At 46.8% G+C, this 144,179-nt stretch overlaps 1 protein-coding gene across 2 annotated transcripts; it reads left to right on the forward strand.

The window, feature by feature from the left end:
• Positions 1-45,158: 45,158 nt before the first annotated feature.
• FRG1 (FSHD region gene 1) lies at positions 45,159-112,863 on the forward strand. Of its 2 annotated transcripts, XM_063920812.1 has the most exons (10): positions 45,159-45,328; positions 46,673-46,741; positions 50,870-50,937; positions 52,322-52,444; positions 59,916-59,973; positions 60,632-60,746; positions 75,159-75,263; positions 98,084-98,175; positions 99,125-99,235; positions 112,707-112,863. In XM_063920812.1, exons 2-10 carry the CDS (start codon positions 46,680-46,682, stop codon positions 112,741-112,743), a joined length of 771 nt encoding a protein of 256 aa, XP_063776882.1. In that variant the 5' UTR covers positions 45,159-45,328; positions 46,673-46,679; the 3' UTR covers positions 112,744-112,863. The 2 variants fall into 2 exon arrangements, with proteins under 2 accessions (XP_063776882.1, XP_063776883.1); XM_063920813.1 differs by lacking the exon at positions 45,159-45,328 and having other exon boundaries at positions 45,358-46,741.
• Positions 112,864-144,179: the final 31,316 nt, after the last annotated feature.

The raw sequence follows: 144,179 nt of genomic DNA on the forward strand, positions 1-144,179 counted from the left end.
GCTGGGGAGAGCTGGAGCTGCAGCAGTGAATGTCACAAGACATTTACCACCGCTGCTGCCTTTGAAGTCTTCATTTTTTACCTCATAAAAAGATTTTCTTAGGGCTGCTTGGAGCAGCCCTGCTGTTCAGTGCTTGCTGTCACAACTGAGGGCCTAAGCTGACGGGAGGCAGCCTCAGTTGTAGGGGCTGAGATGTAGTGAAACCTGGGAGGTTGTATCAGACCCCTGGACATGTAAGTTACACGTAGGAAGATTGCCCGAAGGCGTGACCACGACAACCAAAGTAAAAGTCAATGATGTTTATTAAACAATCTCCATGTGACACAGCAGTGATAAAAGAAAATACGTAATAATCAACAGTCATTATATCACAGTTCCTGGGTACTACAGGATGGCAATGGCCACAGGGCTCTGGTGGAATGGGCACAGTTTTTATTGTCCTCTAGATGGAAAGTCCTTACCAGGCCCGACTGTAGTAGTGGAAATAGCCCAGGATCACACCAGCTGATGTTCCTCAGAAAGCTGGACCGCTGTAGATGAAGTGGCTGCTGTGGGTACTGGTTGGAACCAGTCAGATGTAACATGGAGTGGATGCTGGATGGAACCAGCCAAATGATAATATGAAGCTTGGGAGCGATTAAATAATAATACCGGTGGTTAATGGAAATCTGCAGAAAAGGTACCGGCACTTTAAGAGAAGCTGATCTCTGCTGGAAGCTGAGTGCTGGAAGCAGGTGACTCTGTAGCTGGAAATGGAGTTGTCACGGAGGACTGCAGAGTCAGGCTGCACCGCAGGTGGTAGGCTGGTGCGGGTCTCTTAGTGGAAGCTTGGAGACAGGAGCTGGAAACCTGGAAAACAACCACAGGAGAGAGAGACTGGAAACAAGGTTTGACAACCAAAGCACTGACGCCTTCCTTGCTCAGGCACAGAATACTTATACCTGCAGCAAGGAAGGGATTGGCTAGGCAATTATGCTGATTTCAGTGGAGCAGCGGATTGATGGAAATTGAACAGGTGACAGAATCCAACATGGCTGTGCCCATGTAGGTACTTGGAGGGAAAGTTGGTTTGGTAATCCATGTGGAAACTTAGCAGCAATGGCGGCGCCGGCCGCAGACGACAGGAGACGCCAGACTGATGACTGCACACTAGAACCACGCGGACGACAGCGGAGGCCGCGGCTGGCATGAGGCGCCACTCTGATATCCTGTATACTGGAACACAGGAACGGCGGCGGAGGCCGCGGAGGACGGGAGATGCCATTCAGGAAGTAAACATGGCGCCGCTGTGACAGCGTCTCAGGGTGACAGGAGAGGGATGCGGAATGTGGACATCAGTATTACAGATGAAATCCGGCCCTGGAACGCTGAGCCAGCCTCAGGAGACATCTAAAAGGCAAGTAATGGCGTCCAGATACCCGGATCGTTACACTTGCTTACTGCAGCACCAATTTACAAAACTGAGCTCCTGTGCTGGGAGGCGGGGTGATATAGGAGGCGGCGCTGTGCATTCTGGGAACAGTCAAAGCTTTGAGCCTGTTGGTGCCTCGGATCAAGATCCTATTCTACACCCCATTGTCCAATCCTTGTGGAGCCCAGTGCACCCCGCAGCAGAAATAAATATATATATATATATATATATATCACACATTTATATATACATACACAAACTCACACATGTAAACACACATACATACATACTGTACATACACAAGCACACACACAAACCCACCCACATACATACATACATACATTCATAGATATATAATACACACACACACACACACAGGGCCCTCAACACCTGACTATGCTGTATATTTAACATCAAAAATCATTTTAGTACAGATGGACCCATATTTTGCCTTTCGCCTCTTTGGGGATTTAATCTGACTCTAAACTCAAGATCGGCTCAATAGTAAAATACTTTTTTCCCAATTAGGTGGAGAAAAAAACATCAACAAAAGAATGGAGTTCATCTTTACTAACGTTGTCACTATGAGAAAATAAATTACTAATCCATGTGAAGAAATCAATTCCTAGATGAGTAAATTTTGCTTTAAGCAAATTAGATCGAAAAACTGAACAGATGTTAAGATAGTTAATATATTTATTTTAATGCTATTTTCGCAGAGATTAAAACCATGAAGACAAGTATCATCAATTAGATATTTGTCATTGTACAACGGCTATGTAGAAAAATTATTAACAGTGACTCAATATTATATGAATCAGCTTTGACTGTATTTGTCCTGATTAATAGGTCATGCTAGGTGCACTGTGTATTTGTATGTAAATGTACTACATTCACATTGTATAAAATATAAAGAAAAGAATCTAAAATATAAAGAAGGAATCATATTAAATAACAACATAGGAACTAGGGAGGCCAATCCCGGGCCATTTTTTCAATCCCAGGTATCGGGATTGAAAAATGGTCAATCCCGGGATTCCCAGGATACCCGGGATTGTCTTTTCCCTATGTGGCCAGTCCCCTCACATAATTCACCATACATCGAGGGCGGGCGGGTACGAAACATTCTCTTCTCCCTCTCGGCGGCTCCCGGTGGCGGGTGATCATGACCTGTGACTGCATGTCACGCTGCGCGGGGTAGCCAAGAGGAGGGAGCCGGGAAGCGCTTGAGCATCCTGAGGACACTCAACGCTGATCCCTCAATCCCCGGGATTGGAGCTTCCAATCCCGGGATTGAATCCCAGCCGTTTTTGGGCCTAAATTCCAGGATCCCAATCCCAGGATTGTCCTCCCTAATAGGAACGGGTGTCTCATCATGTCGCCACTGATGAAATCTTGAGAATGTTGATAAAACGTTCCTGGTGTGTGTATGACTTGTCCTGCGGCTCCATGGAGTGTATTCAATACCTGCCGGAAACTGCTGTCTTGTCAGAAAGACAGCAGTTTCCGGCAGATTTAGGTCGGAAGGGGCTCCGACCTATTCAATACGGCCCCATTTTTTCAGAGAAGTCGGAAAATCCGACTTGTCAGAAAGCTGACGGAAAGCCTGACGGAAAGCACGTGGATCGGCGGAATAGCCCCCGATCCGCGTGCTTTTGTTGGAAAGGAGACCAGATCCGACAGGTTTTAGCCCCGTTTCCGACAATGTCAATCTGACTATTTAAAAAAGTCGGATTGACACTGTCAGGCCCAGGCCAAACGGGTCGGATTTGGCCTGGCATCCGTCCAGCTGCGGTGTGTCAGGGCTGTTATTGATTTTAGAAAAATACATTTTCTTAAATAAGCCCTAACATATACCTCACGCCAACCGGCTTCCTTCACCCCTGTCGCCCTGTGTGATGCATCCTGTGCAGCAGCAGCCACCTCGCTGAGAGCCGCCCGGCGCCGCTGACACTGACAGTGGGGATTTCCCGTCCACTCACCACAGTGTCAGCGGCGCCAGGTGGCTCTCAGCAAGGTGGCTGCTGCTGTACAGGCTGTATCACACAGGGTGGCAGGGGCGAAGGAAGCCAGTTAGGGCTTATTTAAGAAAACAGTATTTTGATACCTACCAGTAAATCCTTTTCTCCTAGTCCGTAGAGGATGGTCGGGTCCACTTCATGACCATGGGGTATAGAGGGTTCCGCAGGTGACATGGGCACTCTAAAGACTTTTCAATGGGTATGAACTGGCTCCTCCCTCTATGCCCCTCCTCCAGACCTCAGTTATAGGAACTGTGCCAAGGGAGACGGACATTTCGAGGAAAGGATTTACTTTAATACTAGTGGTGAGATTCATACCAGCTCACACCTCAACCATGCCGCACAACATGGCATTCAACATAACACACGCCAACAGGCATGAACCAATTGCAGCAACATGCTGAACTAAGATAACACAACATGTGTAACTAACAACTAAACTGCAGGTAAAGTATGCACTGGGACAGGCGCCCAGCATCCTCTATGGACTAGGAGAAAAGGATTTACCCGTAGGTATCAAAATCCTGTTTTCTCATAAGTCCTAGAGGATGCTGGAGTCCACTTCATGACCATGGGGTTTATACCAAAGCTCCAGTACGGGCGGGAGAGTGCGGATGACCCTGCAGCACCGATTGACCGAACTTGAGGTCTTCATCAGTCAAGGTGTCAAACTTGTAGAATTTTGAAAATGTGTTTGACACCGACCAAGTAGCTGCTCGGCAAAGCTGCAATGCCGAGACCCCCGGGCAGCCGCCCAGGATGAGCCCACCTTCCTAGTGTAATGGGCCTTCACCGACGTCGGTAACGGCAATCCAGCCGTAGTTTGAGCGTGCTGAATCGTACTTCTGATCCAACGCGCAATAGTCTGCTTGGAAGCAGGACACCCAATTTTATTGGGAGCATACAGGACAAACAACGGCTCTGTTTTCCGTATACGAGCTGTTCTAGCGACATAAATTTTCAAAGCCCTAACCACGTCTAGAGACTTTGACTCAGTGAATGTGTCAATAACTACTGGCACCACAATAGGCTGGTTTATGTGTAAAGAAGAAACCACCCTTGGAAGAATATGTTGACGAGTTTACAACTCTGCCCTATTTTCATGGAAGATTAGGTAAGGGCTCTTGTGAGACAAGGCACCCAACTCAGACACCCGCCGTGCGGATGCCTCAGCCAAAAGTATCACCACTTTCCAAGTGAGAAACTTCAACTCTATCTCTTGTAGAGGCTCAAACCAGTCCGATTGGAGGAACTGCAACACCACATTAAGGTCCCATGGTGCCACCGGAGGCACAAATGGAGGCTGGATGTGCAGAACCCTTTTCACGAAGGTATGAACCTCTGGAAGAGAGGCCAATTGTTTCTGGAAGAACACTGACAAGGCCGAAATCTGGACCTTGATTGATCCCAATCGGAGGCCCGCCTCCACACCAGCCTGTAGAAAATGGAGAAAACGTCCCAAGTGAAACTCTTCCGTAGGAGCCTTCTTGGATTCACACCAAGATACATATTTTCTACAAATACGGTGGTAATGTTTCAACGTTACTCCCTTCCTGGCCTGAATAAGAGTGGGGATGACTTCCTTGGGAATACCCTTTTGGGCTAGGATCTGGCGCTCAACAGCCATGCCGTCAAACTTAGCCGCGGTAAGTCTTGATACACGCACGGCCCCTGCTGTAGCAGGTCCTCATGAAGAGGAAGAGGATGAGGATTTTCTAGGAGCAACTCCTGAAGATCTGGGTACCAAGCCCTCCTTGGCCAGTCTGGGGCAATGAAGATTGCTCGAACTCTTGTTCTTCTTATGATCCTGAGCACTTTTGGGATCAGCGGAAGTGGAGGGAAGACATACACTGACGGGAAAACCCACTGAGCCACTAGCGCATCCACCGCTATCGCTTGAGGGTCTCTCGACCTGGAACAGTATCTCTGAAGCTTCTTGTTGAGACAAGATGCCATCATGTCTATTTGAGGAACTCCCCAAAAACTTGTGTCAAAGTCGAAAAATATCCTGATTCACAATGCCTTGTACTAACCCCAATGCACATGCCCGCTGTTCGTGCACCCACTTCCCCATGCATACGCATCCCCTCAGGTTGCGTAAGGGACGCTCCGACGTCTCCTGCGCATGGAGATGAGTATTTACGGCGGAGTTCGTGAGCATGTAGCGGGCGACTCGATCGTAACATATTTAACCTATATAGTGTGTTTTGTAGATAATATTCCCCTTAACAATGTCAGCAAGTATGTTTAGTGTAAATGGTTCGTGGACATGGGGATCCCTCTTTGCATGATATGAAGGGTCAGGCAAACGTTGGAAGGTGGTGTTTAGTATCCAGCTGTAGAGTATTTTAATAGTAACATTTCAGTGTTGGTTAGGAAGAGATTGTTCGCTGCTGCGTATAGTTATGCACAAAAGTATGTTTGGAACATTAAATGTATTTGCAGTTTATTACACATGCGGGGGGAATCCAGAGGATACCTCCCACCTGGGCAGTTGGAGAAGGACACAGCCCACCTGTTTAAACCCACCTATGACCTTTACTATAATGTGGAGACACATTCCTGTGTCCAATGAACAATGAGATTGTAGGGACCATTGTATTGTGAATGTATGCTGTAAATATAAGGACCACCATTGCTGGGGCAGTCACTCACTCTCTCTACAAGGTTTTCACAGTGAAGGCTGAGGCCTGGTCCAGGACGCGCTTGCGAATCATTCCCATGTGTGTAAGTTCACTGTAGCCATTTTTTCCCTTTGTGTATGCCATTCATTCTCTCTCTGTGTGCTTGTATTTGCGATCGCATTGCTAATGTTTATATCTTATTTCTTGTTATTCTGTTTAGATATTGATGTTAGGTTTGTAGTGTATAAGCTGTAATTGTTTTTCCCTTTTATATATATATACTAAAGAATCTTCTAAGAAGGTGTTGGAACCTTACCAAGTTTTGTGTATTTCACCATTTATTACTAAGGGTTTCTGAGCATCTCAATCGCTCAAACAGCTTGCTTAATAACAAGGTTAACCAGTGTTACATCATTGCAGTATCTCAGTACTAAGGTTTACAGTATAAGCATATTCTGTGTTTAAGGTTTAAAAGGTTATTGACTGTGTGTGCGCTCGCTGTGTGTATTCCGTACATCCAGCGCAGCGTGTGTACGTTACTTGCGTACCACGTGCGAAGTCTTTATATGCAAATAGCGTACAAAGTGTGTAGCACGTGCATGGGGTTTAGCGGCCATAACGGCTTCACGGTATTAGTACATAGCTTATGTTCAAAGGTAAATATTTGTTTGCAAGTCTCCAAGGCTGGGGAGCTGTCACTCATGGAGAAAGCTTCCAAGGAAGATGGTCAAGTCAGGAAGCCTGCCTTCACAAAAACGTGCTGGAACTGAGAGCCATTTACAACGGCCTTCAACAAGCGGTACATCTTCAAGATCATCCCGTGCAGATCCAGTCAGACAATGTAACAGCAGACGCGTACATAAACAGGCATCGCGATCTCCATCCAGGAGAGTGGGGCCTCCACCAAGAAGTCTTCACAGAGGTGACAAGTGATAAAGTCAAATATTTACCTTTGAACATAAGCTATGTACTAATACCGTGAAGCCGTTATGGCCGCTAAACCACGTGCACGTGCTACGCACTTTGTACGCTATTTGCGTATAAAGACTTCGCACGTGGTACGCAAGTAATGTACACACGCTGTCCTGGGTGTACGGAATACACACAGCGAGCGCATACACAGTCAATAACCTTTTAAACCTTAAACACAGAATATGCTTATACTGTAAACCTTAGTACTGAGATACTGCAATGATGTAACACTGGTTAACCTTGTTATTAAGCAAGCTGTTTGAGCGATTGAGATGCTCAGAAACCCTTAGTAATAAATGGTCTAATACACAAAACTTGGTAAGGTTCCAACACCTTCTTAGAAGATTCTTTAGTATATATATATATAAAAGGGAAAATCAATTACAGCTTATACATTACAAACCTAACATCAATATCTAAACAGAATAACAAGAAATAAGATATAAACATTAGCAATGCGATCGCAAATACAAGCACACAGAGAGAGAATGAATGGCATACACAAAGGGAAAAAATGGCTACAGTGAACTTACACACATGGGAATGATTCGCAAGCGCGTCCTGGACCAGGCCTCAGCCTTCACTGTGAAAACCTTGTAGAGAGAGTGAGTGACTGCCCCAGCAATGGTGGTCCTTATATTTACAGCATACATTCACAATACAATGGTCCCTACAATCTCATTGTTCATTGGACACAGGAATGTGTCTCCACATTATAGTAAAGGTCATAGGTGGGTTTAAACAGGTGGGCTGTGTCCTTCTCCAACTGCCCAGGTGGGAGGTATCCTCTGGATTCCCCCCGCATGTGTAATAAACTGCAAATACATTTAATGTTCCAAACATACTTTTGTGCATAACTATACGCAGCAGCGAACAATCTCTTCCTAACCAACACTGAAATGTTACTATTAAAATACTCTACAGCTGGATACTAAACACCACCTTCCAACCTTTGCCTGACCCTTTATATCATGCAAAGAGGGATCCCCATGTCCACGAACCATTTACACTAAACATACTTGCTGACATTGTTAAGGGGAATATTATCTACAAAACACACTATATAGGTTAAATATGTTACGATCGAGTCGCCCGCTACATGCTCACAAACTCCGCCGTAAATACTCATCTCCATGCGCAGGAGACGTCGGAGCGTCCCTTACGCAACCTGAGGGGATGCGTACGCACGGGGAAGTGGGTGCACGAGCAGTGGGCATGTGCATTGGGGTTAGTACAAGGCATTGTGAATCAGGATATTTTTCGACTTTGACAGTCCACCCTTTGGCAGTCAACAATAACTGCCACTATCTAAATAATCCAAACAGAAAAATATATATGTTATCATGAAATACCTCATTATGATTGGGTGTAGGGAGGAGAGGAGGAGGTGGGAAATGTATGACCTAATGAGATAGTAATAGCATGTGTGTATGAAATCCATGTCTGTGGGGTCATGTATCATTGTGCCGTACGTGTTCTAAATCAAGCTTCGAGGTATTGCGAAGTATACATTGAATCCTTCTTATCCCGTATTAAGGGTCTGTGGATGGGCTGTCAAACTCTACCGAGCTCTTTTCGGCTTTTAGTTCCAACAAATGGGGTGCACATTAGTTGATGATACATGAAGGGGGAAAATATGTGAATGCTAATATGTGAAAGTCACCTGTCGACTATGTGTGGTACTACCTGGAGGTTGTAGAGATGAAGATAAGCAACATGTATTATAAATGCAGTTCTGTGATTATGTATGTGATCGTCGATTGGTGTCTTGTTGATGTCTTATCCGGATTGTTGTATCTTTGCTGTAAATGGCAAGCAAAGCTCTTCAAGTGTCCATAAAAAAATTACAGTCTCTAAGGGTCCATCAATTGTCAGTGGAACAGTTCATCAATGGTCTGTATAATGGGTCATCAGAGGTTTGTAGAGATGTGCGTCAAAATCTTCTTCCAGGTGGGTGTCTTTTTACCTTAGAGAAAAACAAAGGAGAAACGGGTGAAAGAAACGGTCCTTGGAATCACATCTTATCACAACATTGTCTCAATCGTTGGGTCATAAATCACTTCAGGCAACACTTTTCCAATGTAACACAATCCCTCTGAGTTTGGGGCAAGGAACCTATACGCCTTCCTCCCACATATGAAATATGCGTCATCGGGGAGAACATATGGGACAGAATATGACATAACCATATTACAAACCTTCCATGTAAAAAAAGTCCTATCCCTAACTCTCTCATTTGTCTAGTACACGTATCAGGCTGTATGATATGTGCACAGTATCCTGGTGATACTTCTCCAACTCGCATGGTCCTACTTCCTAGAGTGTACCTATAACGGAAATATTTTCCACTGTTGGCTATTTGGTGTATAAGCTCTGAATCTGTGGGCATTCTATCGGCTCTGTGTGAGAATGTCATGGTTTGGTTGTTCCATGTCACCTCCCAATTTCCCGGCTTTCGGGAATTGGAAATGTTAAAACATATTAGGGACCTATCCACATGATATTGGTGGAGCTTCAAACTAGGAGGCCTAGAAATATTAAATTTCTTGTCCACCGGTCTCCCACCCCTTAACTCAAGTACTTCATCTATCGTTAAAGAGTATGGCACTAGTCCTGACTTTCTATGACCTTGAGGTACTTGTGAGCACACCCAGCAGTCTGTCTGATTTAACACTTTACCCACTAATGAGTGATAGTCACTCAATGGATGCCGGTCCATGTTAATATTAAAACTGGACTGACATTTCTTGATGCAACCGTCCTCAACTATATTTTCACAATTCCTACAGATACAGTTCTCTTCAGCTAACAATCCTTCACAATGTCTCTTAGTGTCATGGCTACCAGATCGTTTTCTGATACTCGCCTTTACTCAGTGATTGTGTTGCTCTTGGAATTCTACGAATCCATCCTGGTCATCAGAACCCATTCCAGATCCTTTCTCGACCTCACTGGTACTCTCACCGAAACAGACTGCTCTGGTCAACAACAGGGTCAACAGGAAAACACGGACTGCAGTCTCTTGGGGCGAGTCCATCTTACAGGAGGTGAAAGAAAGATTTGTAATTGGGGTACAGAAAATAAAGGGGAAAAAACGTGTTACGATAATTTGTCCTCTAGTCTTGTTGTTCTTCTTGCTCAGTTGTCATCTCAAAGGTGCTGTCTCTCAGTCTTCCCACAACGAACACTCCGGTGATACAATATTCTTTCAGAATCAGCGATCTTTCTGTAAGGAGCATAAATCTTGCATTACCATTTGTCTAACTGATGTGTGACATACCATCCGTAAAACATGAAAGAACAAAAAGAGAGAGAGAACAATAGAAAAAAAACGTTGTCAGATTTCCGTTCACCATCAGGCTTTTTTTTACACCAACATGTCCATCGGTATCTCTGCACAGTCTCCCCCACCAGTATTTCCACTCTCCACCCTTTGCGCCTGGCCAAACACAACGATGCTGGTAAGACATACTGGGGTTGGGTAGACCTCTGAAAAGACCAAGTGGTCATGTAACGTTGGAGTTCTGCTGGTGAACGTCAGAGATGAGAAGAAAACATTTAAAGATAAATTACAAAGCTTACCCGGCCGTCCCTGTGTCTACAAGGAAATGACCTCCCAATTACATTGACTGTAACCTCAGGCTTACTATCAAGGCTAATGATCAACTTTACTGGCTGCAAATTACAGGTGCGGCCCAAACTTCTTCATATATGATCCCTGATTACAATTACATGTGTCATAACTTTGCTCGTGTTCTTGTCTAGGGGTCTGACTTTATGTGTGCTGTTACAGTTGCTGGAATAATGCCCTTCCCTTTTACAAAGATAACAAACCCTTGGCTTCCTCCATGTGCCATTGGCCTGGGGTTTCGGTCAATTTGATGCCTTTTCTAGTGCTTGGATGTTCATCACCATCAACCGCTCTCCCTGTGCTTCCCTGGTTCTTTGGATATTATGGTCATGTCGTTGTTTAGGGGGTTTATATACCTTGTGTGTGTCTTTAAATATACAATTTCGTGCAAAATGACCTTCCCTCTGGCAACTATAACATCTTATCACATTCGATTTACCCAAAGGGGTCTGGGGTTTTGACTGAGGTAGCTTCCTTATGGTCATCTGCTTACCGCCCTGTGACTCCCTGTGTTTGCTGATGTTCCGCTCGTGCCCAACAGCGGACTTTCTTAATGCAGCCACCGAGATACTTCTCCAGTTAGGTTGAGTGGTCTGTACCCTTGTTCTCAACACTTTTGTTAAACCTTCCATTAATACATAAACTGCTACTTCTCTACGATGTACATTTTCCTCAATGTCCGCGATACCAGTGTATCTAGCCATTACTTGCAGTGCTCTATTGAAATAATTAGAAGCAGTTTCACCTTCTTTTTGTCTTATGGAGAAGATTTTGTTCCACTTGACAACAGTTGGGAAGTATACTCCTAATTGCATGTTGATCTGCTTAACATTTTCCTGATTGTATGCATCAGTGAGAGGTCTCTCTCCGTGTAACTTACAATCAGAAATGAATTTCAAAGGGTCAATAGTGGAGGGCAAACATGCCCGCAGTACGGTCTGCCAATCCTTGTTAGTGGGTTCAGTAGCGTTACCTAGTTCTCTAATGAACCTTTGGCATGCGGCTAGATCTTTCCTGGGATCGGGAAATACAGACATAATTGTCCTCAATTCTGTCCGGGACCAGGGGCAGTGCATTGCAATGTCCCTGGCTGGTGATTCCCAGAGCGTCAGTCTGTCCATTTGGGACTGCAATCACCCTGACAGGATTAAGTTCAGCTACATCATCTTGTGTTGACTCTACAATATGAGGTGCATTTGTCTGTGTATAATATACAATACCGTACTTACCTGTGGACACGACCTCACCTGACCCTCCGTAAGGGGGCTTGACTACTGCCTTTACCGATTGGGCCGTGCCCACCTGGGTGTCTCGTATGATGGCTGCTGGAAAAGGTGCCGACATCGTGCTGGGCTCACTTTCTTGCTTGTAATCCTGAGGGAAGTTTAACATGGGGTACAACTTGCACGGGTTAGAATTTGTACATTTATCAGTTTTCCTTCTATCATTATTACATTTATTACATTTACTCTTATCATCGTTAATACAGTTACTAAGTGCATTATTATCATCATATCCCAGTATGCCATTCTCTGTAGCCATTGTTTCTCCAGTTGCCATGTGTTTCCTGCTAAGGTGAGAACCAGCTGTGTAAGCTAATTCCCTTTGTATCTCACTCTCCTGTTGCCATAAATGTAAACAATTATAATGCCTAATCCTCTGTTTTGCAGATTTTATTAGACATATCCTTTTTCTTAGATTTTGCAATACCTCAGGATTCAAACTGCCCACCCTGGGGAACTGTTCACCATCATCCTCAGTCATTCGTTCCCATTCTTTGCATAATACCTGTGTGTGTGATCCATATTTCTCACACATTATATACCGTGCTGACCCTTTGGGCCAACAAATAGCAATGTGAACCCTTGTTGATCGTCCCTTACTTGAGCAACTGGCCCCCATTATTTGCAGATATTGCTGTCTCAGCGAATTCTTACAAATAAACCAAGTTCCCAGAGGTAAGGCGACGGCGAAAGTTCAACGAGTGCCTTCACCCACTCTCGCCCACGTTGACCAATACACCCAGCACTGTCCGCAGCGCTGTCGTACTCAATTCAGGGCCCCTATGTAACCGCTATTTACTGGGGCGTGTGGGAGTATGCTACCATCCCCAGTAAGTATTGGCTGTTGAAGAATTCCTGAGTGAACAGCGAACCTCCCTTAAAATAAAAAAAACCTACACAAATCACGTTAGAATGTACAAATAGCGTTTATGATCCCACAACGTAATGGGTATCAAGGTAACCAACTAATGCACACAATTACGTGCGGTACAGTCGCACTTTGTATAAGTAACTATTATTTATCCGCCGTGCGACCAGCGGAATCGGTTGTTTAGGCTGCGAAACCTTCAGCCGGAGCGTTATATTTTAACGGGCCTATATGGGTACTACGCCAACCCCCGGGGCTGCGCTTTCTAACCTTCGCAGTCCTCTTGTCTGCTGATACTAATTGCTCCTTTACCTTATACAATGTTAACGTGAGCAAGCCAATCCCACGCCACCAAGTGTCCACTCACCTGGTGTGGTCTCCGACGGGATCCCGATTTCTGGGTTCACAAAAAGAATACCTTTATTTGCACACTCACTCCTGTTCACTCATATGCACTCTGATATTTTTTTTTCTGTACAGAAATTACTTTCATTCAGGCAAACAGTTCAATCCCCGAGTTTTGCAATAGAAAAAGGTTCTTTTTAAACGAAACTTTTTGGAAACTGAACAAACTTGTGCTATTATCACGTGGCTACTATACCGCCCACACTAAAACAATGCTATCATGTGATTTGAATTTAGTGGGCGTACCCGTACGCACGCTGCGTAATATACGCCTCGTGTGTAGGCCTTTGCGTTTGCGTACGTAATCTCGCACGTTGCCCGAGACCCGTATACAAAAGTCCAGATACGCTCACAGTAACACAAATAACACGCTTCTATAAATGGAAACGATGTTCAACTATAATCGCTTACCGAACACCACACAGTATCTTCTATGCTGCGTGCGTGTTTTTACAATTACTCCCTTAAGTATTACTCCTTACTTTTTAAAATAGCAGCAAATTTTCTCAGCACGTTATCAATGCAAATGGCAAACAGGAAGGTAGATATGTGAAAATACACAAATGAAAATTCTAAATTAATCTAATAATTAATGCTTCCAATAGTATGATTCATATTGGATAGCCATCTTGCAGAACATACATTGATGTAAACACACACATAATTATAATATTATATCTATGTACCATCCACTGGTTTCCTGAGACTCATTTACTTATTCAGTGCTTGTAATTTGCATATGAATATGCTTTTGACTGTCTGTGAAGGTGATTTTTTTCACTGCTAGGAAAAAAACAACCAGTTACACAGGTTAATTTGCATTTCAATGGACCATCTCACAACACGCAGAGTTCAACAGAATCTTAGCGGTAAAGAAGAGAGAAAAAGAAAAAAAACAACAACTTTGTTTTATCTCTGTGTGTCGTTCTTACATCAAATATTCATTTTACTATTAACTTTCATTAAGCCCCATCTGAACTATTTATAATTGATTATGACATGGGTTAAATAAATGCATTGGAAACTCATAAATGGTGATTTCTTTTTGACAAAGGACGGCTGATTTTTCCTGAGTAGACTAAAAAATCAGCTATTTTGAAAAAAAAAAAGACTTTACCCAAAATGGCCACTGCTCCTCCCCCTTTCACATCCATGAGGGTTACACAAAATGGAGTACAGACCATGCGGCTTCCTTTGTCACAAAAAAAAATCACCATGCAGGCCCCTGAAGTTATTTTAGGCCTGGGTTAAAAATAAAACTATCAAGCTATGCAAACTTTTAAAAATACTTTTAAACCTACTTAAACAGATAAGCAATCCAATCTGAATCAAACACAATATGACTCATTTGAACCTTGTTTTGCAACAATATGATCAGATATGCAGAGTACAGGTGTGTGCGTGTGTTACGTGTCTTGCGTGCGCAGTTGGCACCAAACAGAAATTAAACAGATTTAAAAAAAACCCAAAGCTTTACGTTCTTACCTTCTGGAACCGGATTCCACCAGCATCCCTACAAACCAAGCGAAGCAGACGCAGACGCTTATCTGATCAGCACTACCGTATCCCAACCACAAACACGGATACAGGGGATACTACCTTTCCGCCCTTTGCTGACGGATAAAGTCTGCCTGGTTTCGCTTGACTGCGGATATGAGGTGGACTGGACGAGCCGCCAATTGATCCGTGGTTACCAGGAGCCAGTCCTGGATCCCGAAACTGCGTCCCTCTAGCAGGTGAGAGTTGTGTAGCCACCACAGGAGTGAAATCCTGTTTTTTGTCGACAGGATTATCTTCGGTGCATGTGTAGGTGGGAACCCGACCACTTGTCCAACAGGTCCCACTGGAATACTCTGGCATGGAACCTGCCAAACTGTATGGCCTTGTAGGCCGCCACCATCTTCCCCAACAACCGAATGCACTGATGGATTGACACCTTGGATGGTTTCAATATCTGTTTAACCAGTTTCTGGATTTCCAGAGCCTTTTCCACAGGAAGAAATACTCTCTGAACTTCTGTGTCCAGGATCATCCCGAGAAAAGACAACCTTGTTGTCGGTTCCAACTGTGACTTTGGATAATTTATGATCCAACGTGTTGTTGGAGTATCGACAAGGAGAGTGTGTTGTTTTGTAACAACTGCTCCCTGGATCTGACCTTTATCAGGAGGTCATCCAGATAAGGAATTATATTGACTCCTTTTTGATGCAGGAGAACCATCATCTCCGCCATCACCTTGGTGAATACCCTCGGCACCGTGGAGAGACCGAAAGGTAACATCTGGAATTGGTAGTGGCAATCCAGAACCGTGAATCTCAGATAGGCCTGGTGAGGAGGGTAAATGGGAACATGCAGGTAAGCATCCTTTATGTCTACAGACACCATGTAGTCCCCCTCCTCCAGACTGGAAATCACTGCTCTCAGTGATTCCATTTTGAACTTGAAACGTTTCAAGAAGAAATTCAGATTTTTCAGGTTTAGGATCGGTCTGACCGAGCCGTCCAGCTTCGGAACTACAAAGAGGCTTGAATAAAACCCCTCCCCTTGTTGTGACACAGGTACCAGGGCTATGACCTGATCCTGACATAATTTTTGGATTGCCGCTGTTACTGCTTCTCTGTCTAGAGGAGAAGCTGGCAAGGTCGAATTTAAAAATTGGCATGGGGGAACGTCTTGAAACTCCAGCTTGTATCCCTGGGATACGATTTGCAACACCCAGGGATCCAGGCCAGACAGAATCCAACCTTGGCTGAACAGCTTGAGACGTGCCCCCACCCGAGCGGCCTCCCGCAAGGGAGCCCCAGCGTCATGCTGAAGATTTGACAGAAGTAGGGGTAGACTTCTGCTCCTGGGAACTTGAAGCCGCTGTGGACTTCTTTCCCTTTCCCCTTCCCCTACCAGCAAATAAGGGGGAACCTTTCGCTTTTTTGTGTTTATTGGACTGAAAGGACTGCATGTGCGGGTGATAGGCGAGAGGGCCAAAATGTCGACTTACCTGCGGTAGCTGCTCAGACTAATGCATCCAGTCCATCGCCAAACAAGGCCTCACCTTTATATGGGAGAGTCTCCATGTTTCTTTTGGAATCCGCGTCCGTGTTCCATTGGCAAATCCACAACGCCCGCCGAGCCGATACTGCCATGGTAGCGGCTCGTGAACTCAAGAGTCCAATATCTTTCATTGCTTCTAGCATGTATGCGGCAGCGTCTTTGATATTCCCTAACTTAAGGAGTATCTCATCTTTATCAATCATGTCAATTTCTGATGACACACTTTCCGACCATTTTTCAATAGCGCGACTGACCCACGCGCAGGCAATAGTGGGCCTGAGAAGCGTACCATTGGCAACATACAGTAAATGGATTTTAATGTAGTCTCCATTTTGCGGTTTGCTGGCTCCTTTAGCGAAGCCGTGCCAGGTGCAGGGAGAATTACCTTCTTTGTCAACCTGGATAGTGCACTGTCTAACACAGGGGGTGACACCCATTTTTTTCTGTCCTCTGCTGGGAAAGGATAAGCTACTGTATTTGAATCCTCTTGGGAGTACGAAATTTCTTTTCAGGATTCACCCACATCCCTTCAAAGAGAGTATTTAGCTCGTGGGAAGGAGGGAAAGTAACTTTTGGATTTCTTTTCTTTATAGAAATGCACCTTCTCCTGAGGTACAGGAGTGGCCTCTGTGACTTCCAAAACTTCCCTTATAGCTATAATCATATATTGTATATTTTTTGCCAATTAATGATCTATTTCTCTGGAGTCACAATCGTCGACACAAGAATCAGTGTCCGTGTCGGTATCAGTATCCACAATATTCGCAAATGGTCTCTTATGTGACCCAGAGGGGTCGCCTGCAGATGGAAGAACAGAGCCCTGAAAAATCACATCTTCCACAGATTTTCTCCAGCACTCAGCATGAGATTGAGATTTATCTAATCTCCTATTGATATGATGCTGTCAAAGTCAGAAAAATATCATGCTACACGTTGCCACATATTCACCCCATGCGCTTGCCCGCTGCACATGCACTTTCTCTGGCGTGCGTGCACATATTCGCAGTTGCGTGACGGCGCCCCTACGGGCGTGCGCTTGAACGCATGGTATGTGCATTTACGGTAGAGTTTGTGTGCGTCTAGCGAGCGACTCAATCGCTAGATAATAAATCCATATAGCAGGTTTAATAGGTAATGTTCCCCTTAGTGATAACTGTAAGTTTGTTTAATGTGACTTGTTCACGGACTTGGGAATCCCTCTTTACGTGGTACAAAGGGTCTGATTAAGGTAGAACAGTTGTGTCTGGTACCTAACCGAAGAGTATTTCAATAGCAACAATCCGGTGTTGGTTAGGTAAAGATGAATCGCTCCTGCATATAGTTATGGCCATTAGTAGTTTCTGGACATTTCTTATATTTGCAGTTCATTATCCATGCGGCGGGAATCCGGAGATTCCCTCCCACTTGAGCAGTTTGATATAGTCACAGCCCACCTGTTCAAACTAACCTATGACCTTTTGTTATGATGCGAGGAGTCATTCCTGTGTCCAATGAACAATGAGATTATAGGTCCCTTTGTAGTATACTGTATGCAGTGTATATAAGATCAGCCAGCCTGGACAGCTCACTCTCTCACTCCACAAACGGTTTTCATATTGACTAACTTGGAGCTGGTACCAGGAATAGCGCAGCGATCATTCCCAGTGTGCGTAAGTAATTCTCTGTAAACATCTCGTTCTCTGTTTGTATTGGCCATATTCTCTCTCTCTGTTATAGTATAAGATTGTAACGTTATTGTATATTTTTGTCTAGATATTCTGTTAGAATTATATGTTAGTTTGTAGTGTATGACTTGTGAACTGTTTTACCTTTTTCGATATAACTTAAAAGCTTGTTAGTAAAGGTGTTGGAACCTTAGCACGGTATCGTGTGTTCATTACATTACAGTGGGTAATAGGAGCGTCTCGATCGCTCAAACAGCTTTAGTATTAACAAGGTTAAGCAGCGTTATATCGCTATAGTGTTTTAGTACAAGGTTTACAGCATAAGAGTATCCTTTCTGTGTGTTACATTCAAGGTTTACTGATTGTCATCTTGTGAGCATCTGCGCCGCTCGTGATCTCCTCGTGGTCTTGAGCGTCCGCTACGCTGGTAGCGTAGCATTACGGTAGTCGCCCGCCTATAGCATGCTCGACACCACGCATTAAGCTGTGAGCGAGCGTGCCGCATGTGCGTCTCGATCACGGCCGAGCGTATGCTACGCTAAGTGCGTACCCTTACGGTACCCCATACGCCAATTGCGTACTGAGTCTCTTACCCATATATAGTGAATTGTCAGATTGTGTTTTGGCTGTGTCCCCGGAGGGGGCGCTAGTGGGTCAGTGGAGGTAGCTGGGAGAAAACGAGGAGGCTGGATAACGTTCCTGCGCATGAGCGCAATGATATTTATTAGCAGATGATATAAACAGAATGGCAGCAGAAATAATAATAACAAATGGAAATGTCAATCACACAGCGTAATAGCTGAAAGTCTATGGCAACAGGATGACAGATGACTGGAGAAATAATAACCGGTAATATGTTAAACAGAAGAACAGGTGCTTGCAGAGATGATTCTGGTTTGGAAACCAGTGCAGGTTTTAAACATGAAACTTGGCAGTGAGATGTTGAATGGCAAACCTGGTAGCAGAGGCAGGAGTCTGACTATCCACAGTGCAGGTGGTGAAGCACTGACAGCAGCAAGCTGTATCACAGGTGGAGGAATGGAACACACCTGGAGTCAGTCTCAACTGCAAGGCTGAAGCACACAAGGTGGTGATGAGTGTGAAGCCTGTTTGAAGATTGCAGGTATTGCTGGGCCTTGAAGTTCCACGGAGCTGTGCAGAGTAACCAGGAGTACAAGTCTTTAAGCAGAGAGCCAGGAACACGGAAGGAACAGGAACAGATCCTTTCACATGGGTCGCAGGAGTGACACAAAGTCCAGGATGCCTGCAGACTGATCCTGCAGTCTCTTATGTACCCCTTGGTGCACAGGCATTGGATGAGTGAGGGAAAGTGGGTGCGGCCAAGCACCGGATTGGCCGCTGTATGCTGGTTGTTGTGAACTGTCATGGCGGCGCCCATGCCGCGGCCTAGCGGGAACGCGGCGTGCTACACGCCTGCTGTCTCAGGAGCGCTCCCAGGCCCGTGATGGCGTCCAGAGGCAGGGACACGGACGACAGGTGACCGCAGGGAGCCAGGTCGGAGTCCGCAACGGCGGACAGATGTCAGCTTGGTGAGTCGATTCCTGACAGTACCCCCCCCTTTAAGGGTGGACACCGAACACCCACGTGGCTTGGATGGATGAGTGCTGTGGAAGACACGGACCAACCTTGGAGCATGGACATCCGATGAATTTACCCAACTTCTTTCCTCTGGGCCATAACCGGACCAATCGACCAGGTACTGGAGACGTCCATACCGGCAACGAGAGTCCAGAATTTTGCCAATCTCGAATTCCACGCCCCGCTGAGTTCGAATTTTGGGGCCAACTGGAAGAGCACTCTGAAAACGGTTCAGGACTAGAGGTCTGAGGAGAGAAACATGAAAAGCGTTAGGTATTCGAAGAGAAGGTGGTAACTTCAGTTTATAGGCCACAGGGTTGATGACTCTTTCGACAGGGAAAGGACCAATGAAACGGGGTGCAAACTTCATGGACGGAACCCTAAGACGGAGGTTACGGGTTGACAGCCAAACCTTGTCCCCAGGTTTCAGGTTAGGAACCGCACGTCTCTTGCGGTCGGCAAAGTACTTGTACCGGCTGGAGGCCTTTTTGAGAGACACGTGAATCTTTCTCCAAATTAATGAGAACTGAGTCAGAGCAGTAGTGGCAGCAGGAACATCCATATGAGGGAGTTCTTGGAAGTCTGGAACACGGGGATGTTGCCCATATACTGCGAAGAATGGTGTTGTTTCAGTAGCAGTATGATAGCGGAAGTTGTGGGCAAACTCGGCCCATGGAAGCAGATCGAACCAGTCATCCTGGGAAGATGAAACATACAATCTTAAAAACGTCTCAAGTTCTTGATTAACCCTCTCTGTCTGCCCATTCGTCTGAGGATGGTACGATGACGAAAACTTCAGCTTGACTTGCATGGCAGAACAGAGGGCCCTCCAAAACCTCGCTACAAACTGTACCCCCCGGTCGGATATTATTTCCGAGGGTAGACCATGTAAGCGGAAAATCTCCCGTAGGAAGATTTGGGCAAGTTTCGGGGCAGAAGGGAGACCCTGGAGAGGAACAAAATGAGCCATCTTGGTGAATCTGTCCACTACCACCCAGATGGTATTGTATCCTTGAGAAGGAGGAAGGTCGGTGATAAAATCCATGGACAGGTGTGACCAGGGACGACTAGGAACAGACAATGGTTGTAACTGACCTGCTGGAGACTGACGAGGAGTCTTATGCTGCACACACTTAGGACAGGATGCCACGAAATCCTTGATGTCAGCCTTCATCTTAGGCCACCAGTACGTCTCGGAGAGAAACTTGAAGGTCTTCAGGACACCAGGATGACCGGTGAACTTGGATTGATGAGCCCAAGATAGCAACTTGGGACGGAGTTCTGGGGAAACAAAAGTCTTACCAGGAGGAGGAGCTGGGGAGACTTGAGATGCAGCGAACACCACTGGACTCAGGATGGAATGAGGCACTGAGTCAGGCATTTCCTCTTCGGATTCCATAGATCGGGATAAAGCGTCAGCTTTAACATTCTGCGAACCTGGGCGGAAATGAAGCTTAAAATTAAAACGTGAGAAAAACATAGCCCACCTGGACTGGCGAGGATTAAGGCACTGAGCTGCCTTTAAGTATAGCAGGTTTTTATGATCCGTGTAGATGTTGAACGGATGTTTGGCCCCTTCTAGGAGGTATCTCCATTCCTCGAGAGCCAGCTTGATCGCCAGTAGTTCTTGGTCTCCAACGGAGTAGTTAGCTTCTGCAGGAAGGAATTTGCGAGAATAAAATCCACAAGGGTGGACTTTCCCATCGGTTCCCTTCTGGGAGAGAACAGCTCCAACCCCAACTGTAGAGGCGTCCACCTCCAACTCGAACGGTCTGTTTACATCTGGCTGAGACAGAACTGGGGCAGACATAAAGGCCAGTTTGATCTTCTGGAAGGCTGCTAAGGCTTCTTCTGTCCAGTTGGAATGGTTTGCCCCTTTCCGAGTCAGGTTGGTAATAGGAGCGATGAGAGTGGAGAATCCCCGAATAAATTTCCTATAGTAGTTGGCAAAACCCAGGAACCGCTGGATAGACTTGAGAGAATTTGGAATGGACCAATTGGCAATAGCTTCCAATTTTGTCGGGTCCATCTGAAGATCCGATCCGGAAATTATATAACCCAGGAAGGGTATAGAGGGAACTTCAAAGGTGCATTTAGAAAGTTTACCGTAGAGCCGGTTCTCACGAAGACGTCGGAGGACTTCACGGACTTGTAGACGATGAGATGGAAGGTCTTGGGAGAAGATGAGGATATCATCCAAGTAAGCAACGAGGTACTTATACAGGACATCACGAAAGATTTCGTTCACAAAGTGTTGGAACACTGCTGGAGCATTACTCAACCCAAATGGCATTACCAGGTATTCGTAATGGCCATCTCGAGTGTTAAAAGCTGTCTTCCACTCGTCACCACTCCGGATTCTGATGAGATTGTAGGCACCGCGGAGATCTAACTTGGTGAAGATGCGGGCTCCTTTAACTCTGTCAAATAATTCGGTAATGAGTGGTAATGGATAACTATTTTTAATGGTAATGTCATTGAGACCCCGGTAGTCAATGCATGGACGCAGTCCTCCATCCTTCTTTTTAACAAAGAAGAAACCTGCACCAGCGGGTGATGATGAAGGGCGGATGAATCCCTTTTGTAGATTCTCCCTGATATATTCACTCATCGCCTCGGTTTCAGGAACAGACAACGGGTAGGTGCGCCCCCTAGGTGGCTTCTTGCCAGGAAGGAGATCGATGGGACAATCCCATTCCCTATGGGGCGGTAGGACATCAGCGGCCTTCTCACTGAAGACATCTGAGAAATCTTGATAAACTGTTGGGAGACTTGACTGTGTCTTAACTTCGGTAGACTTTATGGGACACACTTGGGCTAAACAGGACTGATGGCAATGTGAACCCCATGAGGTAAGCTGCAACATTGACCAGTCAAACTGTGGATTATGTAGCTGGAGCCAGGGCATGCCCAAGACGATCTCCTGGGTGGCTTGAGGGATGACTAAGAACTTAATCAGTTCAGAGTGTAGGAACCCAACTCCCAGAACCACTGGGGCAGTTTGATGAGAAATATTCCCCTTGGAGATTCGACTACCATCCACAGCGGTAATATAAACTGGACAGGAAAGTTCACATATAGGTAAGCAAAATTTATTTACCGCAGCTTGGGTGATGAAGTTACCTGCAGCTCCACAGTCCACTAATGCTGATGCGGACTGGAGCCCAACTGAAGTCTCTAACGTCACAGGAAGGATAAGGTCTTGATTAGAAGGAGCTTGACTAAAAGATCCCAACTTGACTCCTCCTTTACAAGTCAGGATCTGGCGTTTCCCGAACGCACTGTGCAGGAGTTAATCTGATGGCCCGCAGCCGCACAGTACAGACAGAGTCTCTCACGCATTCTTCTTGCCCGTTCTTCAGGAGTTAGGCGGGACCTATTTACCTGCATAGGCTCGTCAGAAGAAGGAGACTGGAACTGTACTGAAGGTATCATCCTTGATCTGCGTGGCTCACTCCGAGCGCGTTCATTATTGCGTTCGCGGATGCGAGAGTCCAATTTAATGCACAAGGAAATCAATTCAGACAATTGTACAGGAAGGTCGCGGGTCGCCAGTTCATCTTTGATCCGGTCAGAAAGTCCATGCCAGAAAGCTGCTACCAGGGCCTGATTATTCCACTGAATCTCTGCGGCCAACGTCTGGAACTGAATGACATATTGTCCCATGCTACGGGTACCTTGACGAAGTTGAATCAGGTCAGCGGAAGCTGATGTTGCACGACCCGGCTCGTCAAAGATCCGTCTGAAGGTTGACACGAAGTCTGTGTAGTTGTTAATCAGAGGGTCAGCACGTTCCCACAGAGGAGACACCCAGCTCAGAGCAGATCCAGAAAGTAAGGAGATGATGTAGGCAACCTTGGATCTTGGCGTGGGGAAATTATGTGGCAACAACTCAAACTGGATTTCACATTGGTTGAGAAACCCGCGACATAACTTTGGACTGCCATCATACTTGCTTGGCACGGGCAGGTGCAGACGTGACACTGGAGCTGATGCAGCCGGCATAGAGGAACTCACAGCACTGGCAGGTGCTGGAGTAACAGGAACAGTAGGAGTGAGTACACTAGGCAGGGATTGCTGTAGTGTATCTATCCGGGAGGACATCCCTTGCAGGAATTGAAACATCTGCTGCTGCGCAGCCTCTTGACCATCCAGACGGGAGACCAGATTTTGCAAGGCCTCTGACCCCACACTCCGTCCTCCATCCGAGTCCATCGATCCTGGACTTACTGTCAGATTGTGTTTTGGCTGTGTCCCCGGAGGGGGCGCTAGTGGGTCAGTGGAGGTAGCTGGGAGAAAACGAGGAGGCTGGATAACGTTCCTGCGCATGAGCGCAATGATATTTATTAGCAGATGATATAAACAGAATGGCAGCAGAAATAATAATAACAAATGGAAATGTCAATCACACAGCGTAATAGCTGAAAGTCTATGGCAACAGGATGACAGATGACTGGAGAAATAATAACCGGTAATATGTTAAACAGAAGAACAGGTGCTTGCAGAGATGATTCTGGTTTGGAAACCAGTGCAGGTTTTAAACATGAAACTTGGCAGTGAGATGTTGAATGGCAAACCTGGTAGCAGAGGCAGGAGTCTGACTATCCACAGTGCAGGTGGTGAAGCACTGACAGCAGCAAGCTGTATCACAGGTGGAGGAATGGAACACACCTGGAGTCAGTCTCAACTGCAAGGCTGAAGCACACAAGGTGGTGATGAGTGTGAAGCCTGTTTGAAGATTGCAGGTATTGCTGGGCCTTGAAGTTCCACGGAGCTGTGCAGAGTAACCAGGAGTACAAGTCTTTAAGCAGAGAGCCAGGAACACGGAAGGAACAGGAACAGATCCTTTCACATGGGTCGCAGGAGTGACACAAAGTCCAGGATGCCTGCAGACTGATCCTGCAGTCTCTTATGTACCCCTTGGTGCACAGGCATTGGATGAGTGAGGGAAAGTGGGTGCGGCCAAGCACCGGATTGGCCGCTGTATGCTGGTTGTTGTGAACTGTCATGGCGGCGCCCATGCCGCGGCCTAGCGGGAACGCGGCGTGCTACACGCCTGCTGTCTCAGGAGCGCTCCCAGGCCCGTGATGGCGTCCAGAGGCAGGGACACGGACGACAGGTGACCGCAGGGAGCCAGGTCGGAGTCCGCAACGGCGGACAGATGTCAGCTTGGTGAGTCGATTCCTGACATGAATGTTATAAGATAAATATTTAGCTTTATCAATTGGCGGCTCGTCCGTCCTCCACATATCCACACTGATGAAAGCAGACGTGATCTGCCAGCAAGGGCGGAAAGGCAGTAGTGCTGGCTAGATAAGCGTCTGTTTCGCTACGTTGTAGGAGTGCTGGTGGAATCCGGAACCGGAGGTAAGAACAATACGCTATTGTCTTTTAAAACTGTTTATTTCTGTTGCGTACGCACACACGCACGCACACACACACCTGTATTTCTTTTCATTTGTGTATTTTCACATATCACTTTCCTGTTTGCCATTTCACAATTGATAACGTGCTGAGAAAGATGTGTTGCTATTGGTAGTTAAAAGTAATATTAATACGTTAAGGTGTAATTTGTAAAACACGCGCACGGCTTGCCTAAGATACAAGGAAGTTCGGTGTGGTGTTCGGTAGATGATTACAGTTAAAGATTATCTACATTGATATAAACGTGTTAATTGTGTTTCTGTGGATATACCTGGCTTGCGTACACGTGTCTCTAACAAAGGGTGAGACTAGCGTACGCGACGCAAGGGCCGACGCACGGAGCGTATATTACGCAACGGAGCAACGGGTACGCCCACATAATACAAGTAACACGATAGTATTGTTTTAGTTAGGCGATAAGGAAGCAACGCGATAATAGCGCAAATCGATCTCAGTGTCCAAAATTTTAAGCTAATAGATCCTTCTCTAGTTGCAACTCCTCGGGATTAGCCTGCGATACTGAATGAAAGGGATTTCTGCGCAGAAACGAAAGTGAAGTGTACATGAGGTGAAAGTGTGTATACATATATATAAGTTTCTAATTTTTGGGGTTGAACCACAGGAAATCATCGAGTTCTCGTGAGGAACATACGTGTAAGTGACTGCACGGTGGCTTGGGAGGCATCCCTTGTTAAACATTAAAAAAAGAGCATTAGAATATAGCAGACCAGGAGGTCTACTGTAGCACAGACCAGGAGGTCCAGACAGACCAGGAGGTCCAGGTACAGCAGACTAAGAAGTCCGCTATAGATAAAGAGTAAAAGAGCACAACACCGAAAAGGGTTGGTGAAGTACCCATATAGGCCATTAAGCTCAGGCTGAAGGAATTCGCAGCCACAATTTTCGATTCCACTGGTCGCTCCGCATATAAGATTAGTTGCTTATGTGCTGACCGATTGTACCGCACGTAATTGTGTGCATTAGTTAGTAACTTGACCCAGTACCATTTGCGTACGCTAGAGGGGTCATAAACGCTATTTGTACATTCTAGCGTGATTTGTGTAATTTTTTTTTATTTTAAGGGAGGTTCGCTGGTCACTTGGGAACTATCCAACAACCAATAGTTACTGGAAAGGGTTAAGTGCTCTTCGGATCACACCCACATGTTCCAGTAAATAGAGGTTCAGGTCGCAGGGGCCCTAGGTCGAGTACGCCAGCGCTAAGGCAGTGTGTGGGCATATTGGTCGACGTGGGCGAGTGAGTGGAGTACTCGGTAAACTTCCGCCGCCGGCCTACCCCGGACATCTTGGTTTTTGTAAGGGTTCGCTGAAGACCCTGATTTGAAGGTCAGAGGTAGTGAAAGCAACACCTGCAAAGATGGGGGCCAGTTGTTCAGGTAGGGGGCGATCAACCTCGGTTCGGGTTGACTTAGTAAACCGACCAATCGGGTCGGCAAGGTATGTAATGTGTGATAAATACGGTTCACACACAGAAGTTTTGTGCGATGAATGGGAAAGAATGACTGTGCACGATGGGGAAAAGTTCCCACGGGTAGGCAGTTTTAGTCCCGAGGTGTTACAAAATCTAAGGAGAAGGATATGTCTCATTAAATCTGCAAAGAGACGGATCAAACATTATGACTATTTACAGTTATGGCAACAGGAGGGTGAAATACAGAGAGGATTGGCTCAGGCGGCTGGATCTAACCCTATCAGGAAACTGATAGCTACCGCACCACCGCCACCATACATAACAGGAGGGAGAGTGGTTACAGAGAATGACACACTGGTGTATGATAAACAGGCACTTAGTAACTGTATAAATGTTAAGAATAATGTGACTAAGATTATAGATGCAAATACTAATCCGTGCAAGCTGTACCCTGTTTTAAACTTTCCCCAGGAGTGTGATCAAGAGGACGAGTCAACAACAATATCGGCACTCTCTCTAGCAGCCACCATAGCAGAAACAACAGTGGGCACGGCCCAGCCAGTAAGAGCAGTATCAAAGGCCCCTAGTGGAGGGACAGGTGAGGTCATATCAACTGGTAAGTACGGCACCATACACTATGCTGAAACCATTTCACCACATGTTGTAGAATCTACCCAGAATGATGTTATTGAACTTAATCCCGTTAGGGTAATTGCAGTGCCAAATGGGAAAACTGACACTTCAGGAGTCACTCCTGTCAGACATATCGCCATGCACTGCCCCTTTTCCTGAATGGAATTAAGATCAATGGTGTCTGAATTCCCTGATCCTAGGAAAGATCTAGTTGCAAGCCAGAAATACATTAGAGAGCTAGGAAATACTGTGGAGCCCAATAACAAAGACTGGCAGATATTGCTGAGGGCATGTTTACCCTCCAATGTCGACTCAGCAAGGTTTTTAGCTGACTGTAAATTAGACGAAGACGTACCCCTTACGGATGTGTACAACCAAGATAATGTAAAGAGAATAAATGTACAGTTAAAAGAGTATTTTCCAGCTGTTGTCAAATGGAACAAAATTTTCTCCATCAAACAGAAAGAGGGAGAAACAGCTGCTGATTATTTTCATCGGGCACTACAGGAAATGGCTAAGTATACAGGCATAGAAGACATTAAGACAAATGTAAATCATAGAGAAGTAGCAGTATCTGTGTTAATGGATGGTTTAAAAGAAGTATTGAGGACAAGGGTACAGACCACCCAACCATGTTGGCGAGGTCTGTCGGTGGCTACTTTGAGAGAGGCTGCTATTGATCATGATCGGAATATCACCAGACACAGGGAGTCACAAAGTGATAAGTTAATGGCCGTAAGTATACAGGCCCTGCCACCAGGCAACCTCTGTATAAATATCCGACCCCTGTGGGTACAAAGACATCCGCTTGGAAGAAGAATTTGACAACCTTTTACACAGACCAATGATGGACAATGCCATAGACCCCCAATATCCCTAGTGACTTTAACTTTTACGATAGCCCAATACTTCAAAGATTGTAAGTCTATGGACATTGAGAAAGCTTTTTGCTCAAGCAATTATAGCAAAAGCATCGGGAGACTACAGTCAACATGTACATCGAGACAAGACACAAGACAAGACCTCAATCGGCAAATGTATATTAAACTCACATAGTTTATGACTGCATTTACCATAATTGCTTCTTATCTTCATTTCTACAACCTTCAGGTAATGACACACATAGTCGATAGGGAATATAGGCACAGATATCAGCATTCACATATCCCCCCATTCATGTATCATCAACTAAAATGTGCTCCCCCATTTTGTTGCAACCAAAAGCCGAAAAGAGCTCGGTAAAGTTTGACAGCCCATCCACAGACCCGTAAGGCGGGATAAGAAGGAATTCAAATGTATACTTCGCAATACCTCGAAGCTTGATTTAAAACACGTACGGCACGATGATACATGACCCCTCAAACATGGACTCATACACACATGCTTCTACTATCTCACTAGGTCATACCTTTTTCCCACCTTCTTCTCTTCTCCCTTACCCAATCATAGAAATGTATTACACATGACATATATTTTTCTCTTTTTGAACTGTTTTAGGAAGTGGCAGTTATTGATGACTGCCAAAGGGTGGACTGTCAAAGTCAGAAAAATATCATGCTACACGTTGCCACATATTCACCCCATGCGCTTGCCCACTGCACATGCACTTTCTCTGGCGTGCGTGCACATATTCGCAGTTGCGTGACGGCGCCCCTACGGGCGTGCGCTTGAACGCATGGTATGTGCATTTACGGTAGAGTTTGTGTGCGTCTAGCGAGCGACTTAATCGCTAGATAATAAATCCATATAGCAGGTTTATTAGGTAATGTTCCCCTTAGTGATAACTGTAAGTTTGTTTAATGTGACTTGTTCACGGACTTGGGAATCCCTCTTTACGTGGTACAAAGGGTCTGATTAAGGTAGAACAGTTGTGTCTGGTACCTAACCGAAGAGTATTTTAATAGCAACAATCCAGTGTTGGTTAGGTAAAGATTAATCGCTCCTGCATATAGTTATGGCCATTAGTAGTTTCTGGACATTTCTTATATTTGCAGTTCATTATCCATGTGGCGGGAATCCGGAGATTCCCTCCCACTTGAGCAGTTTGATATAGTCACAGCCCACCTGTTCAAACTAACCTATGACCTTTTGTTATGATGCGAGGAGACATTCCTGTGTCCAATGAACAATGAGATTATAGGTCCCTTTGTAGTATACTGTATGCAGTGTATATAAGATCAGCCAGCCTGGACAGCTCACTCTCTCACTCCACAAACGGTTTTCATATTGACTAACTTGGAGCTGGTACCAGGAATAGCGCAGCGATCATTCCCAGTGTGCGTAAGTAATTCTCTGTAAACATCTCGTTCTCTGTTTGTATTGGCCATATTCTCTCTCTCTGTTATAGTATAAGATTGTAACGTTATTGTATATTTTTGTCTAGATATTCTGTTAGAATTATATGTTAGTTTGTAGTGTATGACTTGTGAACTGTTTTACCTTTTTCGATATAACTTAAAAGCTTGTTAGTAAAGGTGTTGGAACCTTAGCACAGTATCGTGTGTTCATTACATTACAGTGGGTAATAGGAGCGTCTCGATCGCTCAAACAGCTTTAGTATTAACAAGGTTAAGCAGCGTTATATCGCTACAGTGTTTTAGTACAAGGTTTACAGCATAAGAGTATCCTTTCTGTGTGTTACATTCAAGGTTTACTGATTGTCATCTTGTGAGCGTCTGCGCCGCTCGTGATCTCCTCGTGGTCTCGAGCGTCCGCTACGCTGGTAGCGTAGCATTACGGTAGTCGCCCGCCTATAGCGTGCTCGACACCACGCATTAAGCTGTGAGCGAGCGTGCCACATGTGCGTCTCGATCACGGCCGAGCGTATGCTACGCTAAGTGCGTACCCTTACGGTACCCCATACGCCAATTGCGTACTGAGTCTCTTACCCATATATAGTGAATGTTATAAGATAAATATTTAGCTTTATCAATGCATACTATCACGTATTTCTTTCACCCATGCAGGCTCTTGGTGTGTCGGCAGCGCCACCACATTACCACTCTGTGTCTCTAAAATGGCTTCCTCCGGGGAGGAACTCCCTGCCTCAGGCATGTCACACACGTGTACAACACCCACACAGACACACTGGGACTTATAGGGGACAGACCCACAGTAAAATCTGTCAGAGGGACACAGTTTAGGAGCAGCCAGTTCACAACCCCAGCGCCAGTATCTTATGCCTGTGAACACAGAATGCCCACAGACAAGCAGCGCTTTTTACACAGCAATTCACACTTGTAATGCACCAAAAACGCTTGTGTCCCCCCTTATTTTCACCCAGATACTTGTAGTCAGAAGTGGAGGAAAGGACCAGCGTTGTCTCTGCAGCCTGAGGAGAGAGAGAAAATGGCACTGAGCAGTGTGCTGGCTGCCTGAGGAAGAAGCTCCGCCCCCGCAATGGTGCGTTTTTCACTCAGTACTCTTTTATAATATTTATACTGGCGGGGGTAGGGCTTTGCCAGAGGCATCTTATGCCCCCTTATTGCCAGTTTATAGGTATTTTTGCTGCCCAGGGCGCCCCCCCACGCTCTGCACCCTGCAGTGCCTGTGTGTGGGGGCAGCAATGGCGCGTTGCGCTCGCGCCAGCCTCGCTGTACCTCACCTGTCACTTTTCTTGATAGAAGATCTGTCTTCTACTCACCTGTCTTCTGACTTCTGGTTCTGCGAGGGGGGTGACGGCGTGCTGTGGTAATGAGCATCTAGACACGGCTAGCGTTCAGTACCCTTCAGGAGTTAATGGTATCCTGTCAGCCAGAAGCAGAGCCATGAAACTCTTCAGGAAGTTGGTTCCTACTTCTGCCCCCTCAGTCCCACAAAGCAGGGAGTCTGTTGCCAGCAGTTCTCCCTGAAATAAAAAAAAACTAACATAAGTCTTTTCAGAGAAACTCAGTAGAGCTCCTCAGAGTGCATCCAGTCTGCCTGGGCACATTTCTAAAACTGAGGTCTGGAGGAGGGGCATAGAGGGAGGAGCCAGTTCACACCCATTGAAAAGTCTTAAGAGTGCCCGTGGCTCCTGCGGAACCTCTATACCCCATGGTCATGAAGTGGACCCCAGCATCCTCTAGGACATATGAGAAAATGTATTTTTCTAAAATCAGTAACAGCCCTGACACACAGCAGCTGCAGGGACGCCGGGCCAAATCCGACAGTCGAATTAGGCCACTCTTTGAATAGGGGTTTTAGGATCCATTCCGACAAATGCATGTCGGAATGGATCCGACTCTTGTTGAATACACCCCATGTCTTCCAGGTCCGATGGTCAGCTGATATTTGGTCTGACGGTCCATCGGCTTCCAATGGTATCGCTAACCCTAACCCTCCCACTAGTGCTGAACCCTAATCTCCCCTATTGTAGCCTAACCATAACCCTCCCTCCAGGGCCTAACTCTAACCCTCTCATGGAGGTCCGAACAGAAGTTCTGCGTTTTACATGTCGACATTTCACATATTGACATTGTGAACATGTCGACCTTCTGCATATGCCGACACATTCATTGTCAACATTTTAACAGCATAAATGTCATTACTGTCTACATTGTGATGTTAACATTATGAATGTTGACATCGTACAATTCATGTATCCAACCATTATTTCTGCATTTTACTTCTGAACTTTTCTTCAGTGGACAAAGCAGTTTGGCCAGTCATGGAGTGACAATGATAGTGTCAAGGTTTTGGGGTTCTGATCCGAGACAGGACCCTTAGATTGGACTGACGAGATATTTTTTATCTTTTCCGGTCATTCTCGTGTTAGGCAGTGGCGTGCGGTGAGGTCAGTGGCTGGTGAGGCACTACCATAATGTCCGCCTAATCCTGGCGATGACCCCTACCGCTGCCGAGCCAATGCCCGCTACTGCCTCTGAGCCGCTGCCCACTGCCACCGCCAATGGCTTACAAACTCGGCCACCATCAACTGACCCAGCCCTCCACCACTAATTTGCATCTCAGTCCGATGCCGCCAATGCCCGCTGCCTGCCTGCTCATCATAAAAAAATAACAATTAGTGTTTGGGACTGGGAAGGGAGTGGGAGGAGGACATGAATGCAATTTTGTTGTCCAGGGCTTCCAGTAACTTGATGTAAAAAAAAAAATGCGTGAGGTCCCCCCTCCTAAGTATAACCAGCCTCTGGCTCTTTGAGCCAGTCCAGGTTGTTTAAATACTGGGGAAAAAATTGGACAGGGGTTCCCCGTATTTAGACAACCAGCACCTTAGTCCGGTTCCAAAAATATGGGGGACAAAAGATGTAGGGGTCCCCTGTATTTTTAAAACCAGCACCGGGCTCCACTAGCCAGGGACATAATGCCAAAGCCGGGGGACACATTTATGTAGGTCCCTGCGGCCGTGGCATTACCCCCCCAACTAGTCACTCCTAGCCGGGGTTCCCTGGAGGTGTGGGGTCCCCACCCTCCAGACACCCAAGGGCCAGGGGTGAAGCCCGAGGCTGTCCCCAGCACCCCTGGGCGGTGGGTGCCGGGATGATAGCCATGTGTGTAAAAAAAAGAATATTGTTTTTTGTTGTGGAACTACAAGGTCCAGCAAGCCTCCCCCGCTTGCTGGTACTTGGAGAACCTCAAGTACCAGCATGCGGGGAAATAATGGGTCAGCTGGTACCTGTAGTTCTACAACAAGAAAAATACCCAAATAAAAACACAACACATACACCGTAAAAGTAAACTTTTATTATAACACACGTACACACTCACACATACTTACCTAAATCCCACGCCGGTCACGTCCACTTGTCCAGTAGAATCCAATAGGGGGACCTGTAAAAATGAGAGAGATTACTTACCTACATCCCATGCCGGTCACGTCCACTTGTCCAGTAGAATCCAATACCTGGAAAATAAGTAAGTTACACATAAATGCTTCAATCCACAGGAGGGGGGGAAAGGGGAGGGGGAGAGAAGGGGAGAGAGAGAGAGAGAAAGAGGGAGAGAGAGAGGGAGGGAGGGAGGGAGAGAGGGAGAGAGAGAGAGAGAGAGAGAGTGAGAGGGAGAGCGAGAGGGGGGAGGGAGGGAGGGAGGGAGGGAGGGAGGGAGAGAGAGAGAGAGAGAGAGAGAGAGAGACCGACCAACAACAAAAAAACCTGCCTGCTGTTGTGTGCGGACGGAGCAGCCGGAGAGAGCCGCACAGAGGACAAGTGGCTGTCAGCGGGAGGGGAGGACGGAGCCGCCGGACACTGGCAGGTGTCAGCCGCGCACAGGAGAGACGTCTGGTGCCTGTGTGCGGGAGGAGGGGACGGAGCTGCCGGAGAAGGACTGGGAGAGCCGCACAGCCACAGAGGACAAGTGGCAGTCAGCGAGAGGGGAGGACGGAGCCGCCGGACTCTGGCAGGTGTCAGCCGCCCACAGGAGAGACGTCTGGTGCTTGTGTGCGGGAGGAGGGGACGGAGCCGGCGGAGCATGACAGGGGAGAGCAGCAGTCACTGCAGACCCACCGCTGCTCCCGTCCCAACTTCTGCCTCCCGCCACGTCTTGGTGATTGGACAGCGGATCCAGTGCTGGATCCGCGGTCCAATCACAGCTGCCTCGCTGACATGGGGGTGGTGTCCCTGTCAGCGAGGCACCTTTTTCAGTGCCGCTTTGCCACTGTTTTTCAATGGGCTTTTACAGCCCAGTGCTAGGCTCCGCCCCCCGCTCTCTCCCCGTTCCTATTCTGTATGGGAGGCACTGCTAACAGTGCCTCCCAAAGTAATTTCACACAAAAAAAAAATATGGCATTACATAAGGAAGATACTTATGACATAGAATGTGTCATAAGTATCTTCTATGTATTCTTTTACTAATTAATCACAGGGGAGGCACTGCCTCCCCTGACTGCACGTCCCTGGTGTTAGGCTACCTCTGCCACTTCCCAAACCTGTTAGCCTGGTGGACTAATAAGATTCAGAGGAGGAGGAGGAGGAGGCGACAACCAAAGGGCATGGAACCACTCATCACCACCCCACCAACCCAGCAGCAGCCATCATCCAAGTCTGGCGGAAGATGGCAATTCACAACACAGTTTCTCCGAGCAGCAAATGGCCTTCATGCAACAACAAACCAGAGAAACTAATAAAATCCGACTGACTAAAATCTAAATAAGACATCCAGTGTAGCTCAGGGGACCTGCAGCCAGATTACCAGTGAGTTTGGCAAAAGAATGTTCCAGCTGACACAGGCCATCCGGGAGCAAACCCAGGTATTCCTGAGCCTTCACAAAGATCTGTTGGCCCACAGGGCAGTCAGGGAAGAGGCATCATCAACAGGCCAAACCACCCCATAGACTGCCTCATCGGTTTATGCCCAAAGGCACCCTTTTGTTTTTCCTTTATTTTTTTAAATAAATAGTTAAAATTTGTGTCTGTATTTGTTGTCAGTATTTTGACCATCGGGATTTTGATTGTAGGTAAATCATACCAATCCCGTAGCTACAGTATATGGGAGCCACATAGAAAAAAAGGCATAAATGAGGAATGTGATGAATCCTGCAGCAGGGCGACACCACAGCATGTGCGATCTATGCACACAAATGACTTGTCTTAAAAACACAGCACTTTTGGATACATACAAAAATATATTCATTTAGAAGATTGTTTATTTTCATTAAACACTTACACCCTAAAATAACAAAATATACATAAATAAGTAGTGAAGTGAAAGCAATAGTATTTGACAATTTCATAACATCCATACCCTCCAACATTTTACACATGAAAACCGGTACAAATTAGGAAAGGGGGCGTGGTCATGGGTAAAAGGCCTTTCCTATACTTTCATTGTTCATTTGGAGAGTAAAATATCGGTACAAAGCCCTTTTTGGCAGGTACAGACCACAAAAAAAGGTACAGTTGGAGGGTATGTAACATCCCCATTCAGCTGCGAATTGGTACGCCAGTATGCCGGGACGGTTTGCCGTTGGGCTAAGGTTGACCTCCGTTATCTCTGTGGCGGCTATGCTCTCCCTTCCCCACCTCCCCACAAAGCGAGGCCGATTCATCTATGTACTGCCGCCACTGCGGCTGGGCTCGCTGGAGCCGCGGCTATGAGAAGTTGCTGGATACCGCCCACTATGCAAATATCCCAGTCGCAGCCAGTGCATTGAGAGGCCAGGCATCACACATATCCAGGCCGGTGGCCTCTCACTTCGCTGGCTGCGGCTGAGATATTTGCATGGTGGGTGGCATCCAGCAACTTCTCATAGCCGCGGCTCCAGTGACTATCTCTGCTCCTGCTGCGGAAATGATGGCCGAGGACCTTACAAACTGCTGCTGACCTGCTGCTGACCTCAGCTCACCCACGGGACACCAGAGCAAGGAAGCAGGATTTTGGTAAGCGGGAGGGGTGCTGGCCAGCATTGCTGGTGGGAGGCAGCCCCTCTATTACTACCCTAACTCTCTCCAACCCCACACTCACACTGACACACAGTCCCCTATACACACACTGACACACACACACACTGACACCCAGCCCCCTGCAGCCAGCCTCTCACTAACATCTCACACACTGCCCCCTGTACCCAGCACCACACACACTGCCCCCTGTACCCAGCACCACGCACACTGCCCCCTGTACCCAGCACCACGCACACTGCCCCCTGTACCCAGCACCACGCACACTGCCCCCTGTACCCAGTGCCAGATTAAGGTCCACATGGGCCTGGAGCTGAAATTTATGAAGGGCCTATTGTGTGCCTCGGTAGGAGGCGTGACAAGCGCTGCAGTGGGGGTGGTCTAAATAGGGAGTGTAGTCTGTACCATGGGTGTGGCTACAGTGGCGGAACTAGCGAGCGGTGGGCCCATGTGCGACAAAATGCTTGGGGCCCCCCATCCAAGACCACCCCTCACCCCTGGAGAGGATCTAGTGAGGGGGACCTGCTAAGGGCCAGGGAAATGGAAACCTGGCAACAGTGCCGTAATTAGTAATTTTAGTGCTGTGTGCAAGAAACGGCATCGGAGCCCCACCCCTCTATGTAAAACAGGGGCAGTGCGCGGAGTAGGCGCGCGCAAAAAATAGGGGCGTGGCCTCGTGGGGAAGGGGTGTGGTCACAAAATAATACCAATTCATATAATGGTGCACAGTAGTCTCCATTATTCAAATTACGCCGCACGGTAACACCACTACACCAGGTAGAGCCCCTTTTACACCTTACGGCGGACAGATTCCCCTTTTTACACATTACGGCAGACAGCGTCCCCTTTTTACACATTACGGCAGACAGCGTCCCCCTTTTACACATTACAGCAGACAGCGTCCCCTTTTTACACATTACGGCAGACAGCGTCCCCTTTTTACACATTACGGCAGACAGCGTCCCCATTTTACACATTACAGCAGACAGCGTCCCCTTTTTACAGATTACGGCAGACAGCGTCCTCATTTTACACATTACGGCAGGCAAGTGTCCCCATTTTACACATTACAGCAGGCAATTGTCCCCATTTTACACATTACAGCAGGCAAGTGTCCCCATTTTACACATTACGGCAGGCAAGAGTCCCCATTTTACACATTACGGCAGGCAAGTGTCCCCATTTTACACATTACGGAAGACAGCGTCCCCATTTTACACATTACAGCAGGCAAGTGTCCCCATTTTACACATTACGGCAGGCAGGTGTCCCCATTTTACACATTACGGCAGGCAGGTGTCCCCATTTTACACATTACGGCAGGCAAGAGTCCCCATTTTACACATTACGGCAGGCAGGTGTCCCTATTTTACACATTACAGCTGGCAGGTGTCCCCATTTTACACATTACGGCAGGTAGGTGTCCCCATTTTACACATTACGGCAGGCAAGAGTCCCCATTTTACACATTACGGCAGGCAGGTGTCCCCATTTTACACATTACAGCAGGCAGGTGTCCCCATTTTACACATTACGGCAGGCAGGTGTCCCCTTTTTACACATTACGGCTGGCAGAGTCCCCTTCAACAAAGAGAGAGAGAAAAAAAAAAACCTATACTCTTCGTTTGTCCCGCACCGGCCCGCCTCTCCAGTCTCCAATCTCCCATCGTGTCCCGGCTCCCCCTCCTCCCCGTCATCAGTACTGCGCTCGGGGGCGGGGTTTCGTGCAATGACACTTTTGCGTCGTGATGTTATGACGCAAACACATTATTGCACGAAACCCTGCCCCCTAAGCGGAATAGTAATGACGGGGAGGAGGGGGAGCCAAAAAGAGCGTCTTCGAGCCGCGGTGGGCGCCCTGTGCAAACGCACGCCTCGCCCTCCGCAATAAACGGTTTTGTGGATACCCATTGCTGACAGATACCAGTTAATAACACAGACACCCCTTACTGACCTAGCTTACACTTACTGACACACACACGATTTATTAGCACATACATGCTAACTGACAGATACCCATTCCTGACACACACACACACACACACACTTACTGACACAGGCACCACTAACTTTCAGAAACCAATTACTGACTCACAAATACTGTACATACAACACATATAAACTAATAAACTTACTGAAAGAGGCACCTCCGGTCTCACCCTTTGGCAACCAGGAATGTAGAATGTAGCACTCTTCACTCTCCATGCAGCCAAGAATAGCTGCTGCGAGTCCCACGGCTACATTGTGCGGCCATTCTGGTTGCCCATGCTGAGCTTGAGTCACAGCAAGAAAGGGAAGGAGCTGAGAGAGTGACTTCTCCTCCTCCCCCTCCGGCCGGCCCATCCTCATCACTTAGCAGCACTGTCTGCGGGGAGGAGCTCTAAGTAGATGGGAGAGCTGCTCCTCCCCCCTCCCTTGCGTCACTCAGCACAGCAGCACAACTAATAGGCTGGGGGCGGAGGCGCTCAGGAGGAGAGACGCGATCGGCTCCTCCTCCCGCTCTGGCCTGGAGGCTTCGTATTCAATGAGTGAGTGACTGGTTCCCTGTAGGCAGTGGTGGTGGAAGCGCGGCGGGTGCAGCGCTGGCGACGGCATACAATGATTCAGTGTGACTCATTGTAATGCCGGCAGCTATGAGTCCCTTCACTGTGGTTGTGGGCCTATTTTCAATGGGGGGCCTGGAGCTGCAGCTCCATCCGCCCCATTGTTAATCCGGCCCTACCTGTACCCAGCACCTCACACACTGCCCCCTGTACCCAGCACCACACACACTGCCCCCTGTAAGCAGCACCACACACACTGCCCCCTGTACCCAGCACCGCACACACTGCCCCCTGTACCCAGCACCTCACACACTTCCCCCTGTACCCAGCACCACACACACTTCACCCTGTACCCAGCACCTCACACACTGCCCCCTGTACCCAGCACCACACACACTTCCCCCTGTACCCAGCACCTCACACACTGCCCGCTGTACCCAACACCACACACACTGCCCCCTGTACCCAGCACCTCACACACTGTTCCCTGTACCCAGCACCACACATACTGCTCCCTGTACCCAGCACCTCACACACTGCCCCCTGTACCCAACACCAAACACACTGCCCCCTGTACCCAACACCACACACACTGCCCCCTGTACCCAGCACCTCACACACTCACTGCCCCCTGTACCCAGCACCACACATACTGCCCCCTGTACCCAGCACCTCACACACTGCCCCCTGCACCACACACACTGCCCCCTGTACCCAGCACCACACACACTGCCCCCTGTAAGCAGCACCACACACACTGCCCCCTGTACCCAGCACCGCACACACTGCCCCCTGTACCCAGCACCTCACACACTTCCCCCTGTACCCAGCACCACACACACTTCACCCTGTACCCAGCACCTCACACACTGCCCCCTGTACCCAGCACCACACACACTTCCCCCTGTACCCAGCACCTCACACACTGCCCGCTGTACCCAACACCACACACACTGCCCCCTGTACCCAGCACCTCACACACTGTTCCCTGTACCCAGCACCACACATACTGCTCCCTGTACCCAGCACCTCACACACTGCCCCCTGTACCCAACACCAAACACACTGCCCCCTGTACCCAACACCACACACACTGCCCCCTGTACCCAGCACCTCACACACTCACTGCCCCCTGTACCCAGCACCACACATACTGCCCCCTGTACCCAGCACCTCACACACTGCCCCCTGCACCACACACACTGCCCCCTGTACCCACCACCTCAGATACTGCCCCCTGTACCCATCACCTCACACACTGCCCCCTGCACCCAGCACCACACACACTGACACACTGCCCCCTGTACCCAGCACCTCACACACAGCCCCCTGTACCCAACAACACACACATTGACACACACACAGCCCCCTGTACACCCAGCACCACACACACAGTACCCTGTACACCTAGCACCACAATCCCTGACACACTGCCCCCTGCACCCAGCCCCAAACTAGCACCTCACACACTGACACAGATCCCTGTACCCAGCACCTCACACACTGACAACCCCCACCCTTGTACACAGCCCCACACACACTGACACACAGCTCCCTGTAGCCAGCATTTCACACACTGACACACAGCCCACTGTACATAGCACCTCACACACTGACACACAGCCCCCTGTACACACAGCACAACACCACTATTGCTGTTGGGCGTTCCTAGGCGGTTAAAGACGCCTAGGTTGTCTAATCAGACGCAGTAACATGGTGCTATAGGAGTGACACGGTCGTGTTGCCAATAGTGGTTACGTATAGAGACACTGAATTGCTCATGTTAGAGGCCATACTCAGATGGATGATCTGCACCTAACAAGGACTGGTGAAAGTGTCAGTGGTGTGACCGATGGTGGCGTCTAATGACGCACAAAGCATGATTGCAGTGAGATGACAGTGGTCGTCTCAGTCCTTTCCATTCATATGCACGGATGTACACTAGGAGCTGCATTAGCAGAAAGTAGCAGACAATTTCTGTAAAAGACCCAAGAAAGGCTGCAACTGCATCCAACAGAATAAGGCCCTATGAAAGCCTTTTTCAACTGGTGTGCCGCAACCAGTTGCTAGGTGTGCCGCCGCCTGCCAGAGGTGCCCTGCCGCACAGACCCACTGCAGCCGAACAGACTCGCCGCCGTCTGCCACCAGACAGACCTGCCCCTGGCCACCAGAGACCCGCCGCCCGCCAGACAGTCCCACAGTAGCCGGCAGCCAGATACGTAAGCCTACTCGGCCAGCACTGCACTTCCGTTCGGTGACATCTGGCCCGTCACCTATGAGTCACCATAGGTCACGGGCCGAATATCACGGAACGGAAGTGCAGCGCTGGCCGAGCAGGCTAACACATCTGGCTGCCAGTGCCAGCTGCTGTGGGACTATCTGGCACCGCATGTCGCATTACCGCTCTACCACCCACCCACCCACTCACACACTGCTGATCCGTGCTGCCTGGTGCAGTTCCAGCACTCCTGCCTGAGAGATTTCATGTTTATGAAAGCATGAAAAATTATTAATGGGGCTGGGGGCAGGTGTGAGGAATTACTAATGGGGGGGAGCTGGTGTGTGGAATTATGAAGGGCATGTGTGTGGCATTACTAGGGGGTGGCAGGTGTGTGGCATTACTAGGGGGGCAGGTGTGTGGCATTAATATGGGTGGGTTGGTATGTGGAAATGTGAAGGGCATGTGTGTAGCATTACTAGGGGGGGCATGTGTGTGGCATTACTAGAGAGAAGGGAGGTGTGTGGCATTAATATGGGGGGGAGCTGGTGTGTGGAAATATGAGGGGCATGTGTGTGGCATTACTAGGGGGGCAGGTGTGTGGCATTAATATGGGGGGACAGGTGTGTGGCATTACTTGGTGGGCAAGTGTGTGGCATTAATATGGGGGGAGCTGGTGTGTGGAAATATGAGGGGCATGTGTATAGCATTACTGGGGGCGATGCATGTGTGTGGCATTAATATGGGGGGGAGCTGGTGTGTGGAAATATGAGGGGCATGTGTGTGGCATTACTATGCGGGGGCAGGTGTGTGGAATTACTAGGGGGGCAGTTTAGTGGAATTACAAAGGGGGGGCAGGTGTGTGGAATTACTAAGGGCGGCAGGTGTGTGGAATTCCTAAGGGAGGGGCAGGTGTGTGGCATTACTAGGGGGGCAGGTGTGTGGAATTACTAAGGGAGGGGCAGGTGTATGGCATTACTAGGGGGGCAGGTGTGTGGCATTAATTTGGGGGGAGCTGGTGTGTGGAAATATGAGGGGCAAGTGTGTGGTATTACTATGGGGGGGCAGGTGTGTGGAATTAAAGTGTGGGCATGTGTGTATAATTACACTGGGGGGAAGGTGTACGGAATTACAATGAGGGACATGTGTATAATTACGCTGGGGGGAGCAGGTGTGTGGAATTACAACCATCTGTCCTTGGACAAGAGACATCACCAAGCTCAGGTTTTCCACTGATATTCTTATGTAAGTAAAACCTATTTATTTCTACTCATTTTAAGAGAAATAATAAATATTTATCAACATATATTAAATATATGTTGATATTTATAGTTATATGTATTATATTTGATAAAAAAAACTGTTGGTGCGCCTTGGCAATTTTAAAATCTTGTTTTGTGTGCCACGAGTTTAAAAAGGTGGAAAATCACTGCCCTATGAGAAGTGAGTTTTCTGCCCCTTGTGACAGACTCCACCCCCTCAACAGACTTCGCCTTCAATAGGGCTGCATCCAGAAATTTCCCGGGCTGGTTTTCTATCCCAATCCGCCCCTATCCCCATTACTAGGAAGGATATGTGTAGGCAATACTCTGCTCATAGTGGCATACCCTCCAACTGTATCTTTTTGGCAGGTATAGTACCTTTTTTTATGGTCTGTACCGATTTTTGGCTCTCCAAACTTCCATTAAAAGTATAGGAAAGGGCAGGGCCATCTTTTCATATGGGCTCAATGGACTCTTGCCCAAGGGCCCCAGGAGTATAAGGGCCCTAGGCTGATAGCTGAGGGTCTCCTCTTTCCAGGGGTACCAGATTTTTAAAATCGGCCTTGGGGAACCGGAGATATCCAACTTGAAAGCAGTGGTCCCCATCCATGCCTGTTAATTGTTCTTCCCAGCCAGATATCTCAGATTCTGTCTAACTTAGGGTGTGTACACACGGTGAGATATTTTCTTTTGATTTTGACTATATAGTCAAAATCGCAAGAAAAGTTAGTGCAGATCGCAAGGTGAAAGTCACCTTGCGATCCCAATTCGATCCCGATGCGCGGTCCTGCCAGGTCGGCATCGCAAGAAAAGATAGACTGTGCAGGCAAGTCAATTCTTGCTAGATCGGTGTACTATCTAGTTCATCTCACATGTCAATTACATCTCACATAAGCCAAAATCTCACATAAGCCAAAATCGTAAGCACACATAGTCCATATCTCAAGAAAAGTTAGTCAAAATCGGTGGTGCTGGGCTCCGGGGAGTTCAAGGGAAATCGCAAGTGAAAATTGGGCATAGCAAGGATCTCACCGTGTGTACACACCCTTAGAGTTTTTCTGAGGATATACTCCAAAAGCTGGTTGGACATTGACAGCTTGTCTCTACTATGCCTAGAACCTGAGATTTCAGCCTTCAAGCAGCTGGTCCCTGCTCCAGCTCCACACGCCTAATATGCAGTTTTATATTTTCGTTGGTGAATTGCTCTGGCTCCAGAGCTCTGTTACCTAAGTCCCCAGTACCGCCTGAAAAATGGGACTCTCTAGCTTTTTATCCCATTCAAAGCTAAGAAATTTATTTTCAGGAACTTGAGATATCTGTAGTCAAGTAAGCTGCCCTCCCACCGGAATATGATGAGTTTTAAGGCCACTCCTCTATACACCCTCCCCTATGTATTAAACACCCCCTACCACCCTGGAAGTCATGTACCATGGCTTCTTCATTCAGTCCAATGCCCCCTTCTTCAGTTTAGCCCCATACTGTATGTGTAGTAAAGGAGTAATTAGCAGAAATTACTGCTCCAGGTCCTACATGCTGAGCGGAAGATAGAACACCCCCTACTGCCCGCGGGACATCAAAGCTGCTGCTGATAGCGCCTCCAACCCCTACCGCTGGAGGATGGGTAGGGGGCCCATAGGCAAACGCAGGGGGGGGTTTCCGGTTGCCCGAAAAACCCCCTCCTCTTGACAATTGGCTCAAATTATGAGAACAATAGCAGCGGTATATAATACATTTACTAGTGCTGCCACCAAATCCATCATGTAGTTTAAGGGAGAGAGCAGAGCTGCTGCACATGCCCAGTGGTAGCAGTTTCTTCTACTAAGTTTGCATGGTGTGGATCTGAACCCTCAATGAGTGCACTGGACCAGAGATTAGCTGACAGGAAGAAGAGACAGGAGCCTTACCTTGAGGTGGGAGAATGTGTGCTTAGAAAGTGCATTACTAGTTCTATTATGTTTGTGTTTTATTTATTATGGGTTTTTTTACCTTTTCCTGACCTATTATTTAAATGTTTGATACAGTCTATACTATAGATCATCTATACTGTTAAATATTAATACTGTATTCCATACACTATCCAGTGTTAAGAAAGACCAATGTTTACATTATTGTCCAGGACTGTTACTAGGTTCTTCTACCGCTCCCCCAGACTCCTGCACTTGCTCCAATGTTCCGCAGAGTGGGAGATTGTGGACTGCATTTGGAAACCTCCCTCTAGAAATCCTGCGTTTGCCACTGGGGCCCAGTGCATTGCTGTGCCCAAGGGCCTACATTGCTGTTAAGACGGCCCTGGGAAAGGGGGCATGGCCACACCACTTTACCTGTGGCCACTCCCCCTTTTTGAATTTGTACCGATTTTTTGGGGGTAATTCAGACCTGATCGCTCGCTAGCATTTTTTACAGCGCTGCGATCAGGACAGAATTGTGCATGCATATGCACCGCAATGCACAGGCGCGTTGCACGAGTACAAAGCGGATCGTTGCTGTGCGATGGGTTTTACGAAGAATCCATTTGCACTTCCGATCGCAAGAAGGTTGACAGAAAGAAGGCGTTTGTGGGTGTCAACTGACCGTTTTCTAGGAGTGGTTGGAAACGCAGGCGTGTCCAAGCGTTTGCAGGGCGAGTGTCTGACGTCAGTTACGGTCCCGGACAGGCTGAAGTGATCGCAGCGGCTGAGTAAGTCCTGGGCTACTCAAAAACTGCAAAAGATCTCTTTTTGTACCGCTCAGCTGCAAATGCGTTCGCAGACTTGCACAGCTAAAATACACTTCCCTGTAGGTGGCAACTATCTGATCGCAGCGCTGCAAAAACTGCTAGCGAGCTATCAGGTCTGAATTACCCCCACTATGGGGGTCATTCCGAGTTGATCACTCACTAGCTAGTTTTAGCAGCCGTGCAAACGCTATGCCGCCACCCACTGGGGAGTGTATTTTAGCTTAGCAGAAGTGCGAACGCATGTGCAGCCGAGCTCTGCAAAAACAGTTTGTGCAGTTTCTGAGTAGCTCTGAACCTACTCAGCGCTTGCGATCACTTCAGCCTATTCGTGTCCGGATTTGACGTCATACACCTGCCCAGCGAACGCCCAGCCACGCCTGCGTTTTTTCAGACACGCCTGTGTTTTTGCAAACACTCCCTGAAAACGGTCATTTGACACCCAGAAGCTCCCCCTTCCTGTCAATCTTCTTGCGGCCGTCAGTGCGACTGAAGATTTCGCTAGAACCTGTGCACAACCACAACGGGCTTTGTACCCGTATGTTGCGCGGAGCATACGCATGCGCAGAAATGCCGATTCTTAGCCTGATAGCTGCGCTGCGAACGCTAGCTAGCGATCAACTCGGAATGACCGCCTATGTGTAAATTGTTGGAGGGTAACTATGCAGTTGTTGCGCTGAGCGCCAGGAATAAACTGCTACTTAGGGGGTAATTCCAAGTTGATCGCAGCAGGATTTTTGTTAGCAATTGGGCAAAACCATGTGCACTGCAGGGGAGGCAGATATAACATGTGCAGAGAGCGTTAGATTTCGGTGTGGTATGTTCAATCTGCAATCTAATTTGTAGTGTAAAAATAAAGCAGCCAGTATTTACCCTGCACATAAATAAAATAACCCACCCAAATCTAACTCTCTCTGCACATGTTATATCTGCCTCCCCTGCAGTGCACATGGTTTTGCCCAATTGCTATCAAAAATCCTGCTGCGATCAACTTGGAATTACCCCCTAAGGGTACATCCACCTAGATTGCGAGTGGGGATGTGTATTACAACGTTGGCCGCCAGGGGGCGCTGTGTCCTTACGGCCTTCTGTACGCAGCGTCTTGTCGGATGCCCAGGGAAAGCCATAGGTGTCCCTTCACTGACTGCAGTGTTTCCCAGCGATAGCCATTGTCGTCCTCTGTCTGCTGCACTGTGTCATGTGATGTAAACCAGCAGTTGCTCCGGAAGCACGCCCACTCAGGTAGAGTATTGGCTGAATCTATAGTCCCTTCTTGGTGGCTATAGAGTATTTTGTATGTGCTTTAGATAGGCATTGTTAGACTACGTGACCCAGCATGCCCTGCCAGTAGCTGGAAGACCCATGTGGCTTGCTTTGTGCTCCAGTTGCGTGCCTGACACACCGCTGCCCTGCGTCTGTCTGATTATAATGAGAGATCTGATGCTGGGGAAATAGACAATGTTCTAACATCTATCGTGTGATCAGCAGCACTGAGCCCCCCACCCTCACTGACTCCCCCTTACTCCCAGCACAACCCCCCTGCACTGACTCTCCCATACTCCCAGCACTGCACTCCCTCTCTTCACTGACTCCCAGCACTGCACCCCCTCACTGATCCCAATCCCACACTTAACAGTGACACCCACCTCACACCCAGCACTGACTACCCCTTTCTCCAAGCACCGCCCCGTCATCCTCACTCCCTATTATTCCCAGCACTCCCCTCACTTCAAGCACTGACACCTACCCCCACACACACACTGACTCCCCCTTACTCCCAGCACTGCCCCCCTTCTTCACTGACTCTCCCATACTCCCAGCACTGCACTCCCTCTCCTCACTAACTCCCAGCACTGCTCCCATTCACTGATCCTAATCCCACACTAACAGTGACCCCCCCTCCCCTCACACCCAGCACTGACTACGCCTTACTCCAAGCACTGCCCCCCTTCTTCACTGACTCTCCCATACTCCCAGCACTGCACTCCCTCTCCTCACTAACTCCCAGCACTGCTCCCATTCACTGATCCTAATCCCACACTAACAGTGACCCCCCTCACACCCAGCACTGACTACGCCTTACTCCAAGCACCGCCCCGTCCTCCTCACTCCCCATTATTCCCAGCACTCCCTCACTTCAATCACTGACCCCCCCCCCACACACACACACACTGAATCCCCCTTACTCCCTGCACTGCCCCTACCCCCTCACTCACTTTCCCCTTATTTCCATCACTGCCCCCACCCCCTCAATCCAAGCACTGACACCCCCAACACAGAGACTCCCCCTTAGTCCCAGCACTGCCACCCACCTCACCCCTAACTGATCTTAATCCCACCGAGCACTGAGGCACAGTGACTAGTGAGAAATACATCCACCATACAGACTGCAAAAACGTGTTCTATCCTTTTTGCCAATATTGGAAAAGTAGGGACAGATCCTGATTATGTAGGGACAAACCTTTAAACCCTGTGACTGTCCCTGGAAAATAGGGACATATGTACAAGTAGTTGCTGACTATTTTCTATCTATCATACTGTACATCTGCATTGTCTTTCTCATTCCGGGTTCCTCTGCCGATACAGTGTCAGAATGGCTGAATATTCTCGGGTAAAATCCACTAAGTTGGTGCTGAAGGGGATGAAAGACAGGAGGTGAGAAATGTGATTTTTCTTATAATTGTTTCTATATTGTATACAGTACCTACTGAAGCTAGTAAGGTCTTACAGAGGAGATGTATAAAGAAATATTCACAATGTGATTTTGTGATGCTGTCGTGAGTAGCTGTATACAGTCACTTATATCCCTACATGGGCCTTTAACATTAAAGGTGGGTACACACTGATATATCTGCCGTTCTATTGAACGCCCGATATATCGCGGGTCCGTCGGACAGTTATGTACGGACGTTATGTTTGTGAACCCCGTCTTTCACAGACATATCGCGTCGGCCCCACAGCACAGCCGACGGCCAATATATCTACCGATATATGGGCGCATCGCTGTGTGTGTACAGGCTGCGGCAGCCGGCGGTGATTGACAGCTGAACTGAGCGAGCGTGTGTACACGCCCGCCCAGTTCATGAAGTCAGTCCCCGACGGATTGGGCAGTGTGTATGCACAGCACACTGCCCAATCCATCCATAGATATATCTGCAGATTGATTGATCTGCAGATATATCTATCAGTGTGTACCGACCTTATGGCATTGGGCCAGATGCATCATCGCTTGGAAAGTGATAAAATGGAGAGTGAAAAAGTACCAGACAAGCTTCTAACTGCCATTTTTCAAACAGCCTGTGACATTGCAGTTTGGACCTGTTTGGCTGGTACTTTTTTCATCATCTATTTTATCACTCTCCAAACGATGATGCATCTATCCCATATACTGGAACAGAAATGATTCTGTTAACGATGTGACTTTCTAGTACTGTGAACCTAAAATTTTAGGATGCCATTTCTATCAAAAGGCATACTAGGACTTGTAGTTCCACAGCAGCTGGGAAACCACAGCGGTGTAATGTTGCTGTAAAGTATTGCAGTGTAATATTGTATGTCATGTACATCTCTATGGGGTATATGCAATAGCGGGCGAATCGCGGCATTAGATCCGCCTCTGTATGATTCGCCCGCTATCGCCAGCTGCAGCCCTGTCGCCGGGACCCTGGTTTCACTATATTCAATGTGAAACTGATTCGCCCCTCCCGCAGGCGGATTCCGGCCAATCGGCGAGCAGTGGGCGTACTGAATTCGCCTTCCTGCCCAATAGCTAGGAACGGTAAAATCAGAAAAAAAAATGGCGTGGGGTCCCCCCTCCAAAGCATAACCAGCCTCGGGCTCATTGAGCTGGTCCTGGTTCTAAAAATACAGGGGAAAAATTGACAGGGGATCCCCCGTATTTTTAAAACCAGCACCGGGCTCTGCGCCTGATGCTGGTGCCAAAAATACGGGGGACAAAACGAGTAGGGGTCCCCCGTATTTTTAACACCAGCATCGGGCTCCACTAGCTGGACAGATAATGCCACAGCCGGGGGTCACTTTTATGCCGTGCCCTGCGGCCGTGGCATCAAATATCCAACTAGTCACCCCTGGCCGGGGTACCCTGGGGGAGTGGGGACCCCTTCAATCAAGGGGTCCCCCCCCCCCAGCCACCCAAGGGCCAGGGGTGAAGCCCGAGGCTGTCCCCCCCCATCCAATGGGCTGCGGATGGGAGGGCTGATAGCCTTTGTGTAAAAAAAAGATATTGTTTTTTCCATTAGTACTACAAGTCCCAGCAAGCCTCCCCCGCAAGCTGGTACTTGGAGAACCACAAGTACCAGCATGCGGGAGAAAAACGGGCCCGCTGGTACCTGTAGTACTACTGGGAAAAAAATACCCAAATAAAAACAGGACACACACACCTTGATAGTACAACTTTATTTCATACGCCGACACACACATACTTACCTGTGTTGACACGCCGACTGCAACGATCTCCGACGATCCGAGGGTACCTGTCAAAAAAATTATACTCACCTTCCAGCGTCCAGAGGTCCAGAGGTAAATCCACGTACTTTGTTAAAAAAACAAACCGAACACGAGCCATACCGGACTGAAAGGGGTCCCATGTTGACACATGAGACCCCTCTCCCGAATGCCGGGACATCACGTGACTCCTGTCACTGATGTCCCTTCAGCCAATCAGGAAGCGCTACTTCCGTGGCGCTCAGCTGATTGGCTGGACGCCGTCTGTACTCTGACAGCGCCTCGCAAAGCCTCTCCATTACTTTCAATGGTGGGAACTTAGCGGCTAGCGGTGGGGTCACCCGCCGGTCAGCCGCTGACCGGCGGGTGACCTCACCGCTAGCCGCTAAGTTCCCACCATTGAATATAATGGAGGGAGCTGTGCGAGGCGCTGTCACAGCGATCAGCCAATCAGCTGAGCGCAACGAAGTTGCGCTTCCTGATTGGCTTAGAGACCTGTCAGTGATAGCTGTCACTGACAGATCTTAATCGTGGAAAGGTGTCCCATGTGTCAGCATGGGACACCTTTCAGTCCGTTTTTGGTGCGGGTAAATGCGGTTTGTTTTTTTGCCAAGTACGTGGATTTATCTCTGGAGCCTGTTGAGGTGAGTATATTGAACTTTTATTTTCAGGTACCCCGGGATTCTACATGGAGAAGAGGACCGATGTCGGCGTGTGAACATAGGTAAGTATGTGTGTGTCGGTAGTGTGTAATAAAGTTTTACTGTCGACGGTGTGTGTGTCCTGTTTTTATTTGGGTATTTTTTTTCCAGTAGTACTACAGGTACCAGCGGGCCCGTTTTTCTCCCGCATGCTGGTACTTGTGGTTCTCCAAGTACCAGCTTGCGGGGGAGGCTTGCTGGGACTTGTAGTACTAATGGAAAAAACAATATCTTTTTTTTACACAAAGGCTATCAGCCCTCCCATCCGCAGCCCATTGGATGGGGGGGGGACAGCCTCGGGCTTCACCCCTGGCCCTTGGGTGGCTGGGGGGGGGGGGACCCCTTGATTGAAGGGGTCCCCACTTCCCCAGGGTACCCCGGCCAGGGGTGACTAGTTGGATATTTGATGCCACGGCCGCAGGGCACGGCATAAAAGTGACCCCCGGCTGTGGCATTATCTGTCCAGCTAGTGGAGCCCGATGCTGGTGTTAAAAATACGGGGGACCCCTACTCGTTTTGTCCCCCGTATTTTTGGCACCAGCATCAGGCGCAGAGCCCGGTGCTGGTTTTAAAAATACGGGGGATCCCCTGTCAATTTTTTCCCTGTATTTTTAGAACCAGGACCAGCTCAATGAGCCCGAGGCTGGTTATGCTTTGGAGGGGGGACCCCACGCCATTTTTTTTCCTGATTTTACCGTTCCAGCAATTAAAAAAAAAAAATAAAAAAAAAATATTTTAAAAAATATATAAATAATATTTGTGCCTCCCCAAAAAAAAAAAAAAAAACCTAATCCCTTCTAATATAAATAGATCTACTATTCCAAAAAAAAAAAAACACCAAAAAAACCATGTTTAAAATTTTTTTATTTGTTTTCACCCTCCAAAGTGTGGCGGATGGAAAATCGCGAATTTGCTGTCTAAAAGCACTGCAGGCGAATTTCCAAACTTGAATTGAATATGCTGGAGGCGAATTGCAGCATCTGTACCATTGCAGAAAAGGCGAATTCGGAAAAACGCGAATTGAGAAAAGGCGAATTTTGACGGGCCGTTTTTTTGCGAAAAATGACTGCACTGCATAGGCGAATTGATTTTTGGAGGCGAAAACGGCCCGGAATTCGCCTTTTTTGCCGATTCGCCCGCTATTGCATATACCCCTATGTATAGTAGCACTCTATGATATAATACAGGGTTCCCAATCTGGGTGCCGTGGCACCACAGGGTACTTGCAGGGGTGCCATGAGTTGGTGGTTTAGTCCCAAATCAATGATTTACGGTCAGTGTGATAGGCAAAACCAATGCTGAAATCAGTGGACAACAGATGCATAACTGACCCTAAAGATAACATACTGTATAAGCACAATTTACTTAATTTAAACATTTTTACTGATTATCGCAACAAGAAACTTTTTGCCTAGGGGTTCCTGTGGGAAAAATGTTGAAGCTCTAGGGCACTGTGATTTGAGAAAGTCTGGCAACCACTGAAATAATAAAATATAAGTGTACTTATCCTGTGGCTTGAAGGTTTTTGTATAGTAGATATAAACAGAGTAACTCACAAGTTTGCTATAATGTATTTAAAGAATGACATCTGTCATGTGACCAAGTTATGTCTTTATAGTAAGAAAAAGCACAAAAGCAAGAAGAGAAACCGAGAGGAGTCTGAAGAAGATAAGCTGGATATTGTTGGTAAGTCGGCCATTGGTTATAGAGCAATGCAGCGTGATAGTTTCCTGGCAAGAAATGTATGTATAATCTATGGGGTGTCTGTAAAAAGAGGGTTATTAAAGGAAACATTGTAGCATTGCATGTTCCCCACATACCATCAGTTGCTTTAAGCTGGGTACACATTGGAGCGACTTATCCCGCCACCCACTGTCGTGCCAACTGCTCAGTTAGATAAGCTGTGCACACTTACCAATCTGCCGCTTGATAAGTCAGTCCCCACTGCACAGCTGGGCAGGTGTTTGTATTTGTCTGTCTAGCTGTGACATCAGTTCCTGCAGTCAGTGTACGGACAGTCGGCGGGTTGCCCGTACACACAGCCAGAAGCACCAATATATCTACAGATATATTGGACATCGGCTGTGTTTCATGGCTGACGCGATATGTCTGTGAATTGTGTAGTTCAGGTATACACACTTGCCAATTCGCATACAGTATATCATCCAGTGTGTACCTAACTTTAGTGATTTATGCACAATAGCATACATATTGTGTCCACATCTGCATAGTTTGCCTGCTTTATTGTGAACAGTTCAGTTACAAATCGACACGTCTTGAATTCACAAATTTGCTCAGTAATGGTAAATAATTGTTTATCAAACATCCCCAGCATGCCAGAAAGTGCGCTCAGTTGGTAGCCACTGTCGTCCTGTGTGTTCTATCTTTTAGTGAATACACCAGAAGGCCACCGTATGTTCCCTTATAACAATATACTGTAAGTAATTTCTCTTCCCATGTAAGTTGTATGTTAACACTGAGATCATTTAATGAACTTTCCCCATACCACATTTCCCCATGTTGGTGGAACTTGAGCAACTGCAGTTCAGGATCATGTACAGTATACATGTGTCCTTGCTAAAGGATAATTGGACTCCGCACTTTCTGATTGTTTATGTGTAGATCAGCCATGAGACTCTACACCAGTGATTTTCAACCTTTTACAACTCGCGGCACACTGAACAAGATTTAAATATTGCCAAGGCACATTCAAATATAATGGTGATGCATGGTGCAGTTGCGTGTCCTAGGATGTCATGTCGCAGCTTCTCCATAGGTAACACCTGAGCCACATCTGAGAAAGCCAGAAGAACCCAACACTGCCCAGGCCCAAAATTAGAACTGGCTCTGCAACCACTAAACCCACCAGTATTGATCGTTCCAGGGCCTCAGTAGCGGCAAAACACTGACGGGTCTGGCTGTGCTTCTATGGCGGCACACCTGGAGACTGCTCAGGGCACACTAGTGTGCCACGGCACAGTGGTTGAAAAACACTGCTCTACACACTACATGGATTGTGATTACTCTCCAATAACGTTTTCCATTGTAATATTTTGTTTATGTATTTTAGGAAATTGGTGGACAGTCAAATGCTTTGGAGACATTTCAGGGACTGTGGCTATTGAAATGGATAAAGGAGCTTACATCCATGCACTAGACACTGGTCTATTTACTATCGGAGCCCCTCACAAGGGTTAGTACATAGATGGGTGGATATGAGTTTTTGCTCTTCCCTACAGCCTTGCAGGAGCTAACCACTAAGAACACTGATGGTCAAAACAGATATAATAAACTCTGCAAAGAAGGAGTATACTTGAGGTTCTTTGTACATATTTGGCCACACTTGAGATCTCACTCACCACATCAAAGTGAATTCCATCAGATGAGCCCTTGAGATGGGCAGATTAAGAGAGGAGGGGGCCTGTGTGCAGGTTCCTTGCAGGCCCCCTCCTCTCTGTTAGTGTCCGCAGTGCTATAGACTCTGGCTTTGTGCCAGAGTGTGCAGATCTCCGGGAAAATGGCAGGGACCATTCACTTTGCATGCGCGAATCACCAGGAAAATGACAGCTGTGCCATTTTCCCAGTGATTTATGTCCCCAGCGCCGGCTGCCATGGGACACCAGAGGGCTAGGCGTTATTATATGTGTGTGGGGCCCCGTGGAACCATTTGCCCGTGTGCACTGCACACCCTGCACCCATTCTAAATACTCCAGTGGCCCCCAGCATTACTAATAAATTATGTCAATTTATCAAGGACTCTCCATTTTGGTGCCTCTCGTACAGTATGTAGCCAGCAATGCAGGACCTGTACTGCTTAAAAATACCCTAAGGCAGATGGGATGGTGCTGGTACACCAGTCCTAAAAGAAGTTGCTTGGTCTTTATGGATGTATCTAGTTTAACTAGTGTCACTACGAGCCTTGTATGGATCTGTCACTGTGAGGTACAGCTTAGAAACTATTGCCTTTTTATTCAAATTATTAGCGGTGAGTTAATAAGAGTTTGTTGCTTTTGTAGTATTAAAAAATATATATTTCTCTAGCATCCATAAGGGATACTGGGGATCACTTAGTGCGATGGGTATAGATGGGGTCCAAAGGAGCTGGTGCACTTTAAATTTCTTCCACCGGGTGTGCTGGCTCCTCCCCTCTATGCCCCCTCCTACAGCCAGTTTAGAAAAATGTGCCCTCAGGAGAGGATGCACACTCTGGAGCTCCGGAGGATTTTTTCTTCAGTTTGATTTAAACTTTATTATTTTCTGTATGCTGTGTGGGCAACAGCATACCTGCACTGTGAAAATTAGGGAAGGGGGGGGGGTCACCGGCCTCTTAAGGCATCAGAGCCGCTTCCCTGCTGCAGGACCACCATCTTAGAGGTTGTTGTACAGTGGGGCACTGTGCCTTAGCAGTCACAATCACAGCACACCGCACACCCCTAACATCAGCCTGAAGGTGGGAAGAGTGGTGAGTACTCACCGTGGGCCCCGCTAGGGGAGGGTCCTGGTTATCGGTGCGGCGCAATCGCAGAGGTGGCATACGGACGCTCCCCGGAGGGTCAACTATAGACCCCTTGTGTACCCTGGCCAGCGGTGGTGAAAACAGGTATTCATACCTCGTTTTACACCACATAGGAGACATTGCCAGTATAAAAATCACTGTAGCTCCGGCTCCATTGGGGGGCGGAGCTACCTCAGAGACCAGCAACATTTTGGCGACTTCCTCTGCATACAGCTGCAGCAGCAGGGACGCACAGCTCCTTCCAGGCACTACAGATACACAGGAAAGCTGGTACAAGGGTGTATTTAAGGGGGAGAGCCGCATATATAATGCTGTAGTGTCCAAAAAAGGACAAGACTCCGGTGTTACAGGCAGCCTGCAGTCTTATTGAATACAGTTTGGGCAGTCTTTTTGTCTATACATATACTTGTCTGTATATATGTGTGAGTGTTATATTGTAAACATGGTAAAACACCAATTATGCACTGTATGTCATACCAGATTCTCTCCCTCAAGTCATCTCCGCTCACTGCAAATAGTCAAAAGACACAGTAGCTGCAGCAGGCTGTAGCAGACCTGGCAGCAAAGACAGATGACAGACAGACCCCCTCTCCCTATTTCAGGGCCACGTAAGCAGGGGCTCCCTGATTTATTCTCAGAATCTGATGAAGGACAGGAGGAGGGAGAGGAACTGGATCCTATTACTGAGGATTCATTTCCTGCACAGGGGATTGAGCACCTCATAACTGCTATCAGGGATGTGTTAAAAATCCCATTGAAAGACATTGCAGCACAGCAGTCGTTCTTCGTAGCACAGAAAAAGGCTAGCGTCACTTTCCCTGATTCTAAGGAATTAAATGACTTGATTAAGTGAGCCTGGAAAAATCCTTGCCAAAAAATTCCAGGTGACTAAGCGCTTCCTTAACACTTTCCCATTTTCTCCAGAAGGCAGGAAACACTAAGATGACCCTTCCCCCCCCCCCTGCGGTAGATGTCTCTGTCTCGCGTCTCTCTAAAAAAGTGTTACCGGTCCTTGACCCTGAAGGTCAACCTTGAAGGACCCTGGGGATAGAAAGATTAAGACTTCGCTCAAGTCCATTTACACAGCAGCTGGTGTATCACAAAGACCTGTGCTAGCGGGTTGCTGGATGACACATGCCATTCACACCTGGGCGGGCCAAATTCAGGAAGGCCTCGCAGGGGATCTGTCTCTGGTGAGTATGGTTTCTCTGGTCAAGCACATTCAGGACATGGGCCCTCATTCCGAGTCGTTCGCTCGGTAATTTTCATCGCATCGCAGTGAAATTCCGCTTAGTACGCATGCGCAATATTCGCACTGCGACTGCGCCAAGTAATTTTACAATGAAGATAGTATTTTTACTCACGGCTTTTTCTTCGCTCCGGCGAACGTAGTGTGATTGACAGGAAATGGGTGTTACTGGGCGGAAACACGGCGTTTTAGGGGCGTGTGGATAAAAACGCTACCGTTTCCGGAAAAAACGCAGGAGTGGCCGGAGAAACGGGGGAGTGTCTGGGCGAACGCTGGGTGTGTTTATGACGTCAAACCAGGAACGACAAGCACTGAACTGATCGCAGATGCCGAGTAAGTCTGAAGCTACTCTGAAACTGCTAAGTAGTTTGTAATCGCAATATTGCGAATACATCGGTCGCAATTTTAAGAAGCTAAGATACACTCCCAGTAGGCGTAGGCTTAGCGTGAGCAACTCTGCTAAATTCGCCTTGCGAGCGATCAACTCGGAATGAGGGCCATGGTACGAGTCCTGTGCGACTCTATTAAAGAGATGGGTGCTATTAATGCTAGGACTACTGCTATGGCAATGTCTGCATGCAGAGCTTTGTGGCTGCGCCAGTGTATAGCGGACGCAGATTCCAAGCACAGTGTGGAGGCTCTCCCTTTCTCAGGGGAGTGGCTCTTCGGGGTTGAGTTGCATACTTGGATTTCAAAAGCTACTGCAGGAAAATCCACGTTTCTCCCCTACGGGGCCCCGCCGGCTAGGCGCTCCTACCCGGGGCCGTCTACTCAGTCCTTTCAGACCGCTAAGTTTTGTTGTAGAGCTAGAGGCGCTTCCAACGCTGCACGAGGCAACCGAGGTAAGCTTAGAAAACCAGCGTCTGCGGGTTCCCAGGAACGGGGCACCGGTTCAGCTTCCTCCAAGACCTCAGCATGATGGTGTACCCCCACCCCGAGAGGATCTCGAGGTGGGAGCTCAGTTGCGTAACTTCAGCCGCATCTGGGCAGCTCCTGCCAGGATACCTGGGTATAGGAGCTAATTTCTCAGGGCTACAAGCTGGAGTTCGACAGTGCTCCTCTCCACCGATTTTTCAAATCGGGCTTGCGAGCTTTTGAGGATACTCAAGTTACACTGCAATAGGCCATCCAGAAGATGGTCCAGTCCCAAGTCATTGTTCCTGTGCCGCTGCTGCAACAGAGGGAGAGCTACTACTCCACCCTGTTTGTGGTTCCAAAACCGGACGGTTCAGTAAGGCCCATTTTGAATCTAAAATCCTTGAACCCTTACCTAAAGGTCTTCAAGTTCAAGATGGAATCCTTGCGAGCAGTGACTTCAGATCTGGAACAAAAAGAGTTCCTGGTCTCGCTGGATATGAAGGACACTTATCTCCATATCCCTATTTATCCACCTCGCCAGGCTTACATGCGATTTGCCCTGCTGAACGACCAGTTCCAGGCTCTGCCCTTCGACCTGTCCAGGGCCCGAGGGCCTTCATGAAGGTGATGGCAGAATTGATGTTCCAGCTCCGAGTGCAGAGGGTCAACATTGTTCCTTACCTGGACGATCTCTTGATAAAGGCGAGTTCCAGAGAGCTTCTATTGGTCAGTATCAACCGCACTATTCAGCTTCTGTCACATCATGGGTGGGTTCTCAATTTGCAGAAGTCACACCTGGCGCCTACTCAGCGGCTCCTATTTCTGGGGATGATTCTGGATACAGTGGCTCAGAAGGTATTCCTCCCAGAGGACAAGGCAAGGATGCTCCAGGAGATGGTCCGTGCGGTTCTAAGGCCAAATCGGATATCAATCCATCTCTGCATCCGACTGTTGGGAAAGATGGTAGCCTCCTACAAGGCGATCCAGTACGGCAGGTTCCATTCCAGAACATTTCAATTGGATCTCCTGAGCAAGTGGTCCGAATCACATCTTCAGATGCATCGGATCATACGTCTCTCACCTCAGGCCAGGATTTCCCTCCTGTGGTGACTACACTCCTCAAACCTGCTGGAAGGTCGAAGTTTTGGGATTCAAGATTGGATCCTCCTCATGACAGATGTGAGTCTGAGAGGATGGGGAGCTGTCACCCAAGGGGCTCAGTTCCAGGGCAGATGGTCAGCCCACAAAGCCCTCTTCCAATCAACATTCTGGAACTTCGGGCGATCTACAATGCTCTGCTTCAGGCCTCTCTGCTCAGAGAACGAGCGATCCAGTCGGACAACGCCACGGCGGTGGCTTACATAAATCGACAAGGAGGGACGAAAAGCAGAGCCTGCATGCGAGAAGTGTCAAAGATACTCCTCTGGGCAGAAAGAAACGCAAGGCTTTAACAATTGTTTTCAATGTATATGCGCAATAAAACTTGGAGTGCAGCTATAAAGAGTGCAAATAGAGGTTTACCCCACACTTCAAGCAAAACAACAGATGTAACAGATGTGCACACATAGATACAGCGCTCACCAAGTACCATAACAGAACATGCACATAATCAAATGATATGAATAAAATACAATCACCCTTAATTGGATGATAATCCTCATATGATGATGGATAAACGCAAGAGCAATGTCCTCCATCTTCATTCTGGGGGTGGACAACTGGGAAGCGGACTTCCTGAGTCGTCACGATCTCCACCCGGGAGAGTGGGGTCTCCACCAACAGGTGTTTCAACAGATCATCGACCTGTGGGGCTGGATAGACATGATGGCTTCTGGACTCAACAAGAGGCTTCGCTGGTATTACTCAAGAACCAGGGACCCTCAAGTGAGGGCAATAAATGCGCTGACATCCTCTTGGCCTTACCGGCTGGTCTACCTGTTTCCTCTGATTCCTTTTCTCCCGAGTGTGCTAAAGCGAATCAGAAATCAAGGTGTCCAGGCAATTCTAATTGCCCCGGATTGGCCTCAGAGGGCATGGTACACAGATCTTCTGGACATGTCCGTCGCAGACCCTTGGCATCTGCCTATGAGAAAAGATCTTCTGCAACAAGGACTGTTCATCTACCCTGACTTACGGCGACTTCATTTGACGGCTTGGAGGTTGAGCGGAACATCCTAGCTTTCAAGGACCTTTCCAAGAAGGTTATTGCAACCATTATTCAGGCCAGGAAGCCTGTGACGTCAAAGCACTACAATAATATCTGGAGGAGATATGTCTCTTGGTGCGAAGAGCGTGTGTATCCTTCTGTGGATTGGGATGCTTCTTGCATTTCCACCAGGCTGGAGTGGATATGGGCCTACAGTTGGGCTCCTTTAAGGTTCAGATTTCGTCCCTCTCTATTTTCTTCCAGAAGAAGTTGGCAGTGTTGCCAGAAGTTCAGACCTTCTTGCAAGGGGTACTTTACATTCAGCCTCCCTTTGTGCCACCAACGGCACCCTGGGGTGTGGATGTGGTATTGAAGTTTCTTCAGTCCTTCTGGTTTGAACCGTGGAAGACGTTTATGTTGCTGGCCCTGGCTTCTGCTAGGCGTGTCTCAGAATTGAGGGCCTTATCATGTAAAAGTCTATATTTGGTCTTTTATGGAGACAGAGCAGAGCTCAGGACTAGGCAGCAGTTCCTGCTGAAGATTGTCTCTGCATTCCATTTGAACCAACCTATTGTGGTCCCATCTAGTTCTGACGCTTCTGCTCTTTCGGAGGTATTGGATGCTGTGCAAGCCTTGAAGATCTATGTTGAGGACGGCTCTGATCAGAAAGACGGATTCCTTGTTTGTGATCTATGATGTACAGAAAGGGTTGCCCTGCTTCTAAGCAGTCCATTGCTCATTGGATTAGGCTGACTATCCAACAGGCCTATGTGTCGGCAGCCTTACCCGTTCCTCAGTCTCTGAAGGCCCAGTTCTACAAGCTTGTTACCATGGTCAAAGGAGGATACCCAGTTTGGGCAGGCGGCGCTGTAGACGTCTCTGCACATTCCCGCCCATTCTGGAAGCTTTGGGATGTCCCCATTGCACGAAGTGATCCCCAGTATCCCTTATGGATGCTAGAGAAAACAGGATTTTAGTACCTACCGGTAAATACTATTCTTGCAGTCCATAAGGGATACCGGGCGCCCGCCTCAGTGCGTGGCCTTGTCTGCAGGTTTTTCTACTACAAAAGTTTGCCTGTTCAGCTGTTGCTGATTTGTTACCAGCTGTTGCCGGTTGGTTTATGTTGTGGTGTGCTGGTGTGTGAATATCACCACTCTTTTTATTGTTGCGTTCCTTCTCTCAAGTCTGTCCATTCTCCTTTGGGCACAGTTTTACCTAGACTGGCTGTAGGAGGGGGCATAGAGTGGAGGAGTCAGCGCACCCAGTGGAAGAAATTTAAAGTGCACCGGCTCCTTTGGACCCCATCTATACCCATCGTACCAAGTGATCCCCAGTATCCCTTATGGGCTACGAGAAAAGGATTTACCGGCAGGTACTAAAATCCTATTATTTAAACTTCTGTTTTTTGTTAATTTTTTGTTAAGATCTGCCTGTTATTATATAGTGTGTAGAGATTGCTCTGATGTCACACTGTTTTATGGGAAATATACATGAAATACAAATCTACAGGATTCCTTAATTTATTTACTATGGGATACAGTTAATTTGTCGGCTGTCGGGATTCCAGCGGTCAGCATCCTGGCCGCCTGGAAATCATACTGAAACCTTTACTATAGTGGGCTATATAGCTTGGGCTGGGATATAGTTATGTGACCGACTGCCATTCCGACAGTTGGCATGTCGACTAACATGGACTATTCCCACTTATGAGTGGGAATAGAACCTGTGGTGAGTGTAGCAAGCCACTGAGCCCGCAAGGGACTTCATTGCGTTCCATCCCCCGGCAATCTAAAGCTTGGGATCCAGGCATTGGTATGGTGGCAGGCGGGATCCCAAACGCCGGTCACTCGTACCCAACCCCTATGGCTTTAAATTTAATTTTCCTTTTCCAGATGATGATGGTCCAGCTCCCCCAGAACAATTCACAGCCATCAAGTTATCGGATTCCAGGTAACAGGCTTGTGTCCATTTTTTTTATACAGTAATGTAGCTTCCAGATGTAGCACTTCTGTTTTTCATAGGTATATTTTGTTTACTATAGTATAGATAAACATAGGTTTGAAAAAGGTCTAACTGGAAACGCATGCATTACCCTATATGTGTTTGTGAAATAATATTAGCAAACTAATCTGAAATAATCAATATTCAAAGTTCTGTGCTGAATATGTGATACAATCTCTGTGGAGATCTCGGTGACATTTTCTGTTGAAGTGATGGTGACAAGAACGTGAAGTTTCAGAAGAGTCTTAGGAGTTGGTCAGATGGATGGACTTCCCATTTCATAAATAAAAAGAGGATAGCACAGTGTAATATTGTTTGAACCATATAATTAAGAGCAACAAATAATAGGGACTAACTATATAACACAGAAGTAAACGACAAATAGTAAAACATAAAATCATTCTTATCTGGGAATGAGGACAGCTGTTCTATAGTTGTAATTCCAGCAAATGGTCCAAATAAAATCAAAACATCAAATTGCAAGAGAAGTCCTATTGGCAGGACATGTATGTACTGTAAGTCCAACTAGGGTACAGGAACAAGAAACCCTACGTTTTTCATCTATATTCTTATATATATATATATATATCTTCATCTTTTTTTTTAGGGTTGCGCTAAAATCTGGTTACGGGAAATACCTGGGGATTAATTCGGATGGCCTAGTCATAGGTCGCGCAGATGCCATTGGTGCTAGAGAACAGTGGGAGCCAGTGTTTCAAAGTGTGAGTTATGCTATTCTTGCAAAACGTGTAGGGTGCTATTCAATTGTTGGAGAGATTACTTTAACTAATGGGCGTCTGTATTCAAATGTTGCTCCGATCAGACGCCCATTAGCCGCAGCAGTCACATTTCAGCTCGCACCTCCGGAGGCTCCCAGCTGAAAAGTGTGAAAAGTCGTCTGTTTGAGCACCCAAACAGGACTTTTCCCCATCGCGCCAATTCGTTTAGACAGGTTTTGTCGCTTTGCACGGCTAAACCCTCTCTAACTGAGCACGTCAATCGTGATAATTGTAGGGCGCCCAGAACAATTGAATAGCAACAATGATCGCCCTTTAATTATCGCTAAAGAACAAACATTTGAATAGCTCCCATGGTGTTTGTAATCTCCAGAATTACTAAAACATTCTGTGATTGTCTGTCCTAAATGATTAGATATTTATGAGGCATTTTACTTTCTCTCCTGCAAATGTGCAATTCTCATTTGTTGAAGTCTGGTTTTTTTTTGTTTTTGATTTCTGTATAATGATGCAGTGACACAGGTGACAGCAGAGACTGGTGTATCTGCGCATGTGACCACAATAAGCCGTACACTCCATAGAGCTGGGCTTTATGGAAGAGTGGCCAGAAAAAAAAACATTACTTAGTGTTAAAAATAAGAAGGCATGTTTTGAGTTTGCCAAAAGGCATGTGGATGACTCGCCAAATGTATGGCGGAAGGTGCTCTGGTCAGATGAGACAAAAATTTAACTTTTCGTCCACCAAGGAAAACGCTATGTCTGGCGCAAAGCAAACACATCCCATCACCCCAAGAACACCATCCCCACAGTGAAACATGGTAGTGACAGCATCATGTTGTGGGGATGTTTTTCAGCAGCAGGGATTGGGAAACTGTTTTGAGTCGAGGGAAAGATGTATGGTTCTAAATACAGGGGTATTCTTGAGCACAACCTGTTTCAGTCTGTCTGTGATTTGAGACTAGGACGGAGGTTCATCTTCCAGCAGGACAATGACCCGAAGCATACTGCTAAAGCAACACTCGAGTGGTTTAAGCGGAAACATTTAAATGTGTTGGAATGGCCTAGTCAAAGCCCAGATCTAAATCCAATTGAGAATATGTGGTCAGACTTGAAGATTGCTGTTCACAAGTGGAAACCATCCAACATAAAGGAGCTGGAGCAGTTTTGCCTTGAGGAATGGGCAAAAATCCCAGTGGCAAGCTCATAGAGACTTATCCAAAGCGACTTGCAGCTGTAATTGGCGCAAAAGGTGGCTCTACAAAGTACTGACTTTAGGGGGATGAATAGTTATGCAAGCTGAAGTTTTCTGTTATTTTGTCCTATTTGTTGTTTGCTTCACAATAAGAAAATAAAAAAACATCTTGAAAGTTGCAGCCATATTCTGTGAATGAAATGATCCATTTTAATTCCAGGTTGTGAGGCAACAAAACATGAAAAATGCAAAGCGGGGTGAATACTTTAGCAAGGCACTGTATAGTCTAAAGATCTCCCTAATCAAGTCTAGTATGTACTCCTTAAATTGATCCACTCCATTTCTTCTGCATCCCTGGGCGGCTGACCGGTAATGTTTATCCTCGGCTCGCCGAAAGATATCACTTTCAGAGTCCGATGGCCGCGACCGGAAGTCGTCACACACATCCCACAACTCAAACCGGATGTTCATCCTCCATTCCTTATGTGTTACGTGAACCGGAAGTGCCCTTTAATATCCATATTGTTCCCCATTCCCCAAATTGTCTTTATTAACGTGGGTGGGCATTTTTGGATAGATTTCCATTGACCATATATGTTTAGCTGCCATATTAGCATGGATCATTTTCCATGTATGGAACAAAACACACAAAGAATAAAAATAATTTAAAATATGTAAAATACAAACAATGGTTAAAAATTAACTATATTGTAGGGATAAAACCCCATTCACAGACTAAAATTGGATTGGACAAAACCATTAAAGTGCATGAAAGGAAAGTGCAAGTGCAAAGAATGGAATATCTTAATTTCTCTATCGTCCTAGTGGATGCTGGGGTTCCTGAAAGGACCATGGGGAATAGCGGCTCCGCAGGAGACAGGGCACAAAAAGTAAAGCTTTTCCAGATCAGGTGGTGTGCACTGGCTCCTCCCCCTATGACCCTCCTCCAGACTCCAGTTAGATTTTTGTGCCCGGCCGAGAAGGGTGCAATTCTAGGTGGCTCTCATAAAGAGCTGCTTAGAGAAAGTTTAGCTTAGGTTTTTTATTTTACAGTGATTCCTGCTGGCAACAGGATCACTGCAACGAGGGACAGAGGGGAGAAGAAGTGAACTCACCTGCGTGCAGGATGGATTGGCTTCTTGGCTACTGGACATCAGCTCCAGAGGGACGATCACAGGTACAGCCTGGATGGTCACCGGAGCCGCGCCGCCGGCCCCCTTGCAGATGCTGAAGTAAGAAGAGGTCCAGAATCGGCGGCTGAAGACTCCTGCAGTCTTCTAAAGGTAGCGCACAGCACTGCAGCTGTGCGCCATTTTCCTCTCAGCACACTTCACACGCAGTCACTGAGGGTGCAGGGCGCTGGGGGGGGGCGCCCTGGGAGGCAAATGAAAACCTATTAAAAGGCTAAAAATACCTCACATATAGCCCCCAGAGGCTATATGGAGATATTTAACCCCTGCCTGGATTCACAAAATAGCGGGAGACGAGCCCGCCGGAAAAGGGGCGGGGCCTATCTCCTCAGCACACGGCGCCATTTCCTCTCACAGCTCCGCTGGTCAGGACGGCTCCCAGGTCTCTCCCCTGCACTGCACTACAGAAACAGGGTAAAACAGAGAGGGGGGGCAAATTTAATGGCAATATTTTGATATATATAAAGCAGCTATAAGGGAGCACTTATTATAAGGCTATCCCTGTCATATATAGCGCTTTTTGGTGTGTGCTGGCAGACTCTCCCTCTGTCTCCCCAAAGGGCTAGTGGGTCCTGTCTTCGTTTAGAGCATTCCCTGTGTGTCTGCTGTGTGTCGGTACGTGTGTGTCGACATGTATGAGGACGAGATTGGTGTGGAGGCGGAGCAATTGCCAAATATGGGGATGTCACCTTCTAGGGGGTCGACACCAGAATGGATGCCTTTATTTGTGGAATTACGGGATAGCGTCAACTCGCTTAAGCAGTCGTTTGACGACATGAGGCGGCCGGACAATCAATTAGTGCCTGTCCAGGCGCCTCAAACACCGTCACGGGCTGTAAAACGCCCTTTGCCTCAGTCAGTCGACACAGACCCAGACACAGGCACTGATTCCAGTGGTGACGGTGACGAATCAACCGTATTTTCCAGTAGGGCCACACGTTATATGATTTTGGCAATGAAGGAGGCGTTACATTTAACTGATACTACAGGTACCACTAAACAGGGTATTATGTGGGGTGTGAAAAAACTACCTATAGTTTTTCCTGAATCAGAAGAATTAAATGACGTGTGTGATGAAGCGTGGGTTGCCCCTGATAAAAAGCTGATAATTTCAAAGAAATTATTGGCATTATACCCTTTCCCGCCAGAGGTTAGGGAGCGCTGGGAAACACCTCCTAGGGTGGACAAGGCGCTAACACGCTTATCTAAACAAGTGGCGTTACCCTCTCCTGAGACGGCCGCACTTAAAGATCCATCAGATAGGAGGATGGAAAATATCCAAAAAAGTATATACACACATGCAGGTGTTATACTACGACCAGCTATAGCGACTGCCTGGATGTGCAGTGCTGGGGTAGTTTGGTCAGAGTCCCTGATTGAAAATATTGATACCCTGGACAGGGACAATATTCTACTGTCGTTAGAACAAATAAAGGATGCATTTCTTTATATGCGTGATGCACAGAGGGATATTTGCACACTGGCATCACGGGTAAGTGCTATGTCCATTTCGGCCAGAAGAGCTTTATGGACGCGACAGTGGACAGGCGATGCGGATTCAAAACGGCATATGGAAGTTTTGCCGTATAAAGGGGAGGAGTTATTTGGAGTCGGTCTATCAGATTTGGTGGCCACGGCTACAGCCGGGAAATCCACCTTTCTACCTCAAGTCACTCCCCAACAGAAAAAGGCACCGACTTTTCAACCGCAGCCCTTTCGTTCCTTTAAAAATAAGAGAGCAAAGGGCTATTCATATCTGCCACGAGGCAGAGGTCGAGGGAAGAGACAGCAACAGGCAGCTCCTTCCCAGGAACAGAAGCCCTCCCCGGCTTCTACAAAAGCCTCAGCATGACGCTGGGGCTTCTCAAGCGGACTCGGGGACGGTGGGCGGTCGTCTCAAAGTGGGCTCACTCGCAGGTAGATCCCTGGATCCTGCAGATAATATCTCAAGGGTACAGGTTGGAATTAGAGACAGATCCACCTCGCCGTTTCCTGAAGTCTGCTTTACCAACGTCCCCTTCCGAAAGGGAGACGGTTTTGGAAGCCATTCACAAGCTGTACTCTCAGCAGGTGATAGTCAAGGTACCTCTTCTACAACAAGGGAAGGGGTATTATTCCACTCTATTTGTGGTACCGAAGCCGGATGGCTCGGTAAGGCCTATTCTAAATCTGAAGTCCTTGAACCTGTACATAAAGAAGTTCAAGTTCAAGATGGAGTCACTCAGAGCAGTGATAGCGAACCTGGAAGAAGGGGACTTTATGGTATCCTTGGACATCAAGGATGCGTATCTCCACGTTCCAATTTACCCCTCACACCAGGGGTACCTCAGGTTCGTTGTACAAAACTGTCACTATCAGTTTCAGACGCTGCCGTTTGGTTTGTCCACGGCACCTCGGGTCCTTACAAAGGTAATGGCCGAGATGATGATTCTTCTTCGAAGAAAAGGCGTATTAATTATCCCATACTTGGACGATCTCCTAATAAGGGCAAGGTCCAGAGAACAGCTAGAGATGGGATTAGCACTATCTCAAGAGGTGCTAAAGCAGCACGGATGGATTCTGAATATTCCAAAATCCCAATTAATGCCGACAACTCGTCTGCTGTTCCTAGGGATGATTCTGGACACGGTTCAGAAAAAGGTTTTTCTTCCCGAGGAAAAAGCCAAGGAGTTATCCGACCTGGTCAGGAACCTCCTAAAACCAGGAAAGGTGTCTGTACATCAATGCACAAGAGTCCTGGGAAAAATGGTGGCTTCTTACGAAGCAATTCCATTCGGCAGATTCCATGCAAGAATTTTCCAAAGGGATCTGTTGGACAAATGGTCAGGGTCGCATCTTCAGATGCACCTGCGGATAACCCTGTCTCCAAGGACAAGGGTATCTCTTCTGTGGTGGTTGCAGAGGGCTCATCTATTGGAGGGCCGCAGATTCGGCATACAGGATTGGATCCTGGTGACCACGGACGCCAGCCTGAGAGGCTGGGGAGCAGTCACACAAGGAAGAAACTTCCAGGGAGTGTGGTCGAGCCTGGAAAAGTCTCTTCACATAAACATTCTGGAACTAAGAGCAATCTACAATGCTCTAAGCCAGGCGGAACCTCTGCTTCAAGGAAGACCGGTGTTGATCCAGTCGGACAACATCACGGCAGTCGCCCATGTAAACAGACAGGGCGGCACAAGAAGCAGGAGTGCAATGGCAGAAGCTGCCAGGATCCTTCGCTGGGCGGAGAATCACGTGATAGCACTGTCAGCAGTGTTCATCCCGGGCGTGGACAACTGGGAAGCAGACTTCCTCAGCAGACACGATCTTCACCTGGGAGAGTGGGGACTTCATCCAGAAGTTTTCCACATGCTAATAAACCGTTGGGAAAGACCAATGGTGGACATGATGGCGTCTCGCCTCAACAAAAAACTGGACAGGTATTGCGCCAGGTCAAGAGATCCGCAGGCAATAGCTGTGGACGCGCTGGTAACACCTTGGGTGTACCAGTCGGTGTATGTGTTTCCTCCTCTGCCTCTCATACCAAAGGTATTGAGAATCATACGGCAAAGCGGAGTAAGAACGATACTAGTGGCTCCGGATTGGCCAAGAAGGTCTTGGTACCCGGAACTTCAAGAGATGGTCACGGACGATCCGTGGCCTCTACCTCTGAGAAGGGACCTGCTTCAACAGGGTCCCTGTCTCTTTCAAGACTTACCGCGGCTGCGTTTGACGGCATGGCGGTTGAACGCCAGATCCTAAAAGGAAAAGGCATTCCAGAAGAAGTCATTCCTACCTTGATTAAGGCAAGAAAGGAAGTCACCGCGAAGCATTATCACCGCATTTGGCGGAAATATGTTGCGTGGTGCGAGGATCGGAGTGCTCCGACGGAGGAATTTCAACTGGGTCGTTTCCTACATTTCCTGCAATCAGGATTGTCTATGGGTCTCAAATTGGGATCTATTAAGGTTCAAATTTCGGCCCTGTCAATATTCTTCCAAAAAGAATTGGCCTCAGTCCCTGAGGTCCAGACTTTTGTCAAAGGAGTACTGCATATGGCGGCTTTATCTTATAAAAGCCCTTTATTTAATTTTCCATTCGGATAGGGCAGAGCTGCGGACGCGTCCGCATTTTCTCCCTAAGGTGGTATCAGCGTTTCACCTGAACCAGCCTATTGTAGTGCCTGCGGCTACAAGCGACTTGGAGGACTCCAAGTTGTTGGACGTTGTCAGAGCTTTAAAAATATACATTTCAAGGACGGCTGGAGTCAGAAAATCTGACTCGCTGTTTATACTGTATGCACCCAACAAGTTGGGTGCGCCTGCTTCTAAGCAGTCGATTGCTCGTTGGATTTGTAACGCAATTCAACTTGCACATTCTGTGGCAGGCCTGCCACAGCCTAAATCTGTTAAGGCCCATTCCACAAGGAAGGTGGGCTCATCTTGGGCGGCTGCCCGAGGGGTCTCGGCATTACAACTCTGCCGAGCAGCTACGTGGTCAGGGGAGAACACGTTTGTAAAATTCTACAAATTTGATACCCTGGCAAAAGAGGACCTGGAGTTCTCTCATTCGGTGCTGCAGAGTCATCCGCACTCTCCCGCCCGTTTGGGAGCTTTGGTATAATCCCCATGGTCCTTTCAGGAACCCCAGCATCCACTAGGACGATAGAGAAAATAAGAATTTACTTACCGATAATTCTATTTCTCGGAGTCCGTAGTGGATGCTGGGCGCCCATCCCAAGTGCGGATTATCTGCAATACTTGTACATAGTTATTGTTAACTAATTCGGGTTATTGTTTAGGGAGCCATCTTTCAGAGGCTCCTCTGTTATCATACTGTTAACTGGGTTTAGATCACAAGTTGTACGGTGTGATTGGTGTGGCTGGTATGAGTCTTACCCGGGATTCAAAATCCTCCCTTATTGTGTACGCTCGTCCGGGCACAGTACCTAACTGGAGTCTGGAGGAGGGTCATAGGGGGAGGAGCCAGTGCACACCACCTGATCTGGAAAAGCTTTACTTTTTGTGCCCTGTCTCCTGCGGAGCCGCTATTCCCCATGGTCCTTTCAGGAACCCCAGCATCCACTACGGACTCCGAGAAATAGAATTATCGGTAAGTAAATTCTTATTTAATTCCTCATTCACAGAAACCACTTGACGGTGCAAGGGTTTTACAATTGTATATCATTGTCATCTCATTTTGTGCTAGTTTCTGTGTTATCTGATCCTCTCATATCCCCTATAACCTTTTTTAAACCATAAAAGTTTTATGTACCTCTCTAAAATGTGATGAGAGGGCATGTGTCACCATGCCTTCCTGATATTCCTGAGATGTTTCTCTAATCTGATCTTAAGGGGTCTTCTGGTCCGTCCAGTATAAAATTTATTACACATACATTCAATACAATAAATGACGTTGGATAAATGGCATTTAATTAAGGCTGTGATTTTATTTTTCCTTCCATTGATATTCATTCCAAAGTTATTCTTAACATTCTTTCAGCCTATACATATGCCGCATCTAAAAAAAAACAGTCGTTATTACTTTTCGAATTTTGGAGATTGACTACATTCATCCTCCAAAATTCCCAAAGTAATAACGACAGGGTTTTTTACATGCGGCATATGTATAGGCTGCAAGAATGTAGTTTTGTTTTTATTTGTTTCTGTTTTATTGGCGTGGTACAACAGAAAAACATTTGAGCGCCTGTGTACCCATTTGGTGAATTGTGAAAGTTATTTTAAGTGTGAGGTGAAACTTATTTCCATTTGGGACTAAGGGGCAGCCTTTTGGCGCACTTGATTTTATCTATCTTTTTGCATGAATAAGCTATGACAATCACATTGTAGCTGGGGGACTATTCTACCTAATACAATATGATGACATTTTGTGATGTTTGTGTTCAGTCTTGGCCTTGTTGCTGGTGCAGATACCTTTGTAGTGAAGTGAGTGACATACATAATGTGGTGGTAGAAAACACTCTAAACTCAAATTTAATTCATTTTTATTTCTTTTTAATATATATATATATATATATATATATATATATATATATATATATATATATATATATATATATATACACATAAATGACAAAAAGTAATGCTGTCATCCTGTGTCGGCATAATTTTGTGTGAACCAGCTGGGCCAAATGCGAGTGGCGGGAAGTGCACAGATTCCGGCGATTTAATATAACTACCGCGTTAATAGGTGCCGCGGCACTTTCAACGCATAGGTCAGTGAACTTATCACGGATTTTATGTGTCAACGCCTTCTAACACGTTAATTTAACAAGCATTTAAAAGGGTCTCGGGTGAAAAAGGGACTGGAGTTGAATAGCCCTAGGCGTTAAAGCCAGAGGTTACCACCTTTTCTCTAACGTCCTAGTGGATGCTGGGGACTCCGTAAGGACCATGGGGAATAGACGGGCTCCGCAGGAGACTGGGCACTCTAAAGAAAGATTTAGTACTACCTGGTGTGCACTGGCTCCTCCCTCTATGCCCCTCCTCCAGACCCCAGTTAGAATCTGTGCCCGGCCAGAGCTGGGTGCTTTTAGTGAGCTCTCCTGAGCTTGCTAGAAAGAAAGTATTTTAGTTTAGGTTTTTTATTTTCAGAGAGCTTCTGCTGGCAACAGACTCTCTGCTACGTGGGACTGAAGGGAGAGAAGCAAACCTAACTGCGGCTAGGTTGCGCTTCTTAGGTTACTGGACACCATTAGCTCCAGAGGGATCGAACACAGGTACCTAACCTTGATCGTCCGGAGCCGCGCCGCCTTCCCCCTTGCAGAGCCAGAAGTACAGAAGCAGCAGAAGCATGAAGACATCGAAATCGGCGGCAGAAGACTCCTGTCTTCACTTAAGGTAGCGCACAGCACTGCAGCTGTGCGCCATTGCTCCCGCAGCACACCCGCACACTCCGGTCACTGTAGGGTGCAGGGCGCAGGGGGGAGGCGCCCTGGGCAGCAATTAAGGTACCTTTTGGCAAAATAATACATATTTTCAGTCAGGCACTGGATATATGTTCGAGCCCCCGCCATTTTTTACACATAGAAGCGGGACAGAAGCCTGCCGCTGAGGAGGCGGGGCCTTCTTCCTCAGCACACCAGCGCCATTTTCTCTTCACAGCTCTGCTGGAAAGACGCTCCCCGGGCTCTCCCCTGCAGTATCCAGGTGCAAAAAGGGTAAAAAGAGAGGGGGGGGCACATAAATTTAGGCGCAAAACGATCACAAACAGCAGCTACTGGGTAATCACTAAGGTACAGTGTAATCCCTGGGTTATATAGCGCTGGGGTGTGTGCTGGCGTACTCTCTCTCTGTCTCCCCAAAAGCCTTTGTGGGGTCCTGTCCTCAGTCAGAGCATTACCTGTGTGTGTGCGGTGTGTCGGTACGTCAGTGTCGACATGTTTGATGAGGAAGGATATGTGGAAGCAGAACAAGTGCCGGTGAATGAGGTGTCGCCGCCGACTGTGCCGACACCTGATTGGATCTATATGTGGAAGGTGTTAAATGATAATGTAAGCTCCTTGCATAACAGATGGGATAAAGCTGTAGCCTCGGGACAGTCAGGGTCTCAACCCATGCCTGATCCTACAATGCAGAGGCCGTCAGGGTCTCACAAGCGCCCACTATCCCAGATGGATGACACAGATGCCGACACGGAGTCTGACTCCAGTGTCGATGACGATGATGCAAAGTTGCAGCCTAAAATGACAAAAGCCATCCGCTACATGATTATAGCAATGAAGGATATATTGCACATATCAGAGGAAAACCCTGTCCCTGACAAGAGGGTTTATATGTATGGGGAGAAAAAGCAAGAAGTGACTTTTCCCCCTTCACATGAATTAAATGAATTATGTGAAAAAGCGTGGGATTCCCCTGATAGGAAAGTAGTAATTTCCAAGAGAGGTTACGCTGGGAATCCTCGATGAGGGCAGACAAGGCGTTGACACGCTTATCTAAGAGGGTGGCCCTGCCGTCTCAGGATACGACCGCCCTAAAGGATCCTGCGGATAGAAAGCAGGAAGCTATCCTGAAGTCTGTTTATACACATTCTGGTACTCTACTGAGGCCAGCAATTGCTTCGGCCTGGATGTGTAGTGCTGTAGCAGCTTGGACTGATAATCTCTCGGAGGAGATGGATACCCTGGACAGGGACACTGTTCTACTGACCCTGGGACATATCAAGGACGCGGTCCTATATATGCGCGATGCCCAGAGGGACATTTGCCTGCTAGGCTCTAGAATAAACGCAATGTCCATTTCTGCCAGAAGGGTCTTATGGACTCGGCAATGGACAGGGAACAGAGGCAGGGGTAGAGGAAAAAAGCTGCACCATGCAGCTAGGTCCCAGGAACAAAAGTCCTCCCCGGCTTCCACTAAATCCACCGCATGACGCTGGGGCTCCACAGGCGGAGCCAGGAGCGGTGGGGGCGTGTCTCCGAAATTTCAGCCACCAGTGGGTTCGCTCACGGGTGGATCCTTGGGCTATACAAATTGTGTCTCAGGGATACAAGCTGGAGTGACGCCCCCTCACCGTTACCTAAAATCGGCCTTGCCAGCTTCCCCCAGGGAAAGGGAGGTAGTGCTGGCGGCAATTCACAAGCTATACCTCCAATAGGTGGTAGTAAAGGTTCCCCTCCTTCAACAGGGAAGGGGTTACTATTCCACTATGTTTGTGGTACTGAAACCGGACGGTTCGGTCAGACCCATCTTGAATTTAAAATCCCTGAATATTTATTTGAGGAAATTCAAGTTCAAAATGGAATCGCTCAGAGCGGTCATTGCAAGTCTGGAAGAGGGGGATTTCATGGTGTCTCTGGACATCAAGGATGCTTACTTGCATGTCCCCATTTATCCGCCTCATCAAGAGTACCTCAGGTTTGTGGTACAGGACTGTCATTACCAATTCCAGACGCTGCCGTTTGGCCTGTCCACGGCACGAGAATATTTACCAGGGTGATGGCGGAGATGATGGTGCTCCTTCGGAAGCAAGGAGTTACAATTATCCCATACTTGGACGATCTCCTCATAAAGGCGAGGTCCAGGGAGCACTTACTGATCAGCGTAGCACACTCTCAGGAAGTGTTGCGGCAGCACGGCTGGATTCTGAATATTCCAAAGTCGCAGCTGATCCCTACGAAGTGTCTGCCCTTCCTGGGCATGATTCTGGATACAGGCCAGAAGAAAATATTTCTCCCGGAGGAGAAGGCTCAGGAGCTTGTGACTCTGGTCAGGGACCTACTGAAACCAAAACGGGTGTCGGTGCATCACTGCACGCGAGTCCTGGGAAAGATGGTGGCGTCATACGAAGACATTCCCTTCGGCAGGTTCCATGCCAGGATCTTTCAGTGGGATCTGTTGGACAAGTGGTCCGGATCGCATCTTCAGATGCATCGGCTGATCACCCTGGCCCCCAGGGCCAGGGTGTCTCTTCTGTGGTGGCTGCAGAGTGCTCACCTTCTCGAGGGCCGCAGGTTCGGCATACAGGACTGGGTCCTGGTGACCACGGATGCAAGCCTCCGAGGATGGGGGGCAGTCACTCGGGAAGAAACTTCCAAGGGCTGTGGTCAAGTCAGGAGACTTGTCTGCACATAAATATCCTAGAACTAAGGGCCATATACAACGCCCTAAGCCAAGCGGAGCCTCTGCTTCGAGACCAACCGGTGCTGATTCAGTCAGACAACATCACTGCAGTGGCCCATGTCAACCGACAGGGCGGCACAAGAAGCAGGGGGGCGATGGCAGAAGCCACCAGGATTGTTCTTTGGGCGGAGAATCACGTGCAAGCACTGTCAGCAGTGTTCATTCCGGGGGTCGACAACTGGGAAGCAGACTTCCTCAGCAGACACGACCTCCACCCGGGAGAGTGGGGACTTCATCAAGAAGTCTTCACGCTGATTGCAAATCGATGGGAACTCCCACAGGTGGACATGATGGCGTCACGCCTCAACAAAAAGCTAAACAGGTATTGCGCCAGGTCAAGGGACCCTCAGGCGATAGCTGTGGACGCGCTAGTAACACCATGGGTGTTCCAGTCGGTCTATGTGTTTCCTCCTCTTCCTCTCATACCCAAGGTGCTGAGAATTGTAAGAAAAAGAGGAGTGAGAACAATATTCATTGCTCCAGATTGGCCAAGAAGGACTTAGTACCCGGAACTGCAAGAAATGCTCACAGAGGACCCATGGCCTCTGCCTCTCAGACAGGACCTGTTACAACAAGGGCCCTGTCTGTTCCAAGACTTACCACGGCTGCGTTTGACGGCATGGCAGTTGAACGTCGGATCCTAGCGGAAAAGGGCATTCCGGATGAAGTTATTCCTACGCTGATAAAGGCTAGGAAAGACGTGACAGCAAAACATTATCACCGTTTATGGCGAAAATATGTTGCTTGGTGTGAGGCCAGGAAAGCCCCTACAGAGGAATTCCAGCTGGGTCGATTCCTGCACTTCCTACAGTCAGGAGTGACGATGGGCCTAAAATTAGGATCCATAAAGGTCCAGATTTCGGCCCTATCCATTTTCTTTCAAAAGGAACTGGCTTCACTGCCTGAGGTTCAGACGTTTGTTAAGGGAGTGCTGCATATTCAGACCCCGTTTTGTGCCACCAGTGGCACCTTGGGATCTTAACGTGGTCTTGGGTTTCCTGAAATCCCACTGGTTTGAGCCACTTAAGACCGTGGAGCTAAAGTATCTCACATGGAAAGTGGTCATGCTGTTGGCCTTAGCGTCGGCTAGGCGTGTGTCAGAATTGGCGGCTTTGTCATGTAAAAGCCCCTATCTGGTTTTTCATATGGACAGGGCAGAATTGCGGACTCGTACGCAATTTCTACCAAAGGTTGTGTCTTTGTTTCATTTGAACCAACCTATTGTGGTGCCTGCGGCTACTCGTGACTTGGAAGATTCCAAGTTGCTGGACGTAGTCCGGGCTTTGAAGATTTATGTTAACAGAACGGCTGGAGTCAGGAAGACTGACTCGCTGTTTATCCTGTATGCACCCAACAAGCTGGGTGCTCCTGCTTCAAAGCAAACTATTGCGCGCTGGATCTGTAACACGATTCAGCAGGCTCATTCTGCGGCAGGATTGCCGCATCCAAAATCAGTGAATGCCCACTCCACAAGGAAGGTGGGGCTCTTCTTGGGCAGCTGCCCGAGGGGTCTCGGCATTACAGCTTTGCCGAGCTGCTACTTGGTCGGGTTCAAACACTTTTGCAAAATTCTACAAGTTTGATACCCTGGCTGAGGAGTACCTTGTGTTTGCCCATTCGGTGCTGCAGAGTCATCCGCACTCTCCCGCCCGTTTGGAGGCTTTGGTATAATCCCCATGGTCCTTACGGAGTCCCCAGCATCCACTAGAACGTTAGAGAAAATAAGATTTTACTCACCGGTAAATCTTTTTCTCGTAGTCCGTAGTGGATGCTGGGCGCCCGTCCCAAGTGCGGACTTCTTCTGCAATACTTGTATATAGTTATTGCTTAAATAAGGGTTATGTTATGCTTGCATCAGGTTTGTCTGATGCTCCGTTGTTGTTCATACTGTTAACTGGGTATAGTTATCACAAGTTATACGGTGTGATTGGTGTGGCTGGTATGAGTCTTACCCTGGATTCCAAAATCCTTTCCTTGTACTGTCAGCTCTTCCGGGCACAGTTTCTCTAACTGAGGTCTGGAGGAAGGACGTAGAGGGAGGAGCCAGTGCACACCAGTATTCCTAATTCTTTCTTAGAGTGCCCTGTCTCCTGCGGAGCCAGTCTATTCCCAATGGTCCTTACGGAGTCCCCAGCATCCACTACGGATTACGAGAAATAGATTTACCGGTGAGTAAAATCTTATTTTTTCTACCCCCGTTAAATTAACGGGGCTAATTGAATTTGGCCCTAAATCACCAAAATCTCGCCACTTGCACAACACACAGGCTATTATATTTGGCCCTCGTGACTGCCTATAATAGCTAATTTATAGCTGTCTAGAAAAGTATTTACACCATGTTTGTATTATAGTTACACAGCTTAATGTAACAACTTTTTCTTATTCCTTTCAGGGGAAAATGGCTTTGCTGGCGTCAAACAGCTGCTTTGTGAGCTGTAACGAAGAAGGTGACTTGGTAGCGCAGAATAAAACTGCAGGTGAAGGAGAAATGATAAAGGTATTGTTATTTATAAAACTTGAATTTCCTTTTATATCTTGGGAGTGGGACGGTATATTTTATACCCAAGGCTGAAATACTAAGGGTTACTAACATTTATATACAGTGTTGTCCTTGCACCAAATGTAGCATGCTTTAATTCAGGCGTGGATACATTTGTCCAGAATGTTAGGGTAGTTCCTAAAGTTAGCAGCTAAAGTAATTGTGGGGTTTAGAGAGTTTGGCTCATCCAGCCAAGGCAGTGACCTATCCAGTAGTGGATGACGTATAATTGCCACAGTACTCGCGTAACTAGGTTAGATACGATATGTCAACACTCATAATGTCAGCATAGTCATAATTTCGACATTGACGCGTCAGTGTTTATCATGCAGACAGTTCTGAAATTATTATTAAACTTTATTTATAAGGCGCCACAAGTGTTCCGTTGCACCATGCATACAGCAACAGTAGGACAGTACAGGGTACGTAGACCATTACATTACTGTAATATAAACAGAGCACAAGTAACAATTAGCACCACAATTCTCAGTACACAGTACAGCCGGGAAGCAGGAGTACAGCAGCTGGAAGAGACTGCTACGAGCGCGAGGAATTACAGACTAAATGGCCACTGAGTAGGTGAGGGCTGTCATTGAAGTGCTAGAGAAGAGGGCTGTGAGACAGGAGAGAAGAGATCCCTGCTCCTAGGAACTTACAATCTAGTGGAGAGGGGAGACTGACAGATGATATGAAGTGTGAGCATGTGGATGCGGAGATGAGGACAGGAAGTGAGTGAGTAGGAGATGGTCGATGAAATGCTGGCATATCATCACTGGTGGCCCAGCGGCGACTTCTGGGTCCTGTCAGTCATGTGACTGTTACTTTCTGGTCAGACCTCCGGTGTTCCGTTGAGTATCTCTCCATTATTGCTTGACCCTAACCCTCCCCCTGTTGCCAACCCCCTCCCCACACACACACGCACGTTGCCTAACCCTGAGAATGTCGATATGCTGCCTCTCGACATTTTAACCTGTCAACCTTTTGATAACATCCCCACATAACCAATAGAAAAATGAAACAACTGATCAACTGTTGGAGATACTGACAGAACATACATATAAATACTGTATAGTTTGGCGCTAACATACCATGCATACTGTATATATTGTATTGCAGCCAGTGCTAATTAAACTAGGTGCCGAACATGTATATAAATTTGCAGGTATCTAAACTATGAAGTAATGTCTAATATACAGCAAGAATTATTCTTCCTTTAAAATGAACGTGTCTCATTTTGCAGCTAAGCACGTTACTCATTTGAGATTATCCTGAAAACCAGGTGTTTCACCTCCATTGGTAGTTACAAAGTATGAAACACATCCAACATTAGTAATATGACTCATGACATATCTTCTGTACAAATTATAAGTTGTAGAAACCGTCAATGCTAAGGATGAGTGGGACTCATTTTCAACAGGTTCATTAAAAATGTTGAAGGCGAGAGTTCCAGTCCTTCCTGTTGCTGCCACCTATTAAGCTTAAGGTACCCTTGTTTGAAGCTGGGACGTCCCCAGTTTTAGAGTTTGGGCAAACTTACAAGTTTGGTGATTAGTGTGATCTTCCTCCTTTCTGGCATTAATAAACTCCAGGGCAAAGTAGTATTATCTGGTAGTCACCTGTCATCACCAGACATTAACAACCCGCACTGCGCCGAACCTTTGCTTTTACCAAGGCTAGGGGAGGACACTTGAAGAGCTGTATCTTTCACGCAGGGTCAACCTCATTTCAAATGTACCTTGTTGGCATACAATATTATTCATAAAAATTATGGGCAATTTAATTCAAAATCTTTTTTTTATTTTTATTTTTTAAAAAGCATGGTATCATTTGTGTTCAGTAGCTACTGCATAAAAAAAAATTTTTTTTTTTAAATTGTTACTTATACTGATAGTGGAATGTATCCAGTTCAAAAAAGTGCCAAAATGGGCTCCAGCACAGGAGTGACAATACTCTGTGGGGAAGTGGTTAATGGGACTGACACTACTACATTTCAGATAAATGACTTGATATAACTACTTCCCAAATATTCATAATGACATCACTGTTAACCAAATATAAAGATAATGATTAACAGGATATTTTACTTGTATTCAAGTCACTTGTGTATCTATTATATAATGCTGGAATTGTTTCTAATGCAGACACAGTAGAGAGCTGCAAAAAGACCCTGCTTCTTCCCTTCACATCTCTCACTGGCTGCCTGTTAGAAACAGCTGCAGTCTCACCTGTCCTCCAGTCAGCTCTGTCAGTGCGTGCATCCGGGCCCCCTCACTCATACGATGCCCACGTGATCTCGCTGCTCCCCCTCTTTCTGCTAATTCCCCCTCCTTTTAAATGGGGAGGGGGCAGAGAAGTTAGAGGGTGGAAAGTGGAGGAGAGATGAAAGGGGTTAGAGATGGGAAGGTGGGGGAGGACACTTGTCATCACTTGGAGCTCATGCACTCCCGTGCATGCTGGCCCCACCCACAAACTCACCAGCAGGCAGAGATCAGAGAGAGATGTAGGGGAGACAATGATGAGTGTCACTGAGGCATAACGTTAGAGAGACACAGTTGGACTTACGGCTGTAGAGAACATTAAGGTAAGGGCCTAGGGAGACATGAGGGGGAGAGGCTATGGGACAACCACAATAGCTAGCAACCTGGCTATAGTTCTCGCTTCTACAACATATAAAATATTTTCTCTAGCATCCATAAGGGATATTGGGGAGACTTGGTACGATGGGGGTATAGACGGGGTCCAAAGGAGCCGGTTCACTTTAAACTTCTTCACTTGGTGTGCTGGTTCCTCCCCTCTATGTCCCCTCACACAGGCAGTTTAGAAAAAAGTGCCCTCAGGAGAGGATGCACATCTCTGCAGCTCCAGAGAGTTTTATTCAGTTTATTTTAAATCTTTGTTATTTTCGGTATGCTGTTTGGGCACCAGCATACCTGCATCGGGAGGGGGGGACGGTCACGGGCCATGCGAGGTGTTAGTCGCTTCCCCGAGAGGTTGTTTGTTCAGCGGGGCACTGCGCCTTAGCTGTCGCAATCGCTGCACACCGCACAAGTGAGTACAAAGCGGGGGCCCTGCTAGAGCACCCTGTGTAAACTGGATATCGGTGGCTTAAACTAGCACTTGTGTGATGTTTTTAAGCACTTTAGGAGACATTGCCTGTTCGAAAAACTCTGTAGCTCCGGCGCCATTGGGGGGCGGAGCTACCTCAGAGCGGGTCCAGCTGCATTTTGGCGCCTTCCTCTTCCTACTGCAGCAACAGCAGGCGCACACAGCTCCTCCTGAACACACTCAGAAAACGCTGTAAAACTGGTACAGGGTGTAGCAAAGGGGGAGAGCCGCTATTGTACACAATCTGTGTCCTATACAGGACAGAAATGATAAGTGTTTCACTGTGATATTATATGCTGAGCGCCTCACTGGGACTGTGTAGCTGGGGTGTGCTCACCTACAGTAAGGGCAGGCTTGATAAGTTTTACTGTCTGTGTGTATGTCATTGTGATTTACTATGAGCATGGGTAAACACAAACTATGCAGTGTATGCCAACCCAGATTCTCTCCCTTATCATCTGATTCTGTTTCATGTGAACAATAATCTTCACAACTCAGTGAGGGGGCTGGGGGAGAGGGTCAAGTGCCTTCCTGGCTACAGGCCCTTAAGAATATGATGTCTGATATGTCATCACAACTCACTGCTAATGTTCAGAAAACTCAGCTACTACAACAGGCTGTTGCAGACTTAGCTGCTAGGGCAGATATTACACAGCCCCCCTCTCTAACTCAGGACCACAAAAGCATAGTTTACCTGCCTTACTCTCGGATTCAGATGAGGATATACAGGAGGATGGGGAGGACTTGGATCCCGTTAGTGGGGATTCCCCTTCTGCTCAGGGTATTGAACCCCTCATTCTGGCTATATGGGATGTGTTAAAACTCCCTCTAGAGGACGCTGCATCACAAGGGGTTCAGTTCCAGGGCAGGTGGTCATCCCACGAAGCCCTCCTTCCGATCAACATTCTGGAACTTCGGGCAATCTACAATGGTCTGCTTCAAATTTCTCCTTTGCTCAAGGATCACGCAATCCAAGTACAGTCGGACAACGCCATAGCGTACATCAATTGGCAAGGAGGGACAAAAAGCAGAGCCTACATGTGATAGGTGTCAAAGATACTCCTCTAGGCGGAAAGAAATGCAAGCGCAATGTCCGCAATCTTCATTCCGGGAGTGGACAACTGGGAAGCGGACTTCCTGACTCGTCACAATCTCCACCCGGGGGAGTGGGGGCTCCACCATCAGATGTTTCAGCAGATCATCAACCAGTGGGGCTGCCCACAAATAGACAAGATGGCTTCTCGACTCAACAAGAAGCTTCACTGATATTGCTCACAAACCAGGGACCCTCAGGTGAGGGCAGTAGATGCAGTGATGTCGCCTTGGCCTTACCGGCTGGTCTACCTGTTTCCTCCAATTCCGTTGCTCCCAAGGGTGCTCAAGCAAATCAGAAATCAGGAAGTCCAGGCAATTCTGATTGCCCCGGATTGTACGCAGATCTTCTGGACAAGTCCATCGAAGACCCTTGGCCTCTACCACTAAGAATAGATCTTCTTCAACAAGGGCCATTCATCTACCCGGACTTACGGCGACTTCGTTTGATGGCATGGAGGTTGAGCGGAACATCCTAGCTCACAAGGGCCTTTCCAAGGTTATTGCTACCATGGTTCTGGCCCGGAAAGCGGTGACATCAAAACACTATCATCATATTTGGAGAAGATATGTCTCTTAGTGTGAGGAACACACATATACCCCTACAGAGTTCCACCTTGGATGTTTTTTATGTTTCCTGCAGGCTGGTGTGGATAATGGCATTAGGTGCTGTGCGAGCCTTGAAGATCTATGTCCAGCGAACTGCTCGGATCAGAATCAAATTCCTTGTTCATACTATATGATGCGCAGAAAATGGGTTGCCCTGCTTCAAAGTAGTCCATTGCTCGTTTGCTTAAGGTTACTATCCAACATGCCTATGTGTCGGCAGCCTTACATGTTCCTAAGTCTCTGAAGGCCCACTCTACAAGATCGGTGGGCTCTTCCTGGGCGGCTACCCGTGGAATCTCGGACTTGCAACTATACCGAGCTGCTACCTGGTCGGGGAAGAACACTTTTGTTAAGTTCTACAAGGTTGATACCCTGGCCAAAGTGGATACCCATGTAAATGCTGATTTACTTTGCAGGACAAAAAGCAATACCTTAAAACACTCTTAATACACTTTAAAATCGAGCCGCTGCGGCCGCTGTATTTAATCTTTACCCTACGTACTTTTTACACAGCGTACAAAGACCCGTACCCCGTACGCACTTTGCGTACTCACACCGTGATGGACGTACAAAGTACACGCAGTGCATACACACACACAGAGACACGCTGAGAGCACAATGCAGTTACACGTGTGATAGTAATATACCTTAAACCTTTTAGCAGGAAATGGGACTCGTCACCAATTGTAATTCAAAACCTATGTTGGCGTCCAACCCACCAATGGTTATCTTTACTAGCAGGGGGTTAGAAGAATAATACAATACAATAAGAGAAAAAGGCTACAGTCAATGGTACATACGATTGTTCGCCTACGCTGTCCGGTCCTCAATCATCAAAGTAGATGATCTTCAGAGATTGTGAGTGACCTGGCCTGCAGCTGGCTTTTTATACATTTGTCCAAAACCTAACACAATGGGAACTGTATTTTTTGTCCATTGGACACTGGGATGGTCATTTACAGTACAGGAGAGGTCATAGGTCCGTTTGAATAGGTGGGCAATGTCTGGTCCAGGTGCACTTGCAGATGTTCTCCTCTGGGTTCCCGCCGCATATCAAGAGCACAGTAAATACAGTTAATGTTTATGTTGTGCTCCTGCGCATAACTATTCGCAGGAGCGTGCGATCCTCTGCAAACCAACACCGGAATAACCTAGTTCTGTCCCCTCCTATCCTGTAAAGGTGAATCCCTTTGTTGCTGTACCATTTAAACAAGTGTAAATTGCTGGTGTGGTGCATGTGGGCTATGTGTACACTGTGCACTATTTGGATTAAATATGTAATGTGTTTTTATGGCTTTTCCATGCGATTACAAACACTACCGTAATTACTCATACCACGCGCTAACATGCACGACTGCGTGAGTGATCATACGCAATTTGCGAATATGTGCACGCACGGCAGAATAAGTACGCACACGGAGGCCATCTGTGTGGTGTTTGTATGTGATGTGTGTACTGTAATATTTTCCGACTTCAACAGTCCACCCTTTGGCAGTCATCAATAACTGCCACTCTTAACTAATAAACAGAAAATATTATCTATACAATATATACAAGTTTGGATGATCGGAGGAGAGCGGTAGGTGGGAAATGTGTAACCTAGTGGGATAGTAAAAAGCATGTATGTATGAATCAGTGTCTGAGGGGCATGTATCATCTATATGTTCTAAATAAGCTTTGAGGTATTACGAAGTATACATTAAATCTATCTCATCCCATATTATGGGTCTGTAAATGGGCAAACAATCACTACCGAGCTCTTTTCAGCTTCTTATTCCAACAAACGGGGAGCACATTTAGTTGATGATACATGGAGGGGGAACATATGTGAATGCTACTATATGTGTATAACACCTGTCGACTATGTGTGTCATTAACTGGAGGTTGCAGAGATGAAGAGAAGACACATATATAAAAATACATTCACATAAACGTTGGGTAGGGCTGACGTCTTTTCCGGTTGGATGTTTTCTGGGTAAGGGGGAAACAGAGAAAAATGGTGAAAGAAACAGGCCATAAAATTCATTTGCAATCCTTATCATAACTCCGTCTCTATGGATGGATCATAAATCAAATCTGCTGCTGTAACAACACCCTCGCTCCTTAGACTCATCAAATTTGTGCTGTGCTTGCGCCGCGTTATAATTCGAACACACCTGAATATCAGGCCAATAATTATGATGGCTCCCAGGATACAAAGGAGAAACGTCCCCACACTCATAATAACATTCTGTGCCCACTCTCCTAACCCTGAGAACCATTTGCGTGGGTTCAAACATGAGACCCAGCCGGTCACTTCATTACCCACAGTCGCTAAGGTAAAGTTGTGCTTCCTCCTGAACTCCCACTTCAACTGTAAGATCTCGTCCATCTTCTGTTCGATGATCTCCGTGGGGTCGTCAGTGCTGTTTGTAATATACGTGCAGCACTTCAAACCATATTGAGTTGCCAGAGTAACACAATACCCACCTGTCACGGCTGTAACATAATTAAGGACCATCCTGTGCTGGATCAGTTCTTTCTTGTAGGCTTGTAACTCCCTTCCCGTATAACTGAAGGTGTCATCATACATCTCGGTGATATTGTCTATCAAGTTCGCTAGTGCATGGATGTACCTATAATTGATAGTTCCTCTGGCAGTACGGGTGATATCTAATGCGCTAAGGAACTGAATCCCGGTGGATTCATGGATCAAATCAGAGGCTGCGTGCTCTGCCCTATCTATGAGGTGTCTCTTGATGATATGTTCATAGTGGGTATGAGTATAAGGAGTCTGAGCGCTGCGTGGAACGTCTTTCATTTTATCGTGGGTTATGGTCATGACCTCAGCTAGTACTCTCCCAATATAACACAATCCCTCAGAGCTCGAAATTAACCACTTGTACGCTTTTCTCCCACATATAAAATAGGCATCATCTGGGAGAAAGTAGGGAACAAAATGTAACATCACCATATTGCAAACTTTCCATGTAAAGAAATCAATCCCTAGTTCTCTCATTTGCTCAGTACAAGTATCGGGCTGGATGATATGGTCACAATACCCTGACCATACTTTTCCAACCCACATGGTCTTGCTTCCACGTGTATACCTATACCGAAAATACCTCCCACTGTTGGCTATCTTGCGTACAAGTTCAGAGTTGATAGGTATCCCATCAGCTCTGTGCGAAAAGGTCATTGTCTGGTTATTCCACGTCACTTCCTAATTTCCTGGTTTTCGGAAATTGGAAATATTGAAATACAACAGGGACCTATCTACATGATACTGGTGGAGCTTCAAGTTAGGGGGCCTAGATATATTGAATTTCTTGTCCACCGGTCTCCCACCCCGTAATTCGAGTACCTCATCTATTGTTAACTGGTATGGTACTAATCCTGACTTACTCTGACCTTGAGGTACCTGTGAGCACACCCAGCATTCTGTCTGGTTTAAGACCTTACCCACTGAGTGGTAATCACTCAACGGATGTCGGTCCATGTTGATATTAATGTTGGACTGACATCTCTGGATGCACCCATCTTCGACTATGTTCTCACAATTCCTACAAATACAATATTCATCAGACCCTTCACATTGCCTCCGAGCTCCATAACTATCAGAGCGCTTACTGATACCAGCCTTTACTCAAGTGATATGCTGCTCCTGAGATCCTACAAATTCGTACTCTCCATCAGAACCCATTCCAGATCCTTGCTCGACCTCTCTGGTACCCTCACCAAAACAAATTGTCCTGAGAAAAACCAATATTACTAGTAGAACCCGAAACGCAGTCTCTTGTGATAGATCCATTTCGTTAGGGGAAAGAAGGAAAAAATAAGGAGAAAAAAAAGGAAAACGAAGGGGGGGGGGAGTTGAAAGAAGCAAATGGTGCAACAACCGTCCTTGATCTCGTTGCTCTCCGCGCTCAGGTGCCGTTCAACAGTCCTGCCTCTCAGCTTTCCCGGAATAGACTATCTAGTGATATGAGGTTCTCTTTACCTTGCTCTTTGTCACTAGTTTTCTCCGGGTCAGCGACCTTCTTGCAGTGGGACGAGCGGACCCAAGTCTCTCTTTCGGCAACCTGTAATGCTGGTTAACAAGACTTGGTACGGTCCTTCCCACCTGTCAATGAGGCAACCTGAGCGTAGAAAATTTTGTATCATCACATAATCCCCAGGCTCAATGTCATGACAATTACTGTTTGGTAGGTCAGGAATCACCAGCTTTAGATTTCTTTGTTGAATTCTCAGCTGCTGGCTCATCCTAGCCAAATATTTCACAGTTATTTATTATTGCATTTCAAATCATCCTGGGGGTCTATCATTACATGAGGTTGTCGACCAAAAAAGAATTTCAAAGGGTGATAAGTTAAGCGGTGACCTGGGAGTGGTTCTGATGCTGTACAACACTAGTGGCAAAGCTTCTGGCCACAGCAATCCAGTTTCAGACATCACTTTGCTCAGCTTGTTCTTAATAGTGCTTTTCACTCTCTCTACCTTCGCACTCGCCTGTGGTCGGTACGGAGTATGTAGCTTGCTATTAATTCCCATCAGTTTGCACATGACCTGAAAGACTTCACCTGTAAAATGGGTATCCCAATCACTTTCAATCATTCTAGGGATACCATATATACACGCAAGTTCCTGCACAATTTTCTTTGCAGTGAACGTAGCAGTATTTGTGGCAGCAGGGAACGAACGCTTCTACCCAGTTGAAAAACGCATCAATACATACTAACACATATTTCAAATTCCTACAGGCTGGTAACTGTATGAAGTCGATTTGTATTACCTGAAAAGGTCCATCTGTAGGAGGGATATGGGATGGCTCTGTTGGTATTGTCTTACCAATATTCTTCCTCAAGCAAGTAAAACATGTCATTGTTCTCTTACCTGCAGGAGAAGAGAATCCTGGCGCACACCAGTAGGCTCTTACCAGCTTGCACATACCCTCTTTGCCCAGATGAGTCAGACCGTTGCCGCCTCAGCTAGACTTGGAAAATATGCTCTGGGGGCCACTGGCTTACCGTGTCCACCTGTCCAAAGTTCTGAGGACTCCTGACCATACCCCTTCGACTTCCAGAACACCTTTTCCTGTAGGGAACACAAATTTTGCATTTCAATTTGACTGTCGTGTGTTATCAGTTGTGTGAAGTAAACCATCTCTGGATGAGAGAAGAGAGGGGAATAATTATAAAAAAAAAGAAAAATGTCAGGTTTGGCATTCACCCACAGGCTGTCACACCATCATGCATATCGGTGTCTGTACACAGTCTCCCTTCACCAGTATTCTCATTCTCCACCCTTTGTGCATAACCAGGCACACTGCAGTAATACTGGTGTCCTTGTGCTGGTGAGATATACTGGATTTGGGCAGAACTCTGAAGGACCGAGTAGGCATGTGGCGTTTGAACTGTAATCGGGTCTATGTATTGTACCCTCCTGTTGGTGAACGTAAGATGAAGAGGAAACTTGTGAAGAAAGAAAAATCACATAGAAGTTAGTGACAGATAAATTTGTAGAGATAAAGAGGATTTTATAAAATTTGACAACTGGATTGGGCACTATGGGGAATGACTTCTCTACTTGGTCTATTCCCCTTGGTCTATTCCCCTTAAAAAAAAAAAATCTATGTGTGTTGTATCTCTACTGGGACTATCGCAGCCATCAATCCAGTGTCCTGTCCATCCTAAGTTCATAGGGAACCCGGTATCTTTGAGATAATTTCCTCTGCCTGTGATGGACATGAATCTAGAACAGTGAAATGTAACATTAGTCTTTGTGGGTGACTGACATACTTTGTACTTCCTGAGCGGGAGCACATTATATGTATTTCCTACCTAACAAAGCTCCTGTTAAGTTAATCAGGGGGCATTTCTACTAGAAAAAGAAACAAAAGTTTAAAGGCCCCATCTTAACCCCAGCAAGTTTTGTCAAAGGGTAATGTTGCATTTATTCCGGTCTTCCCATTAACCGAATCTGTGTTTTCTATATGGCTCATGATTCCTTACTATATGTCCCTTGGTCCTGTGTATGTGTTTAATAATGTGGCTTGTGTTTTCTGTCTAGGGGGTCTATATTGACTATGTGTCCTACTACTCCTACAATCTCTGGCAAAATGCCCTTCCTTTTTACAAGTGTAACATATTATTAACCTTGGCTTACCATTAGGGGTCTGGGGTTTGGGCTGATGAGTCTTTCCTGTAAGAGCCTGTATACTTACTGTCCTTAACCTCTCTTCCTGTTGTTCTCTGCGCCTAACAATGTTCTTGTGATGCTCAATAGCGCACTCTCTAAGATAAGCTACTGTGACCCCTTTCCAATTAGGCAAAGATGTTTGCACCCTGTCCCTTAATGCCTTATTGAGTCCATCCATTAACACAGAGACAGCCACCTCCCTGTAATTCGCAACGTTCCCTATATCCGATAGCCCAATGTATCTAGCCATTATTTGCAAAGCCCAATGGAAATATTCAGATGCCATTTAATTTTCTCTGTTTTATGGAGAACATTTTTCTCCACTTAACAGTAGTGAGGAAATACAGCTCTAGTTGCATGTTAATTCGTTCCACGTTCTCCTGATTGTGTTCGTCAGTCATAGGACCATCCGACTCTAATTTACAATCAGTAATACATTTTTGGGTGTCAATATTAGGGGGTAGGCACGCTTTCAAAAGTATCTGCCAATCTTTGTTTGCAGGTTCATATGCATTACACAGATCCTTTACATACTTCTGACATCTGGCTAAATGCTTCCGGGGATCGGGGAATTCTGAAATGATTGACCGCAGTTCTGATCTGGTCCACGGACAATACATTAAATTATTGCTGGTGAGGGTTACTCCCTGACTATCGGTTCTCCCATTGGCAGTTACTATTTCCAAGACAGGATATAACCCTACCATTTCATTCCTAATCTGGTTACTGTGAGGTGTTGATGTCTCTGTGTAATGGACAGTCTCACACTTACCGATGTCTGTGATCTCACCAGTCCTTCAGTGGGGGATACTGTTACTGCTCTTACTGGTTGGACAGGGCCCACCTGAATTTCCTGTAAGGCGACTGCCTTGATGAGGGCTGAGAGTGGGATGGATGCATAATTTTCCTCTGACCTTGGAGAGAGTTCAAAACAGGATATAACTTGCAAGGGTTAAGGTTAACACATTGATTATGTATTTTTCTATCATTTACAGATATACCATTGATTGTAGCCATCTACTCCCCTTCAGCCTGTGTCGGTAATGGTGTGTTCGTGTCCACATTCCTGTTAGGTCTGGAATTTGCTGTGCGAGCCAGTTCCCTTTGCACCTCCCCCTCTTGCCACAAGTTTAAACAATCATTATGTCTGATCCTTCGTTTTCTAGATTTGATCAGGCATATTCTACTACCTACATTCTGCAGTACCTCTGGTTCAAAGCTGCCTATCCTAGGGAATGATGCCGTATCTTTGTCAGTCATACATACCCATTCGTCACAATAAACTTCAGCGTGTGGACCATATTTCCCACACATAATAAACCTCGCTGACCCCTTGGGCCGCGGCTTTCCAGCCTGAACCCTGGCCACCATACGTCTCTTACTTGAGCAACTGGCTCCCATAATTGTGGGCCTTTTCCCACAAACACCAAAATACTCAATGCAAGCAGACGGTGAAAGTTCTCTGAGCGCTCTTCACCCGCTCTCGCCCACGTTGGCCAGTACTATGATACACTGTTGATAGTGGAAGGCAATGTACCCAACCTAGGGCCTCTAACTGGCTTCTATTCACTGGATATTTTTAGGAGTGACTTACCTTTTCCAGTGAATATCTAACGTTGGAGATTTTCCTGAGAGAGACCAGCGAAAACTCCCTATGCACTTAAACACAAATCACGCTTGCGTATGCTATACACGGCGCTAATGATACCGCGGTTTTGCACAAAAAGTTTGCACAAGGGTATCAAGTTGCATCACGTATCGCACCCACAAACGCGCGGTCCAATCGCACAGCGTATAGGTACTTGTTACCTATCCGCTCTACGACCACGAGTCGAATATACAAACTGCGACCCTTCAGCCGTAGCGTAACAAAAAAAACTATATGGGTCACAATTCACAATTCCCTACCACGCTCCTGTGCAAGTCTCCTCACGACTTGCGTACTTTATTATCTATACTAACGTGAGTCAGCCGCCTTACGCCGCCAAGCCTCCACTCACTTGGTGTACCAATGACGGGATCCCGAATTCTGGAGTTCAAATACACTCACTCTTCCTTTCAACTCACACAAATACACAGCGTTTTTCTGTACAGAAAATTTCCACTCTTTCTGATCAGCAGCTGTACCCCAGAGGCAGTACAGTTTAAACAAAAAGTCTTATACTAATCTGCTTTTGAAATCGGATAGTTATGTGCTATTGCATTTAAGGTATACTACCCCACCTTTTAATTGAATGAACTATCATGTAATTTGTACTTAGCGTCCGCAATCTTATGCAACTTTGCGTAAACACGCGACCGTGCGTGCCTTTTACACTGCGTGCGCGGTCCTGTACTTTGTCCGGGCCACGTGTACAAAACATGCGTCCGCAATAAAACAAATCACACAGTCTTTATAAATATGAGCAATACTAACTATAATCGCTCACTTAACACAACCCACACTTGTTCTGTATAAGCCTTTACGACTGGGCCAGAACTGCGTTTTGTGTTTTAATAATTACTCCCTTAAATACATTTACTTCAAATGTATCTATATAGCAAACAAATGCATCCGATTTCACACAGATCTATAATGACTAATAACCTATAATTTAAATGCTATGATTCAGATTGGATAGCTATCTTGCAGAACATACACTGATATAAATATACACATAATTATAATGACATTATATATACGTATCATTTACTGGCCTCCTATGAGACACCTTACCTCTTCACTGCCTCTAATTTGCATATCAGATATTTGCTGTTCACTACTAAAAAAAAAAAAGTAGTTACACAGGTTAATTTGCATTTCAATGGCTATACTCCACAAGTCTTGGAAGAAAAGAGAGAAGAAAAAAACAAAACTTTTTTTTTTTTTCACAGACAAGAAAGGGGAAAAAACACAAAAAAAATTCACTTATCTCACCATTTACCCTCACTAGGCCCAATTGAAACTATTTGTAATTGTCTATGGCATGGGTTAAATAAATTAATTGGTAACTCATAAATGGTGCTGGATGTTACAAAGGAAACTGATTGTTCTGAGCACAGTGAAAATCAGCTATTTATAAAGTGGCCTTCCTAAAATGGCCACTGCTCCTCCCCCTTCCACGTCCATGAGGTTTACACAAGATGGTGGACACACCATGTGGCTCCTTTGTCACAAAGAAATCACATTCCACACAGGCACCAATGTTTCTTTAGGCCTGAGTTTAAAAAAAAAAAACCTATATCATGGCAATGCAGCAACTTTTAAATGTACTTTTAAATTCTACTTAACAGATAAACAATCCAATCTGAATCAAACACAATATGACTTATTTGAACTTTGTTTTGCAACAATATGTGAGAGGGTATGCAAAGTATAGGTACGCCCTGTGTACGTTTTTTTTTTTCGCCAAGAAAAATTACACAGATTTTTTAAATAGCTTTTTTCCTGTTTACCCCCGGGCTCTATCAGCACCTCTGTAGACCAGACGGAGCAGACGCAATATAACAGCACACAAATAGGGTTTTAAAACATCCAGCAACCAGAAAAAGGTTTAACGTAGATATATTTCCACCCTTTGCTGATAGATTAAAGTCTGCTATGATCTGCTTGCCTGTGAGCATGTGAAAAACCGGATCGAGTCCCCAATTGTAAATGCTGATTTACTTTGCAGGACAAAGAGCAATACCTTAAAACACTCTTAATACACTTTCAAATCGAGCCTCTGCGGCCGCTGTATTTAATCTTTACCCTACGTACTTTTTACACAGTTAGCGTACAAAGGCCAGTACCCCGTACGCACTTTGCATACTCACGCCGTGATGGACGTACAAAGTACACGCAGTGCATACGCACACACAGAGACACGCTGAGAGCACTATGCAGTTACACGTGTGATCGTAATATACCTTAAACCTTTTAGCAGGAAATGGGACTCGACACCAATTGTAATTCAAAACCTATGTTGGCGTCCAACCCACCAACGGTTATCTTTACTAGCAGGGGGTTACAAGAATAATACAATAAGAGAAAAAGGCTACAGTCAATGGTACATATGTTTGTTCGCCTGCGCTTCCCGGTCCAGTCCTCAATCATCAAAGTAGATGATCTTCAGAGATTGTGAGTGACCTGGCCTGCAGCTGGCTTTTTATACATTTGTCCAAAACCTAACACAATGGGAACTGTAATCTCTTTGTCCATTGGACACTGGGATGGTCGTTTACAGTACAGGAGAGGTCATAGGTCAGTTTGAATAGGTGGGCAATGTCTGGTCCAGGAGCACTTGCAGATGTTCTCCTCTGAGTTCCCGCCGCATATCAAGAGCACAGTAAATACAGTTAATGTTTATATTCTGTTCCTGCGCATAACTATTCGCAGGAGCGTGCGATCTTCTGCAAACCAACACCGGAATATTGCTCTTAAAATACTCTACAGCTGGATACCAAACACCACCTTATAACCTAGTTCTGTCCCCTCCTATCCTGTAAAGGCTAATCCCTTTGTTACTATACCATTTAAACAAGTGTAAATTGCTGGTGCGGTGCATGTGGGCTATGTGTACATTGAGCACTATTTGGATTAAATATGTAATGTGTTTTTATAGCTTTTCCATGCGATTACAAACACTACCATAATTACTCATACCACGCGCTAACATGCACGACCGCGTGAGTGATCATACGCAATTTGCGAATATGTGCACGCACGGCAGAATAAGTACGTGCACGATGGCCATCTGTGTGGTGTTTGTATGTGATGTGTGTACTGTAATATTTTCTGACTTCGACACCCAGTTTGGGCAGGGGGTGCTGCAGCAGGCTCTGCACGTTCCCGCCCATTCTGGAAGCTTTGGGACGTTTACATCGTACTAAGTCTCCTCAATATGCCTTGTGGATGCTAGAGAAAATAGGATTTTAATTACCTACTGGTAAATCCTTTTCTCGTAGTCCATAAGGGATATTGGGCACCCACCTCAGTGCGTTGACTTTTCTGCAGGTTCTCTTTTATATGGTTACCTGTTCAGTTGTTGCTGGTTGTTGTATGGTCGTGGTCTGCTGGTGTATAAATCTCGCCACTCATTGTTATGTTCCTTCTCTCATATATGTCCTTTCTCCTTCGGGCACTGTTTTACCTATAACTGCCTGTGGGAGAGGGCATAGAGGGGAGGAGCCAGCACACCCAGTGAATAAATTTAAAGTGCACCGGCTCCTATGGACCCCATCTATACCCCCATCATACTAAGTCTCCCCAATATCCTTTATGGACTACGAGAAAAGTATTTACCGGTAGGTAATTAAAATCCTTTTTCTCCTTCGTCCTAGAGGATGCTGGGAACTCCAAAAGGACCATGGGGTATAGACGGGATCCGCAGGAGACATGGGCACTTTAAAACGTTAAATGGGTGTGAACTGGCTCCTCCCTCTATGCCCCTCCTCCAGACCTCAGTTAGATTCTGTGCCCAGAGGAGACTGGTTGCACACTAGGGGAGCTCTACTGAGTTTCTCTAAAAAATACTTTTGTTAGGTTTATTATTTTCAGGGAGCACTGCTGGCAACAGGCTCCCTGCTTCGTGGGACTGAGGGGAGAGAAGCAGACCTACTTCTGTGAGTTCAAAGGCTCTGCTTCTTAGGCTACTGGATACCATTAGCTCCAGAGGGTCTGATCACTTGGTGCGGCTAGCTGCTCGTTCCCAGAGCCGCGCCACTGTCCCCCTCACAGAGCCTGAAGAGAGAAGCCGGGTGAGTAGTAGAAGCAAGAAGACTTCAAAGGCGGCAGAAGACTTCAAATCTTCCTGAGGTACCGCGCAGCGCACCATTGCTCGCTCACCCAAGCGGCACTATATGGGTGCAGGGCGCAGGGGGGGTGCCCTGGGCAGCAATGAAACCTCACTTTTGAGACTGGCATGACAGTATACATTGCATAGGCAATGTATACAGACCACCGCCAGTATAAATAAAAGCGGGACCGAAGCGCGCCATGTCTGGGACTGGGCTTCCTCCTTCAGCTCTAACCAGCACCATTTTCTCCACAGCTTGCTGCAGAGACGCTGCTCCTGGCCCTTCACTGCTGTAGACAAGTGACAGGGTGCACGAAACGAGGGGGGGGCACGAAAATATGGAGTTGATTACTTGGTATAAAAGCGCTTACAGGTCTGGGGCATTATTTAATTCCTTCAGACCAGTGAGGCGCTGGGTGTGAGCTGGCAAACTCCCTTTCTGTCTCTCTGAAGGACCTTACTGTGGGTCTGTCCCCTATAGTCCAGTGTGTTTGGGGGTGTCTGTACGCGTGTGTCGACATGTCTGAGGTTGGAGGCTCTTCGCAGGAGCAGGCTGGTGTGGGAGCTGGACAGAATGTGGGAGTGACTCTGTCGGCACCGCCGACTGCTGATTGGGTAGATATGTGGAGTGTTTTAAATGCAAGTGTGGCTTTATTGCATAAGAGGTTAGACAAATCTGAGTCTCAGAACCAAGCATGGAGACAATCCATGGGAGATGTTTTGTCACAATCTCAGGCCCCCTCAGGGTCACAGAAATGTTAATTTACCCAGATAGCAGACACAGATACCGACACGGATTCCGACTCCAGTGTCGACTATAATGATGCCAAGTTACATCCTAAGGTGGCCAAGAGTATTCAGTACATGATTGTGGCAATTAAAGATGTGTTACATATCACAGAAGACCCCACTGTCCCTGACACAAGGGTCTGTATGTTTAAGGTAAAGAAACCTGAGGTAATGTTTCCTCCCTCTCATGAACTGAACGCTCTTTTTGAAAAAGCTTGGGAGTCTCCTGACAAGAGACTGCAGATTCCCAGGAGAATTGCTATGGCGTATCCTTTTCCCTCTTAGGATAGGTTACAGTGGGAATCCTCACCCACGGTGGACAAAGCTCTGGCGCGTTTATCCAAGAAGATGACGCTACCGTCCCCTGACACAGCGGCCCTAAAGGATCCTGCGGATCGTAAGCAGGAAACTACCTTAAAATCTATTTATGTTACTATGGTACGCTGCTCAAGCCGGCCGTGGCATCGGCATGGGTGAGTAGCGCTATTGAAAGGTGGGCAGATAACTTGTCATCTGACATAGACACCCTGGATAGGGATAGCGTGCTTTTGGCGCTGGGTCATATCAGGGACGCAGCGATATATCTAAGGGAGGCGGTGAGAGATATTGGCCTCTTGGGATCAAGGGCAAATACCATGGCAATCTCGGCTAGGATGGCATTGTGGACTCATCAATGGGATGGTGATGCTGACTCTAAAAAGGCTATGGAGGCTCTGCCCTTCAAAGGTGAAGTTTTGTTTGGTGAGGGCCTCGCGGACCTGGTTTCTACAGCTACCACGGGTAAGTCTTCTTTTTTGCCTTTTGTCCCTCCACAGCAAAAGAAAACGCCTCAATACCAGATGCAGTCCTTTCGGTCTCATAAATTCAGGAAAGGACGTAGATCTTCCTTCCTCACGGCCAGAGGTAAGGGAAGAGGAAAAAGATCGCCGGCTGTGGCAAGCTCCCAGGAGCAGAATTACTCCCCGGCTTCTGCCAAATCCACCGCAGGACACTGGGGCTCCTCTGCGGGAGTCCGCACCGGTGGGGGCACGTCTTCAGCTCTTCGGTCAAGTCTGGGTTCGCTCGGGCCTGGATCCTTGGGTGCTGGAAATTGTGACCCAAGGATACAAACTGGAGTTCCAAGACGTGCCTCCACACCGATTTTTCAAATCGGCCTTACCAATTTCTCACCCAGAGAGAGAGGTAGTGTGGGCTGCAATACAAAATCTGTGTCAACAGCAAGTCATTGTCACGGTTCCCCCGTTACAACAGGGGAAAGGGTTTTACTCAACCCTGTTCGTGGTCCCGAAGACGGATGGCTCGGTCAGACCGATTCTGAATTTAAAATCCTTCAACCTGTATTTAAAAAGATGCAAATTCAAGATGGAATCTCTCCGAGCTGTGGTCTCCAGTCTGGAGGGGGGGGATTTTATGGTGTCAGTTGACATAGAGGATGCATACCTACATGTCCCCATAAATCCTCCTCATCAGGCGTTCTTGAAGTTCGCTGTTCAGGATTGTCACTACCAATTTCAGATGTTGCTGTTTGGTCTTTCCACGGCCCCGAGGATTTTCACCAAAGTAATGGCGGAAATGATGGTGCACCTGCGCAAGCCTGGGGTCACAATTATCCCATACTTGAACGATCTCCTGATAAAGGCGAGATCAAGGGAGCAGTTACTAAAAAGCGTTGCGCTCTCCCTGAAGGTGCTGCAACAACATGGCTGGCTCCTAAATTTACCAAAGTCGCAGTTGATTCCGACAACTCGGCTGTCGTTTTTGGGCATGATTCTGGACACGGAACGGCAGAGTATCTTTCTCCCGTTGGAAAGGTTCAGGAACTCCAGAACATGGTCAAGGAACTTCTGAAACCGCCAAGAGTGTTGATTCATCACTGCACTCGAGTGCTGGGGAAAATGATGGCGGCCTACGAGGCCATTCTTTTTGGCAGATTCCATGCAAGAACTTTTCAGTGGGACCCGCTGGACAAGTGGTCCAGGTCCCATCTGCACATGCACCGGAAGATAAGCCTGTCCCCCAGGGCCAGGGTTTCTCTCCTGTGGTGGCTCCAAAGTTCTCACCTTCTAGAGGGTCGCAGGTTCGGGATCCAGGATTGGGTTCTGGTGACAACGGACGCGAGTCTCCGAGGTTGGGGAGCAGTCACACAGGGACAAAATTTCCAGGGAAAATGGTCAAGCCAGGAAGCTTGTCTGCACATAAACATGCTGGAGTTAAGGGCCATCTACAACTGCCTTCGGCAAGCGGAACATCATCTTCGCGACCTGCCCGTCCTGATTCAGTCGGACAACATTACAGCAGTGGCGCACGTAAACCGCCAGGGCGGAACAAAGAGCAGAGCGGCGATGTCGGTGGCCACCAAGATTCTTCTCTGGGCGGAAAAACATGCAAGTGCTCTGTCAGCGGTCTTCATTCCAGGAGTGGACAACTGGGAAGCAGACTTCCTCAGCAGACACGATCTCCATCCAGAAGAGTGGGGTCTTCATCAAGAGGTCTTTGCAGAAATGACAAGTCGTTGGGGACTTCCTCAAATAGACATGATGGCGTCTCGCCTCAACAAGAAGCTTCAGACATATTGTTCCAGGTCGAGGGACCCTCAAGCAGTAGCAGTGGACGCACTGGTGACACCGTGGGTGTTTCAGTCGGTCTGTGTGTTCCCTCCACTTCCACTCATCCCAAAGGTGATAAGGATCATGAGAAGAACAAGGGTTCAGGCGATACTCGTTGTTCCAGATTGGCCACGGAGGGCCTGGTATCCGGATCTTCAGGAATTACTCACAGGAGATCCCTGGCCTCTTCCTCTAAGAGAGGACCTGTTACAGCAGGGGCCGTGCGTGTTCCAGGACTTTTGACGGCAGTTTGACGGCATGGCAGTTGAACGCCAAATCCTAGCTAGAAAGGGTATTCCCGGGGAAGTCATCCCCACTCTACTTAAAGCTAGAAAGGAGGTAATGGCGAAGCATTGTCACCGTATTTGGAGAAAATATGTGTCTTGGTGTGAATCCAAGAAGGCTCCTACGGAAGAATTTCAGATGGGTCGTTTTCTCCACTTTTTGCAAGCATGTGTGGATGCGGGCCTGAAGTTAGGCTCCATTAAAGTGCAGGTTTCGGCCTTATCAATTTTCTTTCAAAGGGAATTGGCCTCACTTCCAGAAGTACAGACGTTTGTGAAGGGTGTGCTGCACATCCAACCTCCGTTTGTGCCGCCAGTGGCACCGTGGGACCTTAACGTGGTGTTACAGTTCCTTACGTCACATTGGTCGTCACATTGGTTTGAACCTTTACAAAAGGTTGAGTTGAAATTTCTCACTTGGAAAGTAGTCATGCTGTTGGCCTTGGCGTCCGCAAGGCGGGTGTCCGAATTGGCGGCTTTGTCTCACAAAAGCCCCTATCTGTTTTTTCATGTGGATAGAGCGGAATTGAGAACTCGTCAACAATTTCTGCCTAAGGTGGTTTCGTCGTTTCACATGAACCAACCTATTGTGGTGCCTGTGGCTACTGAAGCCTTGGCGGATTCCAAGTCTCTTGATGTGGTCAGAGCTTTGAAAATTTATGTAGCCAGAACGGCTCGTGTTAGGAAAACAGAGGCGCTGTTTGTCCTGTATGCGCCAACAAGGTCGGCGCTCCTGCTTCTAAGCAGACTATTGCACGCTGGATCTGTAATACAATTCAGCAGGCTCATTCTACGGCTGGATTGGCGTTACCGAAATCGGTGAAAGCCCATTCCACTAGGAAGGTGGGCTCATCTTGGGCGGCTGCCCGAGGCGTCTCGGCATTACAGCTTTGCCGAGCAGCTACTTGGTCGGGTTCAAACACTTTTGCAAAATTCTACAAGTTTGATAGCCTGGCTGATGAGGACCTCATGTTTGCTGAATCGGTGCTGCAGAGTCATCCGCACTCTCCCGCCTGGTCTGGAGCTTTGGTATAAACCCCATGGTCCTTTTGGAGTCCCTAGCATCCTCTAGGACGAAGGAGAAAATAGGATTTTAATACCTACCGGTAAATCCTTTTCTCTTAGTCCGTAGAGGATGCTGGGGGCACCGTCCCCAGTGGCAAACGCAGGATTTGCATATATATATCATATGTGTGTGTGTGTTTATATGTATGTATGTATATACATGTGTATATATGTATGCACATGGATATATATGTACTATAATTAAAATAAAGTAAACTTTTATTGCACTTGCAAGTGCCACTAGGAAGACAGCAGGCTGCAGAGGACGCTAGACAGTCATTAATAATACTCATGCAGCTAAAAATAAAAATAATATTTTTTTTTTGTGGAGGGGGTTTCTGGGTACTCGGAAACCCCCCCTGGGTGCGCCACTGGTCCCAGTGCGGACTCTATTTGCAGTAATTGTAAATAGTTATTGCTTATGTTACACAAAGGTTGTGTTTTGGTAAAGGTCAGCCTGTTGCTGATCTTTTTGGTTCACGCTGTTAACTGGTTTTAGTTAAATGCCATGTTGTACAGTGTGTGTTTGGGTGTGAGCTGGTATTTATCTCACCCTTAGTTTAACAAAATCCTTTTCCTCGAAATGTCCGTCTCCTCTGGGCACAGTTCCTATAACTGAGGTCTGGAGGAGGGGCATAGAGGGAGGAGCCAGTTCACACCCATTTAAAGTCTTAAAGTGCCCATGTCTCCTGTGGATCCCGTCTATACCCCATGGGCCTTTTGGAGTCCCCAGCATCCTCTACGGACTAAGAGAAAATGATTTACCGGTAGGTATTAAAATCCTATATTTTTTTTTTAGGGATTTGCGCCATTTATCATTTTTCACAACATAGTCTCTAAACGGGTTCAGTATGAAATACCAGCGACCTGGATCCCAGCCATCAGTATGCCGGCAGTAGGGCAAGTACTAGAAAACCCCTTGTGGGCTCTCTGCGCTCGCCACGTTGCTGGCACGGTGGCTCGCTTTGCTCGCCACAGGTTCTATTCTCCCTCTATGGGTGTCGTGGACACCAACAGAGGGAGAAAAGCATGTGGCGCCAGAATTCCGCCGGCAACATTTCACCGCTAGTCAATTCCAGCGTCATTCTGACAGCCATGATCCCGACTAGCGGTTACAATTGTAACCGCTTCCCCTCTAAACACATACTGAATGGGAAGAAATTGGACAAAAATGTATCTATGGACATTGAGCTGTGTTTATAAATAAAGATCATGCCTGAAGGTTTGAATTGAGGAATTACTAAAAATTCAGACCTGTACTAGGCATTGATTGTAATGTGCATTCCTCATTGCAGATTCGATGCTGCGCAGAAATAGAATCAAACAGAAAAGATGATATTCCTGATGAAGATAGGGGCAATGTTAAACAGTGTGAATTTAACTATGTGTGAGTATGCACTGTAACTTGTATATTCTTAGGACTGTGCTGAAACTTCACTTTTAATTTCTCCTACACTACTTGCCATCAGTATTCTCTGTGCTAAGTCTGTGGGTCACTTCTCCAAGGTCCTCCTCCTGGACATCACTGATGTTTTCTGCACCATTCACTCCTCTTTCATTATGCACACTCTTTATACTTTGTCCTCTCCTGATTCACTTTCTATCTCATCAGCGGCACCTTCTTTGTTTCTGCCTCCAGCTCATCTACACGTTGGGTTATCATAAGGCTCTGCATCAGTCCTCTTCTCTCCTCCTCCTCTCTTGGTAAATTTTCCAGTGCCACTTACATTCCAGTAAGACCAAACTGTACCTCTCCTCACTCCTCTCCCATTCTATCCTTTCTTGTGTGTTTAACTATGTTTCGTCAATGTTCTACTCTTAGTGCTACCCAGAGCTCATCATCTTTCCACCTTTTAGAGTCTAAAAGCCAACCCACGTATCATTCACTGAACAAAGCAAAACTCACCGTTATTTGTGTCTTGAGATCTTTCTCTATTCCAATGCTGTCACTCCCACTTTAGAAACATCACTATTTTTAACCCTTGATGCTGTCGAAACTTTTTTCCTAGTTTCTTATTATTTCCCACCTCAACTACTGAACCATCCTCTTGTCTGGTCTCTCTCACACCCATCTCTCTAAGTGCCCCATCAAGACTGATTTTCCTCTACTATAGCTTGACTTCTGCATCACCACTATGATGGTCTCTACGCTGGCTTCCTGTTGCCTGCAGAATTCAGTTCACACTGCTCACCCTCCTCTATAAAGTCTACGTCTCACTCAGCATTTCTTTCTCTACACTGCCAGTAACTGTCTGCTTCAGCTTCTTATTTATATCCACATCCCATTCTCACCTCCAAGGCTTCATCTGTGTCTGATAGTCATTGTTGTTTTCCAGCAAGAAATTTCAAAGTTTTCAGGACCGTAAGATGAAAGTGAGCCAGGAAGACCACAAGGTTCTTAAAAAAGCCAGGAAAGAAGGAAGTTTTCATGAAACACTTCTGGACAGGTAAATCGGAGGCGGTAAAAAGTTTGAGTATTTGAAATGTTCCATTTTTTTATCAAAGCAAACCATGTGGTTGATCCTATCTGTATGTTCTCAATCTCAGGTAATTTGGCTATAGCCGCTTTAGTTATCTTTTGCCTTTTCCATAGCTTGGTATTTCTCACACTATGCAGATTATGGTTATTCTGCCTTCCTGCACAGAAAAGGATTTAAGTATCATTCACAGTGTTTGTGCACTGTATCTAGACTTACTATACTTTCTCCTGCTGGGTCCACAGTTGTATCCACAGGATAACATTGGGATATGAGGTATCGTTAGCAGATTGGCACCAATCGATCAAAGCAGAATGCAACGGGCCAGTCTCCTATATCCTCGCCTCCTGGCTCAGGCAACTCAGTTTTTTGTTTGGTGCGGCAGGAGCCAGACCACGGTCATGGGGCTGCTGTTTTTTGCAGCCATAAGCTTTTTATTTTATTTTTATAGCCTTCTCTTTGAGCGATTTTTCTAAAAAGCGGCTTATACGCACATTAGAAAGAGTCGCTCCAACAACTCTCCACCAGGTCACAACAGTGCTTACCTACGTGTACACTAGGTCACAACAATGCTTACCTACGTGTACAGTGCTGTTTCAGTGGGCGTCAGTGAGTATGTACTAGCTAGTCTTGCTGACATTACCATGCTGTGGCCGGAGCAAGGTGAAGAAGGTAAAGCGTCGGTTACGCTTAGCGGGTAAGACGCGAGACACAGCCGCACTGTTTTCAGGAGGAGACTATCGAACAGTCACCGACGCAGCTGCCACCTCAGGTGCACCAGGGCTAGGCCTCAGGGATCATAGGTTCCAGGGATTAATGTGAGGCCGCGATCCTTGAGATTGATGTCAGCAGTGGGCAGTAAGTCACTCCCCTGGTCACCCTTACCCCCCGGTTCATGACCAGTTTTCTCTGAGTTTCCCGCCATGAACTGATTTCCTGCTTCCATCTGAGATGCTAAATAGCTAACTGACCCAGTCGCAACACAGGCGGCTGTGTCACTGGTGCGTCTGTGTTCACTTGGACATCTGTGTTCACTAATAACATATGTGTTCACTTGGGCGTCTGTGTTCACGTCTGAATCCACTCAGCATTTGCTCGCGTATTGATCGATCCTTGAAGCGGGGTTAAGTCTCCCTGTATACCGCTCTCCTGTGGCAGCTGGTACAACGCTGAGTCTCAACCTACTTAGTTGTGTAAGTGCCTTATGCATATGAGTCTTACTGATGTTTCTTTTGCTGTGCGACTGAATACGTTAAAAGTCCTATATAAGGTAATGCAGAAATGTTTTTCCTACATACCTGAAATGTATCTGTAGTTGAATATGTGCTCATATTGCTAATGTATAACAAGGTGACTGATTGCTTGGTCTGTGGAAATTAAATCACACAGACATGAAACATCTTCACAGTCTATACATGTTTCGGAAGGGGACACTTCGGTGGATGATTCCTCACATTCTGGATCTGCATACAGAGATGAGGATGAAGGTCCCAGCTTGGTAGATATACCTGAGCTAATTAATGCTATAAAAGCCATTCTATGCTTAGAGGAGGCAGCAGAGCCTCTGTTAAAATCCAAGGCACTTGTGTTTAAACGTCCAAAAATGGTCAGAACTGAATTTCCGGAGTCAGAGCAGCTGATGGAAATCATGCAAGAGGCTTGGGTCACACCCAGTAAGAAGTTCAGAATTCCTAAAAAATGGGGTTCTCATTATCCGCTTCCAGCTGGGGATTGTTTAAAAAGGGAGGTTGCTTCCAAAGTAGATACACATGTGATTCGGTTGGTGCGTAAATCTACATTATCCTTGCCTTCAACATCATTAAATGATGTAATGGATAGGAACATTAATGGTTTTCTAAAAACAGTTTCTCTATCGTCCTAGTGGATGCTGGGGTTCCTGAAAGGACCATGGGGAATAGCGGCTCCGCAGGAGACAGGGCACAAAAGTAAAGCTTTCCGATCAGGTGGTGTGCACTGGCTCCTCCCCCTATGACCCTCCTCCAAGCCAGTTAGATTTTTGTGCCCGGCCGAGAAGGGTGCAATCTAGGTGGCTCTCCTAAAAAGCTGCTTAGAAAAGTTTAGCTTAGGTTTTTTATTTTACAGTGAGTCCTGCTGGCAACAGGATCACTGCAACGAGGGACTTAGGGGAGAAGAAGTGAACTCACCTGCGTGCAGGATGGATTGGCTTCTTGGCTACTGGACATCAGCTCCAGAGGGACGATCACAGGTACAGCCTGGATGGTCACCGGAGCCTTGCCGCCGGCCCCCTTGCAGATGCTGAAATAAGAAGAGGTCCAGAATCGGCGGCAGAAGACTCCTCAGTCTTCTAAAGGTAGCGCACAGCACTGCAGCTGTGCGCCATTTTCCTCTCAGCACACTTCACACGGCAGTCACTGAGGGTGCAGGGCGCTGGGAGGGGGGCGCCCTGGGAGGCAAATGAAAACCTATTTTGGCTAAAAATACCTCACATATAGCCTCCGGAGGCTATATGGAGATATTTAACCCCTGCCAGAATCCGTTAAGAGCGGGAGACGAGGCCGCCGAAAAAGGGGCGGGGCCTATCTCCTCAGCACACAGCGCCATTTTCCCTCACAGAAAGGCTGGAGGGAAGGCTCCCAGGCTCTCCCCTGCACTGCACTACAGAAACAGGGTTAAAACAGAGAGGGGGGGGCACTAATTTGGCGTTAGAAATATATAAAAAAGATGCTATAAGGGAAAACACTTATATAAGGTTGTCCCTATATAATTATAGCGTTTTTGGTGTGTGCTGGCAAACTCTCCCTCTGTCTCTCCAAAGGGCTAGTGGGTCCTGTCCTCTATCAGAGCATTCCCTGTGTGTGTGCTGTGTGTCGGTACGTGTGTGTCGACATGTAGGAGGACGATGTTGGTGAGGAGGCGGAGCAATTGCCTGTAATGGTGATGTCACTCTCTAGGGAGTCGACACCGGAATGGATGGCTTATTTAGGGAATTACGTGATAATGTCAACACGCTGCAAGGTCGGTTGACGACATGAGACGGCCGACAAACAATTAGTACCGGTCCAGACGTCTCAAAAACACCGTCAGGGGTTTTTAAAACGCCCGTTTACTTTAGTCGGTCGACACAGACACAGACAGGGACACTGAATCCAGTGTCGACGGTGAATAAACAAACGTATTCCTTATTAGGGCCACACGTTAAAGGCAATGAAGGAGGTGTTACATATTTCTGATACTACAAGTACCACAAAAGAGGGTATTATGTGGGATGTGAAAAAACTACCATAGTTTTTCCTGAATCAGATAAATTAAATAAAGTGTGTGATGATGCGTGGGTTCCCCCCGATAGAAAATTATGGGCGGTATACCCTTTCCCGCCAGAAGTTAGGGCGCGTTGGGAAACACCCCTTAGGGTGGATAAGGCGCTCACACGCTTATCAAAACAAGTGGCGGTACCGTCTATAGATAGGGCCGTCCTCAAGGACCAGCTGACAGGAGGCTGGAAAATATAATAAAAAGTATATACACATATACTGGTGTTATACTGCGACCAGCGATCGCCTCAGCCTGGATGTGCAGAGCTGGGGTGGCTTGGTCGGATTCCCTGACTAAAAATATTGATACCCTTGACAGGGACAGTATTTTATTGACTATAGAGCATTTAAAGGATGCATTTCTATATATGCGAGATGCACAGAGGGATATTTGCACTCTGGCATCAAGAGTAAATGCGATGTCCATAACTGCCAAAAGATGTTATGGACACGACAGTGGTCAGGTGATGCAGATTCCAAACGGCACAAAGGTGTATTGCCGTATAAAGGAAGAGGAGTTATTTGGGGTCGGTCCATCGGACCTGGTGGCCACGGCAACTGCTGGAAAATCCACCGTTTTTACCCTAAGTCACATCTCTGCAGAAAAAGACACCGTCTTTTCAGCCTCAGTCCTTTCGTCCCTATAAGATCATATCTGCCCAGGGATAGAGGAAAGGGAAGAAGACTGCAGCAGGCAGCCCATTCCCAGGAACAGAAGCGTTCCACCGCTTCTGACAAGTTCTCAGCATGGCGCTGAGACCGTACAGGACCCCTGGATCCTACAAGTAGTATCCCAGGGGTACAGATTGGAATGTCGAGACGTTTCCCCTTCGCAGGCTCCTGAAGTCTGCTTTACCAAGGTCTCCCTCCGACAAGGAGGCAGTATGGGAAAAAATTCACAAGCTGTATTCCCAGCAGGTGATAATTAAATTACCCCTCCTACTACAAGAAAAGGGGTATTATTCCACACTATATTGTGGTACTGAAGCCAGAAGGCTAGGTGAGACTTATTCTAAATCTAAAAAATTTTTGAACACTTACAAAGGTTCAAATCAAGATGGAGTCACTCAGAGCAGTGATAACGAACAGGAAGAAGGGGACTATATAGTGTCCCGGGACATCAGGGATGCTTACCTCTATGTCCCAAATTTGCCCTTCTCACTAAGGGTACCTCAGGTTCGTGGTGCAGAACTGTCACTATCAGTTTCAGACGCTGCCGTTTGGATTGTCCACGGCACCCCGGGTCTTTACTAAGGTAATGGCCGAAATGATGATTCTTCTTCGAAGAAAAGGCGTCTTAATTATCCCTTACTTGGACGATCTCCTGATAAGGGCATAGTCCAGGGAACAGTTGGAGGTAGGAGTAGCACTATCTCGGATACTGCTACAACAGCACGGGTGGATTCTAAATATTCCAAAATCGCAGCTGATCCCGACGACACGTCTGCTGTGCCTAGGGATGATTCTGGACACAGTCCAGAAAAAGGTGTTTCTCCCGAAAGAGAAAGCCAGGGAGTTATCCGAGCTAGTCAGGAACCTCCTAAAAACAGTGCATCATTGCACAAGGGTCCTGGTAGAAAATGGTGGCTTCCTACGAAGCAATTCCATTCGGCAGATTTCACGCAAGAACTTTTCAGTGGGATCTGCTGGACAAATGGTCCGGATCGCATCTTCAGATGCATCAGCGGATAACCCTATATCCAAGGACAAGGGTGTCTCTCCTGTGGTGGTTATAGAGTGCTCATCTTCTAGAGGGCCGCAGATTCGGCATTCAGGATTGGATGCTGGTGACCACGGAGCCCAGCCCGAGAGGCTGGGGAGCAGTCACACAAGGAAAAAATTTCCAGGGAGTGTGATCAAGTCTGGAGACTTTTCTCCACATAAATATACTGGAGCTAAGGGTAAATTTATAATGCTCTAAGCTTAGCAAGACCTCTGCTTCAAGGTCAGCCGGTATTGATCCAGTGGGAAAAACATCACGGCAGTCGCCCACGTAAACAGACAGGGCGACACAAGAAGCAGGAGGGCAATGGCAAAAACTGCAAGGACTTTTCGCTGGGCGGAAAATCATGTGATAGCACTGTCAGCAGTGTTTCATCCCGGGAATTGAAACTGGGAAGCAGACTTCCTCAGCAGGCACGACCTCCACCCGGGAGAGTGGAAACTTCATCGGGAAGTTTTTTCCACATGATTGTAAACCGTTGGGAAATACCAAAGGTGGACATGATGGCGTCCCGTCTGAACAAAAAACGGGACAGGTATTGCGCCAGGTCAAGAGACCCTCAGGCAATAGCTGTGGACGTTCTGGTAACACCGTGGGTGTACCAGTCGGTGTATGTGTTCCCTCCTCTGCTTCTCATACCTAAGGTGCTGAGAATTATAAGACGTAGAGGAGTAAGAACTATACTCATGGCTCCGGATTGGCCAAGAAGGACTTGGTACCCGGAACTTCAAGAGATGTTTACAGAGGTCTTATGGCCTCTGCCGCTAAGAAGGGACTTGCTTCAGCAAGTACCATGTCTGTTCCAAGACTTACCGCAGCTGCGTTTGTTGGCATGGCGGTGGAACGCCGGATCCTAAGGGAAAAAGGCATTCCGGAAGAGGTCATTCCTACCCTGGTCAAAGCCAGAAAGGAGGTGACCGCACAACATTATCACCACATGTGGCGAAAATATGTTGCGTGGTGTGAGGCCAGGAAGGCCCCACAAAGAAATTTCAACTCGGTCGATTCCTGCATTTCCTGCAAACAGGAGTGTCTATGGGCCTCAAATTGGGGTCCATTAAGGTTCAAATTTCGGCCCTGTCAATTTTCTTCCAGAAAGAATTGGCTTCAGTTCCTGAAGTCCAGAACTTTGTCAAGGGAGTATTGCATATACAACCCTCTTTTGTGCCTCCAGTGGCACTGTGGGATCTCAACGTAGTTCTGGGATTCTTCAAATCACATTGGTTTAAAATCAGTCAAATCTGTGGATTTGAAGCATCTCACATGAAAAGTGACCATGTTCTTGGCCCTGGCCTGGACCAGGCGAGTGTCAAATTGGTGGTTTTTTTCTCAAAAAAGCCCATATTTGTTTGTCCATTCGGACAGGGCAGAGCTGCGGACTCGTCCCCAGTTCTCTCCCTAAGGTGGTGTCAGTGTTTCACCTGAACCAGCTTATTGTGGTGCCTTGCACCTACTAGGGACTTGGAGGACTCCAAGTTGCTAGATGTTGTCAGGGCCCTGAAAATATAGGTTCCAGGACGGCTGGAGTCAGGAAAACTGACTTGCTGTTATCCTGTATGCACCCAACAAACTGGGTGCTCTTGCTTTTAAGCAGACTATTGCTAGTTGGATGTGTAATACAATTCAGCTTGCACATTCTGTGGCAGGCCTGCCACAGCCAAAATATGTAAATGCCCATTCCACAAGGAAGGTGGGCTCATCTTGGGCGGCTGCCCGAGGGGTCTCGGCTTTACTACTTTGCCGAGCGGTTATTTAGTCAGGGGCAAACACGTTTGTAAAATCCTACAAATTTGATACCCTGGCTAAGGAGGACCTGGAGTTCTCTCATTCGGTGCTGCAGAGTCATCCGCACTCTCCCGCCCGTTTGGGAGCTTTGGTATAATCCCCATGGTCCTTTCAGGAACCCCAGCATCCACTAGGACGATAGAGAAAATAAGAATTTACTTACCGATAATTCTATTTCTCGGAGTCCGTAGTGGATGCTGGGCGCCCATCCCAAGTGCGGATTATCTGCAATACTTGTACATAGTTACAAAAATCGGGTTATTATTGTTGTGAGCCATCTTTTCAGAGGCTCCGCTGTTATCATACTGTTAACTGGGTTTAGATCACAAGTTGTACGGTGTGATTGGTGTGGCTGGTATGAGTCTTACCCGGGATTCAAAATTCCTCCCTTATTGTGTACGCTCGTCCGGGCACAGTACCTAACTGGCTTGGAGGAGGGTCATAGGGGGAGGAGCCAGTGCACACCACCTGATCGGAAAGCTTTACTTTTGTGCCCTGTCTCCTGCGGAGCCGCTATTCCCCATGGTCCTTTCAGGAACCCCAGCATCCACTACGGACTCCGAGAAATAGAATTATCGGTAAGTAAATTCTTATTTTTTTCCTTATCAGGGGCAATGGCGAGGCCGACCATGGCTTCAGCCTTGATGGCAAAAGCAGTGGTGGCCTTGGCTGATGCATTGGAAGACTACCTTTCATTGGCGTCTAGAGAACACAAGTCCCATATTGCACATATTAAACAAGCAGCTGTCTTTGTGGAAGAAGCAGCCTTGGATATAGGTATAGTAGCTTCTCGGGCATCAGCCTCAGCAGTAGCAGCACACAGAGCTGTCTGGTTACGTACATGGAAGGCTGACTCAGAGTCCTAAAAGGTATTAGAGTCTTTGCCTTTTACCCGAGATATTCTTTTTGGTAAAGAATGAAACAACATTCTGGAGTCAGAAGCAAACTCTAAGAAAGTGAAGTTTTCTTCTACCTATAAGTCTAAACCTAGGTTTCCAGCTATTCAGTCCTTTCAGACCCAAGGAAAAGTGAAAGGAAAGGGTTATGGCAAACCGTCCCAATCGTATTAGTCTGGAAAGACTAAAAAGCATTGGGCTACCAGAGGGCCTTCTTTCAAACTAGAAGATAAACCATCAGCTTGATGGCATGGGCCTCCACCTGGGGGACCCCAGGGTGGGAGGCCGACTTCTTTATTTGCACAGACCTGGCAGCAGTCCACCAAAGATGCCTGGGTGCAAGAAGCGGTATCTCACGGATATACATTTGCCTTCAAGATACACCCTCCGCAAAGATTTTTTTGTACCAGCCCGTCTTCAGTGGAAACGAAGGCCAGGGCTTTACAGGAGGAAGTTCAGAAGTTGGTACAATCGGTTGTGATAGTACTGGTCCCTCCCGCATAGCAGGGACAAGGTTTCTATTCCAACCTGTTTCTAGTACAGAAAACAAATGGGTCATACCGGCCCATTCTCAAAGCTCTGAACAAATACATTTGGATGCCTCCGTTTCATATGGAGACTTTACGTTCCATTATCTTGGCCATGGAGACGGGGGGATTTTATGGTATCCCTAGATAATCCAGGATGCTTACCTGCATGTACCTATAGCACTGTTTCATCAGTGCTATCTCATGTTTGCTATACTCCGGCAACATTTTCAGTTTCGGGCCCTACCATTTGGACTGGCTACAGCTCCAAGAGTGTTTACCAAAATTATGGTGGTGATGGCGGTTTATCTCCATCGTCAGGGGGATAAGAATTTTCCCATAACTGGATGACCTGTTAATCCTGGCTCAATCCCAGGAAACTTTCCAGTGCTATCTGCAACTGACAATAGCCTGTTTACAAAGTCACAGCTGGCTCATAAATTGGGCGAAGTCATCCCTGGTTCTGTCACAATGCATGACGCACCTGGGGGCTGTATTGGATTCCAGGCTTCAGGGAGTTTTTCTACCTCTGAACAAAATATCCACAATACAGACAAGGATTTAGGAGCTACTACATAGTCAAAGAGTATCCATTCATGCAGCAATGCGAGTGATGGGATCTATGGTGTCAACATTTGATATGGTGGAATATGGTCAATTCCACTCGAGGCCTCTTCAATGTCTGATTCTTTCCAATTGGAATGGACTATATCAGATGATAAAAACTGACTATGGTCCTTCCTCAGGAAGTACGGAGGTCATTAGCCTGGTGGCTGCAGACATCCCATCTGGACAAAGGGCGACCCTTTTGGATCTCGGGGCAGGAGGTGCTGACAATGGATGCCAGCCTTCAGGGATGGGTAGCAGTGTCAGAAAAGTGCTGCTTCCAGGGGCAGTGGACCAAAGAAAACAGTTGCATGCCGATAAATATATTGGAACTTTGGGCCATATGTATGGTACTCACTCAGGCAAAGGACATACTTCAAGGAAAACCGGTTCAGATTCGCTCGGACAATGCGACATTAGTAGCGTACCTCAATCATCAGGGAGGGACTCGCAGCCTAAAGGCAACGAAGGAGGTAAGCCGCACGTTAAGGTGGGCAGAACTTCGTCATCCGGCCTTGTCCGTAGTGTTTGTTCCAGGAGTCCTAAACTGGGAAGCGGATTTTCTCAGTTGGCACGCCATTCATGCAAACGAATGGGCTTTACACCCAGACGTCTTCCAGATTCTGGTGAACAAGTGGGGCTGCCAGAGATAGACCTCATGGCTCCTCGTCAGAACAACAGTTTCCGCATACAGGTTTAGGACCAGGGATCCCAAAGCAATCTTCGTGGATGCTCTGTCAGTGAGATGGGACTTTAATTTAGCCTATGTGTTTCCACCAACCGCCCTATTGCCCAGGGTGATTCGGAAAGGTCAAACAAGGAAAGGGCGCTATGATACCAATAGCTCCGGCATGGCCCAGAAGACATTGATACACAGATCTGCAGAGGCTGGTTGTAGAGACTCTGTTTCTACTGCCTCAACATCCAGATCTACTATCTCAGGGTCCTTGTCATTACAAGCACCTGGATCGGCTGTCTTTGACGGTGTGGCTCTTGAGACATCCATCCTGAAAACAAAAGGGTTTTCACAACAGGTAATTCGAACAATGTTTAGAGAAAGGAAACCATCCTCGGCTCTCGTTTATTACCAGATATGGCATGCATATATTTAGTGGTGCAGTTCCAGGAATCTTGACCCTAGGTCTTTTAGAGTTTCTAGAGTCCTAGCATTCCTTCAGGCAGGAATGGACAAAGGTCTCCGTGTGTCTTCTTTGAGAGTTGAGTTGTCGGCGTTGACTGTATGGTTTCAAAAGAAAATTGCTAACCTACACGATGTTCACGCCTCTTTCCAAGGAATACTTAACATTCAATCGCCTTTTGTTGCTCCTACAGCTCCTTGGTATCTACAGTACATTTAGTCCAAAAGGCGCTTCAAATTGCTCCATTTGAGCCACTGAGTCAAGTTAATCTTAAATGGTTGACCGCTAAAGTTCTCTTTCTACTGGGCTTCAGCTAGAAGAGTGTCAGATTTAGGATTTAGGGGCATTGTGTATGTCTCCCTCCTTTTCTGATTTTTCTTCCAGCTAAAGCAGTTCTTAGAACCAAATCTGTATATCTTCCTAAGGTGATCTCCAAGTTCCACCTTAACGAAGAAATTGTAGTTCTGGCTTTCCAAGGGCTGGACCTTTCTGCGGGAGATGCATCTTTGGACATAGTCCGTGCCTTACGTGGATTGTACCAGTGCCATCAGAAAGACAGACACTCTCTTCGTTCTCTATGGATTTCACAAGAAAGGATGGCCTGCTGACAAGCAGACACTGGCGAGATGGCTTCGGATGGCCATTTCAGAAGCATATTCTCAGGCTGATCTCCCTGTTCCATCTATTGTCTCTGCTCATTCTACTCATAAGGTAGGTCCTTCATAGGCAGCACAACGTGGTGCTTCAGCTGAACAGATATGTAAAGGCCAGTACTCACTGGGCGATGTCAGAGAGATGTGTGCTGAGCGAACCGCTCAGCACACATCTCTCCCGGCACTCAGCACAGCCTGATCTGTGCTGAGCGTGCGGGGGGAGACGGGGGGGCCGCTCACTTCACCCAGCCGGTGAAGTGAGCGACCCGCTAGATTGGCCTGCATGCAGGCCAATCTAGCAGCAGCGATAGCGATGCACGGGGCTGCGCATCGCTATCGCTGAGGGGGCTACACACGGAGCGATCGTGCTTAAAATCTAAGCAATCTAGTCAGATTGCTTAGATTTTAAGCAGCGATCGCTCCGTGAGTACCCCCCTTAAGGCAGCCACATGGTCTTCCATTAAAACATTCATTAGACATAATGCCTTTCATACCTTTGCCTCTCACGACGCTGCATTCGGGCAAAGGATGCTCCTGTCCAATCAGGAGCGTCCCCTCCACTAAATTCCTTTGGGACATCCCAATGTTATCCTGTGGATACACCTGTGGACCCTGCAGGAGAAATAAGTAGTTATGGTAGACCTACTGTCGATAACTCTATTTCTCCGAAGTCCACAGTATCCACAGGGATCCCACCCTGACACACCTGATTTGAGGATCCTTACACATACTAACCTCTTCCCTTTTATGTGGAAGTGTGTGTATGTGTTCTTGTCGCCTGATTAGGGCTCTTTATGATGCTCCTGCCTTGAGCTTTGGAAAATAACTGATTTGCCTGAGCCAGGAGGCGAGGATAAAGGAGACTGGACCGTTACATTCTGGGAGGCCGAAAGCTTTGATCGATTGGTGCCAATCAGCTGATGCTACCTCATATGCCAATGTTATCCTGAGGATACTGTGGACTTCAGAGAAATAGAGTTATCGACAGTAAGTCTTCCATAACTCTTATATCCCTTTAAACTGGGATTCTCATGAATTATACAGGTTCTATGGCTGGCTGAATTCAAGCCTGCATTTCACCTGGCTTTAATCAGCCACAGAACCTGTGTAAAAAAACGCGGAAACTCGGATGCCATGACATCCCTCCTATACTGTGCAATTCTTTACTTAAAGTGGTATACGTTAGTGTGACATGACCCAATTTTATCTGATACCTCTAACACTTATTTTTACAGTGTGGGCTTTGTTTAGGTTGTCTAATCAACATGATCTATTTCTGCCTATGGTAACTGGTCACATGACCATCTTTGTGCTGCTTAGACCAAACCCCAGAGCTCTTTTTTTTATATGGTTGTGTGACTCTAACTGGTCTTATTAGTTTATCTACTTTTACAAGTAGTCAATTTATTATTTTCTTTGTTCAAAGCATTTAAATATCTCAATTAAAATAATTTCCCATTCTGGATGAAATTGTGTAGATTTGCTTATAGAAAGGCCAATCCTGGGCCATTTTTTTAATCCCGGGAATCGGGATTGAAAAATTATCAATCCCGGGATTGGTTCCCTTGCAATGTTCGCCACTATCCTACACTTTCCCGCCCTTCTCAGACCACATAATAACATACCTATCTGACCGGGTGGGAAGGTGGGCCCACCTACTTCAGAGTTGCATGTCGGTGTTGAGGTCCGAGTGGCGGGCGGTGTGCGGCTGTCTGCGCAGCGTGATGTGAAGTCAGAGGTCACTCTGTGCAGGTAGCCTCCCGCCGCTGCGCACAGGCGGGAGCAGGGGGAGGTGAGCAGGGGGGAGCCGGGCAGTGTCTGAGCCTCCTGAGGACACTCAGCGCTGCCTGGCATTGAAAAATCAAAGGCGTTTCCTAATCCCGAAATCCCCAGGATTGGAAGCCCCAATCCCAGGATTGAATCACGGCCAATTTTGGCCAAAATCCCGGGATCCCAGCGATCCCGATCCGGGGATTGCCCACTATATTTGCTAACAACAGGTGTTAATGTATGTTGAATATTTTACATCTAAATAAACTGTAGAAATCCTGTAACAGAATGGTCTCAGTCTGTGCAGCCCTGTAAGGCTGAGGGGTTTATGCATTTGTTCTGGGAGTTCTTACACTCAGTACCTTTCTGTTACTGACCACTGCTCCGGGTGCTACTTAGACACAAAGGGGTAAATTTACTAAAGTTTCTAGAAAAGAAAAGTGGTGATGTTGCCCATAGCAACCATTCAGTCTTTAATTTTTCTATTGCATGCTAAAAAATGACAGACATTATATGATTGGTTGCTATGGGCCACATCACCACTTTTCATATTTAGAAACTTTAGTAAATTTACCCCCCAAAGCATTCACAGACTGTGGGGTAGATGTATTAACTTGGAGAAGGCATATTGAAGTGATAAACCAGTGATATGTGCAAGGTGATAAAGGCACCAGCCAGTCGGCTCCAATATGTAAATTAACAGTTACGATCTGATTGGCTGGTGCCTTTATCACCTTGCACATATCACTGGTTTATCACTTCCTTATTCCTTTTCCAGATTAATACATCTGCCCCGTGTGTGGTTGAGTACCACCATTGTGCCCTCAGTATAAGGGGAGAGTAATCACTGCCACTATCCCGCTTCTTCATCAGTACCTGGAAATGTTTTTTGATGAATGGTTCATATCGACGACTAACTTTGGACCAGGACATCAGTGTGGCAGGCTTAGCGTTGACTCAGGTTGCAAGTGGACTAACTTAGTGTCTGTTAAAATATTTTAGCATCCTCCAGGTAAATTAAATTTAATACTATTTTTTGTATCTTACAGGAGATCAAAATTGAAAGCTGACAGATACTGCAAATAAAAACGGGAATCAAAACACATCAATATCTGATTTTAGTTATTGTAAATTGTTTTCTTGCCTGTGTGTTTTGTTTTTATTATTTTGCTGACATTGCATTAAAGAAAAGATTTTTTTTTAAAAGTTGTGTACAGCCTTTTTAACAGGATAATCAGTGACTTAATGTACAGTGGAATGCAATATCTTGTGAGCACACACATTTTCTCTTTCATCCACTAGGGGACACTGGAGCATTCCATTAGACATTAGGGGTGTGAAGCTTGCAACTGGAGGTGTGGCACAATCTAAAATTAGCATTGTCTGCACAGCCGGCTCCTCCCCCTTCACATCCCTCCTCCCTCAGTTTGAAAAATTGTGCCTAGGAGGTAACAGGCACTGAAGGGAGCTCCTGCTCCCATGAAGATTTATTTATTTTATTTTTATTTTATGCTTTTACTAACCCAATCCCTCCTAACCAAAGGGAGGGTGCAGGTTTCAGATGACAGGATGGTAAATGCCCGATCCCACCTAAATAAAAGGGGGTGCAGGCTTTACCAGATGAAAAGGCTGCGTCCCCCTAATAAAAGGGGTACGAAGTCCAGGAGTGGAGACAATGATTCCGCCTGAAGGAGTCTGCATCTCCTTACCAGCGCCAACTGTGAGTATGAGGGTTTTTAACATAGAGAGGCCCCACAGGAGGTTAGTGTATCCCCCCCCCCCCTCCCCTCTTTCTCCCCATGCGATCAATGGATGCTTTAGACATAGATTCAGCACTCAGGAGAGGCGCCGCTACGGGAGGGGTGAGAGAAGTCCCGTAGCGTGCGTCACCACGGGATGACTGAAGCGCCGCTGCGGGACTGAAAGGCCACGCTGGGGAGATTAGAAAGGCGCAGCTACGGGACTTAGTGAGAGGTTCCGTAGCGTGCGTTACCGGGGGAGACAGTGGCACCGCTACGGGACTTTGTGAACGGTCCCGTGACGTGCATCGCCATTGAAGAAAGGCCGAGTAGGAAGACCTGGAGTGGCGCCACTACCGTAGCACGCGCGCACCATAGAGGCTGCAATGTACCACGTGGCTGAGGAGAGCCTTCAGCCGCGTGTGGGTAAATGTTTCAGGACTCTGCAGTAATATAAGGGGTAGGCGCTCAGCAGACATCAGCGCGCATCCCTATATTGTTTTTTAAAATAGTTTATTGTAGTGAGTATTGCTGTCCAGTACTTAGAATTATGATGTGACATGAATTTTTCAGTGTCGGCCATTTTAATTATCCCTCCCTGGCGCCAATTACGGGGAAGGGTAGCCCTCCCCCCTTGTATAGCTATCAGAAGAGAAAAAGTTTCAGGTGTAGCAATAGCTCCCTCTGCTGGTGGAAACATGTTCAGTAATGTGAGATCTCCTGAACAAAATAAATTTACCATACCATTTATATTTCTCTGACGTCCTAGTGGATGCTGGGTACTCCGTAAGGACCATGGGGAATAGCGGGCTCCGCAGGAGACTGGGCACTCTAAAAGAAAGATTAGGTACTATCTGGTGTGCACTGGCTCCTCCCTCTATGCCCCTCCTCCAGACCTCAGTTAGAATCTGTGCCTGGCCCGAGCTGGTTGCACACTAGGGGCTCTCCTGAGCTCCTAGTAAAGAAAGTATTTGTTAGGTTTTTTATTTTCAGTGAGATCTGCTGGCAACAGACTCACTGCTACGAGGGACTAAGGGGAGAAGAAGCGAACCTACCTGCTTGCAGCTAGCTTGGGCTTCTTAGGCTACTGGACACCATTAGCTCCAGAGGGATCGAACACAGGCCCAGCCTCGGTCGTCTGGTCCCGGCGCCGCGCCGCCATCCCCCTTACAGAGCCAGAAGCAAGAAGAACATCCTGGAAATCGGCGGCTGAAGACTTCGGTCTTCATTAAGGTAGCGCACAGCACTGCAGCTGTGCGCCATTGCTCCCTATGCACACCACATACTCCGGTCACTGATGGGTTTAGGGCGCTGGGGGGGGCGCCCTGGGCTGCAATTAGAGTACCTTACATTGGCAAATGGCACATAATATAGCCTAATAAGCTATATATGTGCAAAAATCCCCTGCCATAATATAAATATAAGAGCGGGAGAAGTCAGCCGAAAAAGGGGCGGGGCTATCTCCCTCAGCACACTGGCGCCATTTCCTCTTCACAGTGCAGCTGGAAGACAGCTCCCCAGGCTCTCCCCTGCAGTTTCCAGGCTCAAAGGGTTAAAAAGAGAGGGGGGCACTAAATTTAGGCGCAAACTGTATATAAAAAGCAGCTATAGGGATAAATCACTTTCTGTTAGTGTAAATCCCTGATTAAATAGCGCTGTGGTGTGTGCTGGCATACTCTCTCTCTGTCTCCCCAAAGGACTTTGTGGGGTCCTGTCCTCAGTCAGAGCATTCCCTGTGTGTGTGCGGTGTGTCGGTACGGCTGTGTCGACATGTTTGATGAGGCTTATGTGGAGGCGGAGCAGGTGCCGATAAATGTGATGTCACCCCCTGCGGGGCCGACACCAGAGTGGGTGGATATGTGGAAAGTATTAACCGACAGTGTCAACTCCTTACATAAAAGGCTGGATGACGTGACAGCCGGCTTCTCAGCCCGCGCCTACCCAGGCGTCTCAAAGGCCTTCAGGGGCTCAAAAACGCCCGCTACCTCAGATGGCAGACACAGATGTCGACACGGAGTCTGACTCCAGTGTCGACGAGGATGAGACATATACACGATCCACTAGGGGCATCCGTTGCATGATTACGGCAATGAAAAATGTGTTACACATTTCTGACATTAACCCAAGTACCACTAAAAAGGGTATTATCATGCAAAGAAAAAACGGTACCAAATACATACAACCTAGCGCTTCATATAAGAGGGCCACTGTGATTAATGGTCTTCATAAATGGGTTCCCATAAGAAAAAAACAAGAACAAAGTGCATATAGTGAAGAACCGTTAAATACTGGACAGTTCAATATTTATATTAAAACACATTTATTAAAACATCTGTCCACACGTAAATCAGTGTAGAAGCAGCAACAAAAGTAACACAAAGTGCAATGTGTCTAGCAGCAAATAAGATATCCACACAGGGAGTCCAAATGTACAATTACCGGATCAAGGTGAAAAGAAGGCATGTAATGTATATCAGTCCACGGCAATAGCAGCAGCTCCTTCTTCTCCCGTCCGGTAAAGAGTCCAGGATCTCCCTCCGATTGTCAGGTTTAAAGTGCCAACGCGTTTCTCCCCTATGCAGCGGGGCTTTCTCAAGGCTTCCAAGAATATTGTGTAATCCCATATTGCTTCCCTTTTTAAACATCAACCTACCAATCCCGGTACAGCTGACCCTGGTGTGTCCCATCAGGTGTAATGAAACTACAGTTCCCAGTGCATCACTTCCGTTTGTAGTGCAGGAATACATTGTGACATTACGGCGGCAGGGCGGGCGCTGTTGGCTCCTATACATGTGAATACTACTAGTCCCATTAGCCTCTTCGCGCCCCGCCCTGCCTGCCGCTTCCGACTTCCTGTTTGGCGGGCATCGCGGACCACGGACTCCTGTAGTTTCCCATTGGTCCGTTACTATAGCAACGAATGCATCACTTCCGCCGCTGTACTCGGCCGTTGTCATGGTGACGCGTGTCCGTAGTATGTATTCAAGAACGTCAGTTGTCACCATTATTAGCTTTCGTAGAGTCTCATATCGGCTTGAGTTTATGTATTGCATATTTTTCCATGGTGTCCGGAGTCGGGGAAATAGATAAATAATAAACAGAATATTAAAAAACTATTCAAAACCTATGCAGCATATAAAGTATTAATATATTATATTCATAGAAAGGAGTCCCATCTTAGAGTTCTGCCCCCTATATCACACCTATAGATAGAAGAAGTATAGAGAGTGCAGGGTGACCCAAGTCTCTCCCCGGAGGCCCATCCCTTCTTATAAAAACCATTTGACTTCAAAGTCGAGGTTTAGGCCCCCCCGGTTTTAGTGTACTGCATTCATATATAAGGCGCATCTCGGCCTTGGCTAATTGGGTTGAGAGATCTCTTTGTCTCCAATTGCCTTTGACCCATTGTATCCCCAAGAATCTCTTTATCGCAGATGTACGTTTTTATTGTGGGTCGTGCGGAAGTGGTCAGATAATGCGTGGGTCTCCAACCCATTTCTGATGTTCCTGAGATGTTCGCCTATCCTGACCTTCAGGGGTCTCGTGGTCCTCCCTATATAGAAGAGGCCACATGTGCACTCGATAACGTACACTACATTTTTCGTGTTACAGGTCACAAATTCTCTGACACCAATTTTTTTGTTATTAATAGTTACCTCTACGGTTTTGCTATTACCATCCCCTTTATATTGCGACAGCCTATACACATGCCGCAACGAAAAAATCCTTTGGATTTGATCGTGGGGAGTGATTTCGCAGGGGGTAAGGCACCTCTGACAAGAGAATTGCTTATATTTGGTGCCCTCCTGTAAATACACTTTGGTTTACGGGGGAGTTTATCTCCCACTATAGGGTCTCTTTTTAGTATTCCCCAATGCTTTCCTAGGATTTTTTCAAGGTCCTTGTACTGGCTGTTGAAGGATGTGATGAACGCCTCTTCCTCTTTCTTTCTTATTTAGTAGATCTTTTCTTCCAAGGTTCTCCATTTTCTTGGCTGTATTAGTGACCATTTCTGTATTGTATCCTGATGCTGTAAAATCTTCCTGCATATCTTTCACCTGTTCATTAAAAACCATGGTTTCAGTACAATTCCTCCGTAGGCGGCGTATCTGCCCACTAGGTATTGACCTGAGTCAAACAGGGTGGTGGCAACTATTTTGTCTCAGATATGCTCTCGAATCTGTAGGTTTCTTAAAATTTTTAGTATGTAGGCTCCCATCCTTTGAGTAAATCGTAATATCCAGAAAATGGAGTTCCTCATTACTGGTCTCAAAGGAGAAGGCCACATTGATGGAATTCTGATTAAGATATTCATAAAAATCATTTAGGGCAGTGGCGCTTCCTTTCCATATAAAGAACACGTCATCTATATATCTTGACCAGGACACCAGGTTCACTCTGAAGGGGTTGTTACTCCAAATGTGTTGATCCTCCCACAACCCCATAAACAAATTAGCATAGCTCGGAGCGAACCTGGTGCCCATGGCTGTGCCCACTTTTTGTAAGTAAAAAGCATCTTTGAAGTAAAAATAATTATTAGTTAAAATAAAATCCACTCCTTCCACAATAAAATCCTGCATGCCTTTAGGTAAATTTCTTTTGCCTACTGCCTCGGTTACTGCTAAAATTCCATCCTTATGTTGGATCACTGTATACAGTGACTTGACATCTGCTGTCACCATGGTGTATGAATCATCCCAGTCAATGGTGGTAAGCAAATTTCAAAAGTCAGTGGTGTCTCTGAGGTGTGATCTGTTCTTTAAAACCAATGGTTGCAGATGAAAGTCTAAAAATTCGGACAGATTGGAGGTAACAGAATTAATCCCTGATACAATGAGTCTCCCTGGTGGTTTGAGGGGGTCCTTATGTATCTTGGGCAAGATGTATAAAATTGGAATGACTGGTTCCTCATTAAATATGAATTTGGATTCCCTTTCTTCCAACACCTCTTTTTCTAGATAACTCTTCAACAGTTTCTGTAACCTGTCCATAATCTCTTGTGTGGGATCTTTTTTCAATTTCTGGTAAGTTTCCTGGTCTTCCACTTGTCTGAGTACCTCTTCATCATACATTGGTTTATTTAGAACCACCACACCTCCACCTTTGTCGGCGGGTTTTATGACCAGTTCGTTGTTTTCTTTAAGAGCTTTAAGATCTTGTCTCTCTTTCCATGACATATTGAATCTAATCTTATTGTTCGATAGCTCTTTAAGGTCCTGATGTACAAGGTCATAAAAGGTATCTATGAATTTGCCTTTGGCATGCATTGGGTAAAAGATGGATTTAGGCCTAAAGGTGGTCGATTCCATCTCTGATTGGGTTGGTTCCACACATTCCTTATTTAGGAAAAATCGTTTAAGGGTTAATTTCCTTATATATTTATTGAGGTCTATGAAGGTGGAAAATTTATTCAAAGGGATTGAGGGAGCAAATTTCAGTCCTTTTTCAAGGACTGAAATCTCTTCTTTCGCCAATATATGGTCGCTAAGGTTAAAAATCTTCACCTTGCCCCCTTTAGTTTCCATGTCCTTGTGTCCTGTTGTTCCAGTGGTCCGTTTTTTGGGCCTAGCTTTTTTCCTCTTATTTCTCAGTTTCTTTCTGCCCTTACCACCCCTACAGCCTCTTTTTGTTAATTGTATCTGTGTATTGTCCGTCCTGTCCCTAAAAAAGGAGACGTTCCGCTTTTTTTTAAAGTTGAGGAATGATTTGTTCTACCTGTTTTTAAGACAGCATTGCGTCTTTCTTTAAAGGAACCTATTAATCTCAGGGGAGTCCTCCAGGGGTCCCCACCCTCGCTTCCTTGCACTAAATTCTCGTTATTAGAGTGATGTCGTGCCCGTCTATTGTCCTTCTTATAGTTGATCCTTTGTGGTAACGGTCTATTCTCAAACTTTGAAGAATAGGTGATGTTATTGTAATTGGGACTAATCTCTTCCTCTCTTCCCCTCCCTTGTTCTAATCTGTCTCCCCGGTTGCCTTTTCTCAACCGTGTTTTATTGGGAGTCCTGTGATTGGGGTGGAGATATGTGGGTTCCCTATGTTCTACTATTTGTCCCTCAGTTTTGTCTCTGTTGAATTTTTTAACTTTTCTCTCCATGAGGATTTTTTCATTTTTCTTCAGATTTATTTCTATCTTAGTTTCAAAGTCTTTGTATTCCCTTGTATCGGCAAATCGGGCTATCAGTTCTTTTTGGGAGATGATTTCTCCCTCTAATGTGTTGAGTTCTTTCTTTCTATCTTCTATGATTAGTCTCATAAGTGAGAAAGAACAGGTACACAATATCCTGTCCCAGTCTTGTCTGAAGGAATCGCTAGCAGATGTGAAGGAGGCACTTTTCTGGATTTTGAGGCCTTTCGGTATTAATTGGTCACTCAAATACTTTTCCAGCGTTAGTACCTCCCACCAAATGCGGCTCTCCTTAAGTAAGGCATGTTCTAATTCTCGCATGGTTTCCCCCAAATTGGTATCTACCACAATGGGGGGGGGGGGGGGGGGCTCCTTCTTCCTTAAATGCATTGTCAAAGACAGCTTTACGATTTTCTCTGTATTTAAACATGGTTGCAGCACTATACAAGGTGTCTATCAGAGAGTGAGAAATAATGCTTGAACAGAGTGGGTGTAGATACCAAGTTAAGTGCGCACTAATAGAAGCAGCTTAGTGACGTAATATGGTAACCTGGAGGCAACTCTCTATAAAAAAAACTCCCATCCAACCAGTGGAAATGATCATGCAAAGAAAAAACGGTACCAAATACATACAACCTAGCGCTTCATATATGAGGGCCACTGTGGTTAATGGTCCTCATAAATGGGTTCCCATAGTAGGTAGATAGGTAGTTGGTAGGTTGATGTTTAAAAAGGGAAGCAATATGGGATTACACAATATTCTTGGAAGCCTTGAGAAAGCCCCGCTGCATAGGGGAGAAACGCGTTGGCACTTTAAACCTGACAATCGGAGGGAGATCCTGGACTCTTTACCGGACGGGAGAAGAAGGAGCTGCTGCTATTGCCGTGGACTGATATACATTACATGCCTTCTTTTCACCTTGATCCGGTAATTGTACATTTGGACTCCCTGTGTGGATATCTTATTTGCTGCTAGACACATTGCACTTTGTGTTACTTTTGTTGCTGCTTCTACACTGATTTACGTGTGGACAGATGTTTTAATAAATGTTTTTTAATATAAATATTGAACTGTCCAGTATTTAACGGTTCTTCACTATATGCACTTTGTTCTTGTTTTTTTCTTATGGGAACCCATTTATGAGGACCATTAACCACAGTGGCCCTCTTATATGAAGCGCTAGGTTGTATGTATTTGGTACCGTTTTTTCTTTGCATGATCATTTCCACTGGTTGGATGGGAGGTTTTTTATAGAGAGTTGCCTCCAGGTTACCATATTACGTCACTAAGCTGCTCCTATTAGTGCACACTTAACTTGGTATCTACACCCACTCTGTTCAAAAAAGGGTATTATGTTTGGGGAGAAAAAGCAGCCAGTGTTTTTTCCCCCATCAGATGAGTGAATGAAGTGTGTGAAGAAGCGTGGACTTCCCCCGATAAGAAACTGGTAATTTCTAAAAAGTTACTGATGGTGTACCCTTTCCCGCCAGAGGATAGGTCACGTTGAGAGATATTCCCTAGGGTGGATAAGGCGTTCACACGTTTATCAAAAAAGGTGGCACTGCCGTCTCAGGATGTGGCCGCCTTGAAAGAGCCTGCTGATAGAAAGCAGGAGGCGATCCTGAAGTCTGTATATACACACTCAGGTACTATACTGAGACCTGCAATTGCCTCAGCATGGATGTGTAGTGCTGCTGCAGCGTGGTCTGATACCCTGTCAGATAATATTGATACCCTCGACAGGGATACTATTTTGCTAACCATAGAGCATATTAAAGATGTCGTCTTATATATGAGGGATGCACAGAGGGATAATTGCCGGCTGGCATCCAGAATTAATGCAATGTCCATTTCTGCCAGGAGGGTATTATGGACCCGGCAGTGGACAGGTGATGCTGATTCTAAAAGGCACATGGAGGTTCTGCCTTTATAAGGGTGAGGAATTGTTTGGGGATGGTCTCTCGGACCTCGTATCCACAGCAGCAGCTGAAGAAGTCGTCATTTTTACCTCCGGTTCCCTCACAGCCTAAGAAAGCACCGTATTATCAAGTACAGTCCTTTCGGCTTCAGAAAAGCAAGCGGGTCAAAGGCGCTTCCTTTCTGCTCAGAGGCAAGGGAAGAGGGAAAAAGCTACACCAGACAGCCAGTTCCCAGGATCAAAAATCTTCCCCCGCTTCCTCTAAGTCCACCGCATGACGCTGGGGCTCCACAGGCGGAGCCAGGTGCGGTGGGGGGCGCGTCTCCGGAACTTCAGCGACCAGTGGGCCCGCTCACAGGTGGATCCCTGGGTTCTGCAGGTAGTATCACAGGGATACAAGCTGGAGTTCGAGGCGACTCCCTCTCGCCGTTACCTCAAATCAGCCTTGCCTGCTACCCTCAGAGAAAGGGAGGTGTAGTACTGGCGGCAATTCACAAGCTGTATCTTCAGCAGGTGATAATCAAGGTACCCCTCCTTCAACAGGGACGGGGTTACTATTCCACAATGTTTGTGGTACCGAAACCAGACGGTTCGGTGAGACCCATTTTAAATTTAAAATCCTTGAACATTTATATAAAAAAGTTCAAGTTCAAGCGATCTCCTTATAAAGGTGAGGTCCAAAGAGCAGTTGCTAGTCAGCGTAGCACTATCTCAGGAAGTGCTGCATCAGCACGGCTGGATTCTGAATATCCCAAAGTCGCAGCTGATTCCTGCGACGTGTCTGCTGTTCTTGGGCATGATTCTGGACACAGAACAGAAGAAGATCTTTCTCCCGGAGGAGAAGGCCCAGGAATTATCATCTCTGGTCAGGGACCTCCTGAAACCAAAGCAGGTGTCGGTGCATCACTGCACGCGAGTCCTGGGAAAGATGGTAGCTTCTTACGAAGCAATTCCCTTCGGCAGATTCCATGCAAGGATCTTCCAGTGGGATAAGTTGGACAAGTGGTCCGGATCGCATCTCCAGATGCATCGGTTAATCACCCTGTCCCCGAGGGCCAGGGTGTCTCTGCTGTGGTGGCTGCAGAGTGCTCATCTGCTCGAAGGCCGCAGATTCGGCATACAGGACTGGGTCCTGGTGACCACGGATGCAAGCCTCCGAGGTTGGGGGGCAGTCATCCAGGGAAGAAACTTCCAAGGACAATGGTCGAGTCAGGAAACTTCCCTACACATAATTATTCTGGAACTAAGGGCCATTTACAACGCCCTGAGTCAAGCAGAACCCCTGCTTCAAAACCAACCGGTTCTGATTCAGTCACACAACATCACAGCGGTCGCCCATGTAAACCGCCAGGGCGGCACAAGAAGCAGGGTGGCAATGGCAGCAGCCACAAGGATTCTTCGATGAGCGGAGAATCACGTGATAGCACTGTCAGCAGTGTTCATTCCGGGAGTGGACAACTGGGAAGCAGACTTCCTCAGCAGGCACGACCTCCACCCGGGAGAGTGGGGACTTCATCCAGAAGTCTTCAAGCTGATTGTAAACCGTTGGGAACGGCCACAGGTGGACATGATGGCGTCCCGCCTCAAAAAAAAGCTAAAAAGATATTGCGCCAGGTCAAGGGACCCTCAGGCGATAGCTGTGGACGCTCTAGTGACACCGTGGGTGTACCAGTCGGTTTATGTGTTCCCTCCTCTTCCTCTCATACCCAAGGTACTGAGGATAATAAGAAGGAGAGGAGTAAGAACTATACTCATTGTTCCGGATTGGCCAAGAAGAGCTTGGTACCCAGAACTTCAAGAAATGATCTCAGAGGACCCATGGCCTCTGCCGCTCAGACAGGACCTGCTGCAGCAGGGGCCCTGTCTGTTCCAAGACTTACCGCGGCTGCGTTTGACGGCATGGCGGTTGAACACCGGATCCTAAAGGAAAAGGGCATTCCGGAGGAAGTCATTCCTACGCTGATTAAAGCTAGGAAGGATGTGACCGCAAAACATTATCACCGCATATGGCGGAAATATGTTGCTTGGTGTGAGGCCAGGAAGGCCCCAACGGAGGATTTTCAGCTGGGCCGATTTCTGCACTTCCTACAGTCAGGGGTGACTATGGGCCTCAAATTGGGTTCCATTAAGGTCCAGATTTCGGCTCTGTCGATTTTCTTCCAAAAAGAACTGGCTTCACTGCCTGAAGTTCAGACATTTGTTAAAGGAGTGCTGCATATTCAGCCCCCCTTTGTGCCTCCAGTGGCACCTTGGGATCTCAACGTGGTGTTGGATTTCCTAAAGTCGCATTGGTTTGAGCCACTTAAAACCGTGGAGCTAAAATATCTCACGTGGAAAGTGGTCATGCTGTTGGCCTTGGCTTCGGCCAGGCATGTGTCAGAATTGGCGGCTTTGTCATGTAAGAGCCTTTATCTGATTTTCCATATGGACAGGGCAGAATTGAGGACTCGTCCCCAATTTCTTCCTAAGGTGGTATCAGCGTTTCACTTGAACCAACCTATTGTGGTGCCTGCGGCTACACGGGACTTGGAGGATTCCAAGTTGCTGGACGTAGTCAGGGCCCTGAAAATCTATGTTTCCAGGACGGCTAGAGTCAGGAAGACTGACTCGCTATTTATCCTGTATGCACCCAACAAGCTGGGTGCTCCTGCTTCAAAGCAGACTATTGCTCGCTGGATCTGTAGCACGAGTCAGCTTGCACATTCTGCGGCTGGACTGCCGAATCCTAAATCTGTAAAAGCCCATTCCACGAGGAAAGTGGACTCTTCTTGGGCGGCTGCCCAAGGGGTCTCGGCTTTACAACTTTGCCGAGCTGCTACTTGGTCGGGTTCAAACACATTTGCAAAATTCTACAAGTTTGATACCCTGGCTGAGGAGGACCTTGAGTTTGCTCATTCGGTGCTGCAGAGTCATCCGCGCACTCCCGCCCGTTTGGGAGCTTTGGTATAATCCCCATGGTCCTTACGGAGTTCCCAGCATCCACTAGGACGTCAGAGAAAATAAGAATTTACTCACCGGTAATTCTATTTCTCGTAGTCCGTAGTGGATGCTGGGAGCCCGTCCCAAGTGCGGACTCTCTGCAATACATGTATGTAGTTATTGCGTAACTAAAGGGTTTTGTTATGAGCCATCTGTTATTGAGGCTCATTATTGTTTTCATACTGTTAACTGGGTATAGTTATCACAAGTTGTACGGTGTGGCTGGTTGAGTCTTACCCTGGATTCCAAATCCTTTCCTAGTAATGTCAGCTCTTCCGGGCACAGTTTCCCTAACTGAGGTCTGGAGGAGGGGCATAGAGGGAGGAGCCAGTGCACACCAGATGTAGTACCTAATCTTTCTTTTAAGAGTGCCCAGTCTCCTGCAGAGCCCGTCTATTCCCCATGGTCCTTACGGAATACCCAGCATCCACTACGGACTACGAGAAATAGAATTACCGGTGAGTAAATTCTTATTTTCTCTTCCTAGTTTAAAGGGTGAAAGCGCCACGAAATACCCTGGTAGGGAGTTTCAATGACAGGTCTAAAGCACAGACCTCCAAGGGGGCAGAGACCTGTTATGTTTGTACAAACTGTAACAAACCGCGGGTTGGCCAACTCCTGCTTAGACAAGGAAGCTCCACCTGGGAGCAGTGCTCTGTCTCTATCACCTTGTACATAAAATCTCCAATGAGATGCCGGACTCACGCACGCAACAATTAGTGCTGCGGGATTCTCCAAGACGATTAAAATAATTTTTCATCAGGTTAACGCCTCCAGCACAAGCAGGTAACAAAGTGCAAGGCGGTTAAAAGGCCTATTTCTGTTGTAACGGGAAGAGGATGAGGCTCATTAACATACAAGGGTGAGTTGTTTGCATCTAAGCTAGATGCCGATTGTCCACACAGGACGCGGCAATCTCAGGTCTTGATTATTTCATCACAACAAGATGAGATCCTAAAACTTTAAGGTATAATAGGAGACAAAGCCAGTAGATTCGGATGGTTCGAATCCCAAGAGCGCGTACCGCTGCATTTCCCATTCCTAAATCCCTCCAGTCTTTAATGGAGGAGTCCTGGAACCACCCTGACAACCGTGTTCAATCTCAAAACAGGGTTTTTAGTAACTGATCCCCTACCTACGAGTATAATGGATAAGTGGGAGATTCCACAGGTAGTGGATGTTTTCCCAGGAAGGTTGTCAAGAAAAACAATCTTACTGTTACCTAATGAAAGTTCACCCACCTTTAAAAGTCAATTTTTGTAGCAGACGCAGCACAAAGACCTACGGTCGTCTGCGCTTGGGGTCAACAAGGTCATGGGAGCATGGTCTGGAAAGAAAAAACTCAACTGGCGGGACACAATTGAAATTCAGCTTCATACTTGTGTCAAACCTATAGACATTACGCATCTCTACATCAACCATATCGGCTAGAGACTCTGACAATAGAGGGAGCAAATAGCTCAGTGGTCTAATGCCCAGTGCTACTGCACAGACCGAATGGAGTTCAAATCCCAGTCGGTCTCTTTACCAAGGGGCGGTAGACTCCATCCCCTTTGAGGAGGTGAGGTTTTTCAATCCAGTGTTAGCCAGGAGGATTTCGCAGCTACAGCGCCCACTGGTCTGCCTACTCCTTATACATGATCCACTCCACAGTTTAGGAGAGGTTTTTGAGGACCAGCATGTAATTCCTTTGGCTCTCGGTCCTTACACGCCCCAGGAAGAGGTTTCGGTACACAAGTACGTGGGGGCAGAGATAGAGACCGCTCACAGGCAGCAGCCAGAAGAGCAGGATGGACCTGCTGACGAGATTATAAACGCTACTGCCAACAATTGGAACTTATCTACGTTCGGAGTCATTATTCCGGTGGCCGCCCCTCAGAAAGGAACGGTTTTGTTATTCCAATCCTTTTGTCGTGAAAAATGTGATCCGGACAGGTGGGCCGAGACTCGATTTAACCGTTTTAAACCGGTCTCTCAGTGTCTTCTAATTTAAGCTGGAATCAATCCAGTTGGTTATTGCAGGCTTGGAACATGCATATGTGCTTATCCCAATCTGGGCTCTTCAACAAGCTTACATGAGGTTCGCACTGCGGATGGATCGCTACCATTCCAGGGCCTTGCCGTTTGGTCTATCATCGACCCACAGTTTCTTTACGAAGATCATGGCATTCATGGTTGCAGAATCGGGACTGTTGAGAGTCCCGATTAGTCCTTATCTAGGCGACCTGCAAATCAAGGCATCCTCTCGGGACCAGTTGGTCAGGGATGTTCAGACGTCTCATCCATTTCTCATTCCACATGGGGGGATTAGGAATTTACAGAGATCCATCCTCATGCCAATTCAACGGATTCAGTTCCTCGGCCTCATCTTGGACACGGTACTATTGAAAGTATTCCTACCAAGGAACAAGGTCCTGGACCTACAGAGATTAGTGGCTCAGGTACTAAGGTCACAAAAGGTTTTTCTACACCTCTGTGTGAAATTTCTCAGGAAGTTGGTGGCATCGTTCGAAGATCCCCAGTAAGGCAGTTTCATTCCCGACCATTACTGATAAACCTCATTGCTCAGAGAGCAAGGTCACACTGGCTTCTGCACAAAGAATCCGACTTCCACCACGAATACGCACCTCCTTAATTTGGTGGGCGTTGCACAGGAATCTCGCAGCAGGCTAGAGATTAGGCATTTGGGATTGAAGGGATCCTGCAACAGACACCAGTCTCAGAGGTTGGGGTGCCGTCTGGGAGGAGCATTAGTTTCAGAACAGATGGACGCTACTGGAAAGCAGCCTACCCTGACACATTCTCGAACTTGGAGCAGTTTACAGGGCCCTTTTTCTTAGCCAAAGGCCCTGTCATGGGTCAACACATAAAGATGCAGTCGGACAATGTCACGACGACGGCAGACGTAATCAATCATGGAGAAACGGGATGGCGTTAAAGGAAACCACAAAAGATTTTGTTGTGGGCAGAAAGGCGAAACGTCATCCTCTCGGCAGGGTTCATTCCAGGTGTGGAGAACTGGGATGCGGATTATTTCAGTCGCCAGGTCGTGCATCCATGGGAGTGATACCTCCGTCCATGGAATTTCGACTTGGTGGTGAGATGGGGCCTACCTCAGGTCAACCCAATGGCGTCTCGACAATACCATCAGCTGCCCAGATAGATGTCCAGGACAAGTGATCCAGCAGCTGAATGAGTGGACGCATTAACATTTTCTTGGTGTTATAAAAAGGTTTCCAGTTGTTTTCACCTTTCAATCTCATACCCAGGGATCTGAGTAGGGTTGACACGAGAGCGACTGTCGGTGATTCTAATCGCACCGGATTGGTCCCACAGGAGTTAGTAACCCACGCAGGTCTGAGTACTAACGGAAGATCCGTGAAGGTCTCTTCTGAGAGGGGACCTGCTATATCAGGGATCGTTCCAACTCCCACAAACAGGCTGTGGTTCCCGGCAAGGCTATTAAAATCCCGGATATTAAGGAACAGAAGTATACCACGATCGTCCATTCCTACGATGATTACCGCTGGGTAGCCGGTCACAGCCATGTACTGCTACAGGATTTGGAAGGGGTACATGGCTTGGTGTCAAGAACGTGGGTGGAATTCGAAGCACTTCCACTTATCCAGACTTCTACTCTTCCTTCAGGCCGGTCTCGATTTAGGACTGAGGCTGGGCTCTCTGCATTCGGTTCTCTCTGTCCGATTTCAACAGCGATTAGCATCCTTGCAGAAGTCAAACCTTTTTACAGGGGGTTCTGCGGATAGCAGCCCCTTTTCTCTCTCCTACTACACCATGGGACTTGCATTCGGTGTTGGAGTTTTTGACATCACCTACTTTTGAACCGCTAGCAAAACCAGACCTGAAATATCTTTCTTGGTAGGTCACGTTTTTGCTTGCCTTGGCTTCGGCTAGGGGTTTCTTTTTATGTTGCGTGCCTTAGTGTAAGAGCCCTGTTTGGACTTTTCAGGAGGATAGGGCAGAATTCCATACAGAAGCAGAACTCCTGCCTAGGGTTGTTTTGGGGTTTTCACGTAAACCAGCCCATTATGGTCCCATCCTTCCGGGGTCTTGCAGATGGGGACGTGTCCTTGGATGTTGTCCGAGCTTTACGGGTATACGCACAGGTTACGTCATCCTTCGGAAGGTCAGACCATTCGTTTGTTCTTCAGGCTGGACCTAAGAAGGGTTGTCCAGCATCTCAGCGGTCTTTGTCGATGGCTTGGACTTGCCATTCGGCAAGTTTATATTTCCTGTAAAAAACATGTTCGGGTTCAGTCGGGTACTCCTACCACCCGATTGGTGGATGCCTCGTGGGCGGTGGCCAGGGTGCTTCCACTGCTCAACTTTGCGGAGCGGCAACGTGGTCTTCTTCCCACGCGTTCGCGTGCTTTTGCAAGTTTGATACCTTTGAGTCCGGCGACTCTATGTTCGGACGTTTGGTTTTGCAGACAACCGACAGCACTCCCTCCGTGGGGGTTAACTTTGGGACGTCCCCTAATGTCTAATTGAATGCTCCAGTGTCCCCTAGTGGATGAAAGAGAAAAGAGGATTTTGGTACTTACCGATAAATCCATTTCTCTGAATCCTCTAGGGGACACTGGACGCCCGCCTCGGTGCTGTTGGCCTGCTCGATTCAAAGTTCTTGGTAAAACGGTTCGTACAAACAGCGTTGGTTTCTCGGTTAAGTTACTTGGCTGCTGTTTGTTAGGTTGTACGGTTCGGATCCTCGCCATGTGCTCTAGCATCATGTCCTATTTTCTCAGTCAAATTTTCCAAACTGAGGGAGGAGGGATGTGAAGGGGGAGGAGCTGGCTGTGCAGACAATGCTAATTTTAGGCTTCGGTTGCAAGCTTCACACCCCTAATGTCTAATGGAATGCTCCAGTGTCCCCTAGAGGATTCAGAGAAATGGATTTATCGGTAAGTACCAAAATCCTCTTTTTACTTATTTACAAGTGTTGCTAATATTTTAATAATAGTAATTTATCAAATGGAGTAATTGTTCCAATGAGAAATACTTATAAAAACATTAAAAAGATACACACATTAAATTAAAAACATATAAAAGCAATCACGCTGTATTGAACATGGAATATTTTTATGAAGAAAAATTTTATGATGGGTTTTCCAAATTATAATCACTAATTCAGGGCACCAATATTGAAATTAAGCCGATTGCGTTGTGCTCTTTGTTAGGAACGATTAGTTCTTACAGAACTTTGTCGGCTCTCTCCTGTGTGACAGTATGTGTGTCTATACAGTATATGTACTTCTGTCTGCGGTCTTACCAGGAACTAATGTTTTTATACACTGCTCAAAAAAATAAAGGGAATACTAAAATAACACATCCTAGATCTGAATGAATGAAATATTCTTATTAAATACTTTGTTCTTTACGTAGTTGAATGTGCTGACAACAAAATCACACAAATTATCAATGGAAATCAAATTTATTAACCCATGGACGTCTGGATTTGGAGTCACACTCAAAACTAAAGTGGAAAAACACACTACAGGCTGATCCTTTTCCTTAAAACAAGTCAAAATGAGGCTCAGTAGTGTGTGTGGCCTCCACGTGCCTGTATGACCTCCCTACAATGCCTGGGCATGCTCCTGATGAGGTGGCGGATGGTCTCCTGAGGGATCTCCTCCCAGATCTAGATTAAAGCATCCGCCAACTCCTGGACAGTCTGTGGTGCAACGTGGCACTGGTGGATGGAGCAAGACCTGATGTCCCAGATGTGCTCAATTGGATTCACGTCTGGGGAACAGGCAGACCAGTCCATAGCATCAATGCCTTCGTCTTGCAGGAACTGCTGACACACTCCAGCCACATGAGTTCTAGCATTGTCTTGCATTAGGAGGAACCCAGGGCCAACCGCACCAGCATATGGTCTCACAAGGGGTGTGAGGATCTCATCTCGGTACCTAATGGCAGTCAGGCTACCTCTGGCGAGCACATGGAGGGCTGTGCAGCCCCCCAAAGAAATGCCACCCCACACCATTACTGACCCACTGCCAAACCGGTCTTGCTGGAGGATGTTGCAGGCAGCAGAACATTCTCCTTGGCGTCTCCAGACTCTGTCACGTCTGTCACATGTGCTCAGTGAGAACCTGCTTTCATCTGTGAAGAGCACAGGGCGCCAGTGGCAAATTTGCCAATCTTGGTGTTCTCTGGCAAATGACAAACATCCTGCACGGTGTTGTGCTGTAAGCACAACACCCACCTGTGGACGTCGGGCCCTCATGGAGTCTGTTTCTGATCGTTTGAGTAAACACATGCACATTTGTGGCTTGCTGGAGGTCATTTTGCAGGGCTCTGGCAGTGCTCTTCCTGTTCCTCCTTGCACAAAGGCGGAGGTAGCAGTCCTGCTGCTGGGCTGTTGCCCTCCTACGGCCTCCTCCACGTCTCCTGATGTACTAGCCTGTCTCCTGGTAGCGCCTCCATGCTCTGGACACTACGCTTACAGACACAGCAAACCTTCTTGCCACAGCTCGCATTGATGTGCCATCCTGGATGAGCTGCACTAGTTGAGCCACTTGTGTGGGTTGTAGGGAGGTCATACAGGCACGTGGAGGCCACACACACTACTGAGCCTCATTTTGACTTGTTTTAAGGACATTACATCAAAGTTGGATCAGCCTGTAGTGTGTTTTTCCACTTTAATTTTGAGTGTGACTCCAAATCCAGACCTCCATGGGTTAATAAATTTGATTTCCATTGATAATTTTTTGTGTGATTTTGTTGTCAGCACATTCAACTATGTAAAGAACAAAGTATTTAATCCCAAGAGAATTATTATGGCGTATCCTTTCCCCTCAAAGGATAGGTTACGGTGGGAATCCTCGCCCACGGTGGACAAGGCCTTAACGCGCTTGTCCAAAAAGGTTGCACTACCGTCCCCGGACACGGCAGCCCTCGAGGATCCTGCGGATCGCAGACAGGAAACTACCTTAAAATCAATTTATATGCATACGGGTGCCCTGCTCAGACCGGCAGTAGCGTCGGCATGGGTGGGTAGCGCAATTGCAGCGTGGGCAGATAACTTGTCATCTGACATTGACACCCTAGATAAAGATAGTATTTTGTTGACCTTGGGTCACATTAAGGATGCAGCGTTGTATATGAGAGAGGCTGCGAGAGATAGTGGGCTGTTGGGTTCAAGAGCCAATGCCATGGCAGTTTCTGCTAGAAGGTCCCTGTGGACCCGTCAATGGACAGGTGATGCTGATTCAAAGAGACATATGGAGGCTTTACCTTACAAAGGTGAAGTTTTATTTGGGGAGGGCCTCGCGGACCTGGTTTCCACAGCTACCGCAGGTAAGTCTTTTTTGCCTTATGTTCCCCCACAGCAAAAGAAAACACCTCAATACCAGATGCAGTCCTTTCGGTCGCATAAGTTCAGAAAGGGTTGGGGCTCTTCCTTCCTCGCCAGAGGTAGAGGGAAAAGAACACCAGCTACGGCTAGTTCCCAGGAACAGAAGTGCTCCCCGGCCTCTACAAAATCCACCGCATGACGCTGGGGCTCCGCTGAGGGAGCCCGCACCGGTGGGGGCACGTCTGTGGCACTTCAGCCAAGTCTGGGTTCAGTCGGATTTGGATCCTTGGGTGGTCGAAATTGTATCCCAAGGCTACAAACTGGAGTTCGACGAGGTGCCGCCACGCCGATTTTTCAAATCGGCCTTGCCAGCTTCTCCCCCAGAGAGGGAAATAGTTTCAGCTGCCATACAAAAGCTGTCTCAACAGCAGGTGATCATAAAGGTTCCCCTAGTGCAACAGGGGAAAGGGTTTTATTCAACCCTATTTGTGGTCCCGAAGCCGGATGGCTCGGTCAGACCAATTCTGAATCTAAAATCCCTGAACCTATATTTGAAAAGGTTCAAATTCAAGATGGAATCTCTCCGGGCAGTGATCTCCAGCATGGAAGGGGGGGATTTGATGGTGTCACTGGACATAAAGGATGCATACCTTTATATCCGCCTCATCAAGCGTACCTGAGATTCGCTGTACAGGATTGTCATTACCAGTTTCAGACATTGCCATTTGGGTTTTCTACGGCCCCGAGAATTTTCACCAAGGTAATGGCGGAGATGATGGTGCTCCTGCGAAAGCAAGGAGTCACAATTATCCCATACTTGGACGATCTCCTGATAAAGGCAAGATCAAGAGATCAGTTACTGAAAACCGTGTCTCTCTCCCTGAGAGTACTACAACAACACGGCTGGATTCTAAATCTGCCAAAGTCGCAGTTGGTCCCGACGACTCGGCTGGCATTTTTGGGCATGGTTCTGGACACGGAAAAAAGAGGGTTTTTCTCCCAATGGAAAAAGCCCAGGAACTCCAGAACATGGTCAAGGACCTGCTAAAACCAAAAAGAGTGTCAGTTCATCAATGCACTCGAGTAATGGGAAAGATGGTGGCGGCCTACGAGGCCATTCCGTTCGGCAGGTTCCATGCGAGGACTTTTCAGTGGGACCTTCTGGACAAGTGGTCAGGGTCCCATCTACAAATGCATCAGAGGAGAAGCCTGTCCCCCAGGGCCAGGGTATCTCTCCTGTGGTGGCTTCAGAGTGCTCACCTTCTAGAGGCTCGCAGGTTCGGCATTCAAGATTGAGTTCTTGTGACCACGGACGTGAGCCTCCGAGGATGGGGAGCAGTCACGCAAGGGGGAAATTTTCAGGGAATATGGTCAAGCCAGGAGGCTTGTCTACACATCAATGTGCTGGAATTAAGGGCCATATACAACGGCCTACAACAAGCGGAGACCCTTCTTCGCGACCTACCTGTTCTGATTTAGTCAGACAACGTCACAGCAGTGGCGCATGTAAACCGCCAAGGCGGGACAAGGATCAGAGCAGCAATGGCAGAAGCCACCAGGATTCTTTGCTGGGCGGAAAATCATGTAAGTGCTCTGTCAGCAGTCTTCATTCCGGGAGTAGCCAACTGGGAAGCAGACTTCCTCAGCAGACATGATCTCCATCCAGGAGAGTGGGGACTTCATCAAGAAGTCTTTACAGAGGTAACAAGTCGTTGGGGACTTCCTCAAATAGACATGATGGCGTCACGCTTCAACAAAAAGCTTCGGATGTATTGTTCCAGGTCGAGGGACCCTCAGGCAGTGGCGGTGGACGCCCTAGTGACACCGTGGGTGTTTCAGTCGGTCTATGTGTTTCCTCCACTGCCACTCATCTCAAAAATATTGAGAATCATAAGACGAACAAGAGTGCAGACAATACTCATTGTTCCAGATTGGCCTCGAAGGGCCTGGTATTCAGATCTTCAAGAAATGCTCACAGAAGATCCGTGGCCTCTTCCTCCCAGGGAGGACCTGTTACAACAGGGGTCCTGTGTGTTTCAAGACTTACCGCGGTTACGTTTGACGGCATGGCGGTTGAACACCAAATCCTAGCTAGGAAAGGTATTCCAGGGGAAGTCATCCCTACTCTAATCAGAGCTAGGAAGGAGGTAACGGCGAAGCATTATCACCGTATCTGGAGAAAATATGTATCTTGGTGTGAAGCTAAGAATGCTCCTACGGAAGATTTTCAACTGGGTCGTTTTCTCCACTTTCTACAGACAGGAGTGGATATGGGCCTTAAGTTAGGCTCCATTAAGGTGCAGATTTTGGCCTTATCTATATTCTTTCAGAAGGAATTGGCGTCTCTCCCAGAAGTCCAGACTTTTGTAAAGGGAGTGCTGCACATCCAACCTACTTTTGTGCCCCCAGTGGCACCGTGGGACCTTAACATGGTGTTACAGTTCCTTAAATCACACTGGTTTGAACCTCTTCAAACGGTTGAATTAAACTTTCTCACTTGGAAAGTGGTCATGTTGTTGGCCTTGGCATCTGCGAGGAGGGTGTCCGAATTGGCGGCTTTGTCTCACAAGAGCCCCTATCTGATTTTCCATGAGGATCGAGCAGAGTTGAGGACTCGTCCTCAATTTCTACCTAAGGTGGTGTCGTTGTTTAATATGAACAAACCTATTGTGGTGCCTGTGGCTACGGGTGACTTGGAGGAATACAAGTCCCTTGATGTAGTCAGGACCTTAAAGATTTATGTAGCCAGGACGGCTCAGGTTAGGAAAACAGAGGCACTGTTTGTCCTGTATGCAGCCAACAAAGTTAACGCTCCTGCTTCTAAGCAGACTATTGCTCGCTGGATCTGTAACATGATTCAGCAGGCTCATTCTACGGCTGGATTGCCGTTACCAAATTCTGTAAAGGCCCATTCCACTAGGAAGGAAAGGCCCACTTCCACTAGGAAGGTGGGCTCTTCTTGGGTGGCTGCCCGAGGCGTGTCGGCATTACAGCTTTGCCGAGCAGCTACTTGGTCGGGTTCAAACACTTTTGCAAAATTCTACAAGTTTGATACCCTGGCTGATGAGGACCTCCTGTTTGCTCAATCGGTGCTGCAGAGTCATCCGCACTCTCCCGCCCGGTCTGAAGCTTTGGTATAATCCCCATGGTCCTTACGGAGTCCCCAGCATCCTCTAGGACGTAAGAGAAAATAAGATTTTAAACCAACCTGTAAATCTTTCTCTCCTAGTCCGTAGAGGATGCTGGGCGCCCGTCCCAGTGCGGACTATTTCTGCAAGGTTTGTATATAGTTGTTGCTTACATAAGGGTTGTGTTACAGTTAAGATCAGTCTCTGGCTGATGCTGTTTTGTTCATACTGTTAATTGGTTTGGTATATACAAGGTTGTACGGTGTGTATGGTGTGGGCTGGTATGTATCTCGCCCTTAGATTAACAAAAATACTTTCCTCGTACTGTCCGTCTCCTCTGGGCACAGTTCTCTAACTGAGGTCTGGAGGAGGGGCATAGAGGAGGAGCCAGTTCACACCCATCTAAAGTCTTAGAGTGCCCATGTCTCCTGCGGAGCCCGTCTATACCCCATGGTCCTTACAGAGTCCCCAGCATCCTCTACGGACTAGGAGAAAAAGATTTACCAGTAGGTTTAAAATCTTATTTTTTTGTGTGATTTTGTTGTCAGCACATTCAACTATGTAAAGAACAAAGTATTTAATAAGAATATTTCATTCCTTCAGATCTAGGATGTGTTATTTTAGTGTCCCTTTATTTTTTTGAGCAGTGTACATCTCCACCACTTGAGTAGCGGCAGATTGATCTACAGTACAAGCTCTGTCAAATGGTCAGTGACGACTGTAATGTTAATATACAGTCCTGTACTGCATAGTGTACACACAGATGGTGACCAATGGTCAGACGGACAGAGTTAAAAAAAAAAAAAAGTTTATTCAGACGCAAAGGAACGTGTTAAAACACTTGTGTATGCAGACGCAACTAATGTGTGAACACTTGTGTATGCAGACGCAACTAATGTGTGAAAGGAATAATGTAGCTCATTAACTTTACAGTATGTACAGTGCACTAAATGAGCGTCTGAGTCCCCTATCGGCATAAACGAACACCAATGGGAAGGAATCGCTCTTGCATTACTTTTACACATGAACTTGTGTATCTTCCGTGCAGCGATGTACAGTAGGCTAGCGGTGAAGGCTCCTACCTCCCACGCTGAGGGTCCCGGGTTCGATTCCCAAAGTGCCAATCTATTTTTTTTTTCGCCTGACATTCACTTTATTATTATTTTTTTCTGTGTAATCCATTGTAAAACATTCAATGGAAGGGTGCACACAGGTTTCACATAAATCAGGTAAATCTGCAGGAGCGACTCATTTCGCTATGTAATAGCGGTAATGAGCAGCTGTAGACATACCAGTAAATATAAATTAGTGTATTCTGACGCAACTACCTGTTCTAGCAACACAGTACTGTATATTGTCGGCATTAGAGAATCTCTGTTGTACTTTATACAACTCTGTAATTTACTAAGAATTTGTATTCTCAATCACTGCCGACAATAGCCAAACACTGCCGGGAAAGCATAGAATTCGTAAAAAAAAGGAGCTTTCAAATAGACCTGGTTTTTGCTGGCGTGTTCAGATAGTCATGCACGGATCAGTGAGATTAAACTTGCCACTCTACATTACAAGCTGTTCGTGCTAATTAGTACACTAGTAGAACATACTGTATAGAGATACTGAGGACGGTGATTTGGCATCCAGTAACTTAGGGAAGAGCTTTTATCTCTCTCCGTTGTAATCTTTCTGTGTATAATGGAGAGAGATAAAAGCTCCTCCCTAAGTTTCTGGATGCCAAATCACGGTCCTTAGTATCTCTGTACAGTATGTTCTTCTAGTGTACTAATTAGCACGAACAGCTTGTAATGTAGAGTGGCAAGTTTTATCTTTCTATGTATAATGGAGAGAGATAAAAGCTCCTCCCTAAGTACCTGGATGCAAAATCACTGTCCTTAGTATCTTTGTACAGTATGTTCTATTAGGGTACTAATTAGCATGAACAGCTAATTAGTACCCTAATAGAACATACTGTACAGAGATACTAAGGATGGGGATTTGTCATTCAGGAACTTAGGGGGAGCTTTTATCTCTCTCTGCTATACTTAGGAAGATTACAATGGAGAGAGAGAAAAGCTCCTCCCTAAGATCCTGGATACCAAATCACCGTCCTTAGTATCTCTGTACAGTATGTTCTACTAGTGTACTAATTAGCACGACAGCTTGTAACGTAGAGTGGCAAGTTTAATCTTTCTATGTATAATGGAGAAAGATATAAGCTCCTCCCTAAGTTCCTGGATGACAAATCACCATCCTTAGTATCTCTGTAAAGTATTTTCTCTTACGTCCTAGAGGATGCTGGGGACTCCGTAAGGACCATGGGGTATAGACGGGCTCCACAGGAGATAGGGCACCTAAAAAGAACTTTGACTATGGGTGTGCACTGGCTCCTCCCTCTATGCCCCTCTTCCAGACCTCAGTTAGATCTTGTGCCCAGAGGAGAATGGGTGCACTGCAGAGAGCTCTCCAGAGTTTTCTGTTAAAGAAGAATTTTGTTAGGTTTTTTATTTTCAGGGATTCCTGTTGGCAACAGGCTCCCTGCATCGTGGGACCGAGGAGAGAGAAGCAGAGCTGGCTTGTGAAGTTGGGCACTGCTTCTAAGGCTACTGGACACCATTAGCTCCACAGGGAGTCAGAACACAGGTCTCACCTAGGGTTCGTCCCGGAGAAGCGCCGCCGTCCTCCTCACAGATGCCGAAGATAGAAGCCGGATAGAGGGCAGAAGACATCAGATCTTCATGAGGTAAGGGCTGCGCGCCACTGCTCCCAGTCACACACACACAGAGCAGCACTGAAGGGTGCAGGGGGGGGCCCTGGGCAGCAATAAACCTCACATTTGGGCAAATACAGTTTGATTAGGCTGCGGAGGCAGTAAATCTATGTTTCCCCACCATTTTTATTGAAAAATCACTGAGACCGAAGCCCGCCGTCGGGTGGGCGGGGCTTGATCCTCAGCACTAACCAGCGCCATTTTCTCCACAGAAGCTGCATGAGGAAAACGCTGGCTCCCTGGTCTCTCCCCTGATGAACTCACAGGCTGGAAAAAAGAGGAGGGGGGCACATTAGCGACGCAGTGAGTGGGAATTGGCATATTATATATAGAAAAGCGCTATCTGGACATATTTTTCCAGTGCACAAGAAAATAAGGGATCCCTTCTGCGCTCATCCAACAACAATAAACAGTACTGCAATAAATGATAGGTTCCCAATGGATAAGTCTATGACTAAATTATAGTCTCTTTTAGTTCTTATGCAAAGCGGAAGTGCTGGATGTAGGGAGACTCAATGCATACCGTACTCACAAGGAGTCGTGGTATGTCCCGCGTGTAGAGGTTTCTTAAGTCGCTTGGTTCTTCTTTACCTTCTCCGAGGTGGAAAGTTCTTATCCTCGTAGTTGGAGAGAAGAAAAAATGGGAAAGAAGAGCAACTGATGGTGTAGTATGTTCGTGCAAGCAGGAGATCACTGGATATAGATAAGTGGTGGGATACGGGGATATCTTCAACGTGACTCTAAGGGTAGTGGTCCGTAATTTTCATCCTTTCTGTACGTGCTGATATAGAAATGGAGGTGGTGTAAGATACACCGCCATCCACGTGAGAATTGGAGAGCCACGACGTATAGGACCATCCTAAAGATACCCTTATGTGCAGACCTCAACACCTTTGAGTGTGAGTCGGGTACGCCCATTTCTCATCTATCCTGTATCCAGTCCGGGTGTGAATGACTGAATGATACAATTCCAGTCCAAGGGAAAGATACCTTGATGCGCTTTCTCCTTCCCCGTATGGATGTGAGTGTGGTACGCACCTGAACATCAACCCAGCACAATAGCCATTTATTGCTTTAAACAGTCACTTAATTACGTGCCGTTATGTACATACTACACCATTATCTGTTCTCTCCTGCTTTTTCACCGAGAAAACAACTTCGATCCAGTACCATCCCTGTGACGAAGGAAGAACAATAACAGGAAGGACGAACGACGAAGAAACAAAGATACCTTTACATGGAAGATCAACCCTGATTTAACGTGAGTAAGGTACGCGTTAAATCACCAGTCACTCCCACCACCTCCATTTCTATATCAGCACGTACAGAAAGGATGAAAATTACGGACCACTACCCTTAGAGTCACGTTGAAGATATCCCCGTATCCCACCACTTATCTATATCCAGTGATCTCCTGCTTGCACGAACATACTACACCATCAGTTGCTCTTCTTTCCCATTTTTTCTCCTCTCCAACTACGAGGATAAGAACTTTCCACCTCGGAGAAGGTAAAGAAGAACCAAGCGACTTAAGAAACCTCTACACGCGGGACATACCACGACTCCTTGTGAGTACGGTATGCATTGAGTCTCCCTACATCCAGCACTTCCGCTTTGCATAAGAACTAAAAGAGACTATAATTTAGTCATAGACTTATCCATTGGGAACCTATCATTTATTGCAGTACTGTTTATTGTTGTTGGATGAGCGCAGAAGGGATCCCTTATTTTCTTGTGCATTGTGTTCCAGGGTGATTGAGTGATCATCTGTTGGTATCCCTACTGCAGCTCTCTGAGGCGCAGCAGTCCTCTACCTCCCCCTTTTTTATATTTTTCCAGTGATTTTAAGCGCTGGTGTGTGCTGGCATACTCTCTCTCTGTCTCTCCTTAGGGCCTGGTTGGGGTTTTGTCCCCTTATAGGTTAATCCCTGTGTGTGTGGGGTGTCGGTACGTGTGTGTCGACATGTCTGAGGCGGAAGGCTTCTCCAAGGAGGAGGTGGAGCAAATGAGTGGTGTGTCCCCGTCGGTTGTGCCGACTCCAGATTGGATGGACTTGTGGCATATGTTGAATGCAAGTGTGACATCTTTACATAAAAGGCTTGATAAGGCTGATTTAGCGGGGACATCAGGGGGTCAATCCTCGGATTGGACCGACTCACAGGGCCCGTCGGGGTCTCAAAAGCGTCCCTTAACACAAGACACTACTACCAACACGGATTCTGATTCCAGTGTCGACTATGACGAAGTAAAATTGCACCCTAGGGTGACTAAAACCATTCAGTGTATGATTGTGGCAATAAGGGATGTGTTGCATATTGTGGATGAACCCTCGGTCCCCAACACAAGGGTACACATGTTTAAGGAAAAGAAACAGATTATTAACTTTCCCACATCTCATGAATTAAATGAATTCTTTGGAAAAGCTTGGGAGACTCCGGATAAGAGACCGCAGATCCCCAAAAGAATTTATATGGCATACCCCTTTCCTAAGCAGGACATGGAGATTTGGGAATCACCCCCCACTGTGGACAAGGCCCTGACGCGCTTGTCCAAGAAAGTCGCGCTACCGTCTCCTGACACAGCGGCCCTTAAGGACCCTGCAGATCGCAGGCAAGAAACTACCTTAAAGTGTATTTATTCTCATACGGGTGCTGTGCTAAGACCGACAATTGCGTCGGCATGGGTGTGTAGCGCAATTGCAGCTTGGACAGATGAGCTGACAGATCAATTTGATAATATGGATAAGGATACTATATTCCTAACTCTAACATATTAAAGACGCAGTCTTATTTACGAGGAATGCTCAAAGGGACATTGGATTGCTAGCTTCTAGGGCCAATGCCATGTCTGTCTCAGCGAGAAGATCCTTATGGACTCGCCAATGGACGGGTGATGCGGATTCCAAAAAACATAAGGAAGTACTACCCTATAAGAGTGATGTATTGTTTGGGGATGGGCTGATGGACCTGGTTTCCACAGCTACAGCAGGTAAATCAAATTTTTGACCATATATTCCTCAACAGCAAAAGAAAGTAACACCCTGTCAGATGCAGTCCTTTCAGTCGCACAAGTCCAAAAGAGGTCGGGGAAAGGGAGTGCTGCACATCCAGCCCCCTTTTGTGCCTCCAGTGGCACCATGGGACCTGAACGTGGTGTTGTAGTTCCTAAAATCACACTGGTTTGAACCGCTTAACAAGGTTGAGTTGAAATTTCTTACCTGGAAGGTGGTCATGTTTTGGCCTTAGCATCAGCAAGGCGAGTGTCAGAATTGGCGGCTTTGTCACACAAGAGCCCCTACTTGATTTTTCATGTGGATCGAGCTGAATTGAGGAGACCTGTGGCTACAAGTGACCTGGAGGATTCCAGATCCCTGGACGTAGTCAGGGCCTTAAAAATGTATGTAGCCAGGACGGCTAGAATTAGGAAAACAGAGGCTCTGTTTGTCCTGTAGGCGGCCAATAAGATTGGCGCTCCTGCTTTGAAGCAGACTATTGCTCGCTGGATCTGTAATACGATTCAGCAGGCTCACTCTACGGCTGGATTGCCGGTATCAAATTCGGTTAAGGCCCATTCCACTAGGAAGGAGGGCTCTTCTTGGGCGGCTGCCCTAGGCGTGTCGGCTTTACAACTTTGCAGAGCGGCGACTTGGTCAGGGTCAAACACTTTTGCTAAATTCTACAAGTTTGATACCCTGGCTGATGAGGACCTAGCGTTTGCTCAGTCGGTGCTGCAGAGTCATATGCACTCTCCCGCCCGATTGGATGCTTGGGTATAAACCCCATGGTCCTTACGGAGTCCCCAGCATCCTCTAGGACGTAAGAGAAAATAAGATTTTAAACCTACCGGTAAATCTATTTCTCCTAGTCCGTAGAGGATGCTGGGCGCCCGTCCCAGTGCGGAAACTCTGCAAGACTTGTATATAGTTGCTGCTTACATAAGGGTTATGTTACAGTTGACATCGGTCTTGGACCGTTACTGTTGTTTTGTTCATGCTGTTATACCCCTTTTACACTCGCAGGAAAATCCCGGGATATTGCACGTGAACGCGCATCATCCCGGGATTCTTCTCAGTGTAAATGGGTACATGGACAATTTCCCGGGACGAGCATCCCGGGATTTCATCCCAGGTCAAAAGCAGGGTTGAACCCGGGACCGTCCCGGGAAGCTGTGTAGTGTGAAAGGGTCCGTCCCGGGATTCACTATCCCGGGACTGTTAAAAGGACTTGGATTGGAGCTTTCTTGGGCTCAGAAAAGCTGATGTCATCTTTTCTGAGCCCAAGGCCATTTCTAATGACATCTAATGCATTTGCAGGGATATCCCGGGATCAGTGTAAATGGGGCTGTCCCGGGTCGATCCCAGGTCTTAATGCAGTGTGAAAGGGGTCAGTCCCGGGAATGCATCCCGGGATGCATCCCGGGAAGCATCCCGGGAGTGACCCGGGAGTGCGAGTGTAAAAGTGGTATTAACTGGTTATGTATGTTCCAGGTTACATGGTATGATTGGTGTGGGTTGGTATGAATCTTGCCCTTGGATTGCTAAATCCTGCCTTGTATTGTCCATCTCCTCTGGGCACAGTTCTCTAACTGAGGTCTGGAGGAGAGGGGCATAGAGGGAGGAGCCAGTGCACACCCATAGTCAAAGTTCTTTTTAGTTGTCCTATCTCCTGCGGAGCCCGTCTATACCCCATGGTCCTTACGGAGTCCCCAGCACCCTCTACGGACTAGGAGAAATAGACTCACAGGTAGGTTTAAAATCTTATTTTCTATTAGAGTACTAATTAGCACGAACAGCTAATTAGTACCCTAATAGAACATACTGTACAGAGATACTAAGGACGGTTATTTGGCATCCAGGAACTTAGGGGGAGCTTTTATCTCTCTCCGTTATACATAGAAAGATTAATCTTGCCACTGTACGTTACAAGCTGTTCATGCTAATTAGTACACTAATAGAACATACTATACAGAGATACTAAGGATGGTGATTTTGCATCCAGAAACTTAGGGAGTAGCGTTTAGCTCTCTCCGTTGTAATCTTTCTAAGTATAACGGAGAGGGATAAAAGCTCCCCTTAAGTTCCTGGATGCTAAATCCACTGTCCTTAGTATCTCTGTACAGTATGTTCTATTAGTGTACTAATTAGCACGAACAGCTTGTAACGTACATCAGCAAGTTTAATCTTTTTATGTATAATGGAGTGAGATAAAAGCTCCTCCCTAAGTTCCTGGATGCCAAATCACTGTGTATAGTTTATACAGACACAAATGAACGTGTTAAAACACTTGTGTATGCAGACGCAACTAATGTGTGAAAGGAATAATGTAGCTCATTGACTTTACAATATGTACAGTGCACTAAATGAGCGTCTAAATCCCCTAACGGCATAAATGAACACCAATGGGAAGGAATCGCTCTTTGCAGTACTTTTACACATGAACTTGTGAATCTTCCATGCAGTGTTGTGGGCTAGCAATGAAGGTTCCCGACTACCATGCTGAGAGTCCCGGGTTTGATTCCCAATGTGCCAATGTTTTTGTGTGTGTGTGTGTTCCCGTGCCCTTCACTTTATTATTCTTCTTTTTTCTGTGTAATCCATTGTAAAACATTTAATGGAAGGGTGTACACAGGTTTCACACAAATCGGGGTAAATCTGCAGGAGCGACTCATTCGCCATCTACGCAGCGGTAATGAGCACCTGTAGACATAGCAGTAAATTTAAATTAGTGTATTCTGACGCAACTAACTGTTCACAGTACTGTAGATTGTCAGCAATAGAGAATCTGTTTTGTGAGAATCTGTGTTGTACTTAATGAGAAGGGATCACTGCTACTGTACCATTTACACATCTACAATATCAACGCGACTGCAGTTCTCTATGTGATTTTCATACACTGACTATAATGGGCCGGTTAATTCAGACGAACCATGGGTTTCGACGCTAGCCATGAGCCTTGTGGGGGTCACAAGCTGTTTGCGCTAATTAGTACACTAATAGAGCATACTGTACAAAGATACTAAGGACAGTGATTTGTCATCCAGGAACTTAGGGGGAGCTTTAATCTCTCTCTGCTATGCTTAAGTTCCTGGATGCCAAATCACCGTCCTTAGTATCTCTGTACAATATGTTCTATTAGTGTACTAATTAGCACGAACAGCTTGTAACGTACAACACAGATTCTCACAACACAGATTCTCTAACGCAGACTATCTACAATACTGTGTTTCTCAAACAGTTGCATCAGAATACACTAATTTATATTTACTGGTATGTCTATAGGTGCTCATTACCACTGTGTATTTTTAATAGCGAATGAGTCGCTCCTGCAGATTTACCCCGATTTGTGTGAAACCTGTGTGCACCCTTCCATTGAATGTTTTACAACGGATTACACAGAAAAAAAATAATAATGAAGTGAATGTTATGGGAACACAAAAAAATAAAAGATGGGCACTTTGGGAATCGAACCCAGCACTCTCAGCGTGGTAGACAGGAGCCTTCATCACTAGCCCAAAACACTGCATAGAAGATTCACAACATCATGTGT

This window comes from Pseudophryne corroboree, chromosome 1, assembly GCF_028390025.1.
Source record: "Pseudophryne corroboree isolate aPseCor3 chromosome 1, aPseCor3.hap2, whole genome shotgun sequence".
Classification (NCBI taxonomy): Eukaryota; Metazoa; Chordata; class Amphibia; order Anura; family Myobatrachidae; genus Pseudophryne; species Pseudophryne corroboree.

Coding starts and splice junctions, on each gene's coding strand:
- FRG1 (XM_063920812.1), top strand. CDS start 46,680: ATGGCTGAATATTCTCGGGTAAAATCCACTAAGTTGGTGCTGAAGGGG. Junction 59,974..60,631: donor ATCAAGTTATCGGATTCCAG/GTAACAGGCTTG, acceptor CTTTTTTTTTAG/GGTTGCGCTAAAATCTGGTT. Junction 98,176..99,124: donor CAGTGTGAATTTAACTATGT/GTGAGTATGCAC, acceptor GTTGTTTTCCAG/CAAGAAATTTCAAAGTTTTC.